The 143,298-nt window shown below is 47.1% G+C and overlaps 4 protein-coding genes across 4 annotated transcripts in view; all 4 read right to left on the reverse strand.

Annotated features, from left to right (window-relative positions):
* Window positions 1–1,518: 1,518 nt before the first annotated feature.
* TEDC1 (tubulin epsilon and delta complex 1) lies at window positions 1,519–71,444 on the reverse strand. The gene is made up of 8 exons (XM_062497700.1): window positions 71,295–71,444; window positions 69,014–69,092; window positions 62,572–62,774; window positions 50,547–50,705; window positions 44,357–44,455; window positions 25,503–25,589; window positions 22,309–22,521; window positions 1,519–2,760 (listed from the first exon to the last, which is right to left on the reverse strand). Exons 1-8 carry the CDS (start codon window positions 71,442–71,444, stop codon window positions 2,404–2,406), a joined length of 1,347 nt encoding a protein of 448 aa, XP_062353684.1. The 3' UTR covers window positions 1,519–2,403.
* A 7,281-nt stretch (window positions 71,445–78,725) lies between these two features.
* CRIP1 (cysteine rich protein 1) lies at window positions 78,726–82,490 on the reverse strand. The gene is made up of 5 exons (XM_062497625.1): window positions 82,396–82,490; window positions 79,726–79,820; window positions 79,576–79,633; window positions 79,404–79,451; window positions 78,726–79,077 (listed from the first exon to the last, which is right to left on the reverse strand). Exons 1-4 carry the CDS (start codon window positions 82,433–82,435, stop codon window positions 79,411–79,413), a joined length of 234 nt encoding a protein of 77 aa, XP_062353609.1. The 5' UTR covers window positions 82,436–82,490; the 3' UTR covers window positions 78,726–79,077; window positions 79,404–79,410.
* An 8,982-nt stretch (window positions 82,491–91,472) lies between these two features.
* Window positions 91,473–105,057, reverse strand: CRIP2 (cysteine rich protein 2). The gene is made up of 8 exons (XM_062496997.1): window positions 105,015–105,057; window positions 96,178–96,272; window positions 94,421–94,478; window positions 93,849–93,989; window positions 93,600–93,668; window positions 92,349–92,443; window positions 92,014–92,071; window positions 91,473–91,878 (listed from the first exon to the last, which is right to left on the reverse strand). The coding sequence occupies exons 1-8, from the start codon at window positions 105,055–105,057 to the stop codon at window positions 91,811–91,813; spliced, it is 627 nt and encodes a 208-aa protein (XP_062352981.1). The 3' UTR covers window positions 91,473–91,810.
* Window positions 105,058–112,874: 7,817 nt separating this feature from the next.
* MTA1 (metastasis associated 1) overlaps window positions 112,875–143,298 on the reverse strand; it is a 60,662-nt gene continuing 30,238 nt past the window's right edge. Inside the window, exons 12-20 of the mRNA XM_062497701.1 lie at window positions 139,062–139,177; window positions 138,118–138,269; window positions 136,275–136,464; window positions 135,785–135,874; window positions 133,924–134,076; window positions 133,055–133,090; window positions 122,635–122,666; window positions 119,681–119,832; window positions 112,875–114,569 (exon numbers count right to left, since the gene is read on the reverse strand). Of these exons, the coding sequence (XP_062353685.1) occupies window positions 114,431–114,569; window positions 119,681–119,832; window positions 122,635–122,666; window positions 133,055–133,090; window positions 133,924–134,076; window positions 135,785–135,874; window positions 136,275–136,464; window positions 138,118–138,269; window positions 139,062–139,177 (1,060 nt within the window). The 3' untranslated portion in view covers window positions 112,875–114,430. The remainder of the gene's footprint in view (window positions 114,570–119,680; window positions 119,833–122,634; window positions 122,667–133,054; window positions 133,091–133,923; window positions 134,077–135,784; window positions 135,875–136,274; window positions 136,465–138,117; window positions 138,270–139,061; window positions 139,178–143,298) is intronic.

The following is a 143,298-nucleotide window of genomic DNA, read 5'->3' on the forward strand; positions in this document are numbered from 1 at the left end:
CACCAAGGCATGACCAGAGCTCAGCCCCTGTGTGTCCAGCTCCTGGGGAGGTGCTGTGATTTTTAAAAGCAAAAATAAAATTCATTGTAGGGAGAGCACCAAGCCCTTATAGCACCTCCCGCTTCATGCATTCTGAGCTCAGAAGAGAGGCAAAGGAAAGAGGAGGCTGCAATATTTTATTAAAAACCACTGCCAGCACAGAACAGACTGCTGACCTTCAACAGGGCCTGCAGAGTAGCTGTTCTGGTCTAAGCTAATTGGTACCTGGAACAAAAGGCAGTGCAAAATCAGTGCCAGAAGATAAACGCGGTACTAGTCCATGCTCTCAGCACAAGGTGCGCAGTGCCTGACACTGTGCCAGCACAGCACCCCAGGTGGAAAGCTGAACCCCCCCAGCTGCCTCAGCTGCAGCCCCTCATGATGGACATTCAAGGACAAGCAGCTCCAGCTCCAGCTCCAGCCCTCTGGTTCTTCTGACAGCTCCTGCATGGCCACTCCAGCACAGCGGTTTGTGCCACGCAGACTTCTGCCAGCCACCGTGGGCACTTCTGTACATCACACACACATTGCACAGACACGCTGAGCAGTGCCACTCCTGATATTCCACCTGAGAATAAAAACACTTCTTCAGAGTCAAGGTGCTGCGAGCTGCAGTCCTGCTGAAGGCAGCTGGACACTGAAGCACAGGGGGACAGTGTGTGTGGTGACAAAGGGCTGATCCCAGGACATCAGTCACCACCAAGTGACTCCTGCCAGCTTAAGTGCACAGCAGGATAATAAATCCTGGCATCCAGCACTGAGCTAGCCCTAAGAAGCCCCAGCAGGACAGGAGCTAGACCTGCACTTGAATCTGAGGGCCCTCACCACGCTCAAGAATATTTGCCTGCTCTTCTCTGCCAAATATCCCAGGAGAAGAGAAGACCTTTTGAGGGCAACATTTTAAACCTAAATGTGATGCAGTATGAAAATTTCCTTGTAGAAAAGCTAAAGAAGGCTATAAAATGCTCAAAGAGAGAGAGACTGGTACTGCCACTCTTGTTAGTTCTGGGATATACTGCTTTGCTCCCATTCATGAATAATTTTCTGTGAAACCTGTGTCTGAATGAGTCCTCTCATGCATTGAATGTCAGCAGACCTGGAGCCAGTACCTACCCAAAGTTGTACCAACCTGAAACAGGTACCCTGCACCTACAGAGATGGTTTAGAAAGTAGAGTGGTGTAGATTAGCTTTTGAAAGCCATGAAGATTCTTCCAGGAGCATCAGCCTGGGGCCACCGGCCCCAGACAGGGATCTTGTCAGTCCCACAGGGCTTTTCTTCCTCCCGGACTGCGTGTCACTCCCAGTGCCAGCTGCCAGTAGGAACACTGGTTGTGGCTGACAGCCTTGCACAACACATACAAACACCCTGCTCCCAGGGGCTACTTCCCTAGACAAGAGAAATCCCACTGCTCACAGCAACTCACAAATGAAAAGCAGACTGGCTTATTTAAATATTATTTATTCCTCATAGTGTACAACTAGAACGTAAAAATATTCCTTGGTGAAAGCAAACCAGAAAAGGGTAGGAAATTAAGGCCAAAGGCAAAGCACTTTATTGTTCCAAGGGAAGAAGCCTTCAGAGACAGAGCTTGGAGACTCCTCGGACTTGGAAGTTAAGGCTGCATTTCTGTCTCACAGAAACTTCCTACAGCAGATCCGTAAGTTATCCATCTCATTGTGACTCATAACCTGGTGGAATGGGTTTCTAGTTTGTTCTCTTTGAGAACCCAATTACTCCAAGTGCATCACACCAGTAAATGAAATCAGTGCAGTGCTTTATTTAGTATTGGGCATTTGTTTTTCTTTATTGTGACTACATTATAGCTGCCACAAATACTGCAAGCAGCCGAATTAAAACAACACACTTTCTTGAACATTTCCAATCTCTCTAAGCCTAGGTATTTTTCATGTTCTCCAATACTTGGATTTTTCTGACTAATGAACTCTTCCAATTGCTGGAAAATATTGAATGCAATTAGTACTTCAATGCACAGCCTGAACGTACGCTGTGCCTCACAGCTGAGCACTGTAAAAGAGCTCAGTGCTTGGCAGAAGAACTAGAAATCCAGAAGATAAAAGGGAGATTTATGCACACTCTCACCAAGGCCTAATGCAGAGTTTAATTGGCAAGGTTAGCAATAAAGGGGCTGCAGAGAGAGCACTGAGGTTGTGGCCCCAGTACAACTCACAAAGCAGTAACGAGTTATGGTTCCCAGGCTAAAGAATTAGAAATCACATTTGGTTCCTCAGCTTGCACAACGTGACCAAGCTACTCCATTGCTTTGCTTCTTCCCAGCCCAGGTCTCTCTATTCAATGGGAGATACAAATCACTGCCTCCAAGCATTCTGCTTGGTTTCTCTCTTCAAGGGGAGATGAAAATCACTCCCTCCCAGCCTTCTGCAATTCCATGCAGCCGGAGCCGGCACTGCTCCCGCAGCTGCTGCAGCTCTCTCTGCAGGCTGGCCTCCCTCACCTGCAGCTGCCTGATCACCTCTGCAGCACTCACAGCTGACACAGCCTCCTTGGACACACACCCAGCAATGTCCCTTTGGCTGGCAGGGTGTTCGTTCCTCAGCACCAGCCTGCACGAACCGTGCATTTTGCTTTTCTTTGGAGCACGAAGGCATGGGAGACCTCTCAGCTTTAGTTCAACGCTTTCCTGAATCTTCCTAGCAGTGGCAGAGAACCTCTCCTTCTGTAGTTCTTCTCCTGCTGCCACCTGGAGAGGGAACAAAAAGAACAGAAAGGGAAGAGTACATTTCTGTGAAAGAAATCCTCCCCCCAACAATACAATACATCATGTTTGGACTAGGACATCCCAAAAAGAAGAGCCAGCTGTGAGTGTAAACTAAAGAGTGTGGCAGTGCCAACTGAATGAAGCCAAGATGTGCTTTCAGCCAGGCAGCACCTCAGTCCCCAGAGAGCTGCCTGGAGTCACTTGTTTGCAGATTCCCAGTCCAGCATTCCCTCCAGGATGATTTACAGACAAAGCCCGTGCACACTTCCCTCGCACTGGGGAGGGCGTGGGTTGGCTTCAGAGCAAAACACACGCAGCAAAAAGGGAGACACAGCAGAGTGACCTTCTCTTTAAGCCACCAGGGTGTCACAGCAGATTAATTGTCTTGTGAATAAGAGCATTATTTTGGTTTGCAAACGCTTTCTGCACTTGGCAGTGCTGAAACGTAGGGGTGACAACTGCAAGTGAGCGATTCCTTCATTCTCAGTTCTCATTATGGAGTAACAATTAGGAAAAGGAAAATAATGGAGCGGAGTCAAGCAGAGGCCAAGACCAAAATGAGTACCAGGCATCACACTTTCACTGAAGACAGGCCCCAATAAAATAAAAGCTTTTCTTCTGACAGCATCAGTCTGGATTACAAAAGCAATTGTATATACTGAGATCTTTCCAAAGCGTTTGATTTAATGTTCTCTAACAATTTGATTTGAAGAACTTGCAAGATGGTAACTGCCTTGCCAATTTTACTAGTGGATTAAATATGAATCCAAATGAATAAATCATCTCAAAATGCACTTGTCAGTTGGGAAACATCTGTAAAAGAGGCACCCTGCTAAGGCCTTCAGGGAAATGGTTCTTGGCCCAATGGGATTTTCTGTCTCTGCTACAGCAAAAAGCTCCAAATCCACTCAGTCAAAAAGCAGCAAAGTTTCCCAAAAGCGATGGGAGACTTACGCGAGTTCAAAAAATCCACAGGGAAACAGAGAGTAGGATTCACAGGCAGGTCATCCAGTGACCCACAGCCCAAAACAAACCTTAAGAGTACGGAACTCAGAAAGTGCAAAATATTCCATTCATGGAAACAGACACACAGTTTGTTTGACTTCCTAAAAGGAAGTGGGGGACAAAAACGGTGGTAAAGATCAGACTTTGCTGACAAAGCCATAAGAAGATCAAATAGATGAAAATTTGAGTAAAGATATTCAGCTATAGAGTAAGACATTGTTTCCTGCTGTGAAGATAATGAACTATGAAATGCTTCACTGCAGCTCCAGGGATGAATCCTTTGGCCAAAGCTCAGCTCAGGTCAAGCTCAGGGCTAATGATACCCCTTCCAGCAACCCCTCCCTTTCCTGCCCCTGGGTGAAGCTCAACAACTCCTCCTGGTTTCAAATCTGCAGATCTGCATTAAGATATCAGTACCTCACACATCAGGGCTTTGACAAGTTCCCTGTAAAGTCAGGGATATTCTGGCAGCTCTCTGAAGCACCAGACATCAGGCAGAGCTCAAAGCAGCCCCAGCTGCAAGGACAAGAGTCCTGAGGTAGCAAAGCACCTGCAGCATTTCCCACTGCCAAGCTACAGCTGCTCAGGGTCAGACCAGCTGCTGTCTGGGAGAAAAAAGGGGTTTTTATCCCCAGATCGGGGGGAAGGTTGTATTACTGCAACAAGTTCAGCAGGGTATGACAGTGAAGCACTGCAGGTGTGATGGCTGCAGTCACAGTTAAATTCCTCCACTGACACCAACTTCACCAGGACTTCACTCACTCATCCCACATCTTCCTCCAGAATATCTTCCTGAGTCTTGCAGCCAAGTAATTAATCCTCTCCATAGTGTTCTGATGAGTTGTTCTCACCCCTCAGCCTCTGCTTAAAGGAGATTAAGAAAATCAATCAAATCAGAAAAGGAGTAAATTTCTCTGAATTTTTGCTAACACATTAAAGGCTTTATCGATACAGAACCATCTGTTAATGGAGACCTCTGCTGACTGAAGCATTTGAAGAGAGCATTAAAGCTGAGAGAAGTCTATCTTTGTCCTTGTCCAAGAACCAGGGGTCCCTCTTTATCATAATCCCCAAGGAATCCCAGGGACATCGCCTGCTGTTGGCTGTAAGAATAACAGAGGTGCGATTCTCTAACACCACTTCAGAAGGAACAAAACTGAAAAAATAAATCCAGTGTTATCTGGTCTCCCCACAGCCAATGAATAAATGGACAATTATGTTTGCACAAGTGGATTTAACACTGGAATCAGGGACGGGAAAAATTTCCCATCAGTTACAAACAACAACATCACTCAGCAAACAGAGCCCACAAGATGTTATTTATTTTTCACATTAAACTCCAGCAGAAGCACAGTAAGGCTGTATAAAAGCATTCTTAATGAAACATAGGTTTTCATACCCTCCACTAGTCAAAACTGGAGGATTTTATTATCCATTAAGCAAGGCACACGATGGAGGAGCAGCATGCTCCTCTCAGCACTGAGTGCATTAAGTTCTAACCCACAGCAACAGCAGGCATAGGATCTGGGAAGCAGGAGCAGCTGTAAGGACAAGGACAACAGCCCCACAGCCAGGAAAACAGAAGTGGGACAGAACTTGGAACCCCAAGTATCAGAAGGATGCTGCACATGCTATCCTCTATAAAGAGGACCAGTATTTCCTGGGATAACAGTAGATAAACTTATGAAGGGAAATTAAAAAAATTATCAATATTAAATAAGATAAGTTCAGCAAAGCACTGTTTATTTCCTATCAGCACAATCTGGAATTGAAAAGCTAACTCCAGTTCTGTTCTTCTTGCAAGAAGAACATATGCTCTGCAAACATATGTACGGCCACAAATACTCCCATTGCAGTTTATAGATTTCAACTGCTAAAAATCTCCGAGGGTTACCTTCAAAGCAATATCCTTTACTCCCCACATCCTGAATGCTTGTGAAAATACTCAATAATCTCCTCCTGTATGGCTAATTGATGCTCTTTAACAGCTTGCTGTCTCCCATTAGTCAGCACACAACGATTATTCTACTCTGCAAAACAATCTCAATAGACCACTTTGTATTAAACAAACATATTGTAAAAGATTAGGAGCCTCAGCATTTTGTGCCTGCCCGTTTCTATCCCACAGCTCAGCCTTTCAGCCTCAATCTACCAGCTGGAATTTGAATTCCCAATTAGGTGCGTAGTGCTGTCTGAAAGCTGCTGCACATCCTCTCCAAAGAAATACAACGACAGGATAATCATCTTCACTTGCACAGAACCATCCTCATCCCAAAGGGACCCGGAGCACTTTGAGAAATTCCACTCCAAGCACAGAGGGGATCAATATCTTCAGACTGACACACATCCTACTCTGCAGTGGGTCGGTTTCTCCCTTCCCAGCTCTTCATTTCACACCTGCTCTTTGGGACAGGACAGTGGCCAAACTGCCCTGAGTGAACCCAGATGTTCTCCTTTAGGTAACTTCAGTCGTCAGAAGGCACAGGAGCTAAGAGCTAAGGGGAAAATTGTAACGACTCCCATGCTCTAAGATGAAACCAGTGGAGTTGCAGGGAGCAGTTTTGCATCTGGGATCAGAAAAGGGACCAAAGGGACTAAAGCCAGCCTGGGCTGTCCCCCCAGAGCTGGCACGGTTAAAAGGGCTGCAGTGGGCACAGGCACAGATCCTGCTGGCATATCCATGGGCAGGGATGCACAAAGGAATAATCACTAGAATAACACAGATCCCTTCAGCATTGGCTGGAGGGTGGGCAGACACGGGTGGAACCAAGCCAGGCAGGACTCCTGTCAGGTATGGAAAGGATTTACCACCTCTCCGGGATGCTGCCTTTACAAAACCATTCAGGCTGGCATCTGATTGAGGAAAATGGCCAAGCCAAAGCAGAAAAAGATGGACCCAGTACAGAGCTGGGAAGGGGAACATCCGAACACCAGGCTGAGCACGCAGCTTGGTTAATCCTGCGTGATGGATTAACTCCTGCACCAATGCACAGGAGAGGCTTTGAGCCTGAAAACATGATTAACTCCCCCAGCACCTCCTCAGCCCAACCTTCTCTGAAGTGTCTTCCAAACAAAGGTAGCTGTCTGAATGACAAGAATAGCCAGTACTAGCTCACCTATTTTCAGTCCTGGGAATCCTCTGGCTTTGAATAAATCTGGTAAAACTGACTTCAGTGGTCAAATCATGGCAAAGGTAACATTGCATATTTTGAGGAAGCTGCCTTCCAGTTTATCTGCATGTTCCACAGCTCTGAGGCCAGAACAGCATTACCAACATTCACCTCCCTGACTGTGTGACAATTTGCCCCAGTCTTTCTGCTGCCCATCTAGTGAAGCTCTGCTTCCATCTATGCTTAGATGCCCACACACTCAGCTCATCTGATCCCTCCTCAAAAGGAGACTTTCCTCAGCTCCCTCACCTGCTGCCTGCACCTTTCTGGCAATGAGCTTCCCAGAGCCCTGTGTTTCATTCCATAGGGATCATGCCAGAGAGGCTGAGCTCTCTCCCATTTTTCAAGAAGTGCAGTAAAAGTGACACTCAAACTAGTTCTTTTTCTGCTGAAAAGCAAGATGAATGTGGATTTATTCAGAGAGAACATAACCAACATGCAAGAAATCCCAAAGAGACGCTAAGAGATCTAGATAACCCCATCATGTTACTTAAATCATTCCCAGTAATGGCCTAGCTGAACTGACAATCTCCCAAATGCTGGAAGTCAACATTTCAGCTTGTTAAAACTTCACATGGCAGCCTGAAAGCCTCGCAGTTGCATCCTTGAAAGAAGACACTAGCTAAAGATGGGGGTTTAAAAAGCAGCAGCGAGGAAAGGTCCAAACATCCACTTCCAGGAAGAGGAGGGGGAATCATAGGACCTTTGCCATTTTATGATTGTATTGCTGCCAGCTTCAAAGAGGGAATAGCAAACAAATGGTTGGAATTCCTTTTGAAGTGGATGATAAAGACCAGAATCGTGTCATTATTTTTAAATCACAATCTCTTCATATTATTCCAGGAGTTTAGCAGAAACCGCTAGAACAGCACTGCTCAGAAAAACACACTGCACATTCCCTAGAAATGGCACATTTTCTGTCTCCAGTCCTATCTGTCCAAACCTCCTCTCACATTTCCCTTAGGAATAGGGAGAAGATCCCATAAGCATAGAGGATGAAATACAAATTACCCTTGCCAAGCTGCACAGATACTACAAACTGTGATGACTGTCTCTGCCAGAAAACACAATGAGCCTGGAAGTTTCCTTTGTGCTGCTCCCAGACACAAGGAACAAACAGAAAAATCTCAGATCTTGTCTTTTGGGATTGGGGAGTGAAAGGAAATTAGGAAATATAAACAGACACAATATCCAAGCCACCAAGCCATGATCCTTTGCCATGAGGGCATAATAACCCAACACATTTCATAAACTCTGAAAACACCAAACAGCATCTGACTCACAGAATTTTGTACTCCTAAAGGATGCTCATTTCCGAGTTTTATTTTAAACCAATCGTGTCTGAGAAGGCCTGGGGAGTGGAAAAGGATGAAGTGGCATATTACATGCTTGGCAATAGAAGGTTAATGAAGGGTCAGACTGCAGGAACAGAGCAGACCTGTCAGGCCACTCAGTGCACTCAGCACCCTGGCTCCCAACAGCTCCCCAGCACATCACAACATCTCCAGCCTGGGGGAGCTGCCCAGAGCTCTCAGCCTCCATGTAAGCTGAGCAGACTCCAATGCAACAGACAAGCATCAATTCTGGAAAGACATCTGCAAGTGAACAATGAAAGGGGGATAAGCACAGCGATATTGCTGGGATGGATGCTGTGCAGAAATCCTGACAGCTGGGCACTGGAAACCAGGAAATTAATGGCAAATTAACACTGCTTTAGGAGCTCTCTGTTCCCAAATCAGTCTTACAAGCACTTGTCTTTGATCAGTACAAACACTCTATAAAGGATCATTATTTATACCTTGTGCTGCCTCACAGTTTAGTGGTTTTTCCACTACCACCCCCCAAGAAATGACTTGCAGAACTGCAATCCCAGCTGACAGTCTATCTGGGATATAGAAAAAGGGATAAACAAGGATTTGCAGAGCACTTTTCAGAAAGTCCTCCTTGTCAGCACTGATAAAACAGCACCAAGTACAAAAGACATGAGAAAAAGGAAGTAATAAGCAGAAGTATCAATAACATAGCAGGGGGAAGAGCAGAGTCCACTCTAAGTACAGGAGAAATACCTGTAAATATGATAAGAAAGTAGGATATAACCAAAAGAGCCACAGGGATCCCAGGATTCCCACCCAGAAACCCTTTGTGCTCCTGTACAAGGATTTCCCCACTCATTCTGTACCTTGCTCCACACAGCAGCCACAAAAAGCAGCACCCAAAGAGGTGCAAACCAAGCACAGTTTGTCTCAAATACCATCAGAGGTAGCAGGAACTGAACGTGCCAGCACTGCTTCTCCTGGTACAGAACAAAAATCAGTAACCCAAGAGTAACCTATGTCTTTGTGTGACCTCAAAGACATAAAACCAAAGATTTTTTCACATATAAATAGAGTGAGGGCCTTGGCCTTCTTTAACAATAAACAATAATTTGGCTGGGGCACCAATTTCTTTTAACAAAAATGTTTTGGTATATTTTTTTTGGTGGTTTTTTTTTTTTTGTTTGCTTGTTTTTTGGGGGTTTTTTTTGTTTTCTTTTTTGTTTTGTTTTGCTGATTGTTTTTTTTTTTGAACAATGATGGTTGAGGGTATGGCAAATGCTTTCCTTCCTTAGTTGTAGACAGTGACCCATTCAGCCTCTGAGGAGAAGAGAAAGGCACTATTTCAAGGGATGCTGTGAATGCATAATCGACAGAAAATCAAATCCTGCAGCTCCTACTGCTGGGAAAAATTACAGAGCAGGGGGGACAGGACCCTGCAGAGCCCACGAAGTTCAAACATTTGCTGAGAAGGAAAATCAGGCCCCCAACCTTCAGAAAATAATATAAAGGCATTTGCTGCTTGTATACAAAAGCCCACAAGTTAAAGAAAAAGCAATATCTGAAATCAGCTGTTCAGGGAACACTACAGCACTGAGTAAGCAGGTGTTTTACTATAAAAAACACCTTACCCTCATTTCAAATTCATGTCTTATAGTAACTTGCCCAAATGTAATTTCAAGCCTGTAAGAAAGTTACAGAGTTAGTACTGCAGCTCTGTAAGCCTTGTCTCATTGAATCAGGCTTCTCTGCTGTCAGCTTTCAAGGGTTTTAATTTTCTGCTGCAATTTCTACACACTCAAGACTAACCAGTTTAAAAAGCTAGAAGCCATCACTTTCTATTTTAATAGCTGAAGACTTCCCACACTGTCCTGCCTAAATAAGGTTTCTTTCTTCTTATGAGAGCATTGATTGTACACAAAGAAACTTGAAATAGCCCATTTAATGCCAGTTTTCATACATCTGAGGATTAAAGTCATAATAAACTGTTGGAATAGCCTAACCAATCACAAAGCACAGGCTACAGTCTCTCACCTGGTAATTTCTGCAATGTTCTGCTACATTTTGGCAAACTAGAAACATATAGTTTTGGGTTTCTAAACACAAGACTCCAGCAGATCAAAATACTAGCCTATCACTGCACTACCCCAGCACTGAAATGCAATTCTGGTTCAAAACACGCCCCTTTTCAGCAAGTTCCACCTCAGCCCCTGGGTCTGCTCATACCATCCTTCATGTAAAGTCTAGTACCCTCAAAATTCCACCTCTGCCTAGGAATTTGCAGAACGTGGTCCAGCTATGAACTTTGCCTTGGTTAAATCACTTTTCTAACTTCCCAAAAAGCCAGACCCAATTAATTCCTTTACTACCCTTCCCTTAATCCTTTCCAACCTTTCAAGCATTTCCCACCTGTGATAGAGGTGTAAGTGGTGCCAACACATTTCATTAAACTCTGAATTGTGATCTGTCCCACCTGTCCTCCAATGACAGTGGCAGACAGCAACACTTAGTTTGAAATAACCTAACAACTCTTCCATGACCCATTACCCTCTATTTCCAAAGACCATAAAATGGAAAGGTTTTTATCAAAACCTTCATCAAAATCAAGCTGACCTGAGGCACAGGAGTTGGTACTTCTTACTAAACCCAACCCCAGCAACAGGAAGAAACTTAAATTATGTCTTTTGGCTTAACAATAATTACAGCAGCTAAAGCAAAATGTCACCTTAATATAATGACTAATTTGTAACACTTGTTATTAGCTCAGCAGGAGGAAAAATCTCAGTCCTCTGGAACTGGTGGTGAATAAATGAAAGGGGTGATACCAAAGTAACATTCACAGGGGCATTATTTGTCCCATAAACTATGCAGATATTTTGGAAGGGCTGTAAAGCTGAGCTATAGCAACTGACAGAAGATGTAATTATACAAGCAGCTGCATTCCAAATTTTGCCGGGATCTGCAATTTCCTGCAATTAGGGAGGAATGTATGCATCTCCAATCTTACGCATTTTAAAGCAAGACATTCACCATCAGAATTCTGGCTCCTGGTGCACCTACTGTCATTCCAAAACAATCTGGCAGGGAAGCCAGGGAGAAGCTGCTTACCTATCTTATCTAGGAATAGATCTGATAACTAAAAATACAGTTTTAATACCCAGAACACCCTGAGCTGCATCTGAGGAGAAGAGCTGGCACTGCTGCTCCCTGATTCAATTAAACATCAGATACTGCAGAGCACTTCCTAAGCCTCCAGATCAGCATCCACAATGTTCTAACAGAGAGATGGTGAGGAAGCACAGCAATGGAAAGCTAGATGCTAATTAAAGCATTTGACTCTGATAATTTCATAATGAGGAGTGACCTGATCTTGTCAGGATGGAGAACATATTTTCTTGGGGTTTGCTTGGTTTGTTTTGGGAGCTTTTCACTTTGGCTTTTCTTTGAGATAGTCCAATGGCTCTGTACTTAAGACTCGTGTCTCTAAATTTATTGATAGGAGTCAATGAAAGAATTGAAGAAAAGTCAATTTAGCTTAAGACAAAGGAAAAAGATACAGGACTAAGAAAAGAGAATAACATGAGTATTTTTCAGGGCCTCCACCAGAAGACTACAAACACCCCTCCAAACAGCAATACCAAAAAACTGATACAAGCAGTGCCCGTGGCTGAGCCACCATTCCCAAGAGATTTAAAAGACATGCAGATGTGGCACTAAGTGACATAGTTTAGTTCTGGAATTGTCAGTGCTGGCTTTGACTCCATGATCTTGGCAGGTTCCCCCCAGTCGAAATGATTTCATGATTCCACGATTCAGTTCCATAATATTTTCTGTGCTCTCTGTTTCTGATTTTTTGGCATATGTAATTCACTTCCCAGTGGTTAACTTCTGAGGAGAACATTTGAAACCAAAGAAAAAGCCAAATAGGAGTCCAAAATGTAATTGTACTACTGCAGCAACTCTGCAGATCCAGACAAAGACAGGTCTTAAAACAAGAAGTGGTCTTCGAAGAAATTTTTGCACCACCTCTGCTCACCTGAAGAGGATGCCAGCACAAGAAGAGCAGACATGTAACTCCAGCAAGAGCATCCCAGCTGAGCAGAATCCCTGTGCCCTGGAGTCAAGAGCTCATCTAAACCTCTTCAGCTCCCTGCCAAGATGTGCAAGCCTGCCACTCCCGACAGGCTCTGCCCTGAGGAATGCCACAGCTCCAAGCAGGACCAGCAAACTTGCAGACTCTACCAGCACTGCAAGGAGACACAGTCCAGATCAGGAAAGTCCCATCTGCCACACAATTCTGAATGCACACCACAGGAAATAAGAGAAAAAAGACCCCTATTTTCTTCTCCCAATTAGACATCTTGAGCATTTTACAGTAATTTTAAAAGGTCCATTTTACTGTTCCAGCCTTTCATAATGCATTTCTTTTTAACTACAGCTTTATCTCTAGACTTTCCCAAATCCTTGAATTCAATTAGAAGAGCACAGAAATTAAAGTAGGAATAGGCACATACTGAAAATATATATATGAAAACCAGAATATGTCAGCGTAAGTAATTTAGACACTTGCAAAAAGGCAGCAGAGCTACTCTGAAAAAGACCCTGACAACTACAAATTACAAAGGAAGGCAACAGACAAGTATTGCTTTGGATAATAAATTGCTCACTTACTTTTCAATTTGTTCTACCAAACTTTTATCTTGGGCAGCAGAGACAAACACTGATGATAGATCATCTCAGATCTAAGTGGCCTGCAGAGGCTTGGAGGGTCCCACTTTGCTTTTAGAACACTTTCATCACTGCACAACATGAAAGTAGGCACTTTAGAAAGAGTGCTGCTTGTGCCTTGCACTCATATCATCCTGCTTTGAGAGAACAGATGTGAAACTTGAAATTCGAGCAATGGGGTCCTTGCATGGACAGCCAACAAAAGCAGTCTTGGTACAAACCACTCCTAAAACACAGAGATGAGAGGAAGGTATTGCAACCTAGTCATACAAATTTTCAGAAAAGGGTTTTTCTTTCCCCAAGAATTATAAATAAAAAGAAAGCCCAGGGAGTCTCTTCACCCCCAAACTGGTTTTGTTTCCAGTTGGAAAATGCTCCCTTATCCCTTCCAGAAGCTTTGCATGACCACTGCAGACGCTCCCCCAGCAGCCAGCCCTGCAGCTCCCATCCTATCCCAGCTTTTGGAGAAGGCAGGACCCTGCATCCAGAGCAGCAAAGGTCATTCCAGCAACACAGCTCTGGCACCAGGAAAAGGAACTCGAACTCCCAGGTGGAGATTTTCTACAGAAAACACCTTCAGGGGGTCAGTGCAGGTATTTTCTAAAGGCAGTATTCTCACAGGGTGTTCAGCAGGGTCTATTATCTCCCAGTCTGAGGATGAGGATGAGGAGCAGCTGCAGGTGGATGTGAGGCTGCCTGCATGACCCCTGTGACTCTGACAGCAGCTAAAGGCCAGAGCTACAGGCAGCCTGCAAGGGGAGATAATCAAACAGCTCTCGGGGCTCAGAGAGAGCCAGAAAAGATGAAGAAAAATGGTCAGTTTTGAATGGTGAGCTCCGAGGAGTACTAAGGCTTTATTTAGATGCATTTCTGGCTGGAGAGAAGACATGTGACAACACTAAATTACAGATGTACTTTTATGTCAGCTCTTCCACAAGCACGGGGGACAAAGACAGAAACAAGGTGGATACTTTCTTCTCTTATGATCAAGTACCCTTGATTTCAGGCAGGCAACTGAGAGAACAAGGCCAAGGCTTCAAGAAAAAAGGAAACAAAGCTAAGCTTTGAGCACCTGGATGCAAAGAATCCTTCTAAAAGCACCTCTGTCAACTCACCAAGAACAAAACCCAAAAAAAACCCAGAAACCCAGAGCAGTGCTGCAAAGCCCAGCAGCTCCTGCTGTCACAGGGGGAATCCATCCCCACAGTCTGCAAAGCCAGCCAGGCACCTCCTGTCCCCAAATCAACTCTGCAAGGTGCAGTACAACACATTAACAGTGCTTCATTCAGGTAGAGCTATCCCAAATACAGCCTCTGTCAGCCAGAACGAGCTGGGATCCCAAGGTGCTGCCCTCATGGAGGATGCAGTTAGGGTTAGGGCTGTACCTCACCACTTGCAAGACAAAATCCAGCAGCTCTGTGGCTCCTCAAATCCCATCCATCAGCCTCAAATCCACCCATCACCATTCCAAAAAATGGTGGTGCTGGGACCTGTGCTTCCACATCTCATGCATCTGAGCCCTGCAGACATTCCTAGTCTTCATCCCTGTTTTATTGTGTGCTTTAACTGTGAGAGCCTAAGTGCTACACTTATTTCTTAAAAATGCACTAAAACACTTACAGTGACTACAAAACACATTCTGTCCTTGCAACAGGGCTTTTTTACACTTTGTCGTTAAATAAAGCTCATCTGAAATTTATTGGAGTGTAATTCTCCAGCTGCACTTATTACCTGTTTCATTGCCTTGGTCAGTATCCAACATCTTCGTAAATAATGCAAGTAATATATTAACACTGTTTATTTATGGTACTTGAACTGATCCTGTCACCTGAGCAAACATCCTGCATTTTGGCAAAGGGAGGGAAAGCAGCATCTTCTGAGAAGCAAGAAAAACTTTCACCCACGCTTCCAAACCCCCGAGCTCTGCACACAAAGCAGGAGACAGCACTCAAGTTTTTAATGTTCTTCTCCTCCCTAAGGAGCTGCAGTCTTTTAGCCTACATAAGCCCCATGAAAAATGTCAGGCTGGGTGATTTATTTCCAGTTATGGTTTTTGTGTGTGTTTGAAATCAGTTTGCTTATTTAGCCACTGGTACACAGAGAGCCTCTGTCTCACAGCTCTTTCAGTAATCTGCACAAAAAGTTGCATCTTCAAATGGAGAATAAAGAAGAATAAACACTTATTTTTCCAACCCTTTGGATGCTGCAAGCTTCATGTTGACTGTTCAAGCCTGGCCAGCCTACACAGAGTTCTCAGAAGAGAAGCAAGAGTCTTTCAGACAATCTTCCAGAATGCACAGGAACTTTCACATGCACACCAGCCTTAAGCAGGCTACCTTGGGACTTCAGATTTGAGATCCTGCTGCCAAAAGGAGACCCAGGTGCACAGGTGTGGTTCCTTTTCTCCTTCCATGCCAAGAAGGAATCCATCAACAATCACCTGCATCTCTGCAGGCACTCACCAGAAACAAGCAGCCTCAGATCTCCTGCTAGGAATATTGATGAATGAGAAACAAACCAATGCAAGAAAATCCAAGAGCAAAGAGTGAATATAAAGATCAGTATTTACTTCCTGCTGTTTTACAGTAGCTTCATGTTTTCTAATAGCCTAAATCTGCAATTCCACCAGCAGCAGATTTAATCCTACACTTAACTAAGCAGGAACTGCCCATAAGAGGCAGCAGACTTGTCCCTCCTTGCCATCTTCCCTTTGATGGATGTTTTGGTTCATCTCTGTGGGTTCTCCTCCCTATCCAGGCATCTGGGCCCAGCCAACCATGCACTTCCAAAAGCTGCTCTTGTGGTCTTGCTAGTTCTTCAATTTCTTTTCGCATGAGGAGCTCCACTGACAGCTGCTCAGGGCTCCAGATGGAGCTTTGCAAACACAAAGTGGAACACAGAAGTGCTCTGGGACCAGGAAAGGGAATATGCTGACTGAGGAAATACACCAGCATTGAACCATTCCCCAGTACTCCTCCACTTCCTCCAGCCCAGACAGCACAGATAATTAACTGCTGGCTACACCAACATCTTCATATTAGCAAAAAGCCCAGGGAAATAGAATCAGCAGCAGCAACAGCAAAGTTTAAATGGGAATAGTGTGCTCAAAAAAAAAAAAAAAAAAGGAAAACAAAAAGGGGTTTTTACAAGCCTTGGAGAGTTCTTCAGTGAGAGCTCAGCTCTAACTTTACCACAAATCCCTGGTTTAAGGCAGAGGAAACAAAACCCAGCCCACCAGGAGCCAGGGCAGCCTCACACCATTCCCAGGCTACAGAAAGCAACAAAACCTTATCTTTTCCTAGAGGTGGCAACAAGATTTTATCTTTTCCTAGCAGTGGCTACTAGGGACCCACAGCTCCTCACCCCCCTCTCCAAGCATTACAAGGCATAAAGAAAAGCTTTGAAGTGCATTTTTATGAGTAGATAAAACTCAATTCAATCTCGGTAACAAAATAAAACCAAACAACCCAACCACAAACACAAGGATGTAGGACCATGTTCCAGCATCAGCTTCTGGAGCTGCTTCCCTACTCCAAATATTGAAGCCTTAAATCAAAATGAATCAAAAACCATTTAGTCTTTTATAAATGTAAGAACCTTAGAAGAAAGGTCTCTCTTTGTAGACTCCAAGGTCTCTGGGAACATGCTGTGATGAGCTGGCAATGACAAAATGTTAATGTGAACCACAGAACTCTGGGGATGGAGGGAAAGTGCCTCTGTGCTTCCCCTGACCGGGTGCCCCAGGCCATTCCTGCCACCCCTGCATCCCATCTGCCCAGGAAGAGAAAACAAAACGTCCCTGTCCTACACATCCCCTCCTCAACACACCATGAATTCGGAGGGCATCTCTTCTGGGCAGCCCTGCATCCTCCCATTCCTATCCACAAGACAGCTGCAAGGGTTTGGGGAGCCTGGGGATTCCTGAATGGAGGAAAGGACATGGATCAGGAGAAAAATACAGAAAGAAAGATAAAATGTAGGTTTCGGTGCTCTCCCACTGTGATTATGGAAGTCTGGTCCACATAATCAAGGTACCCAGACACACCACCAGCCAAGCAAGCACAACCACCAGGATTCCTGGGTGGAATTCTGCTGTGGGAAGAGCCTGTTCTAGCTCAGATTAATGGCTCTAAGCACCCTGGTCTGTGCCTCAGAGATGTATGCATGAGCAAGCTTCATCCCAACCACACTGCCATCTCAAAGGAGTCTGACTTGCTTGGAAATGCAAGAGAACACAGAGTCCCAGGACAAAATAACACAAGTTTCAACAAAAGCTGGGAATGGTACAAGCATTTCAGTGATGAAAACTGAAACAATTACCATTTGTTACCCTGCATTCCAGCTTGTGGATGCCAAATGTTTTAACACAGACTGAAATCAAATCCTCCCCTCTAATAGAGGAGCAGGTAACAGAATATTCAGAAAGGAAAAAGAAAACAAACAAGTTCTCTTCTGGGATTAGGAGATTTCATCTTCTACAGTTGTTTCTGAGAGGAGAAATGCTCTTAAAGCTTAACCATTTCCCTCCCCTTTTTGATCATTCCTAGATCCTCAAAATGTCACAAAGAAATTATTATTTGCCCAGTACTGCACAGAAAAGAGCAAAGCTGACAGAAAGCAAGTCCCATATTCAGATCACACCTCTGTCATTTTCTCCTCCAAGATACTGAACACACTGCTGCCTAGAGATGGGTATCAGTTAAAATGTCCTATTAATGAGGGTTTCACAAATCACCCAAATCCCATGGCAGCATTCAAATGTCTTCTAGTGAATGTCCCTGAAAGGTTAAATCATTTCAGGGTCATTCCAAGCACATAACCAAAGAAACAGCTGGGGGCAGGCAGAAACAAACAAAAGAACACAGGAGAGGAAAGAAAGGAAACGAAAAATGAAACAAAAAAGAAAATAAGCACAATAATTTCCTTAATTTTAAGAGACTTTAAGATGGGTAGTTTTAACTACCAGAACCACAGTATGCAAATGATCAAACTTGCAACAAATAGATTCATTGTCCCTGAAACCACATCCTGAACCATAAAAAATGATGTTTAGTGGTGCAAACCAGGCACGGTGACATGGTAGTGACTTTAACACATCTGAAATACCTCTACACAGTCCAAAATAAAGAGATGGATCAACTGCAGGCTTTCCTAAATCAAAGGCACTTCAACAGGATTTCAAGCCCAATCCACAGTCTTAGAGCAGGTCACGTAATTTCCTGTAGGTTAACCCATCATGAAAACCAGGGAGCATCAGAAGAACATAAAAAATGCTCCCTCCTGCTCCACTGTGATACCCCTCTCCATTCTCTCCTCTTCTTATGCGAGGAGCCCAGTAAGTTTCCTCAGAGAAACCCTTTCACAGCTTGGACCATCACTGCATCCCCTCCCTGCTCCTCCCCAGCTCAAACACCTTTTTATTTAAATTTATGAATGGGACTAGCAGCACACATCACATTCCAGAAACAGGTGGGAATATTTTCATTTTTGCTTTTTCCACTTCCCTAACAGCTTTAGAATCCAGTTTCCTATTTCTGTCTTCTGACCTCCTCACAGAGCTCACTCAAATCCCAAGAGACACATGTAAAACTGTGCTGCTTCCTTCAGCTGTGCTAGACTGGATTTATCTCCCCAGTTTTTCTGACGTTTTACCACTTCACTACTCAGCATGAGGACCCTCAACAATCCCTTGCTGCCAAATCTCTGTAGGGATTCATTCTCCTCTCTCCACGTGGGCACCTGCCCTGTGCTGGCTTTTGGCTGCACCACTGACCACCTCCACAAACCCACCCCAGCTGCCTCCTCCCAGTTTCCTGCTGCTGTTTGCTGCAGAGGGAGAGTGAAGACAAACACAGGCATTTTCTTTTCTGCTGAGAATCTTTTCAGGGTCCTCATCAAATGCCATTTGCAAATGCAGTTAGATGGCACCAATGCAGCCACCCCTGGCCACAGGCTCACTCGTTCCTGCAGTACTGGAGTGTATAAAATAGAATAAATGGAATAAAAATTTTAAAAATAGAATAGATAGAACAGTATAAAATAGAAGCCTCTCCAAGTCCCTCAGAGAGAAAAAAGAATACAGAGATTGAATTAAAGCCTTTTAAAAAAATAAAATATATTAAGCCACACAGAGATAATAAAGTAGAAATGGAAGTTTTAGTTTTAAGTAAGTAGGAATACACTTGAAGTGCCTTAACAGAGTAAAAAGCCCTAAAGCCTAGTTCAAAGTTCAGTAACTTAGCCCCAGACATAATGAAAACAGAGCAGAACATTGCTTGCATGTCTAGATAGGACAGAACCATTTACAAGAAAAGATAGAACTATATGTGTAAGTTATGTGTAAGAACTGAAACTATTTTCATATTTTAAAGTTAGGTTCTGATAAGTGTAGAAAGAATGTTTTAGATTCATGCTTTTAGCTCATTGGATGATTTATGAATAAAACCCCTTGTATGGGGGTGAGAGAAGACACACACACACACTTAGAAGAAGAGAAAAGAAATAGAAGGTGAAGAAAAAGAAAAAAAGAAAAAAAGAAAAAAAGAAAAAAAGAAAAAGAAAAAAAGAAAAAAAGAAAAAGAAAAAGAAAAAATACAAGAATGAAAAAGGAGAAGAAAGACTAAAGAAAAGAGAAAGTAGAAGGAGAAGGAGGGGGAGAAAGAAGAAGAAGGAGGAGGAGAAAGAAGAAGGAGGAGGAGAGGAAGAAGCAGAAGAAGAGGAAGGAGGAGGAAGGAAGAGAGGGAGAAGAGGGGGAAGAGGGTAGAAGGAAGAAGGAGGAAGGAGGAAGGAAGAAAGAATGTCAGGGAGCTGCTGCTTCTTCTACTTGGGACCCCACAGACTTTAATACTCTGAACTCTTTGTCTTCAAAACTGATGCACTCACATAATAAACAGCTTTACAGGAACCAACCACAACTCTTGTCTCTTTGAAGACCCAGAAGCCATGAAAAACTGGACAGTGCAGACAGCCCCAGCAGACTCCAGCCAGGATTTCTCTGTGCAGAAGCTATGTTGTCTCTCCCCCAGCAGGACAAGTTCCATCAGGTGTCCCCAGTGCTGCTGCCCAGAACAGTTTCTCCCAGCTGCCTGGCACAGACATGAGCACTCTGTGGATTATCAGGTTCTTTGTCAAGTACAAGGCAGTGGACATAAGAGCTGTAATAAACTGTGCTGTCCCTCAGCTGGGCATGCCAGTAAGAGCCAAGATGATTTCCAGATGTCTCAGTATTTCAAGATACAAAGTCAGCGATAGTGGCTTCAGCTACCGCTGTATCTCCTCTTTGCTTGATTAAAAAAATAATATAGAAGGAAAGATTTGATAAGCTTACTTCTCCAGGGAAAAGAAGGGGTCAGAAACATACAATTGATAGAGGAGCCTGCATTCAGCAAGCATCCTGGATGTGGGGAAAAAGGACAGACCACAGGAAGAAAGCATCACGCAAGCAGCAGCACTATGCGAAGCAAGGCTTGGTATAAAGAGGATTGATGGAGAGCCATCTGACCCCAAGCATTCAAAAAAATGCTGTCATGTAGCATTACAAAACAACTCTGTTTCAGGGCATATGTAGAAGAGAAGGCATCTGTGGTAAACCAGCCTTTTAACAACACACTGAAGATGCACTCCATTTATCACAGTCACAAACTCATATGATGTCCAGAGAATCTCAGAAACACTGGAACATGACCAACCATTATTCAAATCCTATCAGTGCATGTATTTCAAATTAGAAATCATCAGTTAAATCCTTCTGGATTTAAACCTCAAACTTAAGTACTAAAAAAAAAATTAAAAATCAGTGTGATATTATATAACACCTAACATTGTATTTAACAGCATATGTATTGCTACATGCAAGAGAAGTCAGAACATATCTCGCTTTAGAAATTTTATTTCTAAAATTCAAGGTCTGAGTTGTTCTGCAACAGTCATTTTGGCCAGGAACAACCAAATGTGATGATTCTAGAGATCTGCCTAGTCCAGTACCCCATCAGTGAGTGACAGTAAATGCCCAGAGAAGACAAATGTAAATACATGGATATACTTCCTCAGAATATACTCCCAGCCTGCAATGGTTTGTTCTCCCACTAACTCATGAGGTTGCAATTTTTATCTGCATATTTGATAGTGTTTGATGGATTTCAGCTCCCAAGAAGGTGCACAGCAGATTTCAAATCCATGTACACTGCTTATACTCACAGTGCCCTGTGGGAAGAAGTTTTGTACTCTCTGTGAAGCAGCAGCTCCTTGTGCCTTCCCTCTCCAACTGGTCCTAATAAGTTCCTTGTGCTTAAGGTAGAAGAGAGCAATTAGCTCTCCACACACTTTTCCCATGCCAGATGCCTTTTGAACTCTCAGGCAAATACTTTTTGATGTGACAACCTGCCAGTTCCCATTTTGTCAGCTGATCTGCAATCCTGTCTACCAACACCCCAATCTAAAACCACTGAAAAGAAAAAAAAAATCAAATACTCTGGGCTGAAAAAGCCCTCTCCTGAGTTCAGACAGATACAAAGTGGTAATGCAGCGATTTTATTACTGCTCTGCCTGTCTCAGCTGTTTCTTTCACTTTTTCTCCATCCACAGGTTCTGCAGATTCTCTGGGAGCCTTCTCTCCAGTTGCTGCCTGCAAAGAATCACTGGTATTTTATGCCTGTGTCTTCATTGTTCTCCTTGTGCCAGTATGGTGATACTCAGATTCACCTTCCACATCTGCATTACCATCTCTTTTATTTATGCTCCACCACAACTCCCAGTGTCTCCACTGGGTGCTCCCCAGTGTCTCCCCATCCTTACACAGCAAATACCAGCACACTTCCTTCATGTCACCTGCTTTCCTCCAGAGCCAGCCTCCCACAGTCAGTCTGTTCTGCCATTAAATCTTGTGCTCAGCCTCTTCCCTCACTTCACAGGTTCCAAATTCCCCTTATTCCTTCCCCCATCAGACATTTCAAAGTCTCCTAATTCAATGAAAGTTGACAAGCTCTGGCCTCTTTCCCTGTAAATACTTTATTTTCTCGCTGCATCCATCCCCTCTGGGGGCTGCCATGATTTCCTCCTCATTTCTCCTCTCCTCTGCAGTGCCTATCCTTTGAAGCCTGCCCTTCCAAGAGAACACTTGTTTTGTTCCAGCACACAGATTTGTGTTTGAAAGAGCACTGGGCATGCTGTGGGCATCAACACAAGGAACTGCAGCTCTGGCACTGTGACTGCAGCAAGAGTGGCAGAGGGAGCCTTGCCCTAGGGCAAAGAGCTGAAAAATGCAGGCTCCTAAAAAACTCCAGTGGTCATGAGCAGCATCCAAAGCCTTGCCTTACCTTCTCCCACCACGCAGCTTTTCGCTGAGCCACCATCTGCTGCAGCTGCTCCTGGAGAGCCAGCAGGTCTCTGGATAATCTGTCCATTTGCCCAGCCAGCCTGGCAGCCCAGGGGCAGCAGGAGCTCACCTCTGGCAGCCTTCTCTTCTCCCCGTGAGCATCCTGGGACTCACACATATTGCCCTCTTCAGCCATACTATCCAACACAGTTTCCTAAACAAAAAGCAGTAAGAGTTACTTCTCAGCAGGAGCTAAAATGGTTCCCCCCATCCTCCTGGTAATTCATAGCTAGGAATTCACTGCTGCCATCTCAATATATAGTTGCTCCACAATTTCAGAGTTATTTTAAGAGAGAACCCCCTCAGTTCACTCTAACATACTTCTAAATTAACAAAAAACTTATGTTGCTAACCCAGCTTATTTTAGAAAGCACTGTACAGTCAGCTACTCTCCACTGCACTAAAGCATAAAGTAACACTCCTGAGATGGAGGTGATCAGCACTGCAGCAACTCCAGAGATGCCCTTCCTCCCAAATTCTGAGCTTGGATGCACTTCTAGGACTTTTAGTAAACAAAGGGATGCCCAGGGAGGTACATGCTGACACTGCTCTAACATCCACAGGATCACTTGTGCCCATGGAAAACTCCACAAGTTGAGGAACATCCAGAGATCCCTGCTCCAGACTGGCCAGGAGCTGGCAGCTCTGCTTGACCATGACCATCTAGCTGGTTTGAGAATTAACTGTGCAATTGCCTTCCAAGGTAGCAACTGCTTTTTCAAATACTCAAGAGAAAAAAAAAAAAGAAACAAATAAACCAAAACTAAAAATCAGAGCCCATCTATACACTCTGGTACACAGACTGTGCAGAAACACACATTTTTATTTTTCAAGCCAGAACAGCACAGCATAACTAAAGGACATAGGCCTCATTCACAGAGTATTAAATATTTATTTCCATACTGTTATCAAGAAGGCATTCAATAGGAGAGGTCATAATCTCTTTTAAGCACCTCATTTGCATTCAAAATTATCTTTAGCAGTTGAAGAAGTAATTTAGAAGCACTGGCAGGAAATTCAGCAGTTGAGCAGTGTGGTCTATACACCAGCAAGGAAAAACCAAGTGTATAATTAGTAGCACAGCAGCAACACTGCTGGAAGAGACACCAGAGAGCCAGAAGTCACCAATGTCACACTGCTGAAGGCACAAAGCACCAACACAAGTGTCATGGACAGAAGAGTGACTGTAGTGCTCACATACAGGTGAGGCACTTGAAGTTAAACTCAGACAAAGGGAAGGGAAAGTCCCAGATGAGAGCAGCAGCAAACATCAAAAGCTCCAATGAACGGCCTGCAAGGACACACACAGACATCAAAACTTTTGCTTAGCCTAGAGACAGGGACTGGGAAGGCAGTGACATGCTAACAGCCTTCACTTATATAAAAGATTGCTATAAAGAGGATGGGAAATTTTATTTTTTCTCCTCTTTCTCAGAAGGTAGGTTAAAAGAACTCTGGCTTAATTCACAGCAAGACATTCTTAGGTTCATGCAAGAAAAACTCCATAAGACAGCTACGAATGGCAGAGGACACCCTGCAAAAGCTCCTTTGTAGGCAAGCACTGGTGCTGGGAATTGGCACAGAGCAGCAGGGAGGGCAGCAGCTCCTGCTGAGCCATGGCCCAGCTCACGAGAACACAGACATGGCAGGGACACGGACAGGATGGCAGGCTGCAGGGAAATAAAGCAAAGGGCTCTGGCTTTTTGGGGTTTGGGGGCTCTTCTGTTTATGCCTCATTCTAAAACTGATTAGCTGACAGAACTGTAAAGTAACATCAGCATTCAGAAAATGTTCTCAGGCACGTGGTGGGATTTTGGGGCTGTCTTGTGCAGGGCCAGGAGTTGGATTCAATGATCCTCATGGATCCCTTCCAGGATATTCTGGGTATTCTGTGATTACTGCAGTCATTCCAGTTCCTACAGGGATGTCATGCCCTGTTGTGCTCCTGCCCACCACCAGCAGGAAGAGCTGGCAGCAGCTATGCAAGAACCACCCCATCCATCAGATCAGCAATGCAAAACACAAGTTTGGTAGAAAGAGAAAACTACTACTATTCTTTTTGAAGCACATCTCATTCCCATACATCCTACTGCATCCAGGAACAACCACTATCATCAGTGAAACAAAACAAAAAGGAAAAATCACCATCCAGCACACTGAATAGTATAAAAAGATGCCACTGGTCAGTTTTCAAGTATTTATTTAGAATTTAACTCCAGAAAGCAGGCTAATACTCTTCAACATGTCAAAGGCAAATGTTTTGGCAGATACACAGAAATAATTGCTGTTATATTTTACCTATTGGGAGCCAGGCCTGTGCTAATGTTGATGCTTTCCAAAAAAACATAAGATGGTAAACATGTAAAGCAAAAACCATTAGGGAGCTAATGGAAATTGGAAGTATCCTTCAGGACAGGTGAGGTCATTTCACACTGTCATTTGCCTTATTTTTAGCATAGAAAAAGGCACGCGGGCAATTAGCAGTCAGCTCACTGAGTCTCAAAATTCTGTAAGCTCATACAGCTAATGTGGTGTGCTAAAGAATTATTTCAGCAACACTGAATGGGCAAAAGTCGTAGAGAGAAGTGAGATGTATGGCATCATTTGCACTCACTTGAGAAATCCTAAGATGCACAGAGAAAGGGTTATTGATTTTCTTATGATCATTCAACACAGTTCAAGGGGAAATCAGCAATGTCAACACACTATTTGGCTGGGAAAAAATGAAGTTGTTTTCAATATCAGCTGCCTGCAAATTTAGTTGTTCTCAAGACTGCAATAATGCTTAGAGGCCCTCTTCTGAAAAGCCATTTAATTTTACAAAAATGTGCAACGGCTATGTTTAAAAACTATTAAAAAAGATGAAGATCAGACCTTTTCATTTGTGTTAACTATACGAAATTCTGCCATTCTGTCCTGCAGTTCCTCAGCTTAGCTGGGTGAGTCCAACTGACGAAAACAGGAATGAAAGAGAACTATGAAAACATCCCTTACTTTACCGAGACTTTTTTTCCTTTTTCTCAAGTGCTGTTGAACAGATGGTTTGCAACACTGAATTTTGTGGGACTTCAGGAAGTAGCCAGCTAAGTTAAAGTCAAGAAAGAGGCACCCCTCAAGATCAGTTGGATTAGTTACCATCCACTGCCAGTACACTGGTTCCAGCTGCTTCCATTCCAGAAAGGCTTCCAGCTGCATGGTCTCAGACTCCAGGAGCTGCAATAGCTACAGGAAGGAGACAAAAGAAAGGAAATCAGCTCACCTTGGTCACTCAAGTGCTACATGAATTGTGTGCTTGGCCTGAGGTACAGAGTGTGAGTGGCACATGGGACAACACTTTACAAGAACATTTTAAAAACAGATGAGGAAATGTGAAGTAAAACACTTCTTCCTGTATCACTGATTTATCCCTCACCCCAAATGTACCAACTTCATCAGCCTTTCCACACATAAATGTGAGTTCCCATATTGTTTTAAGGGAACAAAGCTCTGATACACAGCTCTGATATATATATATGCTTAGTGAATGACCAGCTTCAAATCTCCTGTGCTTCTTGATCAGAAAAATAAGCTGTTTCTCCAAAAGTATTTTCCCCATCTATCCCTTCACTCTGAAACAGCAAAGAAGAACTCCTTCAAAAATGTTATGTATTTTACAAACTGCATGATCTGCTGCATGAGGAATCCCTCCTTTTGCCTAAGAGCACTCAGAGGGGAGATGCTGCATTACAGCTACACAAATTATCATTTTTTCACAAATATATGCAGGATACACATGTATGCACACACATATATGGTGAAGGAGACATTCCAAGACTAAGTATTTATATATATAGCCAAAAAAATATAAAAGGTCTTGCAAATAATGACAACAAGAATAAGTTTGCCATAAATCTGGTGAGCTTCAACAATTTTGTTCTCACCATACCTTTGAAATGAACAATTTTAACACCAATCTGACACCAAAGTCAATTTCTTGAGGTGACCACAAAGAGTGTAGGGCCTTGAGGAGAATGAGAAGGACCAGACCAGTGCCAGCTAAATCCATTTTATACAGACAATTATCTTCTGCTAGCTTCGTTTGCTTTAGTTACTTAGTACACAACATAATTTAAGGAAGTGCAAAGCATGAGTCGACTTCGCAATTTTATTATGCAGATATTCCTTGAAGAGAAAGGAACCAAAGAAAGTAAACCACTTTGCAAGAGTAACTGCTGGAAATCATATGCAGTTTGCTCTAAAACACTGCTGGATCCAAAATACAATTATTACACATTTGCTCACACACCAGACAGTTGGCATTACGCTTAATGACTCTGCTAGTTTCAAGCTCAGCTGGGATATAAAAGGTGGAAGAATTGCCTTTCTGTCTCTTTTTTCCTTTTCTCTTTCTTTTTTTTTTTTTCCATAGGTACATCTACAGCACAAATGGCTTACATTATGGAATCTGAGGCTTGCAATAAAACTCAGCCAAAAAGCTGATTAAATATTCAGGCAAAAGTAGCTTTGTAATGTGGTCATGAGCTGTGTGTGCTTGCAGTGTGAGCACACCTCACTACAGCTAAAGAGGGCTGAGGGTTGGGATGGAGAGCTGTTCATTCTGAGCCTTCAAAAGAAGAGTGATCTTAATAAAAGCACAGTCATCATCTTTATTACCACTGGAATGTTCAGAAGCGCCATATGCCACTTGCTTTCACCACACAACTGGAAGGAAATGGTTCTGAAACGTCACCAAACCTCTGCAGGATCTGCACTTAACTCACCTTAACAACAATCAAAACTTTCTGAGCAGCCTCATCATCTCAAAGCCTTTGGGATCTTTTGTATTTGGGCGCTTCCGCTGCCTTCTTAAAATTAATTATTTTTTTTAACGGCTTCATTAGTTACACAAAACTCAAACAGCTTGTATGAAAGCATCCATCTAACTCACCTACCTAGAGCATCCTCACCTTTCACTGAGGTATTAACACCTCAGGCAGGCCTGAAATAGCCAACATTTAAGTTTCCACCAGAGAGACTTCAGGCACTGCTCCTGAATGCAAATGTCTTCTGCCATCCTTTGCACAGGCCTTGGAAGGCTCTGATGCTGTTTCAGCATGGAGAATAAAGCAGAACACAACTAAAAAAAAATAACATGCTATAAATATCCTTGAGATGCCTTAGCAAAAATCATAAAAACAAAGAGATGCTCAAGATTGGGAAGGGACAATGGGTTGTATGTCCAGGTGCCTTGAATTTGGTCACAAGGACAGTGTGCACATGCCCCAGGGGTGACAGGTTTTCACTCAGATACGCCTACACTTAGGAATGAAAATTTCTGCCAGGCTGCTTCCTTGCCCCAGCCTCGTCCTTTGCACGAGCTTCTCACAAGCCTTTCTCTTGTATTCTTTAACGAACAAATCTTTTTGTGACTTTGAGATCACAATGATGCCTGGAGAGGCTCCCAGGAACAGAGGCTGGACAGAGTTAAAGGAATAAAGCAGGGATTTATTAAAAGCCCCTCAAAGGATTCACCTTGGGCAGTGCAAGAGCCCGGCTGTGGCTCCACCCAAGATGGACTCAGAGTCAGGAGTTTTCACACTTTTATAAGTTTTGGTCCATGTCCATATTGGGGTTCATTGTCCAATTCCAGCTCCAGGTTCTGCACTCCCATCCTCCCTCAATTCCCTGTTGTTTGCACTTTTTGGGGCTGAAGCTGCAGTGGTGTCCTTGGTTGTGGGGCTGGAAAAGGATTGTTTTGTGTGACTGAGCTGTGAGGAGAACTTGCTGACACTTGATATGAAGTTCAGAGGCACACACTAATGCAGTACAGAATCTGGAAAACATGAAAGCTAAAACTTAAGGCAAGAGAGTGGTGTATGTTTTCTTATGTCACACAACACATTGCTGATATCCCCCCCCAAACACAGCAGCACTTCTCGCTCACTTACTACCAACAGGGGTTCACACACATGCCATGAGCTGTTCCACCTCTGATGCTACATGAACCTCTCAAAATGTAAACCAAATTCCCAAGCTGTTACTAAAGCTGCCTGCCCATTTTCAAGAACCAGATGTCACACCTCCTAATGAAATTTAAAGACTGAAGTCTGTAGAAGAGCATCAATTCTGTTTCATGAAAGTGAAGCAGCAAGTCAAAAAAGTGTCTCACGTGGGTATCTAAGTGATGCTTAAGGATAATGCCTGAAAATTGTGTTTCCCTCTACACAAAATTAAGACAACCATATCCATTTCCTCCATTCTTCTGGAGGAAGTTATTGCTCTAAAATATTTACACTGACTGAAAAAGTAATGTCAAATACAAATTGCTAATCTCTGTGGAGAGGCAATTCCATAATGAATGCTGAGAGCAAATGCTTTGCAGGAACAACTTCTTTAAGCCATTGTAAAGAAACCACCCCTGGTGCAAGCAGCAGCTTTGCCACAGAGGGTGAACTGTGCCTAGCTGAGCAGGCTGCCAGCAAAGCCCAGTGTGACGCAGAAGGATGTCGGCTCTGTAAAGAGCTTGCCTTGCTTCCTGCAGCACACGGCTGTGACATCCACAGGCAGATCACAGACCTCAGGAAACACTGGGAGCTTCACCAGCAGAAGTCCAAGGTGACAAGATGAGCAAGGTGATTTTGGACACTTCCTTGGAGATGTTCAGAAGCCATGTGGACACAGCCCAGAGTAACCTGCTCCCTCCTTGAACAGGGAGGTGGGACCAGGTGGTCTCCAGTGGTCCTTTCCAACCCTGCCCATCCTGTGATACTGTCTTGGCTTACAAAGCAGGATGTGCCCAGCAGTGTGCATTCTATCACCATCTGTTAAACCATCTGGGACAGTGCTCTTTATCTTTTCCATCCTTCCTCCAGGAAAGAGATCTCCTGTTAATGGGCCATTGAGTCCCACTGCATCACTGATAAAATTCCATCATCCCATTGGGAGATGCTCCACCCAGGGGGAGGAACCAAGCATTTCCTCCCCAGATAAAATCTGAGATCTGGAACATCAGAGCAGCCTTTTTCCACTGGATTCCAGAGGAAAATCAAACCCTTCTACATCATCACTGGACCTTCAGAGGAAAACTGCACCTTCTCCAGGAGCACTGCTCCAACAGAACCACATCTGTCACTGCAGGAGGATGCAGCCACCGTTTAATGGGACTGCTCCCAACACCCTGACTGACTGATGGGGTGTCAGCTTGGATTCTGACTCTGGCAGTGGTTTTGGTTTTTCTGTATTACCGTATTTTTATTTTAATTTCCCTAGTAAAGAACTGTTATTCCTATTCCCGTATCTTTGCCTGAGAGCTCCTTGCTTTCAAAATTATAATAATTTGGAGGTAGAGGGTTTACATTTTCTATTCCAAGAGAAGCTTCCACCTTTCTTAACAAACACCTGTCTTTCAAACCAAGACAGATACTCAACAGGAGGCCAAAGCTGGATCTTACTCAGCTTCCACAAGTGTAACTCGTATATTGTTTAAACATATTTGCAATTACTCCTTCTGTAGAGATATTAATCTCTTTCATATTATTTACCACCATATTAGAAAAATCATTAGTGCCTGTAGACCGTTACGGAAATCAATATTTAATAAATTTGCAGCATAATGCACCCTTTTCACAGGCTCAGTTCCAGAGAGCTCCCCACAACAAGTGTTTAATCTCCGATGCCCACAGCTCATAATTCAACTACCATAGCACTGGCAAAACTATTTTTAATCAAAACTTGCTCTGCCTAAATGTTCAGAAAATAATTTTATTGTTCGACAGACAAAAAAAAAGAAGAAAAAAAAAAGGTTTCAGCAATAAATTCTGTTTCTTGGCTCGGAGACAAAACACTGCTAATTCCTCACTGTTCACATATGTCTGCAGACAGAAAACTTGCACTGGGCTCCTAAGCCCTGCAAACCTCACCCAAATGCCAGCAACTCTGGAGAACTACTCAAGGCTTGAGACAAGGCTGGCTTAGCAGCAAGGTTTATGTGGGGAAACTATGTAGACTATTCAGTAATTGTTGAATAGGGAATGGCTTTATTCAATGTGCATTTGCATAATCTGAATTCTAGTTCTGAATATCTCACAAGCACAGCAGAGAAGCTAAGTGGAGAAGGTCGTTCCAAAAAAATGCAAAGAAAAGGGGTAAATGTTCATGGAAGTTATACCATTTATGGTACCAGAAGTAAACCATAACTGGGATTAAGGCTTTGGAGACCTAACCAAGCATCAGATGAAACAAAAAAAAATATTCAACACAACTTCTCCTCTACCAATACCAAACTCCCTTAACTGAAAAAAACTGCAGACCTTGGCAAATGGAAGCCTCTAAGCAGGCAGGTTTTTAGGTTTAAATTTGGTTTAAAATGGCACACACAGCCCAAATTGAACTTTGGCAATGCTAAGTTTTGAGACCCCCTTCACCAAAAGAAACCGAGAAAATCTCAGTATCACAAGTATCTCAGGCTGGGACAAAAACAACACTGTAGGTGGACACACTCAGTGCTCCAAGTTTCAGTTCCACATTGTGATTTTTCCAGAAGAGAAGCTGGTTTAAGACATTACACATACCCCTTGAAGGCTAAAACAAAAATAAACAGGCTTGAAAAACAGAAAGTCACACTAGAGTACTGTGAAATACAAGCAGCTGAAGAGCACAAACCTACAGAACAATAAGCAGCCTCTAGGCACAAGGCAAAGAAAGACCTCTAATTTCTCTGCCCGTGAAATATCCCTGAAAGCCAAGAGAGAGCAGGGGCAGTGCTGCAGTGGATCGGAAAGGCTCTTGGAGGACACAAGAAGATGAGAATTTCTTGCAGCACCAGCTAGGGATCCCATAGGGACCTTGACCAACATCCCAGTGGGACAGGAAAAGACCTCTGGCTCCAGAAAATGGTATTTCAGTGTCTGCTGAGCATCACCTCTTTTGGAATTGCAATGTTGGGAGGGGGTAAGGGGAGGGTTGTGCTGCAAGGGAAAGCAGGACTTGAATATTTGCAGAAGATACAATACATAAAATACAAAACACAGCAGGAGTATAATTTGGGTGCAGGAGTATAATTCCACATGCCTGGATACATGCAAAATCTCCAACACCTAAACCAAAATATGTGACTTTTCCATCCACCAAGGCCAGTTTTATACCACCACAGCTCCAACTCCAACTGAGCTCTTCCAGTTTTACACTGCTGAGAGCAGGAAATCAAACCACTAGTTTAAAACTTAAGTGACAAAGATCATCCTTATAAAACGTAACTGCTATTTGTGGAGGGATTCAGAAGCAGCTGTTTAAAATGCAACTGAGAGAAAATATTTCAAACAAACAGAATGAGGCATTTGGCAGATAAAAATTGCATTACAGCTTTCACATTGATAGGCAGTGAACTGGGATGTATTAATGGCATTCATTTGCAGAGGAATGGGTCAATGAAGGGACAACTTGGCATTTTCCCCATGGAAATGTATTAAAACTTGGAGAAAAATACCAGGAAAAAGAAGCCTGAAGTTTTATACTTCAACAGCCAAGATCAATATATCTAAGATTGATAAAGGCACACATTTTCATCCCCTAAAGGTAACAATGATTTTGAGTGCCTAACCTGGCATCCCTGAAGAGCCAAATTTTCAGGCAGTACCAAGTACCCTCAGCTCAGTGAAAGCACATCCAATAGATACCAAAATTCACAATTTACTTTAGAGAAATCTGAGCTAGAGGATTTCAAAGAAAAGCATCAAATTGTATCACAGTACTGCCTGACAGCTGTTATTATCGCACTGCCAACCAAAACCCCCATGCAGCTAATGTAAAAAAAAAAGACCATTATTCTTCTGCTTTTATCCAGACTGTTTCTGTATACAGAACAAAGCATTATTCATACTCATTTTTTCCTTTCCTCCCCCCCATATACTTGCCCATTTCCCTGTATTTTTAACAGGCCACAGACAATTAATTTAAAAATTGATTCAATATGTAGATTACTCTAAGATTGCAACTTGATATGAGCACAGTTTCTCCCAGCCGAGCTCTTTGACAAGCCATCATAGACTATTTGTGCATGCAGGTATTTTCACACATTTTAAAATGTGTTACTGACTAGACAAGGTACTAATTTAAAGTCTGCTACAGTTCCTCATGTCAATTAATTTCTCTTGCTAGTCTCTTTCACACTCCTCTAAATTAGGCAACAAACTTTTAAAAGAACTGCAAATCTAAAATCTCTTGCAAAACATGAGACTTTATAACTCTATTTCCTTGGCTGTTTAAAAAAACAAAAATACTGCCACTAGAACTGAGTTAACATTATGGGCCAATTGCACACCAAGTTTAATTTTACAAGGTTATAAAAACAGCTCTACCAGTGACTCCTCACCATCTGAGCTGCATTCTCACATCCAGAAGAGCAGTGCAGGTCAGTTCAGCTTTCCAGCAGCGGTCCAGCTGTGGCCAAAGCCATTGCAATATATGAATTTAACTGTGCTCTGCTTCTTCCATGAGCAGTGAGGCTGGAAAACGCAGTGCTCCTGTCCTGCTAGACTTTCTGCATGGGTTAAGTGAATTTTTGATCCAGAGGTGGGTGCAGGACAACACAAGGCCCCAGTCAGGGATCACAAGATCGTCACAGTTCTGGGGCACTTCAGGATCAGCCTTCACCAATGCTGTACTTTGGCACAGAAGAAGAGTGAGGAGCCTTTTTTCTGTCAGAAGCTGATAACTCATTTCTCTTTGGCATGAAAACAATGGCACGGTACACTCCACAAGCAGCTCTGCACTTTCTAGTGGCTACTGTCAGCCTCAAGGCATAATTCAAGAGATGAGTCAGGAGTTTTAAAGCGTCTCACCCAAACTCTTTTTTCCCTGATATTTAATTTGTTCCTTCAGGGTCCAATAGCCCAGATAAGATCCACTGGGCTGCACCAGCAAGATCCTTTCTGAATCCATCACCAAAAGCTATCAGGAAGTAAGGCACTCTCACTCTGAGGTGTCCTCTGACAAAGTTAGGAGGCAGCCCAGCATGACCAGGGGGTTTGGGTGTGAATACCAGACACACCTCTCACCACACCAGCCTGAGCTGGTCAGTGGCAATTCCATCTGCATCTTACAGGCATCAGGTATGATGCTGGTCCAACCTTTGCTGTAGCACTGGATGGGACCACAGTGCCTGCTTGTCCTCCCTGTGCTCACCCAAAGCATCACCTGAGCTGCACGGCTTGCTCCACCACACTGGGTTTATAGCACTTCCAACAGGAAAAAAATTAAAAAATATAAAATCAAATGCCAACTGATGACAAAATACCTCAGCCTTGTCTCTCCATCTTATTAATTCCAGCTGCACTGTCTCAGGTGGAATTGTATTACAGTATATCACTGTCACTGTCACAGCATTCAAATTATGTTAAGTATGGCATAAAACAAGCAAAAGTACAAAGGCAGCAGTGAAGCTCAGTGTCATTCCATCAGTTCTGCTGCTGGCAACCACAGCCACATGCTCACATCAGTGCAGAAGGTATATACTGTGTTCCAGAGACACCTTCCTTTCCTGTGGTAGAGGAGTCTAACATATTGCTGCTACATAGTCCAGCAATTTATGGAGTCCATGATAAACCACTGCATCATTTTTCAAGGTCCAAGAACTCTATAAGCTTGGTCAGTAAAATGTACTAAGCAATAAGTCATCCCCAAAAAAATGGTGATGGCAACTACAGAACTGCAGCTCTATTAACTCCGTTTTTTTTGTATGGATAAGTTTAGCTGAAAGCAATATTAGTGACAAATTGCAGCCCGGGGAAATTTTCAGATCAAGGTAATAATGCTATGAGGTAGAATGATTTGCTTTAGCGTTGCTATATAATGCTGCCAGTTCCCTCCAACTGGACACTAACTGCAGCCAGAGGCCACCTTCCTTAAAAAAAAAAATCTAAAGAAATATATTAGTACTAAACCTGCCTGGAGTAATAAAAAAAAAAAATTAAAAAAAAAATTTAAATAATAATAAAAAAAATACCCAGAGCAACCCTCCCAGGAAGGGGCACGGGGAAAGTGAAATTGGGTAAAAAGTTCAACAGCGAAATGATTCATGGCTGATGATATGTGAGCTGAAGGAGCTGCTCTCATGCTAACACTGCTGAACCATGTAGGTGGGAAGGAACCTCTGGAGGCTCTAAACCAATCTCCTGCTCAAAGCAAGGTGCTCAGGGCTCTGCCCAACACCACAGATGTTACCCCTTCTCTGGGATCTGGTTCCAAAGTTTGATCAGTTCATGGCAATTTGTTCCTGTTTTACCTGGGCAGAATTTCTCCTGTGCCTGCTGCCCCTTCTGCTGTCCCAGGGCACCTCTGGGAAGGGCTTGGTCCATGCTCCAGCTCTGACCACCTCAGTGTCTCACTGGGTTTGCTCCTGTCCTTGGGACAGGGACACCAAGCTCTCAGGCTTGGCAGAGAGAGGGGCAGGATTCAGCCTTTGCTGCATGGGCACACTGCTGGCTCCTGGGCACCCCTCTGCCCACCTGAGCCCCCAGGTGCTGCTGAAGGGCACTGGACCACAGGCTGAACCCAGAGTTGCCACTAACAGCCAGACACCAGTGGCCCAAACAGTTTTCCCTCAGTGCCACCTCTCCTTTGTGAACCCAGCTGGAACCAATCTGGCCACAGGGCTGTCAGGATTGTCCTTTAGTGATACACATATTCTCTGTGCCTACCTGCCTTTGCCAAAGCTCCTCAATGACATAGCTCTGCCTCTCCCTGGCATGGGATACTCCAGACTGCTTTGAAAGTAAAGCAGCAGCAGGATCTGAGGGGACTGAAGTGCTTGTCCAAGAGCAGTGGAACTGAACCAGCTGGGAACAGCAAGCATCAGAGCAGCTGAAACCATCTGATGTCACAGCCAGTTGCAGAGAAGGAGAATTGTTTGGATCATATTCACCTTTTGAGATTTAAAGCAGTTTAGCTCTTGCAGAGGCTTCTTTCTTTCTTTCTGCAGCAGGAGGAAGAGTCGTTCATACATTTCTAGCCTCTCCAATCTCTCTCAATTAACTCTCCTTTCTGCTGTCAAGCCTAAACTTCCACTCAGACCTCCACCTACTTCACAGCTCCGGACAGTGTTTGTCCATCTCCCAGACAGGACGTGGAAGCCAAGCTGCTACTTCTGGAAGAAGAGTGAAAAATAAAACCTCCAGCAGCAGCAGCAGCACCACAGGGATGAGTAGGGAGGGTAGCAGAGGAATTCCTCACTCAAGACAACTGGCCCACTCCCTGTCTCACGATGAGACCACACAAAGTATTCAAAGTCATCTGTATTAAACTTTTTTTTTCAGCCTTCCCTTCTAAAACTGACTTGAGTCTGCCTTAGAAACTCCCAATATACATTATCTCACACAAATTGACTGCTCTTGCTTCCACAGTGCACAGCAGGCTAGATATTTCCAAGATTTTCCTTTCTTAAGAAGGATCAGGAACTTGGCTACAAACAGACACTGTCTAAAAGCAGCTTTGAAGCCATTTGACCTCTGTAATTCTTCCTGATTTTACTTGGATGACAAGGGTTGAATCTGTTCTGCCTCATTTTTGCAAATGAGTACCTGGATCCACGTTTCCAAGAGGTTTAAGTAACTCCTACAGCAAACCATGATTTATGTGAAAATGTCAGGAAATGAAGTGAAAAAACCATTTGCCTACAGCATTTCGTAAGGAAAATGACATGGCAGCCTACCCTCTCCTGTAAAGTGAATCATTAAAAAAGGCAGGAATTATATTCTTTGTTCCTGCCATGTAGCACAGGGTGGGCAGCACATGCTGTCACTGACAGCTCCTTTGCTTTCTTAGTGCTTACTCTTGCCTTGCTATGAAATGTGAGGAAGTAAAAATATACCTGAATTGCCCAGCATTCTCTGGATTTCTGCTTTAAATTGTTTTCTCAGTAGCCACTCTCCTATTCTACAGAAAATTCGTGACAACCACTGAATCACCCCTTTTGTAAGGCAGTACCCACTGCTGCTCCAGGAAGTTTGGGGAGGGGTTCCATGCACACAGGCAGAAGGAACAGAATCTACCAGAGCTTTTTCCAATCCAAACAGCCTTCAGTGTGCCAAGCTTCAAACCAACAGAGCCTTCTCACAAAAAAAGAAACTAGTTGTAACTATTCTGAGCTTTAAAGGTGATCAAGGCAGTCCCAGTAAGAAAACACAGTACCTCAAAGGACTGTGTTGAGCATCTTCACACATACATAAATGTGGATTTCCAACAGAGTTTACCCTCCCTGGGGGATCTGGAACTCCACCCATCCCAGCAGAGCACCACAGCAGCCACTCTGCTCCTGACATTCCACCACCAAAACACCAGAGCCAGCCAGAGAGAAAGAATAAACCTTTTAACCAACACAACCCAGGGAGGTTTAAAGCCATTTCTTGCTCCACCACTCATCTGAGTGATGCCAGGGCACCAAGGAGAAAGCAGCAGCCCAGCAGTCTCTGACAGGGTCAGAAAAGGGTTGCCTACACTCCTGATCATAGAGCAGCATCAAGGGTGTGTTTCCTTTTAGCCTGCAGGTGACCTTCATATTAAACCCATCCTTACAACCTCCTCTGAACAGCCATCACCATAATTCCAGTTCTCTGGATCCTTCAGCTCCCTCAAGCTTTCTTGTGTCAGCCTCCAGGCCTCCTGCATTTAGGTGCTGGAGCCCCATCTATAATGCAACACATCATCAGATCTGCTCTCCTCTGCAATATTAATGCATGTTCCTTCTCACCAACCTGACTACCAGGCATGTAAAATGTCTAAAGGAACTGTGGCTGGAAGAGCAACACAAAACATTAAGTCATTTAACATGGGGGGAAAAAAGCACTGCCTTTCACTGGCAGTGCTGCTCAGAGCACATGGCACTGAGCGTGTTTTACACCTCTAATGCACAACCCAGCAGGATCAATGCTAAAGTTGGAAACTGCAGCACTCAAAGTTAAAAAGTGCCAGAATTCAAGATGCCTGAACAACACTAATTTGACCCTCCCATGTGTATAAGGGCTAGAATTATGTAACCAAAATGGAAACATTTTGGGGAAACCTAATCTGTCTCACCAAGGGTATAGATTTGCTTATGCTCACTCCACATGCTATTCCTCTTCCTTTCAAATGGCATATTGTTCTCTTTGCTCTTCAGAGGGAAGCCACAGCCTTATTTGTCACACATCATTCAAATCCTATTCTACAGGCAGAATTTTTATCTTGAAGATAAACAAGTTATCTTCCCTAATGACCCATGTGAGACAAGATAATAGCATTGCTGCTGTGCTGCAAATGGGAAATGAAAACAAGGAGATGTAAGTAAAATGCTTCCATTGCTTTTGGATGCCTTAACTGAGACTTCCAAGACATGATTTTCAGGAAATTTAGAAGTTACTACAAAGCACAGCTCAACAGCTTGCAGTCCTGTGCACAGCCCACCATGGGAAGTTCAGTTTAAGCGATTTATTGAGGGGAACTTGAGAATCCAAAGGCACAGAAGTGTGGCAGCACTCCAGGACTAACTGCCTCAGCTGGTAAGGCTTCCTTCCTCTCCCAATTTCTGATGTGAATTCTTTGACATCAGAGCTACCTTACTTCCACAATGCCCTCATTCAGACCACTTGTCCATGAGCATCTCCCAGCTCCTGACTTCACTGGACAAAGAGTCAGAACAAAAAAGTTCTTCCCTAATCCATCCTAGCCCTTCCACACTCCCCGTGCTCAATGAATAATGCTGGAATGGTTTAGTAAAAGCAAGTTAAAGACAGCAAGAGAAGAAAACACTTCAAAAGGACAAAGCATTTGCTATTTTTATCCCAAGTGCCATGGTGAGCATAATTATGCAAATTCAAAAAACTTGTCATAATTGACCTTTTCAAAACATGTGTGTCCATGGGCCTAACATACAATTCTTTGGTGAACCTTGAAATTTATTAAAGGTCAGCAGCTCTAAAACTTAATTTCATTTAATCACTGAAGAACTTATTTAACATGCAGCCATCACCAATCGTCAAGGAAAAACAAACTTGCTTAGAAACAGGTAAAAATTTTGATGCATTGGACTAGCAAAACCCGTAGCTTTAAAAAGCTGTAAAAGAAAATTTCAAAGAAGCTCTTGCTACAGAACTTAGCAGTTTAGCTGCTGTTCTGAAAATGTAACAATCCCAAAATCCAAGGTTTTGGGTCCATCTGAAGTGCTGGAAGCAGATCTCATAAATGGTCAGAAGTCACAACACAAGACCCAGTGCAGCTACTCTGATGCTTATTTATATTATATTATATTATATTACATTATATTACATTATATTATATTATATTATATTATATTATATTATATTATATTATATTATATTATATTATATTTTTATATTATATATTACTTTTTATGCAGGAGCCATTTGAGAAATTTCTAGGGTTTTTTTTTTTTTTTTTTACAGGAAAGTAGAACATGATGACAAATAGGCAAAGCTGCCCTTAATTAGAACAGAAGCTACAACACAAAATACTGATCCCCTTCCAGGACAGAAATGACAGAACTATGGCTTTTACCAAGGGAATGAAACAATGAACATATAAAAAGCTGAGGGCCAGACCAAACAGAATTAGTTGCCAGAGCACCACAGAAGATCATGAATCTATGACAATTTATACCAATGAAAGCAGTTTGTCCTTGAAGCTCAAGGTCATTTTTTCACTAAACACCCAATCTTTTTTCTGGAATTTACATGCAGTACAAGCCTTCATTTCCCGAGTTAAATCTTCTGCTCAGCAGCACCACGGTCTAAAGGATGAATGTCATTTTTTTCCATTGGTGTCTACACTCTGAGAAATGTGTTGCTTGAACTGCTTCTTGTACACCAGATGGAAGGACATTATAAAATATCAGATGGCTCCCAAATAGGCTCTTTGAAATTCAAATAAGGTTACATATCCTTCACCTCACCATACAAGACCACAACAGGGTTGATTACAGAAATACTAGCACAGGTCTGTGTCAAATCAATAATGTGACATGGTGTCAAGCTTATCATGGGGGTTTAACTGTTTATTTTCATTTAGCACCTGCCTGCAGTGCCTGTCACCACCAGGAACATTCCAGGAAGTCCCAAACACAAGGACACCAAATATAGCCTGGGACACAGCAGCTGGGACTGTCCTGCCACAGATATTCCACTTCCACCCAAGAGGGTGAACGAGCTGGGGTGAATTTCTGGACGTAACACCCTAGCACAGGGATCACTCGGCAGCCAGACAAATAACCTGGGTTAGCTGACAGAGCTGGCTTTTGCAGCTCTGCCCCCACAAACCAGTTCCAATGTTGCCTGGAAAGGCTGACCTGGAACAGAGACTAGACAGAGCAAAAGGAATAAAACAGGAATTTATTGAAAGGATGCACTTTGGGCAGTGCAAGAGCCCGGCTGGAGGCACACCCAAATCAAATCCAAGACAGATCTTGGTCACGAGTTTTTACACTTTTATAAGTTTTGGTTCATCTACATATTGGGGTCAATTATCCAACCACAGCCCCAGGCTATGAAGTCTCAGCTCCCTGGCTTGCCCCCTTTCTCTCACCCTTGTTTCTGCTTTTTGGGTACCAGTTGTCCATTCTCTAGCTAGAAAGGAATTGTTTTGTCTAACTACCCTGTGAAGAGAACTTACTAACACATAACATGAAGTTTCAGAGTTACACACGAAGTAGCAGAGATTCTGAAAAATATAAAAGCTAAACCCCAAGGCATCAGCAGGAGGTGGTGCTGTCCCTTGCATGCACTGAAATCACTGGTTTCTCCTTGCAGGGAAAAACTTCAGCAGATCAAGGGCACTTTATGCAAGTGTACGAGCCCCTGATGCCAAGCAAAGACTCAACTCTCATGAAAAAGGAACTGTTAAATGCATATTCAACATTTCTGAGAATTCCAAGACTATCAGCTCCTAATGCTTCCAGTCTGAATGCGTTTATTCTGAAAAGAACGGCAGCTCTTTAGTGTTCTGCATGAATTCAAACCACAGGCTATTACTCACAGAGAATAAACCTGTTGTGCCACCCATCTGTAACAGCCATCTGGGACAGATGTTTGAAATGGAAACTGCCACAAGATTTAGGGTTCCCTATCAACCCACCTCCCATCTCCATCAGTTACCCCTCAAATGACCCAATGAAGAAATTTATGGATCCCACCTGACTGAAGGAAGCAATACAGATGCTTCACACTGGTGTCCTTTCCTGATAAAGCAACATTTATTCTTTCCTGATAAACCAACAGTCCAGAAAGCAGATCAGTGCTACCTATAGCTGTACCATCCCATCCCATGCCACCCAACCCCTGCTGCCTGGAGAGCTGGAGCTCACTTGAATCTTTTATGGGGATGGAATTGACCATATATTTTGTATGCAAAGTCAGACAGGCTATTTGTTTGCTCCCATTTACTTGCTACCAAGAACCTCAGTTTTTTAAGCCAAATATATCACCTTTAAAACATGTTGATGATCAACAAACATAAATATTCTTCACAAAATTCTGAAATAAAATTATTGGCTATTCACGTCCAAGTTCTATAGATTTCAGTGCATGTCCATCTGGCAGACAGCTGCATTATTTATTTGCTGTCACACTCAGTAAATTGATTTACTGGCATTTAAAGGTGTCATCTCTACTCATTACAAATTCAGTGATCAGTCCAGCATTGCCACCATCACACCAATGACCTGAGTTTCAACTTTTAATCTCTCCTAAAATGAAATTCCACATGCAAAGCAGTACATGAAGAGACAGAGGAAACTGAAGGACTAAGGTGCTTTGATTTTGAGTTAATTGATCTGTATACAGCAACAACTTGGTGAGAAAGTTAATTTAATTACTCAAGGGCAACATACATTTTTTGAGCCTGCTGTAAACTTCAGAACTGGCAGCACTGCTGTGCAGAATTAAGATAGGTGGACTTGAGAGACAAGAAAGAGGAATGAGGGCACATCCAGCAGTAGCCATCAGCTTGGAAAATGCATCAGAACACAAGAGACTCAAGGTGCTCTGGACTATATTCTAGGACACTGAGTGATAAGTGCAAGAGATTTTCAAGAAAAGATGCAATGACCCCCCCCGCCCCCCCAAGCTCCTGTGCTGGCTGTTCCAGCACAGCCTCAGGCAAACAGCTCCAGAACCATCCCCACTGACCCAGGCAGTGCTTGCAGTGGAAACTGAATTCCAGCTGAAATAACACTACTGACAGCCCCAGGCAGCACAGGAACAAAGCAGAGCAGCGAGCTGCAGCTCACAGCCACACACATAAATATAACCACAGCCAAACTGCAGGAAAAGTTGAGGTTTTGATCACGCCTCACTAGAGAAAAACATAATTAAAACCATTAGGTTTGGAAAACTTCCAGGCCTGTGAATCTGCCAAAGACATTTATGGTGATAGAAGAATAATAATATCCAGTAAAATCCCTGGACATAAAAGCACTAAAAGTGTTTTACAGTCAAAAATCCAAGGAAAGAACATTTTAAATAAGTTAATATGCATCTTCTATAGAAAAAGAGCAAGCGTTATTTTTACACCTCATAAAGTGGAGCTTGACTTCACAGCTATCTGTATCCTATCACACTTTTCCTGTCAGACCAAACATCTCTTGTTTTGATGCAAACAGAGCAACTTCTCTCACAGGGTATTTTTGATGAAAATGAACTCAAGGCTTAAAAAAGCAAAGCCCAAGTCCCTTCTGTGACAGCAAATTTCTGATGCTGCAATCCACTTTGCATGGACAGGCTTTGAAGGGTGCCCAGTTCATAACACCATCCACCAAGAGGGGTGCATTACAGTAAAGCATATTGACATGCTTGCTCTTTTCACTGATCCATGCATCGGGCTCTTCTTGAGGTAACATTCAGAGAAATGTCTCATTTACTTGAAAAGAAAAAAAAAATTTCACAGTTTTTGGAGAAAACATTTGGCAGAATGCTGCCATATGCACCAGCATTTGAAAACCAAGCCATTCAAATGCTCATAATTTACTTAATCTCAGCAAGATATTTGGAAATTAGAGGCTTTTTATTACATTTTTCCAAAGCAGCATCACTTTGCATATTGAGCATTAGATCCATCTGGGAAAGTGACACTCAAAACCACAAAGCCTTTTCAAGCCCATACCACCTTGTTGTACCAGGCTCTTCATACACACTGAGCATATTACTTCCAGAAGCTGCTTTTTGGAAATAAGGGTAAGGGCAGACAAAATCTACAAAGAATGTTCAAATGGTGACCATAACAATTACAAGGCTCTCAGAAGCATCTACACTCGAGTGTTGTGATGACTTCCTGCAATTCCTCCTGTTTATTTTAGAATCAGGCACAAGAAAGCAGTTTAGAACTCCTTTCTTGAATAGGCTTAAGAGCTTTAAGAGGTTCAGAATTTCACAGCTGGCTGTACTGACAAATAATTGCAGTTTTGGATCAGTCTGAGCAATAAGCAACATAAGAAAGGAATTTCCAATACACATGCACTGGAGCTGGAGCCTGTTTGGGATTGTACCTGTCAGAGCCCAGAAACTGGAGACAGACTGTGGCTACTTGTAGTTTATTTAAAGAAAACATCTTCTGTCACCCTGCTTCTCAGTCATCACCCTGGTTTTGTTTCATGTATTTGCTATTTAAGCCTGGGAAAGGCAGAATTTTTAGTTAAAATTGTTGATTTTAACTAAACAACACAGCTGCCCACTAAACCTTCTTGACTACGGCACTCTACCTTATACAGAAAAACTCCTACTTTATTCTGAGCCTCCCCTGAAAAAAACACCTGGAGCAGGCATCCAGGAAAGGGAGCAGAATGCAAGAAAAAAAATTCCTGGAATGATTCATTACCAAAGCAGTCAAAACCAAATACCAAGAGCATCGTTAACCTTTATTGCTACAGATCAGTGACACACTCAGGGTAAGGCTTTGAGAAAAAAGGTCATTGCAAAGTCCCTCTGCACAGCCTGGAAGTTTCTAATAGCAGCGTCCCAGACCTTTACAGGTATTTCTGAGATCTGGAGGATCTGGAGGAGCACAGACTTCAGAGCAAGGTGCTGCTGTGAGGCACAGATGAAAAACAAATCTCAAGCTGACTTAAGGCCATGTGCTCCAGAAAAACCATAGTTTTCCAGAAAAATGTTCTAACTAAACAGACGAATCTTACCAAGAGGCTGGATATGAACTGTTCATCCAAGAAATGCTCAGCAATGAAAGATTAACTTTACTATAGGGGTTTTGAACATAAAACTACCCTCCCACCTTCAAAACTACTTTCCTGAATTTCTTTGTGCAGAATATTTACAATGCCCGCTTTCATTCTTAAGCAAACAGCAGGAAGAATATCTTCTTTGAGCAAACAGGTCTGGTTAGAGTGCAGAAATTTGCCAAATATTGATTTTGTTAGGGATGAGCTTGGAATTTCCATCTTGTTTCAGTTTCACATTGAATGAACTTTTAGAAAGTGATTTTTTAAAACAAATGCATTATATTGCATTAAAAGAAGTGAATTAAACTACTTCAGATAATGAACTGAAACAGCTATGATAATTGAGTAATTGAGAGCAGGAGAATTTATCCTTCAGGGTAAAACAGTACACTGGGGAAAATGATGTTGTCCTGAGAGGTTGTGTCTTGCTCAGGCAGGGCCACAGGCAGACACTGTGCCTGACTGGCCCAGATGTGGTTACTGGCAGGACACAACAGCAAGTAAGCCAACTTCTCTAGAATGCTTTATTTTTACAAGCCTTTTCTCCAGGGGCTCTTTCAGTCAGGTCTCTTCCCACTCCTTGTCTATCAGGTTTTATAAAACTTACCCTGAAACCTTTCTGCTTATGTTCTATTAAACCAGATTCAGTGAATACAAATAAGTGAAGGAACTGAAAATTCAATATACAAGCCCTTATTTCTGCTGGAAACTAAGTTAAAAAAATGTTATAAGGAATGCAGTCTTCACAATGTTCGTGTAAAGCATCCTGAGCATCCAAGAGTTACAGGAGAAGCATTACCTGCTTGTAGTTCTCTGGGTGTCTAGTGAGATCAGTTTCTGTGACAGAAAAATGTCCGAGGTTCTGGTCCATGTGGGAGCCACTTGTGAATAAATGGATCTGGAACAGATTGATTCCAAAGATATGTGTCAGTGCAAGGAGCAGATCACTAGCATCATTAATTACCACCCAACAGCTGTGTGGGTTGGCAGTGTGATGTGACCAGTAGGCACAAAACCTTTCCCAAGGGACATGCACAAGTGTGAGTACTGCCCCCAACACAACAGCCAGAATGGACAGGATAAACATGCACCAAAAACACCTCACAAAATGCTCCAGCCCTGCCAGAACCACGTGCAGAAATTGCAACCACTGCTGCTACAGTAAAACTGAAGGTTTCTCTCTTCATCCTGTCTTGAAGTCTTTTCCTTGCATTACACATGGTCTGGGGCATGGCATGAAAGGAGAAACCATTCACCTACACAGCAGCAGTCTTAACTGAGCTGAAATATACTCTCACAATAATTTTCATTTCTTTATTTTAAGTAGAAAATGCTACCTAGTTGCAGTAAGGTTCTCTTTTGCTGCTCCACACTGTTGGTTTTTGCTTACCAAGACCTTGTCCCAGCTGCACTGGTGATAGTATCATCAATTACTTGATGAAGAAGCTTCCCAAGTTAGTCAAGGGAACAATAAAAAGCAATTCCTCCTATTCAGAGCTGATCCCTTTGTTACTGTAATAACTGCAGCTGCCAAACAAGATAGCAGTGCACATTTGTCAGACAATCACTCATATTTCATTAATATTTCTACCAGAAGACAGAGAATGTTTCCTGCTTTTCTTCCTTTATTCTAATACGAACTTTATCACACACTTGGGTATTGACAACTATTTTAAAGTTGACAGGCACTGGGTAATTATCAACCTTTCCGTGAAACTTCAGAATATTTTAGTGTTCCTTTCCCAAAACTCACTGCTGGTGACAACCATCTGTTACATGTGCAGAGCTCTGCGAGTTTAAAAATAAAAGAGCACCTCCCCACACAATGTTCTTCCTTTCCACTTGCCACTCCTCTCTCTCCCTGCTGCACTCTTGTGTAACTCTGGCTGCCAAACCTTGGGGACCCCAGCACCAGCAGCGAATCTCAGCCCGTTTTCCAAGGCACGTGGCAGCAGCATCCCTGGGTAAAGCCCAAAACAAACACAGCAAAGCTGGAACAGCAGAGCAATATGGTGTTCCCCTGAGACCAGACTAGATGGATACCACAATAATCCAGTATTTGTATTTTTGCTATCTCTTATAACTGCTAGAAGGTAAATAAGGCTTTAAGAGGAGAAGGACACCAAAGCAGAAGTAGCAGGTGAGAGGCTGAGAGGCAGAACATGCACAGCTGCTGCTCCCTGGCACTGGAATCCCCCCAGGTGAAGGCAGGTCTGATTTAACCTCACACCAACCTTTGCAAGAGAGCACAGGCACAGCCCCCCCATAGCCAGCACCAATTCCTAAACGTCCTTGAGCTCAGACAAGCTGCTCTCCCTGCAGGGCACCTAATTCACCTAGAGAAGATGGGCAGGGGCCTTGTTCATGGTTCACACACATTTGCATAAGAGGAAAAAATTCTGCTGCATTAAAGAATGCGCTTTGGAGATCTAACAAATTCACCTGGGGGGAAAAAAGCGAAGATTTTCACGCCAAACAGACAAAATATAAACAAACAAGGTGGCAATTCCCAGAGTAACATGGTAGATTTTTCATGTCAAGATACAGATGCATCTAGCAATTGCAGTTTAGCTCACTCATAAATTACTGACAATGAGGTAATTACCCAGCATCAGTCCCTGCCCTCTATTATTCAGAGATCAAGACTTTGTCCTTGTCCCTTTGCTCTTACTACCTCAGATATATAGATACAACCCACCCAATCCACTGCACTACATCTTATTTTATGTTGTTGATCTTAGAGGGGGCACAAGAAACCACTCCAGTCACAGGTGGTAATTCCCAGTGCTGCTCTGCATTCTTACTGACAGTACAACTCTTGCTCTTAGTTCCCAAGCATATTGAAACCATTATCCTTGCTTTACCATGATCTGATAATTCCAATTATGTTAAACTCTTCTTCTACCATTGAGAATTCCACTCATTATCATTTTATTCTTACTAACCCGTATGCACAGCCGATAATCAGATATTCACCTGCTTAAAAAAACCCCAAAATCATCTCTGAACCTGGTCTAACCCTCCACTACTTCAGGATGGAATATAGTGGAAAATACCCCCAGGAAATCCATCAGTTTTGCAGAAACTCATCTGTTTCTCTGTTTTTAATAGCATGTTGATTGTGACACAGCGCATTTAACAGAGTCCCCCAAAAATGAAAGTTTCACACTTTACAGGTTCCTGTTTTGCTGAAACTATGCAAGGCCTCTCACTCACATCTTTTAAAGCAAAGACTAAATAAAAACAACTGCTCTCTCCTATGAATTCAAGAGGGATCAAAACCCAGGCAGACAGATATTCTTCTGGCATTTGACAGAATGAAATAGAAAGAGAACAGAAGGAAGCAACAGACGTGCCTTACATAGTAATGTGTTCTCCATGTTCCCATGTATTTGAAGGCATACCAGGTAAATATGTACCACTGACAATTTTGAAGGAATTAGAATGGTATTACTACATTATACTTTCAAAGCCAGCCAACCTGTCCGTGTTGAGAAACCATTAAAATGTTATTCAACAGCTCATAGCCTCAGGCTGCAAAATTCCTCAGATACAGAGAGGTTAAGATTTCCCTCAGGAAGTCTTCCTCCTCCAGCAGGACATGTGTGCTTCTGTAAGCTTCAACATCCCTTCTGGGAGCTGAAGCCACTGCAAAGCAGCTCATCAGAGCAGCCAGCCAAGAGGAAGAGCCAGGCAGGCACCCAACCAGCAACTCCCAGCACAGGACCAGCTGCAGTCCTAGGGAGGCTTCCCTCTCTTGGGGACAGCAGAACCTCATCCCATCCACCTCAGGTGGCTGCAGGCAGGATGGAGGAGACAGAGGACGCAGCAATATTCATACTGAAAAATGCAGAGTGGAAGGAAGAGCAGTCATCTTCTGAGTGAGAACGTCTTTTCCAACTGTTCTGTGCTCTTCTCAAAAGGGCCCAAATAGAGAAAGAAGCATTTTAGAGCCCATGTGAGTCACAGAATGAATCTGCAGAAGTGTTGTCACTAGCTGACAAAAATTACAGCTCCTGATCAGCAGTAAATAAGATTGTTCCACAGCTGAGACACATAACCTGGTACATTATAAACAGAGCGAGTAAAAGCCATAATTAGCATTTTGTAGAGAAAGCCCTCTGTAAATCTGTCAGCATAATTAAAAAATGTAACACTCATTAGCCTCTTGCATACTGTGTGTGTGGTTTATTAGAGGAAAGCAGCAGCTCATATAGAGGTCACACTGAGGCACTTCAGTCTTCTAGCACATAGAATAGTTTAAAAGTTTGGATATTAATGCAGCAGTAAAAGCACTTTCTCCAGAGTCAGGAAATATCAATTATTGTTTATACAGCTGTTAAATTGTGGAAGTATGTCGTATTTTGTGTTACTGTAAATGCTAACATTAAGGTGGCACTGTAATGAAGTTCTTCCAAAGTCACATTTACCTTTCAATTCTGCTTTTAATTCAGGCTAAAATATAAATCAGAGCACTGCACTTTATTAGAGCTCTGAACAGAACTCCCACAGCTGCACACATAATATCAGTGTGGGTTCATACATGGAGGAGCTGGGCTCAGTTCCACCCTCCTTTGTGCACCTCCATGGTGGCAGCCCTGACTGTGACAATCACCACCAGCACCAGTTCAGCCCAGCAGTGACTGCTGGAGAAGGCAGTAATGACAGCTCTGGGAAACTGGATGAACACAGACACAATTCATCCTTCTGCTTACTCCTCCAGATTCTGGAAATCCTGGCACAGGGACCTGCAGCATAACTAATTGTTGGAAACTAGAAACCTGGGGTTTTTGAGCTTTCTGTGCTTTCTGACACTGACCCCCCAACAGAACACTGCCTTTGACTTGAGGCCTTGGAGAAGGCTTCCAAATTTAAGTAATAGAGTCACGGGTGTGTAGTTAGAATAGAAGTGTGTGATTTCACATAGTGAAGGGTTTGAAATTTGGGGTTTTTATAATATAAAAATAGGTATGTGACAAGATGGAGGATTTGGGGTGTTGTCTCCTTTCTGTCTTCTTCTTCATGATTTCAAGTAATAGCTTCTGGCTGGACAGTTAGTGTTGCATTGAGGGTCACAGGAGTTTGGTTATTGGGTCAAAAGTATAAATAATATAGGTGTTAGCTTTTATTTGGACTGTTTAGCTTTAAAAGACCTTGTAACTAGCTAGATTCAGCTTCATTTTGCTCACTTTTAGCTGGTAGCTAGAAGTGTTGCAGAACTCTCTGTACTTTAGATAAGATTTAATAAACAACCAAGCCCAAACACGAGAAAATTTGTCTCCTTTGTGTTTTTAATCCTGACTCTGAGTAAAGACAGAAGGAACTGCAGACAAACCACTAATTAAGTGGTGCAGATACCACCTTTACAATTAACCTGTCTCTTGTAGTTGTCTGACTGTCCCAAATTTAGCACACATTTTGCCTTAAAGGGGAAGATAAAGTCCAAGTTTATCTCAAAGTACAACTTCCATAGGAGGGTCACCATCTCTCCTCTCCCCATCAACAAGTTTAGCCTCCTGCCCCATCAGCACATCTCTTGATTACCTCATTGCCTCGTTTGGACTGCTGAGAGTATCTCTGTTTGTGCTCCAGGTCCCAGGTTTGACCTGCTCTTAATTCTTCCTTAGCCTCATTAACTGCATGCTGAGGCACTGGAGCTGCCTAATGATTTGTTACTGTCAAGCCTCACATAAATCAGAGCACTGATGATGACTTATGGAGGCATTTGCCTCACCTACTAGAAAAACCAGCACACCTTCACCAGAGGTAGTTTATCAGGGGGAGAAGATGCCAATCATTTCACTTGAGATTCACCTCTCCCAACCCCATCACAGTCCGTGATCACAGAGCAGAGCCAAGGACTGCCCGGGCACTTAGAGGGAATTGCCACCTTTGTTCCCAGACCAGGGAAGCACATCAGCAGTGGTCAGTGAGAAGCAAAAGGTTATTTTAGATGCTGCACACACAGCATCTGATCCCTCTTCCCCAGGGCTGTCAATCAGACGTCTGCCCTAGCAATCAATTCATGGAAAGAACAAAATGTAACCTCATTATAGTTTTTAGCACTGCTCTGCCAGACACAGGATCAAAACCAAGAAGGGATCTTTATTCAAAGGTGAAGATGATTCTGACAACTTTTTGATGTTTATTTTGGGAAGAAATGTCCCCAAACCATTTTTAGTCTCAAAAAAAAAAAAAAAAAAAAAAAGGATTTCTGTGAAGGTTTTGAGTACAGTAACAGCTGGCCCCATTTAGGTTATCTAAAGAGATATAAATGGAGAAAGGGGACCTAGGGAAAGCAATTCTTAATAACTTTTAGGACTGTCTTAAGACCTGTATTTTAAATTTGTTTCTGGAGCCACCATCACTGTCAGCTTTGGGACTGAAGGCTGGTTCCATCCTAAACAGACAGAATGCTCCCAGATGTCTGTGATTAGACAGGCATCTACACACTCAAATGGGAAGAGAACTGGAACCTCAGTAATGCAGGCACCATTACTGATTCCTGATTTAAAAGCAGATAAATTTTGGGTTCTGCTGAGATGTCCCCTAGCCCTTTGGAAAGAGATTTTGCATTTCATTTTGCTACTATTATTTTCAATATTTATGCTTAACATTCTGAATGCACATTTCCAGTGAACTTAAGAGTTCTGCATTGCTACTTCTTATCTGGGGAACCGGAATGCTCTGTCTTGTTTCTACCAGGCATTTTCTGGGAAAAACAGCAGCAGCTTGTGGTTCCAGAAGTGACTAATGTGCCAACCTGAAAAAGAGACTTTTATACAATTACAGCCTTACAAACACTGAACACACTACATTTTCTCATGGTTCTGCCACACTGGGTAAAGACAGAGGTGCTTACATTCAGAGTAATTCTTACCTACAGGAAATGCAGAACTAGCAAACAAGAATAATCTGTACATTTAGCTCTAGCTGACAAGGCTTTTAAATAATAAACTATGTCATAGTGAGTTAGAAGAATCATTTACCTTGTGCAGAAGTTTGCACTGTTCTTGGTGCTGAGCGTGCAAAGTACACCACTGCAACCTCAGCCTCCCGTTTAACCACTGCAGGTACCGAACATCCACTCTGTCCTCAGCTCCTGCTTCACTTGTACCTTCCAGGCTGCTGGGCACATCATCTTCACACTGAAAGCAAGAAAGAATACCAGACTGCTTTTCATTCATTTCAACATTTTCAAGTCATTCAGGAGTGAACTTGCAAGACATGTAGGTCAAATCACCCTAAAATGAAGTCAATTCCAGCAGTACAGAGAAATCAGAACACAGGAGTGGGAACAGCCTAAACAAGTAGAGAAGTGTGGAATAAATATCAGCTTCTCAGCTGTGATGTGGTGAGGTGTCTCCTCTCCTATCTTTCATTTTCCATACCCAGGAAGACACAGTGTTCCTGAGACAGCAAGCATGTTTTTTACCCAGATGGGAAAAATTTTATTTTGACTGGGTTCTGATATGTCAAAGAATATAAAAAACAGATTTAGCTCCTGCAGTGTCTTCCTGAGACCCTATTTTGTAAATCAATAACTTGCATAGGGACAAAATCATGGGCCTGTGCTTGCCCAGCTATTTTCTTTTCTCCATCCAGCATTTCCTGTCTGGCAGGATTGAGGAAAAGGAAAAATCATGCAGCTGGCAATGGCCAGGACTCCACAGAGGCACTGCCAGCTACAGCTGTATCGTCTCTCTTGCTTGTTTTGCCTTTTTCTAGAGTAATTTGGAAGGAAGAAGAGAGAAGGACAGAGTTTCCATTTGTTCATCTTGTTCCACTTTCCTTATGCTGCAGATAAAAAAACCCAACAGCAGCTAACACCTTCATCTTCTGATGAAATTTCTGCAGCACATTTCTGTCTCTTTTTCTCAAGGAACACAGGGAATTCCACCTCCCCCAGCCCCTTGCACAAAGAGATCATTCACATGTACAGACAGATCTCTCTGTTTTCAGCTGAGACTCCTGCAGATTCCAAATTAAAAGGGGAAGAAGCCATGGGTAGTTTTACTTCTGATGACAGTAATACCATTTAAAGTGAAGCTTCCCATTTCATGCAGTCTATAGGAATGACACACAATAAACACAACCCATCATTCCAAACGTTTCTACTACAACATGTCATCAGAAATAGGAATAACATAGAACTGCAAAGACCTGCTTATTCAGAATGGATGTTTGCCATTCTGAAAGGAAGTGTCTCCCAGTTCTTAGACTCTCAAGACATTTCTTTAAAGTGGAAATTTAAAAAGCCTACTTGAAACATGACTGTTTTCAAGAAAACACTTAGGCAGATATTTGGACCCACAGACCTTGATGGTATTTAAACATATGTGCTTCCCTGCTTCACAGACTTCCATGTTCAGTAAAATCTTAAAAGGATCCAGTTGGCAGGCAAAGCTTGAATGTAGCACCAATTTGGATCCTAAACTAACAATGCAAGCTGTAAAATTAAGATATTTAATCTTGCCTTAAATGCAGATCTCAACAGAAGTGTGCCTACAACCATGATCAAATAAGCCTCCTAACACTTGTTTTAGCCTAAATATCTCCAGCTGACAGGGCCTCTATTACAATGAGTGTTCCTATTATTTGCAAGCACAAAAATGCTGTTCTGGTCATATACCAAACTGTATCAATATTACAGGCTTGTTCCCTTTTGCTCTGTGGTTCAGATAAACACATGCTATAAATCACAGAGGTGCAGGGCTGGAAAAGGGCTTCTCCTCTGAAAGGCAGAGATTCACCTTTAACCAGGAAAAAAAAAAAGGGGAAAGGGGAAAGGGGAAAGGGGAAAGGGGAAAGGGGAAAGGGGAAAGGGGAAAGGGGAAAGGGGAAAGGGGAAAGGGGAAAGGGGAAAGGGGAAAGGGGAAAGGGGAAAGGGGAAAGGGGTTTGTGCCAATTCCAATGTCCTTCTTCCTCTGCTCCTTTGTCTCCAGGCTCCTCTCCTCCACTGTTTTTTTGGGAAATACCCTGTTCTGCCCCAGACAGGATGCTTTCTGGACCAGGAAACCACATAGATATGATTACCAAGCTGTCCATCAGCATAAGCCAAGCAGTTGGGTATTAGTCCCAGCAACAGAGAAAAGCCCCGTGTAAAGAACATTAAAACACCACACATAACCAGCTAGAAAGCCACAAGGCCGAAGACAGACTTGGGAATCCCAGATTAAAATCTGCATTGTCCATAATTTACAGTTCCATACCAACTTCCCTGGTTAGAGGTTTCAGAACAACACAAATACTGCTCTCCTGAGGATTTATTTCAGGAAGGAATGGCATTAGACTCGATTGCTTTGGCTTTACAGTGACAAACACCATGCAGAGCTAATTTTATTGTAGCAACCTGCCTTATTAATATTAAAATAAGGAAGCCAGCCAATGCATTTTTAACAGGATCGCTCCATTATTTATTTCAAACTGCAAAAAAAATTTACTTTTGCTATGAAATACTTAGCCTGGCATAAAGTAAACAAGGTAAAAAAAAAAAAAAGAGGTCTTGCATGTTATACCGTGACCTCAATTTCCAGTCCCATCTTTACAATCTAAGACTATTTACTGCTCCTCTCAGTGGGTGAAAAATCACTAAAACACCAGCCCAAGCTACAGGCTTTGCTTCACTGTGTATTTATCTAATCTATGCAGCAACCCAGGTACACACCTACGTTCACTCTGAGATACAGAAGTGCAGATTTTTCAGTCCAATTCACAGAGAGAGCAGCCAAGGCAACCACCCAGAGACCTCAGCAGCCTTCCCACAGCTGGAATGCTCCAGGCCACTTTTGGAAGAGATCATTCCACAGCCACTTCCCAGAGAAGCACGTTCTGCAATTAATTGTTTGCTGCAACTAATGCTTCTCTTTGATTCCATCTCAGAAAAGGGATGTGCCTGGATCAGCTGCAGGAATTGGTAGTGCAAAAGTCACATGAGCAAACACCAATGTCCTCATCACCATGCTGAGTTTCTTCTCCATTACTGCTGATACCTGAGCTGGTCTGGTCAAACTGGGCGATGTGGACCTGCCAGAGCACCCAGAGCAGTGTAACTTAGTAAAACTGATTAAGCAGAAGACAGAATGAAGTTCCTCATTTCCACTCTCACCATAACTCACCCCAAAGGAGCCTTCTACCCTAAAAGCTCCAAATTCTGTTAGAACTTTTCAGTATCCACTCCTTGGCAAGACTAAGAAAAGCAAGCACCAGACTGATCAAAGTGACAAGCATATATTTACACAAGCTCTCCCCAAGCCAGTTTCTGAACCATCACCCTGCCCACACTTCAGCAGAACCAGCTCTCCTGTGGTGAAAGATCCAGGAGAAACGAACAGCTAAGCCCCAGAAGAAATACACATTCCAGCACCACCCATCACCATCCCAGTTCAGGTAGCTGACAGACTACAAAACCTGTCCCAGGCTTACAAATACACCTCTGGCTTAGTCACACCTAAACACAGTTTATGTCCCAAAAGCACAGATTTAACAATTTTTGCAAAGCAGCCTAGAATCCGGTCTTTAACACTCAAGTTTTGCCCTCAACATTCCATTCCAAGCTATTTCAAGTCAAATCATTAAAAAAAAAAAAATAAAGTCAGATCATTCCAAAGAAGGCTTGTGGTTAGACAATGCAGCAAGTGCATAAAAAGCCTCCAACACTGCCCAAGTCCTCCTGGCAGAATTGTTCTGAGCAGACAAGTCAGTCATGGAATACAGTGAACTAAAAAAGCCTTTAGATATGAAAGTACTCAGAGGAAAAGAATAAGGGGTGGGAGAATGGAGGACGTGAAAAAGACATGATGCTGTATTAATCTTCAGTCACATTCCATACATCTGAGGAAACAACTTGCATGCAACATGCTTCGAGACAAATTAAAGATTAAGAAGTTCCAACTTCAACAGCAGAAATGAAGCTGTTCTTTTTGGTTTGAAATACAAAGCAATCCCACGTTATCAGAAATCAGAGAGCAGGTGTACCAACAATGGATGGAGATAAATTAAACAAGTACTTCATCATATAAATACTTCATGAAAGAACAACACAAGCACCAGCAGTGTGTTGGCAGACATGTGAGGGAGCATTTCTTCTACTACTTGTTCACTTTGAGGATTTTAGTGACTTGGTACGGAGTAGATCTTGTTCTGTTCCTACACTCTGAATTTTACACAAACTGCAAAACTGATTTAATGCAAAATTCCTCTGCAGTCCTGCTTATGGCATATCATCAGATCTGCAAGGAATCATTGAGACTTTCTATACTGTTTCTACCAATATAGGAATCTTCGAGGCTTATAAATCCTTACCTTAATAAATTCACTGTGCCCTGTGCAGGCAATGGGAAAGAAAAGGCTGTGCTGCCTGCGCTGCTGTAGTACACAGCAATGGCAGGGCTGGCTCCCCCAGAGATGTTATTCTCTGACTGTGAGCTGCCACCTGTCGGCCCAGGACAGACACCAGCTCATCCCCACGGAGCTGTGCCTTTCCCAGCCATCTTCCAAATCTCTCCAACTCTCTGGCACCACACTCTCTGCCTCCACATCTGGACAACCAGCAAGCACTCTGCTGCTCATGCTGCCTATGGAGGAACAAGCCTGCTGGAACATGGATAAGGTGTTTAACCCATGGATAGATGCACTAGGTCAAATCCTTGAGCAGAGCAACACAAAGCAGCTGCCAGCTGAACCCTCTAGTACACATTCCCAGACCACTGCTTACCTGCACTGGGCCTACCCTGGCTCCAGAGAGAAAATATTTCCTCAGTTACCACTCAGATCTTAACCACACTAAGCACCCAGCCTGGTATCACAAAGGTGGGTAGGAGCATATTTAGATTCTCACTGTAGGGCTCAGGATAGGCAAGGCAATCACATAAATCAAGCCAATAAAGTGCTCCTGCAGATTTACTGAGTGCTCATTCCGAACTGCTCATAATTCACACGGTGGTTTTGATGTCACATAACATATGTTAACTTCTGTAATTACACATCTTTAAACAGAACATCTTTTTTTTTATTTTAATTAAACACCATAACCAGCAATAACAGTATCAGACATGCTTTCTTAATTAATACAGACATATATCTATCTGCAGGAGGGGAAAATGTGAAAAGGAACAATCTGAACAGATGAATGCGAAAGGGACAGCAGTATTTTCATTAATAGCATCATAAACAACACTAAATGGATTTCCTCCTCGACAAGGCAGGATCCAGATTAGATTTATGCAGGGAAAGATAGATGGTGTAAAAACCTATTCCCATATGGTGCACATACCAATTAAATCTCCAGATATTTGAATAGGAGAGTAAGTTTTCTACAAATGTAAGTGCTCACAACATCCAAGTTGTGCTCACATCGCATCCAGCAATAAAAAAAGTAAAATCCTGTGTTTCCGCAAGGCCTTTTAGCTTTTAAATTTCTATGCCTTTTGTAAGAATTACTACTCACAACAGCACTCCCAAGAGCTTACTCTTGGCAAAGAGTGAAAAAGAGAAGGTGCTGAGGGAAGACAGAAAATCTGAACACAGCTCTTACCTATGCCTGCCTTGTTCAAACAAGCCTCTCTGGCAGTAGCCACAGGCCTGAGGCACTGGAGCAGTCAGTCCTTTATCCCTTCCTTCCCCACTCATTTGGGAGGTTATTTCACAGCTCTGCAGTACAGCAAAACCACGATGCCTTTAAAAGAGCTCAGCAGTGCTGCCTCATCTTTGGAGCTGCAAGGTTTCAAAAGGACATTAAAATCCCAGTGCTTACTGCATTATATATTCAGACAAAACATGGGAACTAAATATCCTAAGACCAAGATAGGGTAGACCTTATCTGGGAGAGGTTCTGCAGGGCTCATGAAATGCAAGACACGGAAAACATCTTGCACTGCTTTTTCCCCCACTGCCTGCAGCTATAGTTCCCCTTGCTCCACTGTGGAAAGAGGGGCAGTCCCTGGAGGCAGAAAGATGCAGCTCCCTGCAGACACAGCACACCTGGAGCTGGAGGAGCACAGGGGAACAGAACCTGCCCTGCAGGAGGGAGGAGGCAGAGCTCTGCCATGCAGTGGGACATCAAAACCAGATGTTCACACTGAACTCCAAAGGCTGGGAGGATGATCAGAACAGACCAAGGGTACTGGCTGCTCCCCAGCACTGGAGGGCAGGAGAGGCACTGGAACATGTTAGAATCCCTCCTGTTTCCCCAACAGCCAAGGAAGGAGCTCCCTGTGCTGGATTTCAGCAGAGTACCAGTATGACTGTGGTAAACCTTCCTGCTAGCACACCACTCCTCACCACCTTCTCCTCCCACAGCTCCAGTGCCTGTTGCTGAACCCCACCCAGAACACATCAGCTGTAATGTCAGATTCAAGAAATTCTGCAACTCAGACATTACCAGATTCAATAAATTACAAGCCTTCCAGACCAGTTCAGACTTGTCTTTTAGAGTATTTTACTTTGACATGCTGTCTGGAAAAAGAAAATAAAAAAACCCAAACATCAAACCCACTTCTTAATTGTGCATTCACTGCGTCAAGCAAAGACAAATGTTGCTAACTGCACATCTTCCAGTGCAGCACAAGAAGAAGGTACCATGACAAGCTCAAAGTATGCCACAACAGACTTGGCCAGCCACGTTGAGATGAGGAAAATCCTGCAGGAGAAGCTTCATGGATGAATTTTTAAAAAAGAGTGTTCCTTAGCAGCTACTGAATCCAGCAACAGTAATAGCAGGAAAAGGGCAAAAACATAAATGGTGACAGTTACTAGGAAGATAGGAGGACAAACAGAACAGACAGTGTAAGCTGAGGGACCAAGGGAGGAAAACCAAAAAATGAAAGCTGACAGACTAATATAGCTCATAAAGATCTGGAAAGTAATTATGCTTCTGAGTCAGAATCAATAAGGTTAATAAAATTCCCTCCCCTATCCTCGCTGGAATTGATGAAAACATGGAAAAAAATGCAGAAAACTACTTTGCACTGAAACTAGTGCCCAAGGTTTCCTGATTTTCTGCTGGGGGGAACACAGAGCTCGGCTGCTACTTTAACTTTCTTCTAATAACATGGTTTATGGAACAGCAGTGACTGTCAAGTTCTCTGTAAAAGAAAGGCATCTCAACAACAGGATTAGACCAAGCATAAGCCTTACACCATACTGGAAACAGCCAGTGAGCCAAACTAGACCATGACAAACAAAAGATTAATCAAACTGCAAACCTAAGGGTCAGAAGCAAGGTTTATCTTCATTTTTGCCCGCCAGAAGTAATTAAACTGAGTTCATTTTGGTGTGCTAGAGACACATGCATGAATTCCAAGCACATGAGACATAATAGCTCTATTTGTTGATTACTGCAAATTCACAAAAGGGAAGGGGCATCCAATTTCACTCAGAGGGCCAGAAGCAGACAGAGGGAATTAGTGGAAACAAGAACCAGTGTTTGCACAACATCTCCTGATGATGATGAGGGATGTAACATCACTACACCCATTTAAAAAGCTCAACAGCCTCCACGCACAATTAAATTACAGGGCACACAGATCAATTTCAGCTGTAGAAATAAAAGCAGTACAGGCAGCATTCCTCCCTGGAAACACGAGAATACATGCTCACAGAGTACTGCTATTACCTGCCCAAACCATCACAGATTTGGAGAAAGATCACTGAAATGCAAAAAGCAAGGTAAATACAAATTAGTCAAATACTGAATGTGCTAAAAACGCAAGTTTATATCAATTATATACTTCTCAGAGAGAATGAGAACTTCCCAACTCCCCAGGTGTGCCTTGCAAGTTCAGTGAAGGAGACAGTTTCAGTACAGGTTTTCATCTGTGTCTTGTACACTAGGATTTGTTACGTGTGAATAGGAATCAATAAATGGCACTTGAGAATAATCTGCATGTACATGATCACCAAAGCAACAGAGGGCATTGAGACAAACAACACAACAGTGCATATCTGAGATGGAAACCCACAAGGGGTGTCAAAAGCCTTTAAAAACCATGTCCATCAATGACTGGCCCAGTGCTTTAATGCAATTAGCAGGGAGAATTCCCAAGCAGATGCTTCAGTGCATCGATGTGAGCCTCCAATTCAGACTGGACTTAAGTCTTTATAGATCTAACAGAGTTAGTGATTACTTCTCCTAAAGAGTTGGCCCAGGCAAGGTTTGAACCTTCACTTAGTGCCTCTGGAGTCACCAACCTGCTGACAGTGAGCACAGCAAATTCAGAAAACCAGAACTGCTACAGCCCAGTAAAAACTCTAAAATTTATCATGGATTATGGATCCCCTCCTCCTGCACAGTAACACAGTTTGCTCCTTTAGCTGTTTCCCCTCACAGTTTATAAACTCTACATGCCAGAAGAGAGCAGGGCTGAGCAAGGATCCTTCAGCCCTTCTCACTGGGGCAACCTGCCCAAGGCACCATGATCCTGGCTCAGGAGAGACTGCACCACTACCCTGCCAAAAAACACCAGCTGGAGGTGCCCTGAAGGAAGGAATCTCTTACCTAACACACAAAAGCAGCCAAACCCCAGCACCACCCCAGGCTACCAAGCATGCCTGTCCTTACCACAACCACCTCACAGTGAGTTCTGGCTACAGCAGTGCTACCTCTTACCACCTTTCATCATCTTGGAGTTTATGATTCCACTGAACTTTTGATTCTGAAGATGTAAGTGCATGTAAAAGTCAGCTTGTGGTAGCTTTCCCCAGCCCAGGATCAAAAGATTAAGAATTCCATGCAGAGCTTGAACTCCTTGTCCATGTGTTGCTAAGGAACTGCAAAGGAAAAAAAAAGGCCAGAGTGTGGCTGCTTGAAATGAAATTATTTAAATTAATTGGCCCTTGATATGTTGGGTACTTGGCAAATTATCTGGAATTCAGCAGGCTTTGTTTTAAACTTAGACTGAAAGAATAGTCAGAACATGACTGCACACTTAATTTAGGGATTAGCTCCATTCTCTTTTCTCACACAACAGACCCCATTCATCTTTGTGAATTTCAGACAAAATTTTAAAAGCAAAGCACATGAATATCAGCTTGAACTAGACCTATGCCTACAGTTATTGAGACTGCTTTCCTTTTAAATGAAGACAAAGAGTAAGGATTCTCTGAATTTATTCTCACTGGTAGCCCAACAGATGCACTTTTCCAGCAAGTACTGGCTTTCACACTTTGCTCATTTTGGCAGAGATCTCAGCCACACACAGAACCAAATGTTTTGCATGGATTTTTGTTTTGCAACATTTTCACTTCAGGAAAATATTTTCAGTTATTTGTCATCATTAAAGATTCCATTCAATGGAAGGTTTTTCAAGTTATTAATTGAGAATTTCATTTCAGTTGTTTTAAAGAGCATTTCCTTTTCTTTCTTCTATTTTTTGAGACAAATCTCACCCAAGCGAAGGTTTTTTCCTCTTTTACCTTTTTCCTTCATTTTACTGCAATAGAAGAGTTAAGACTGCAGAGACTACACCTCTTGTGTGCTAACTGACAAGATGTCAGGTATCAAAGTGACAACCTCACCTTGCCCCTCTCTCACTGAGATTTTGGGGTTTTACTGCTGAACACTGGCTGATGAGCAGGCTTTGCCACATGATTATCTCACAAAATAACAACAGCCAGCAAATAACAGTTTCTAACAACAGCAAAACTTCAAACTTTTATGAACCAAACAAACAACAGGCTTCCATGAGTGGTTTACAAGGAGCTGATTCACTGACCAAAATTAGGTGTGTGACCCACCCATCTCCTCCTCACCCACCACCGACCCCTTGCATCCCTGCCACTGCATTCCTAGATCTTCATTTGGTTGCCTCCTAAAGGCTGAATTTATTGGTTTTGCAATGCCCAGTTGATCAAATAAAAGCTAAGACCTCTCCCTCAAAATTCCATTTGTTTTAACTTTCTTGTGATGGAGAATCACAAACCCCACTAGTTATGCTGTAAATGCATTTTTTTCCCTGTAAATATCTATTTTTATTGGAGTATGAACACTGCTGGATGAACAGCATACAAGAAATGTTTCCATGAATACAATGAGCTTTATGTACACAAGCTAACTCCAAATTCCAGTCTATGCAATTTTTACATTTTTTTGTCTGGTCTATTGGAGAAAAAAGAAACAACCAAACAAAAAACACACCAAACAAAAACCAACCTTCAGACTCTTAAGCCTTTCCAAACACTGTTTTAGACAGTTACTGAGTAAAAACATTTAACAGGCATTCCATGCTTTTTGAGAAACTTAAGTACAGCAGGTGAGAACTGACACACCAGTATGTATGGCCATAAGAGATAACATTCAATTACCATAGTTCTTTCATCCCTTTTTGGGAAATGCAAAACTTAAAGCCTTCAGAGAAAACAACACAGGTGCTGCCCCATTCCCTGAATTCATGTCACATTTCACTTGTCTCTCTTTTGTAACAGAAATTAAGGACACACACAAAAAAACCCCAAAAAACCTGCTACCACAGATGAAAAGCAAGAAAAAGGTAAAAGAGAAGTTTAAAGTAAAAAGTTCTCCAACAGTGGTTTTTTTTTCAGAAATCTCAAGGCACCCTTCACATAAGTGGATAGCACTGCCACTCAGCTCAGCCTCTTGTGCTCTCTCTTCAGTGCAGCAAATAATTGTAGTGCAGCAAGAGTGGTCCCTTTCCTCAAAATACTTCTTGTCATGTTGTTACAAAGAGGATTCTTTCCTTTGAACTGTTTTCCATTTGTACAAGTGTTTTCTTTATGAAGACATAGTTTTTATATTATAGCTTTCCAAACTTTCACTTTCCTGCTTTGCTGCCCCCTAAAAAGGCTCTAGAAAACCAGGGAAAAACATACAGGGGTTCATGAAAGACCACAAACTTTAGACACCACGAGATTATCAGCAAGTAGAGTTTCCAACCTTCAGTGTCCCTTGCCAAAAACCTAAAATTCAGTGACCCTGTCATTTTGAAGCAGGCTGAGCAGTAATTAGTGTCTGACTGAATGATGTTTACTTCAGAACAGACTTCCTAAATGCTAACAGCTTTCATTAATAGAAAAAACAACACACTCCACTGGACTCTCAAAGAGGTTACAAGGTCATTAGTTACTTCAAGAGCATGAGTTGCCATTTAAGACCTTGTTGTTCGCCTTACCCTTAGCCCTCTACCCAATAGTGCCAACACACCCAGCACTCAATGCTAACCTGTTTGCCTGCCCTGCAGAGTCACTCACAGTTCATTCTGGGAGCCCAAAACCCCGAAGCAAAGAGATTGAAGAGATTCACTTACTTGCACTCCTGTGAGACAGTGGTCTCACCTATACTAGAAACAGAAATAAGGGAATTCAGGCAAGGGTGGGAGTTTGATAAAGAGAAAGAACCCTGATGAAGTGCATAGGAAAAGCTTAAAGAAAGGAAAGAAAATAGCTGCTGGCCTTTTTTAAAGCTGAAATCACTCATCTGCCAACCCATCACACACTGCTGGTAACACAGCTGCTGTTACAGGTGGAATAGAGATAGTGCTGAAGGCAATCTTGCCCCTGATGAGTTACAGCTGTACTAATAAACAAAGAGTGAAAGCAGCCTTGCCCTTAACAGGACACAGCTATGTGAGCATGGGTGTTATAAAGCCAGTTGAAATTTCCTTGTGTTGTGAGGAGGAGAAGTTAGGATGCTGTGTGAGGGATAGGAAGGAGTTGGCTGTCAGAGAAGGAGTTTGTATTATGTGGAGCTGCCTGGGGGAAGATTACAGGGAGAAGGCATGAAGGTTTTACTGAAGGACAATAAGGGATAGATGCTTGTATGAGTCAGGAAGCCACCAGCAATTGGTGCCCTGTGTGTGCTGCTACTGACAACAGACAGGGCAGGGTGGAAGGACACGCTGGTGCCCCGTGTCAGGAGCTGTTGATGGCAGGGCAGGGTGGAAGGACACGCTGGTGCCCCGTGTCAGGAGCTGTTGATGGCAGGGCAGGGTGGAAGGACACGCTGGTGCCCCGTGTCAGGAGCTGTTGATGGCAGGGCAGGGTGGAAGGACACATGCTCACCGTGCACACAGAGGTCTCGTCCCCAGTCTGTACCCTGTTCCGAGCCAGGAGCTGCTCCAGGAGATGCAGGTTCTGCAGCAACCAGGAGAAGGCCAGCAGCAGCTCACGGCTGCCTACTGAGCCATCAGCAGGGAGCTGCTGCAGCTGTGGCCGCCCATAGCCGTGGTACCACAGTGCCCACTTCACAAACCTCACCTGGCTACCTGCAAGAACAAAACAGCCCAGAGTGACACCCTGCAGCCATGCATTCATTGCCCCAGCTCCACAGCTGCAGCCTCCTCTGATGGCAGAGGTTGGAACCTTGAAGTTCTAACCTGGAAGTTTTGAACTTTCTGTGCTTTCTGACGCTGATGCCCATGAGAACACTGCTTTGGACTTGAGGCCTTGGAGAAAGCTTCCAAATTTAAGTAATAGAGCTAAAATCACTGGTGTGTAGTTAGAATAGAAATGTGTAATTTCACATTTCAATTTAGAGTTTTAGAGTATAGTAATAGAGGACAAAACGGATGTTCTTAGGTGTTATCTCTTTCTTCCTTCTTGCTCCTCCTTCATTTTAGTTTCAAGTAATAGTTTTTAGTTAGATAGAAAGTACTGCAGTATAGTCACAAGTGTTTGGTTATTAAGTCAAAAGTATAAATCATATAAATGTTAACTTTTAATTAGATAATTAGCCTTTAAAAAAACTTTATAACTAAACTCACCTGCATTTTCTTGTTTTTAGCTTAATAGCTAAAAGTACAAAAGAACTCTCCGTACTTTAAATAAAATGTAATAAACAACCAAGTCCAAACAAAAAATCAGTTTTGTAAACACTCAATCCCATCTCTGAGTAAAAGCAAAAGAAAAAAGCTAAGAGTTTTTAATCCAGCCTCAGGAAGACTGGGGACCTAAGTCTTTATCAACTGTTGTTGTAGCCTTGACTTGGAGACAGAAATTAAATGGATACTTGTTTGTTTTTTTTTTTTTTTTAAACAGAATAGCAGAATCATTACTGTACATAGTTTCTTTTTATATGGTATTAGAAGGCACTGCATTTGAATTCAATAGGTTAGAAAATCACTAAAACTCAGTTGATTGGTTGGTAATGGCTAATGTGCATGGTTATCAAATTTTTTTCTTTCTAGATATTTATATTTTCTTCTTTGTTTCTCATGGGATAGACTTTTGTAGGCGTGAACCATATTCTCACAAGAATAGGCTGCTATGCAAACTGATTTTCATTTTTATAATATTCTTCTCATGGGAGCTTAACAAGTTAGCTTAGCCAGAATAGTAAGGTTGAAACTGTCTTTTATAAAGTTTTACCCATATGTAACAATCAACAGCTGGTGAAGGACAGGAGGGAAAGGGTAAAAGCCTTCTTTAAACTGCCCCATTCTGATTACAGGAATTACTGCTCAGGGGAAAGAAGAAATTCAAAGTTGGGATCAAAACCAGTAATGCCCCCTCAGAAATTAACAAAGGCAACAATAGTAATTAGCCACCCCCACTGGAATGGGACTCCAACTCACCTATTCATTTTTTATGGATCACCAAGCATGCTATGAATTAGTAAACACTCTGAATCACTTTATTCCTGAACTGAACTGGAATTTAGAGTTAGGAGTTTCACAGCCTGCTGCAAATCTCTGAGCACCAGAGAGCAGAGATAATGCAGCACAGCACATGGGCTATTAAATTCTCAGGAAGGCTCTGATCCATATTCCTTCACACCAGCAAATGTTACCTAACAGCTATAAGACAGGCACTGCAAACTGTAAAATACTGAGGAAACATAGAGAAAGTTATTATTTAAAAAGGTTCTGCCCATTAAGCCTTGGCTTTGTATTAAGTCAAAAACAGAATAAAGAACATAATTAGGGGGACAATGAAAACAACACATACTGGCTAAGAACCAATAGTTGTAAAAGGAAGACCTGCTCAAAAAGTTTCTGAAGCTCTCTTAGGGCAACAAGAAGCAAGTGATTAAGGAAGATTCAACCAAATCAAGCCATTTAGACTTCCCACTGGGATTCAGTTTGCACAAAGAAAGCAAGGCACTGCAGTGGAGGGAGAGGAAAAGCCCTTGAATCAATGACAAGTGCCCAGCAGACAAGAACCAGAGGGCAGGAACAAATAGTTGTTTCACATGATGGCTCTGTGCTAACCAGCTGCTGTTCAAACAGCTCAGAATGACACTTAGAGAATGTGACAGTGACAGAAAACTTGGTGCTGATGTGATAATAAGTAGCAAAGAATGCAGGCAAATCATGAAGGACTGCAGAACCTTGAGCTCAAGCTTTAAAAAGCCAGATAAAAGTATTTTTAGAAAAAAAAATGAAAAATTACATGCACAAAGAAAGAAATGTTCCTAATTTTACTGACTTACAACATAAGACTGGACCTGGAACTGCTCAGTGGGATCAGGAACACAGTCTCAGATTATAAGGTTTTTAATGACAGTATCACAATTAGTTCTGACAGGCATCCAAAGGCAAACTCAGTGTGAGAAACGTAGCAAGGACACTGAACAGAACACAATTACCCACCATGACCCCTATTTCTTCACTCCCATTAAGGCTACAGACAATTTGGAAAGAAAGAAAGAGAAAGGACAAGTACAATCACAAGTACAGAACAGCTGCATTGTAAGAAGTGATGAAGTAGGCCAAGAAGATGAGCAAGAATGGATATGACAAAACTCTTCAAAATCCTGAGTGCTGTGCAGTGGGTGAAGAGTGGATGATTTGTTTGCACAACACTCAGCACAAGAACTGAGAGACACCAAACTTAGCAAGCACATGAGTCAAAACAAGATAAAAGAGTTGCTCTTCACACACATAGCAAAATTCTGAAAATTGTTCACTGTGGGACAATGTGGATTCTTAAAGAGTCACTCAGGCTCAAGGAGGAACTGGATTTACAGAACAGCAGCTCATGGGAACTTATGAAACACAAACATATCCTCTCTGGATCGCAAAGTCTGAGATGTGAACTGCTGGAGGCTGAAGGAATATTCCCTCATGCCATGAAAGCATCCTGCTAGATCTGCTCTTTTCTTTCCCTTGGGCATTCACTTTGACAGCTGTCACAACTGGGTGGAGCTAGAGGAATCTACAGTTTCATGCAGTTCAGGCATTCTTACAAAGCAAAAGACACAATCATTCCATGTGCTCTTTCCACAGACCCTGTGAATGAAGCAAGCAACTTCCCTTCCCCATGTCAGGGTGGCAGAAATACCCATGGCTTGCTAAAAATCTTGCTGTAGGTGTGCACTCCAATCCCTCAAGCACAAGAGGAGCATGGAATATTACAGATTTTATTTTGATCATTCATAAGCATTATTACATGAGCAGGGTTTTCATGTCATCCTTTCTTTTTTTGTGTGCATTTGTCAAGAAAGGATCTGCCATAACAGGTAAAGGCAGAAATACTCCAAAAGGAAGGGTGATCAGTCCACGCTTTCCTCCTTTTCCAAAGCAAATAAGCATCACATGCTGCCATCTGCAGTTCAAGGAGCTCCTCAAAAAAACACATATCAAAGTGGAGGAAAGGAGAGCAAGTCAGGCGGTTTTTTTCTTTTATCACCATTTCCCTGCTCTGATATATCACTCAGGCCAGACCCACCAAGGCAATTCACCACCTGAATTTCTGTGTTGTTCTGGTCCTTTATCTCCCACTCTTTCACTGCAACATGCTGCCCTCACAGGAGAGGTGTACCAAGTAAGAACTGGGAGTGAGCAGTCAAGGCATGGATCTGGAACTGGGCTCAAAGACCCTTCCTGTGAACGTAGAGAAGTCCCTTAGTTTTCCCCACCTCTAGAGTGCTCAAGTTAAAAGGCAAAAGTATAAATGGAGTAAAGGTTATGTGAGTACTCAGGACCAAGATGGATTCTTCCATAACGTGCAACCAAGAGAGAGGAAAAAACATCATTCAGATGGAAGATAACGCCTCTTTCACATCTTCTTATGGCATTAGGATTAGGAAATTTATACAGCAAGACCTTCACAAGGCTTCCAACTAATCCCCTTCTCCACATATATTATTCATAAAAGTATATTCAGCAAGTAAGACCAAGCTGGGGATGAACATCAGGGTTCAGCTCACTTCAAGCTGTACTCAAGCTGTGCTCTTCCACTGTGAGTCCTGACAAATATTTTCAGTGATTTACAAGATGATACTCAAATAAGGGCTATGCACTAGCCTGGCAGGCTGAAATGGAAAGGAACTACAAACCAAGCACAAACACAGACACAGATATATTACTTCATGCACTCAGACAAGAAACACCTGCATAGGTAGTGGTATTATGGGAAACCACTGCTTCAGAATAACATTTTCTGCTACACTTGTCAAACAAACAAAAATCTATTGCAGCTCCAGCCCTCTTTCCCATGAACAGCAATTCCAGAAAATAAATGTTTCCTCCAACTATCCAAATGCATTATTGCACTGTTACCTGGTGTGGCTGTCAGGTTGTTACCCAAATTCATCAGCCTCTGTGAAGAACAAGCAGCATGGAACCTTAAATCATGATTTCATCAGCAAGGTTATGCCCAGAGTACTCACACAGCTTACTCTGACTCTCCACTCTCCAATAAACTACTGTGACATGTTTACGGGGCTGGATTTTACAGAAAGTTTACACCAAAGTTTAGGTGCTTAGGTGCTTTTCACTGCGTGAAGAAAAAATTCTCACAGAACAAGAAAGCAGGAGCCAGCTGCAGAATTTTATAACCACTGACTGGCAGACTTCAGTGGCATTCCTGAACTGGCCAAAGATCAGTGTTTCCTTTTGAAAAATAAAGGGTACAAGATCACTGGAGAATGGCTTTTTTCCAGAAAGCTGCTTCTATGCACACAGTAACCCCTACACCAAAGGAGTCTTCACAGCCTTCCTCCGGGATCTGGCAACTGCTGTTTTAACGAAGGTAATTAAGAGCTTGTACAAAAAAGAGCAAAGGAAAGGAAAGCTTGTTCTGTGGACTAAGGCACTAGACTTGGATTAGAGGAATCTGTTCCTATTCTCTATTGTGTAACAGGATCCTACACAAACCTGAGAAAGTTATTTAGTGCCTATGCCCAAGGCTTAATTCATTTGCATTAAATACACAAGAGACCAAAGCTGGGGCAGAGAAGAAAAGCAGTGAAATATTGATTGTGTTCACAGCAGACAACTCATTCACTTGCCAAGCAAAATAATTAGTGTCATTTGAAAAACACTACAGCTCTCCAGCCTGAATTTCAGCTTTCATCACCCAGTTGAGACTAAAAAGGTTTCTCAGAAATCAGCTGGGCAGCTCTCAGCAGAACCACACATTGCTACCTCACAATATACCAGTGGAGGCTGTGATTGCTCTCTCTAGAGCCAGGAACCTGCCACATGCACTTGGAAATCCTGTCCCCAAATGCTACAGGCAATTAGTATGGGAGCAGCCAGGATCCAGTAAGGTTGCACATGTGCAGCACCACATCCACAGTGCTGTGGGAGACAGTCAATAAATAGACTTGCCATATACACAGCAGATTGTGGATGAGTGGAAAAATAAAAACAGCCAAATGAAAAAACAGCAGTCCTGTGAGTAACAGGACTTCCTGCTGAGCTACCAGCAAAACTATGCTGGTTCTGCTCAGCATTCCACAGTGCTTAACCTCTCCTAATTCCGTTTACAGAGCCAGCAGCCTCAAAGCTTTTCAGGGGCTTATACAGCATTGTTTAGGCTGTTTTGCTTTCAAGGGCAAAAGTGACTATTAAGTAGACTTGGTATGAGGAGACCTTGATTCATCACAATACAATTCTCATACAATGAAAAGGCCCTAGATAGACATGCTTCAAGAGGAAAAATGGGGAGTAGTGTTGAACTTGGAATAACATACATTTAAGAAGTAAACAGTCTTCTGCTATTTTGAGAAGCCAATCTGCATTCAGCTCCTCTCTGGAGCAGCAGCCCTGTCCATAAAGCCTTTATTCACAGTCCCCGTGAAACAATCACACACAGTCTATTTCTTGTTTTGTGTACAACTTCAATCCAAAACACTGCCTTTATGATTCTCATGTTGCAATTCCTGGCTCTGACACAGGCCTGGACAGAAAAGCACCAACAGGACCATGGGAATGGGAAAAAAAGGAACCAAAGGAAAACCAAACCTACTTCTGTCTTTGCAGATACTGAGAATGCATAACATCATTGCAGAGATTTACCTGCAATAAAATGTCACAGGGATGCAAGAGCCTGGGCAGACATCCCAGTTTCCAGGACAAAGCACATCAAAGAGTAGAAAACCTGTCACAGCACATTTACTCATCAGTAAACCTGACACCCAGTACGTTGGTAGCACAGGTGCTCAAAACAGAGCACTTAGGATGGGCAGCAGGGAGCCAAAGGTCAACAAAACCAACAAAACCAGTACCAGTCCTTCCCCAGGACAGATGGAAACTGCAGTCAGACAAAATGATGTTACCTATGGCATCAGACTCTGTCCACCTGCCCCCATGGATCTGCTTCAGAAGCACATACAGCAGCTTCCAGAAGTCCAGACTCTACAAGAGAGGGGTGGAAGGAAAATCAGCAGGAAAAATATTTGCTATATTATTTAGGCTTAATTAGGCAAATAAGTCCATATCTGGACTTCACACATGGAACAGCACACTTGCTGACCCAGCCAACACTATCTGATCAGGCAGGTTCATGTATTACCTGCCTCATGAACACAGAATCTACAGAAAGGAGCACCCAGAAAGGGCTAATGCAGGCTGCACACCCAGCATGTCTACTGTGAGACCCATGTGTAGAGGAGCATTCCAAAATCTGCTCTGACACAACCATATATGGCACAGCTCACCTGTAGTCAAACAAAAACACACTGGAAAGATCTGACCATGAGAGTGTCAGAAACTCACAAACAAGAGGCACCACAGAATGAGCTGGAAGTGGGAATAATTTCTTGGCTGCACAAGGACAGCACGTTGACAAGCTCAAATAGTAATTCTTATGGCTGGAATTTCAGTCAATACTCGTAAAATCCTTAAAATAGACCAGGAAGGGAGTTACCCTGTGTGTGAACTGGAAAAGAGACAAAGCAGCAAGACTCAGGGGGGGTATGGTAAGGAGCAGCAAAGCCCAGGTGAGACTGAGTGAAATACCAAGGCTTGAGTTACCACAGTAGGACACAGTCTACCCAGAGCAGCGAGTCTGCTGAGATCTCCTTAACATATGTGAGCTGGGTGCACAATGAGCTGGGACCACACAGAGCAGGGACTGCACAGAACACACAGAACAGGGACTGCACAGAACAGTCACTGCACCAAACAGGGACAGCACAGAACACATAGAACACGGCTCACACAGAGCAGGGACTGCACAGAACAAGGACTGCACAGAACAAGGACTGCACCAAACAGGGCTTGCACAGAACACATAGAACACGGCTCACACAGGACAGGCACAGCACAGAACAGGGACAGCACAGAACACATAGAACACGGCTCACACAGAGCAGGGACTGCACAGAACAAGGACTGCACAGAACAAGGACTGCACCAAACAGGGCTTGCACAGAACACATAGAACACGGCTCACACAGGACAGGCACAGCACAGAACAGGGACAGCACAGAACACATAGAACACGGCTCACACAGAGCAGGGACTGCACAGAACAAGGACTGCACCAAACAGGGCTTGCACAGAACACATAGAACACGGCTCACACAGAGCAGGGACTGCACCAAACAGGGCTTGCACAGAACACACAGAGCAGGCACTGCACAGAGCACAAAGAACAGGGACTGCACAGAACAGTCACTGCACCAAACAGGGCTTGCACAGAACACATAGAACACAGCTCACACAGGACAGGCACTGCACAGAACAGGGGCAGCACAGAACACACAGAGCAGGGGCTGCACAGAACAGGGACAGCACAGAACACACAGAACAGGGCTCACACAGAGCAGGGGCTGCACAGAACAGGGACTGCATAGAACACACAGAACAGGGACTACACAGAACAGGGACAGCACAGAACACACAGAACAGGGCTCACACAGAGCAGGGACTGCACAGAACAGAGACAGCACAGAACAGGGACAGCACAGAACATACAGAATAGGGACTGCACAGAACAGGGACTGCACCAAACAGGGACTGCACAGAACAGGCACTGCACCGAACAGGGACAGCACAGAACACACAGAACAGGGCTCACACAGAGCAGGGACTGCACAGAACAGAGACAGCACAGAACAGGGACAGCACAGAACATACAGAACAGGGCTCACACAGAGCAGGGACTGCACAGAACAGAGACAGCACAGAACAGGGACAGCACAGAACATACAGAATAGGAACTGCACAGAACAGGGACTGCACCAAACAGGGACTGCACAGAACAGGCACTGCACCGAACAGGGACAGCACAGAACACACAGAACAGGGCTCACACAGAGCAGGGACTGCACCAAACAGGGGTTGCACAGAGCACACAGAGCAGGGACTGCACAGAACACACAGAACAGGGACCGCACAGAACAGGCACTGCACCGAACAGGGACAGCACAGAACAGGGCTCACACCAAACAGGGCTCACACCAAACATAGACCACACCGCAGCAAGGCTCAGTGCCGGTGGCGCTGCCGCTCAGGCCCCGTGCCCGGGCCCAGCCGCACTCGGCCGTCCCGCCGGTCCCCGCTGCCCTGCGCCTGTGCCCCGCAGGCTCTCCGGGCGGAGCTGCCGGCTCTCACCGCCTGCGGCCGGTCGAACCTGGCGCGGCGCAGGGTGTCGGGGGCGGGCCGACCGCGGGGCGGCAGGGCCCGGCACAGCGCCCCGACAGCGGCGGGCAGCGCCGTGCCCCGCGGCGGGTGCTGCTCCCGGCGCTGCTCCCGGGGCCGCATCTCGCTGTTCTCGCCGTTCCCGCCGCTCCCGGCCCCAGCGGGAGCGCCCTTCCGGGCCGCCCGCCTGAGCCAGCGCCCCCTGGCCGAGGGGAGGGGGCACTGCGGGCACGCCACCCCTGCCTGTCACCCTCGATGTCCTTGGGTGTACCTGGGTGTCCCTGCATGTATCTAGGTGTCTGTGGATGTACCTGGGTGTCTCTGCATTTCCCTGGAAGTCCCTGCATGTCCCTAGATGTCTTTGCATTACCCTGCATCTCCCTGGGTGTTCCTGCATCTCCCTAGATGAAGTCCCTGGATGTCCCCGCATCTCCCGGACGCTGATTCTGCCTGCACGCATGGCTCGGGGCACAGAGGGCTCCTGGCCTGCCCTGGGTATTGGCCCACACATGTCACCTCCCTGAGCCATGGACGCACCTCCTGCCCTGGCAAAAAGCCCCAGGGAAGCCCTGCGAGCTTCCTGCACCCTTACAGGTGGACGAAGCTGTTGCAAAACCCGGCTTTGGCTGTTGCAAACACACAGCTCTGTCAGAGCTGTCAGAACAGCTCCTGGGACGGTGGGAGAGCAGTGTTTGGCGCAGCAGCTCTGCAGCTATTCCTGCCTGCCTCTTGCTCAGCGGGGCATGATGCAGCCAGCTCTGGTCCCAGGCATATAACCCCTGAAAGAAACAATCCCAGGGATTAATCCTTGGGAGGACCTGGGGGAGGAGCTGCTGTTTGGGAGAAACCTGAGTTCCTGAGAGAAGTCTGCCCATGACTAGGATTTGCAGAACCAAAAGCTGGATTCCTGCTGTGGGTTTGCAGCGGGAGCACAGCTGCTCTGTGCCAGGGACATGAATGTGCTCTGCCAGCACCGCAGGGATCCTGCCTGTGCCTGGACATGAGACCTGCTGGAAGCCCCCACTGATGGCTGCTTGGCCACTTCCCCAGTTCATAGCCCATTTAATGTGCTCGCTGTGGATCTGGTGCAATGCCTTTGCTTCTTTTTCCACCAGTATCCAAACGACATGAAACAACACGTGAAATTCCTTCCCGCTACAGAACGGGCTCTTGCAGCCAAATGGCTGCTCACAATGAGGAAAGAAATCCCAGCGGTCCAAAGAGACCTCCAGCCAGTGTGAAATGTGGTTGCACTCTTTCTCTCTGCTTGCTCCCCTTCTGCCTCCCAGCCCTGTGCTGCGGAGCACAGCCCTTCCCAGTGCTGAGCGCTGCTTTAGAGCTCTCCTAGTCCTGTGGATCCTGGCTCCTGCTCCAGCCAGCCCTGAAAGGACCCCTGGGTGTGAGTTATCCAAGCTTAAAGATTTTTAAAATATCTTCTCTAGCAGCTGTTGTCTCACATCCTCCTTTCCTAATGGCCTGGAAAGCATTTTCCTTATCCTTCATCCAGTTCTAGCTCAGCAATCTGGATCCACTTCTTTGCACTCCCTCCTACCAGGCTTGGCATTTCCACATGGTTCCTCACCTTAGGTTTCCAGCAGCCCATAAAGTCCATTTTTTATTGTCCAGAGCCTTATCAAACTGGGACAACCTTCTGCTGTCTTTGGCATCCTCCTTGGCTTTCCATACCTTGCTGCTATCAGGCGCTGTCTGCTCCCTCCATTACACATCACTTGTCTATTTTCCCATCCCTGCTGCAGTCTCCAGGCAGGAGGACCTTCAGCTGCAGCCAATTTGCTGTGTTTTCTTGACCAATCCATAAACCCAGCTCAAAGTGATCCCTGTCCCCACACACATTCCTCTGTCTGGGTCTTTCCTCCCCAGGGCAGCTACCGAGACAAGGCACTGCATGGCCCAGTGCACGCACAGCGAGTGGTTCTGTCCATCCCCCTCGTCTGGACTCCTGTCCTGCAGCCAACACCCGCAGGCCAGCAAACATCACCACTCAGCAGCTGGGACTCACACCATCCCAGCACATAGAGTGCCACCTCTCCATCCTGCTGGCCAAACCAGCCCCGTGGCACCTCAGCACAGACCCCTGGTCCCTTGCCCCGTGGGCTCAGCCAACACAGGACCCCTGGTGCTGTGCAGGGCTGGCACTTTGCCAGGCAGATCATGCCAGGCACTCTGGCACAGCACAGCACTCAGTGCCAGATGCAAGGCCCCGCTTATCTGCTCTGCTGGCTGTCCCCAGGCTGGGAGAAGCTGAGGGGAAGGCAATGGTTTCCTGCTGCAGAGCTGGACCGTGTGCTGCAGACAGATGGAGGAGGTGACACCGTGACAGCCCCCAGCGTGCTGTCCCAGCAGGGGTGGCGATGGCACCACGCTGGCAGCAGAACCCTGCTGCACCCAGGCCACCCTGCCCTCCCCTCTCCCAGGCAATAGCATCCCGCCACATGGAAACCAGCAATGACTGGCTGACATCAGCACACAGCCCTGATGTCATCGTGGAGATTGGAAAGCTCCAGAACACTCTGGAGAAAGGAAGCAGGACAGAGCTGGCTTATCAGCTGTCCCCTGGCTCCCAGGCACTGAGGCAGATTCAGGGTGAGCATGTCAGTGGGGACCACAATGAAGTCTGGGCACGTACTGAGGGGCCAGGGATGCTTTAGCTGGGAGAGGCCACTGGACTTTTCCTTCTGGGGGTTCCCAGGCCCGTGTGGTGCCACATGGCCATCCCGACACTGTTTTGTGACAGCTGTGGTCATTTCTGTACCAGGTGACTCAGGGGGGTCTGTTTGTCCCTGTGCTATGGCAGCTGGCCACCCCACACACCCTGCTGTGCGCCAGGGATGATGACAGCAGCCCTGTGCCATTGCCTCATGCCAATTGTATGCGATAGCATCCACCCCAGCGCAGCCTCCTGATGTCACCTCTCTGCCAAGGGGAAGGTGTGAGCTCTTCTCCTGCACAAACAGCTCCTTTGGTCTTTGGGTTTTTTCCCTTGATGCTTTTATCCCTGTGAAGGCGTGGGAGGGAGCCAGCCTGTCTCCTGGCCGGGGCCCCAGGCCAGGCATCAGTGCTTCCCACGCTCCAGCACTGCCAGCTGGGGTGGTCAGAGTCCCTCACTTCTCTCCTTGCCCTCTCCTTTCCCCCTCCTTCCTGCTGAACAGAGCACAGCTTCCCTCCTGCCTTCTCCAGAGAGGCCTTGGGTGGCCCTGAGCAGGCAAGCTGCACCATTTTCCAAACATTTCCAACTCCCTCCCAGCCCTTTTATACTCTCCCCTCACTGGGCATCAGGTTAAGCAGAGTGGGAAATGCAGAGTGGGAAAAGCATCAGCTGGCATGGCCGTAATGCTGGCAGAAAGGAGCCAAGCAGGAACAGGGCTGTGAGCAGGGATTGTCTGCACACATGGGCTCCACAAAAGCTCCAGTGCGGTTTTTCCTGGGCACACACAGTTAATCAGCAGCAGGCTTGTGTGTGGGCTGCAGCACCAAAATTCAAGGTCAGCTCCCAGCAGCTGGATGCTTAAGGGAAGTGTTGGTGTTTCAGGTCCTCTGATGCAGGGCTTTCAGTATAAGTGAATTGTGAAAGATTAGAAATGAGAATTAGAAATTAGTCTGAAAGGTCAGCAACTCTCTTCTTGGGAGTTTCACCCTTTTTACTTTAATAGCCAAGTTCCTCTGCAGAGGGAAACTCCCTCTGATCTCCTCCCCAAGGGCCTTTAACACAAGGCTCACCAAAAGAAGACAGAGGCTTCAGTGGAAAGTCCTTGCATCCTTCCCTCTTGGAAACTCTCCCTGTTTCGTTGAAAATAACACAAGAGGTGTGAAAGCTCTAGGTGCCTGATGTCAACTTTTCTGCTTGGGCAAGCCACCCAGGACCTGGCAAACAGCCTCAGGGCATTCTGCAGCCAGCTGCCCTCCAGCACTGCATGACCAGCAGCAGGAAGGGGTGAGAGCAGAGCAGCCTATACCCTCCTCTCCTTGCTCCCTAGCTAGACCTCAATTTCCAGTACCTCAGTTCATGATCCCATTCACTTCTTACACCCCTGGCTGTCATATCCAGAGTGCCTCTGCCTTCGGTATCTTCAGTGTGGGCTGGGGGTGTTGCTCCCCATCAGGAGCAAGGTTTGACACCCCCCCCCCTTTTTCAGCTCTGCAGAGCTGTTTCCTTTGCTGAGATGGGGGTTCCCCAAACCACTGCTTTGCGGAGCTGCACAGGAAGTCCCATCTCGCCATGCGACCTGGCAGAGCTCCTGCTGCCTGACATCAGCTGCACCTCCCTCTTACCACACTGTCTGCATAAGAAGGCAGATTTCTGAGGTGCTAGGAGATGGGCTGACACTTTTTTGACCTAAAAGGTACCAGAGCTCTTTGAGCTTAACACAAATCAGCCTTGAAAATCCCCAATAGCACCCAGCCACAGCCTGGCTTCATCCCCATGAGCTCTGCACAGCAAAGAGAAGGAAGCCCCTTGTGCCACCCTCCCCCAGCCAGAGGCTGCACAGATGAGGCACAAAACCGCCTGGAGGGAAGTGGTAGAGGTGTCACATCGGTGTCCCCATCAGCGCTGGCAGGAGAGGGTGAGTTGGGACAGCACTGACCCAGGCAGCCAGCAGATGTTAGTCCAGATGTGACCCAAAGGCTGCAGCCACACTGCCAGAACACAGCCCTGGCCAGGGGCTGAGCCTGCTGCCCTCCCTAAGGATGACCCTGAGTAGAGCCCTGCTGTCGGACTTCCAGCCTGAGCTAGCTATCCCCTTGCCAGCTGCAGGCACAGGGAAACATCTGTCCCGTGCTTCAGATGAAGGTCTGTCAGTGTTTGCCAAGAGGAGGCTCAGATGACCCTCACTGGCCACTCCTTCCTGCTCTGTGCCCCTATGGCTGAAGGGCCCCCTTTGTGCTCCCCTTTCTCTTCTGTACAGAAAGTCACAAAGCCAGGATGGGGAGCAGCAGCAGTTAAGTTTCTAAACCCATCCTGTTTTCTGTCTTTGCCAAAATCTCTTCTGCTTCCCTACCCAGGGCTCGCCCACACCCAGCTGCCAGAGGAACTCTGATGTTGTTTGTTTTTTTGTCACAGTGATGAAGTGTTTATAGCAACTATCACTCCACAACCCACAGACTGATCTCAGCCCAAGCTTAGGAAATAATGGCAGAGGAAGCACAGCCCCTTTCTTCAGCCTCACCAACGGTGGCTTTTGAGGTCACCAAAGCAGGGAACTTTTGTGCTGGACATCACCGTGCTCTAAATCACCCAACAATTTTGCTGTCCCAGACAGGCAGAAAGCTAGGATTTGCCCTGAGCACCTTGCTCTCCCTGCTGCAGGAGCAGCACAGCCAGGGCATCACCAGACTGTGAGGGAAGAGACCATCCCTGCGTGTCCCATGCTCCCACAAAAGTTCAGAAACAAAAGCATCACAGATGGGAGGCACTGCAAAGCACACTGTCTGTGCAGTCACACTCCAGGCCAGGAGATTTACTGTTCAAATGGAGAAAAGACTGTGTCTGCTGCCAGCCCACCTCCCTGGTGCTGCTGAGCCTCACTGAGCATCCAGGGGAGGCCTGGCTTGGGTGTGGATTTCCTATCCAAATGAGATACAGCTGTTCCTGCTTCCTCCCCAAAGACCAAAGCAAGTTTTTTTAAAAAATCAATTTATCCTATATTTTCTTTGACCAAGGCTCCTTGCGGATGTGACCTGTGCCTGAACTGCCTAACCTCACAGCATCAAGGCTGGATCAGGCAGAGAGTGTGGCTTGTGCAAGCACAGCTCTTGGAGAGGAATGGAGTATCCCAGCAGTAAGTCCTGGAGCTAAAAGCCATCTCAGTGGGAGCTCTTACTGCGGGGCAAGCAGAAAAACAGGACTCTAAGAAGGAGATTTTGGCAGTCAGTACCAAAGGGCTTGTCCCCAGCTCATGCTTGAGGGACCCCTGTTTTTAACACACACATATATTCCCCTCTGCAGCATAGAGTGAGGCACCTGCAAGACCAGGCTTAGCTGCAGCTGGCACAGCTTAGTTCCTACATCCCTGCATGCATCCAGGACAGGGAGAGATGTCCCCAGCCACCACAAGTACACAGGGACCGAAGCAAAGGGGAGCCCTGGGCAACACACGCAGCAAACAGCAGCAGACAGCAGAACACTGCCTTGTGCCCCAGCTGCAGCCACTGCCAGTGAAAAGGGCTGGCACTTGGGCTGGATCACCCTCTGTGCAGCCCCTGCTTTTCCATACCTCTCACTGATTCCTTCCTCATCCCTGCTGGTTGTACTTGGAATAAGCTGCTTCTGAAATTTTCGTGCAGGGCCCTGCTGGGAAGGACCCTGAGCCCAACATACAGCTCCTTTTCCCAGCTGCACACACTTATGCAAATCCCGAGGATGACAGGGCTTGTGTTTGCCATCACTTTGAATGCCTGAGGGAGAACACTATCTCAGTGGCAGGCTGCTGAGATTATATCACTGGTTTGCTTTGAAGCTCAGCTGGCAGGGGAAAGCCATGTCCTAGTGCCCCAGAGGTGGGCTGGCAGAGAGGGATGGGTGTGCATGGTCAGGAGCCACAGGTCCATGGATGCTGGCACCCCTGGGAGGCTGCTGGCACCCCTGGGAGGCTGCTGGCACAGGCAGCAGTGGGAGCAAGAGGTCCCTACGAGCCCTGGAAGGCTGATGACAGCTGAGCAGCAATAGCCAGGGCTTGCCTTTGACACAGACACCTGTGTTTGCTGTGCTATCGGGGTGGGAGGTGAGGCAGCGCCTTGCAGCATCAAGCAAGTTTTAATTGGGAGTTTTATTATGCTTATCAGATCAGGCTGCTTCTGACACCAAGGATTTTGACACTGGACATGTGTCTCTGAGCCCTGAGGATCTTGGCCAAGTCCCAGGAAGGCTGATGTGACAGTAAAATGCAGACCAGCCTCTAAGGAAATGTGTGCATAAACTGTAGACAAAAATATCCCAATGGGTGATGAGATATCTCTGAATATGTAAATGGAGTTGTTCAGGTTAGGGAAAGACATAGTTAAGAAACCATTTTAGAAACATTCCGCAAGTTGACATCTTTGACATCTGTCAGTGCCATTTTTCCAGTAGAGCAAAAAGGTTGAAACACGAAAGAGCAAAGCTCTTGTGAGCCAGCTCTGGTTTTCTAACACCACACCTCTACTGTCCCTGCCTCAGCACTAACCTCCAGCTTCCCTTGGCCTCTTCATGGAGCTGCTCACATCAAAAGCAGCAAGTACCAGGTTGTCCCAATGTGATAGTTATTCCTCTTCCAGCAAGGCACCTCCCTGCCCCAGCTGAGGGCACATGGGGCCATCACACAGCATGGGGCTCAACCCAAAAGGCCACGGGGCATCAAGCTTCACAGGTGGGTCCTGTGGGACTCGCGTCACAGAGACCACTGCTGCTACAGGAGGGAAGCATCTTTTCATTTATTAGACTGAGAATACAACTGTGGGCCCAGCCACGAGAGCTGGATGCCTGAAGCAGAGCTAGGTTTTGGCTGGAAGGGCACAGTCTCCTCTCCAGGCAGCCTTCAGCAATATCAGCCAAATTTCCTACCCAGCAGGGCAATCCAACGTCCCCACCCTGGCAGCACTCCATCTGGAGAACAGGCTCTCTCCACACCAGCCCAGCCTTGGTTACGTATTGCTTGGAACGTGCTAGTCTAGTAGAGGGTGAATTAAAAACAAAAATGCATGTCTGTTGCAGTGTGTCTGTGCTGTCTTCAGGCTGTGCTGGGAACCCTGGACATCAGACCTGGAGAGGGATGGAAGAGAGGAGTAGATGAAGTCAGGCTGGGCTGGGAGCCGATACCCCAGGGACAGCAGTGCTCCAGGACAGATCCTGTCTTTGCCACTGTTATGCCAGCAATAACCTTTGGCATCCACTGCCTGAGCCAGCCTGGGTTGGTGGAGAGGAGCAGCTGGCACACAGCTCCTGAGCCCTGGTGAAAGGGCTGGGTGTCCCAGCCAGCCCAGAGAGATGCTGTGGCAGGCCTGCCTTCCCCACTGGCCTGGGGGAGGACAGCCCCAGGCAGCCCATGGAGCTAAAGACAGGAGGGGAGCTCCAAGGGAAGCACCAACCTGAGGTTTATTTGAACGTGTGGCTCTCAGCTCCTCCCCGGCCAAACCCTGGAAGAGATGGAGCAGGGTCAGCACTGCCATGGCACAGTGAGCTCACCAAGGGCTGGAGCTCCACAGGAGACAGCAGCCCCGAGCCCCCTCAGTCCCTCCACAAACCCACCACGGCACCCACCTTTGGGCCCAAACAAGGCAGCATAGCAGGGGTGGTTGCAGTAGGGTTTGCCATCGTGCTGCAGGAAGAGAGAAAGAGCATCAGCCCCACCTCTGCTTGTCCCAACCCTCAGCTTCGGGGGACAGGCACCTCCTGGGCAGCAAACCTCACCTCTGCATGGCCTCCAGATGTCAGGGTCTTGTTACACTTCTCACATCTCAAGCAGGGCCGGTGCCAGTCCTTCCCCAGAGAAGTCACCTTCTCGGCTGCCATGGAAAGGAGGTGGGTTAGTTGAGGCATCGAACAGGCACAAGTCAGTTTTGGCAGATTGGCTGCCTTGCCTCCAACCCTAGGGAGGACATTTTTGGGCATTTTCTCAAGTCAGGGCGCTGTGTTCAAACCCAAGTGTGCACACACAATGCCATGCACATCCAGGAGCACGGATCCCCAGCAGAGATGCCACGCCCAGGGCAAGCACGGCTGCATCCACCAGGAGGGACTGACTTCTACCCCATCTTCCAAAGACCTGAGGACCTCCCTCCTTCCAACATCAGCCTACAAGGGGATTAATTTCTCCCCAGTGAGCTGTAGCTCAAGAAATCACTAGAGTTGGCAGGGGTGAGGGGGGATGGTGGCGAGGACGGGGAGGCAAAGTCATTGCCACACCCTGGCAACACAAACCAGTCCCCTGCAGCCACAGCTCGGATTCTGCTGGCACCATGGCAAACCAGAGCAGAGCTGGAGCCAGCCGTGGGAGGGACAACATCCTGGAGCCAGGACCTTTTTATGAAGAGAGGAGGGAGCACAGGGCCCCTTTTAATTGGAGCACAGCAGGGGAGAAGGGTACTTTCTGCAGGCTCTTCATATTGGCAGCTGAGCTCCTGGCAATTTATTAAGTGATTAAACAGAACTGTCCACAGGAATTATGTCAAAGCCAGGTCTGAACACTGTCCCCATGCCTGCAAATGGGGCCAAGCCAATGTGGGTAGTGCATGTCCTGGGGCAGCCTGAAGCACCTCTTTGCAGTCCAAATATGCCCACAACAGCCTGTGCAAGGAGCAAGCTTGGTGACTGCAGAGGTGGGAGCGGGGGCAGTGCCCAAATGTCACAAGTCAGCCCTGCTGCCATTTCCCAGTGGCACAAAGGGCCTCCTGTGCCCACAGCCCGGCAGGAGCAGCAGTGTCCTCCCCCTGGGTCCCCCTTGGAGCCTGAGCCTGGCCCGGGGCAGGACCCCCCTATTACAGGGAGCATGGCCTCTCCAGCTCTTGCGCACGCATTGGCACCAACACTTGGGCAGGAGCTCTGCTGAGGCTCGTTACAGCACTCAGGCATGAAAGCGAAATTCCTGCAAACACCATTCCTAGTCCTCTCAGCATCACCTCCTCCCCACTCCTGCTCTCTACAGACACGATTTAGCCTAGAACAGCCTGAGGCACGCCCAAGCAGGATCGCCAGGCTCCGAAAGCCTCAGGCTGCCCCAGAGCCAGGTTTGTTCTGCTTCCTCTGCCCGTGCTCTGGATAATCTGCAGTTACAGAAATCAGGCATCCAGCTTGGTCCTCCAACAGCTTTTGAACCCTCCTCAGCCTCTGCATCAACATTTCGTAATAAACACAGGCATGATAAGTGCAAGGTCAAACCCCTCCTTGGCCAAACGGTACCAGCCCAGCTCCTCCATGGCCACACCTGAGGGCACAACACACCCAGCTCACCCGGATCAGGCTGACACAGACCCGCAGGGAAAGGCACATGCTGCCACCAGCACCTTGGTGGCTCCTGGTATTAAGCCACACAGGTGAATGAGGCATGACAGGACCCTGAGTCGCAGAACCGCATGGTGCCAAAATCCCCATCCCGAAGCCTGGCTGCAAGCAGTGAGTTCAAGGTAAAGCAACGTTGCCCACAGCAGGAACCACAGCTCCAGCAGCCCCCTAGGCAGTGCCCACACCAGCCCCAACACAGCTCCCCGGGGTGGGCATTGATAACAGGCACAGAGAGCAGCTCCTCTGTTTGAGCCTCCAGCTCCTTGGCTGAGCACAAATAGTTGGGGCACAGGCACCAGCAGAGCAGAAACAAAGCAGAGAAATAAGTCAGTGATGGCACCTGCGTTCCAGATCCCTCATCTCAAGTAAATCAGAAAGCAGGGAGTGTTTCTAAGCTGCTCCCAGCAAACCCCCTTGAGTTCAGCTATGCCAGGCAAGTAGAGAGGTCTGGCAGAGGAACCTGCCCGTTCCAAAAGCTGAGAGTAAAGTGAGAAGCTCAAACCCCATAAATACCCTCAGACAGGACAGCAGGTCCATGGCCCCAGAGAGGCAGGAGCTCTGCGGCCCCGCTTTGGAGGGAAGACATCTGCGGGAAGCCCAGCAGCAGCCAGCAGCCCAAGGAGGCTCTCAGCTACCCTGCAACAGAGGCTTAAAAATGTCATCCCAGAGGTGTCATCCTGCTGTGCTGAACCACCCAGAACAACGTGTGGGCGACCCACTGAGCCCGGCACTCGCCCGAGGGCAGGATTTGCCATTGGGAAGGTGCTTGCTTCACCTGCCCAGGCTTTCAGAGCAGCGAGCTTTCCCAGATGAGCCTTTGGGCTCCAGCCTGGCTCAGGGCTGCGAGCTGTGCTGGAGGGAAGTGGGGCTGGACTCCCTTGCTTCTCTGGGAGCACCCAGCGCAGCCCGCATCTCCTCGGGGGTGGATCTAGAGGATCACCCACCCGGGGCACCCCGGGGACCCGCAGCACAGGGCTGAGAAACTTTGGGATTTGAAGGGATGGGGTGTGCAGTGTAGGACCCACATCCCGGCATCGGTGTCGAGGTGGGGGCGGCGGGGGAGAGGCAGGAAGCCCTTACCGAAGTAGACCTCCTTCTGGCAGCGGGGACACTTGGGCATGCTGGCAGCTCGGCTGGGCTCGGGACTCGGCTCGCACCGGCTCTGGGATGCTCCACGCCGGCCCCGCCGAAGTCACTGCTCGCCCGCCCCGCCCCGCCCAGATGTGCGCCCCGCCCAGATGTGCACCCCGCCCAGATGTGCACCCCGCCCGCAGCTGGAGGAGACCGCCCGGGCACGGCCCTGCGAGGGCTCCCGAGACGGGGTCCTGCACCCCTTCCAGCCCTACACCTCCCGCACCCCTTGCCCCCTGCACTCCCTCCACCTTGCAGCCCACACCCCCGAGCTCCACCGCCCCATCCCACAGCCCTGTCCCCTCTGCAGCCCGGCCTTGCCCAGGCTGGGGCTGCGGGGGTGGCCCAGAGGCCCGCTCAGAGCGGGAGCTCTGACTGGCATCTCTCAATCAGCATCACTCCCGGATAAAGGTTCATGGGGTGCTGCCCACCTGGGCTCACTCCTCCCAGCACAGAGATGCTTTTCTCCCAAGGGAGTGTAGAATTCGACCCTCAGGCAGGGTCTCCTCCCCATGGGGAATTTGGGGGGGGGGGGGGAAGAAATGAAGCAGACGGGAGCTTCAGGACTGTGACACACCCCACCACCCCCTCCGCCCCGGCGCAGGACATTGGGAATGGCGTGGGCGCGGCACATGGCTCCGCTCACTGTGGAGAGCCGGCCCATCTGTGTCACTGACTTTGTCATTTTATTAGGAGGGAGGACTTGTTGTTCCTTTGTGCTTGCCTGTGAAGGAAATGAAAAGCCTATCCAAAGGTCTGTTTTGTATTAAACAATCCTCCCCAGGGCACGTTGCTGTGCTGGAAAGGTCATGAGGGCTTGTGAAAGCCAGCACCAGGATGCCTAGTGACTGCCTCCCAAATTGTGAGGCATCCGTCGCCGACACAAACAGGGCCCTGCTGACACCGGATCCCACCCGTGGGTGCAGGAGAGGTGGCAAGCTGTGCCCAGGGGCGAAGTTCATGTTCGGCTGGGACTTCTTTAGGACCCAACCTGGCTCCAGCAGCCTCCCCTCCCAGCGCGATCCCCCTGCTGATGCTCCCTGCTGCTGCCAGTGGTTCCTGTCCTTCATCCCACCATCGGCAACCCCACTGCAGGATGGGGAGCACCATCCTGCTCCAAGGGCAGCGCTGGGCTCAGCAGGGTGGGCAGCACCCACACTGGCAGGGTGTCACCGGGAGCAGCGCCATGACTCATGCTGAGGTGCTGAGAAAGTGTCTTGCAGAATGGGAGGGGAGGCAGACGTGTCCTGCAAGGGCCTTCACCCTGCCTCCTCCCCATTCTTCCTGCCCTGAGGCACCAGTACATCCAGGCACCCAAATTTCACCGCATCACATCCCCCTGTGCCCAGACACAGCGCTTGGTGAGCACCCAGATGGGTTACCCAGGCCAGGACCCCTTCCCCACACCACGAGGGGTGCAGCAGGCATCCTGATGAAAGAGAGGGGACAAGGCACGTCCTGTCCCCCCTCTAGTGGCCCTGTTTCCCCCTCCTACACAGTGCCAGACTGCTTTTGGGCCACTGACTGGCTCCGGCAGACGCCTTCAGCTGCACTCCCTTTTAAGGCAGGTTTTGCGGCTGAAAACTGCCCTCCTGCAAGTCTCCTCCAGCTGGCCAGCCCTGCGGCCAGTCCCCGTGGACCACTTGGCCCAGCTCCTCTGTGGCAGGAGTGCTCCCACCCCAGCTGGGGCAGCGGGGGACTCTGCATGGCCCTGCACACCGAGCTGAAGCAGAGCCTGGCCATCCCCTCCTCTCCATGGACTTTCTGGAGATTGTTCTGTTCACTCAAGAGAGCAGGCACAGGACCAGGGCCTCTCTCACCACCGAGCTACATGGTGCTCTTTGCCAACAAAGGCTGTGTGCCTGCTGGCCCCTCGTGGATCCTCGACTGTCCTGGCTGGCCCTGCTGGGTACCAGAACCCACAGACCTTGGGCTAAGCCCAGCCTGCTTCACAAGGAGTGAGCCAAAGCAGGGTGGTGGTTTGCCCTGCAAACCTACATGAATCCCAGCAAGCTAATCTCAGGCGGAAGGCTGCTGTGGGACACAGCCCTGGATCCTGCACACCAAGGGAGCCACGCCTGCACCTGCTCATGGCTGGGACCCCGCTCCTGTCCTCCTGATCAGCAGGCATGCACAGGGCTGGGGCAGTGCAGCACAGCCATCTGGCAGAGGGCCCCAGTGCAGCAGGGAGGGAGGAAGGGCTACAGGTGCTCCCAGAGCACAGTAGCGTCTCAGGAGCCCATGGGATGCAGCCCCTTGCCCATTTTACAGGGAGTGAATCCATAAACACTTGGAATGCTGGTGTGCAAAACCCATCAGCTCCCTGCCATGGAGCAGTACACTGAGGCCCCACTGCGCTGGAGGGTGCTGGCTGGAAACACTGCAGCAGGCTGACATTTGGGGTCAGTGCTCCCTCTGCCATCCAGGGTCCCCCCAGGATGCAAAACCAAGCTGCAAGGGTGTGAGAGCCTTCTTGGAGTGGCAATGAGCAGCAGCCAGCTCATCCCTCTTCATTGGGGTGCTGCCCATGGTGTTATGCCCACACATACAGACGAGGTCATCCAAGGGGAAGCTCCAGTGCTGGGCACAGACAGCACGAGGGAGCAGCAGGAGATAGGCAGGGGTGGTATTTTCAGCAAACCCAGGTCACACCCAAAGCATCATTTCAAAGCAAGGTTCATAGCCTGATAGGGAAACAACCCAGCCAGCACCAAGGGAGAGCAGCCTCTTCAGCAGAGCACAGCTTTATCTTATCTGCAAACCTTGTTCCAGCTAATTTAACCATTAGACTGAGCAGGCCTCAGCTGTCCATGCCCCCGATAGGAATCTGTGGGTGAGACTCTATCCTGAAGCATCTGGCGCCAGCGCTCCCCGATGGCATGGCAACAGCCCTGGGAAAACCTGGGCTGTCTCATTTGTTTGTTTGGCTTGTGTTGTTATGGCCAGGGCTATCCCCTCCCTCGGCAAGACCCAGCACCAGCTCCCCAGCTCCATCTGTGGTGTACTTTGTGCAAAGTGCCTCCAGCCCCCAAGAGTTTCTTGGGCTGCTATGGCAGAATTGCGAGTCAAGAGCTCCTGGGTGTGCCAGAGCTGCCTGCCTAAGTATTTCCCTCAAGCATCTTGGCCACCAGTGACTCCTGCAGTAATAACTGGAAAAGCCACGGGCATTTTTGCAGTCAGGGTAGTGATGTAAACCAATTTGGGTTTGTTCTGCTAATGCAGCAAGGAAAAAAGTCAGCTATTTCCATGTAATAGAACAGCCCATCTACCTGGGCAGCAGCTCCAGGCTACCCCACCTTGCTGGACTGAGGTAGGGGCTTCCACAGTTCTCACAGCCCTCCAGCACCCTTGCACAGAGGCAAGAGGATACACCAGTGAGGGTGTGATCCAGGGGCCAGTGACACCCCAGTCCAGCATTGTCCCAGCATTGTCACAACTGCAAGTCCTGCAAAATCTTTCTCCCTGGCCACGCTTCAGCCCACGTTTGTGCAAGTCAAAGGCCCTCCCAGCCAAGACTCTGTCATAAAATATGACACAGCCCAGCATGGAACTCTAATTTGACAAGAAAATTACAGGATGGCTTGGAACAAGCCTGGCAGAAGCTGGGGGGGGGGGGGGGGGGTGGGGGGGGGGTGTTTCCAGGTGCGTGATTCCATCAAAAGGCCCGTGGAGCTGCTCGGTGCGCCCTGCAACAGGGGCTGGCAGGCTCTCCCCCCATTCCCCTTCCATCACCTCCGGATTTGCACGTGGCTAATCCCATTACCAGACAGACAGGAAAACAACTGCATGAAGGTGGCTGTCCGGGCAAATCACACTCTAAGGAAAACCTCTGGGATATGTCTTCATAAAGCTGACAGGCAACCGCTGGCTGGGAGTAATTGTGAGCAAGGCAGCAGCAGGAAAGGCTTTCCAGGAGTGGGGGCTTGGGGAAGGGGGTTGAAAAGCACTCTGCCAGTTTGTGGCACACCCACCAGCACACTGCCACCGCTGCTGTGAAGCCCCAAAGGGTTTGAGCCTGTGAAAGGCGCTCCCTACCACACCAAAATCTGTGCTCAGTGCCCTTGGGGACACAGTGCAGCGCCGTCCTGCCGCAGGCACAGGTAATCACATGTCCTCTTCCAGCTGAAGCTGTAAAAATACTCCCAGGCCAGTTCAGGCAGCTGGCTGCCCCCAGAGCCCCTTGTCAGGTCAGCTCTCACCCTCCGAGGCAGGGTGTGAATTATCATGGCTGGGTTAATGTTACACTGCACGAGCAATAACAAACACGGATGGAGCGCGCAAGGCTGTGCACATGGGGACACAACGGGGACACGGCTGCGACTTCCGGCCGTGGCACAGAAGGGCGTGGCAGCCCTTGTCCTCCTTTCCAAACCTGCCAAGATGCGGAAAATCTCCTCCAATTTCACCCAGTCTCCCCGTCTCCCTGAGTACAGTCTGACCAAAGTCTCCGCTGCCATCTGCTTTCTTCTGCAAGCTTTTCATTAGTGGCAGCCCAAGGAAACCTCCTGGCTAAATCCTGCTGGGGGAGGATTTGGTACATTTTCCTGGCATGGCCTGGCTGTTTCTATTGTGGCTATCAAATGGAGCCAGGATTGTCAAGGAAGCAGAGTCTGCTGCTTTGGAAAGCTGCCCGGTGTCCAGGAGGCGTTGCCTCTGCCTGCCAGGGAGATGCCCATGGGTGCTGGGGGCTGGAAGGGACCCTGGACACTGCTCAGGGGCTTATTCACAGGGGACCTGTGCCAGGGATCACCTCCCCAGCCTCCCTGGCAGCACTGCTTGCCCTGGGCTGGCTCCAAACTGTTGATGCCACACCTTTAATTCCTGGTTAAAAATTCACTGGAGGTGAGGCAAAGGGGTGCAGAAGTGTTTGCTCTCTCTGTGAGCGAGCTGCTTCTTAGCGTGGTCATGCCGTGGCAGCAGAGTAGGAAGGTGAAAAGGATGTGACTACAGCGCTCTGACACCTCCAGGCATGACAGAGGGCCAGGGCAGAGCAGGAGACCGGAGGAGAGAAGGAGTCCCAGGTTTGCACAGCCATTAGCAGCCTGCACACCTCCATCCCTCCCATCCATCTGTAGCTGGACAGACAAATCTGGCCGTAACATAAATCCGACTCGGCTAGCCTAGTTCATTCTAGAAGAGAAATAAACCAGTCCCTAAGCGAGCAATTAAGATAGATTTGAACAACCCAAATCAATCCTAAATACCCTAGCTAGAGAGCTAGGTGGTGCTGAGACCCCGACCAATCAGATGCCCAAGCACAGGAGTCTTGAACCCCCTATAAAAGAGAGTTCAAAACAATAAACCACGCTGTTTGTCCCATGATCTCAGTGCCTTGAGTCATGTGTCTGTCTGCAATCTACAACCATGACCAGCAGACCTCCCCAGGATACTCCAGGAGCCCCCTGATCTCCCCAGGACAGTTCCCAGCTGCTCACCCTACCTGAAAACCTAAAGGCTGATGCAGATCTCTGCCTGCATTCTGGGGTGTTCCTTCGTGGCTGCCCCAAGGCAGGAACGCCGGTGAGGGGGAGCCAGCAGAACCCTCCCTCCCAGTGTCACAGCCAGAGCCTGCACCAGCTCTCCCTGCCCCACACTCCAGGGCACTGCATTGGCACAGGGGTTTACAGTCCAAATCCCTCTCCCCTGCCTGGTTTTGTGCCATTTCTTCTTCTTCATCCCTATGGGCTCTCCTACACCCTCTGCACTATTTACAGCCAGCTCTTTAACCTGCCACTGGGACCAAGCCAAAGCTCAGCCAGGCCAGGAAGAGCCCCTCTGACTGCTCCAGGGAGTGAAAACAAGCTGTGGAAACAAGTTGTGCTAACTGGCTCACTTTTAATGTCCCATCTTAAATCACATCTTCCAGCACTCCATCCCTGTTGGCTCCTGTTTATTCACTTCCCAGCAAATGCTTTAAATCTGTCTGGCTTCCCTGCCCAACTGTGCTCCTCTGGCCCCCAGCATCCCAGAGCCTTCTGTCCTGCCATCTCCCTGCATTTCAGGACCCCTCCACACCCTGATGGTTGCATCTCCCATCCCTGCATGGACTGGCTCAGATATACCCAGGGCTGCCCTCATCATTCCTACCCCTACCGAGTCCATCCGTGGTGTCTTCCAGGTGTGCTGTGCCTCTCCAGGAGCAGCCTTTGTGCACTCTCCATCCCTTTCGTGGGTGATGAAGGACAGCACAAGCCACGCAGCCCCCCCATTTCTGGTGGCACGTGCACCCTCAGCCTTGTGTTGAGAAACACTGCTAGGTGACAATCCTGCTTCTCCCACAGCCTGGGGACACTCAGGCAGGCACACATCACCCAGACTGTCCTCAGAATAGTCTAACCAGCTGGTGAGTTCTCTGCTGAGCTCACCTCACCTGGGAGCCAGCAAGTGAAATGGCCCAAGACAAATTCACAGGCTTTTGAGGGATTTCCAAACAAAGCTACATCCACTTTGTTCTCTATTTTCATCTGTACCCTGGAGAGCATGTCTGTAATCACCAGGGCCCCCCGACTCTTTTTTAGCCCACTAGCAAGTCCAAGTCAAAAAAAAAAAAAAAAAAAAAATTACATCCCTGAGGGGAAGGATATTTTCCAAGCCTCAAGTAAAGGAGCACTTTCAGCTCACAAAGGCCTCCCAAAAATAAATACAAAAATGCACCGATTAGAGGCCAGAGCAGCCTCTGAGTGCCACTCTGCTCTGTGAGTGCCCCACACTGACCCAAGAGCACAGGGACTGCTCTCAGCACACACAGATCATCCCGTACAGGACCCCAAAGCCTTCCTAGAGCCTTCAGGCTCCTGCTCTTAACACCCACCCTGTGGGTACCTGCTGTGCCTGGGGGTCACTCTGTGTCACAAGAGGTGCCCACCTACCTGAGGGAAGGGGGACACTGCCCACCCAGAGCCTAAGCAGCCAGCTTGTGCCCTTTGGTGTAGCAGGATGGTGTGATATTTGCAGGCTTCCCAGAACTCCCTTGGGCAGCAGAGCTGGATTTGTCTATTTTTAATTTCATTGCATTCCTTCGGCAAAACTCTCATGGGGAGAAGAAAAAGATGCAAGGATTTAAAAAAAAAAAAAAAAGAGAGAGAGAGAAAGGAACTGGGGGAAAAAGATCCTGTTGGGATTGCTGAGAGCCTGGCTGGTGCACATTTTGAGGCCAGGGAGGTGCTGGGGAGGAAAATCAACCTGTGCAGGCCATCCTGCTCAGGATGGCTCCCTGCTGCAAGGGATTGCCACAGGCTAGCAGGGAGGCTGGCATATTAAGCTTGTTAATTAATGATGGGAAATAAGAGTTGCAAGGGGAGATGGATTCGTGCCAGGGGCGTTGCTGGCAGCTCTAGTGGTATGAGCAACGGGCACCACTGCTGCTGCATGGGGCAAACTTGGCAAATTTTGGCAGTGAGGACCCAGCTGCAGGTCAGGGGAGGAGCCAGCAGTGCGACACTGCTCTGATTTACACCGCAGCCTTGTCCCCAAAGCATCCGTGGGGTCAGCTCTCTATAGAAACCACACCAAAACACGAACACACTGAGCCCTCTCCCGACCCTGAGCTGCGCTGTCGAGCCCTCTGCGCCTGGGAAAAGGCTCCGTGCCGCTGGGATCGCTGCCAGTGGGGAAAAACCACTGCCCTGAGCCAGGAATGTTGCTGCTGTCCCTGTCCCTGTCTGGCAGCTGTGCCCAGGCGAGGAGCAAGCCAGGGTCTGCGGCTGGCAACCAAGCTCTTCTCCGGGGCAATGGAGCAGCTCCGGGCTGGGGCTGGGTTCAGCATACCAGGGGCCAGGGGGACGCCTGGGTCCCCAGGGGTTCTTGCCAGGACGTGACAGAAGGGACGAGCCCAAGCAGCAGTTCCCAGAAGCCGTGTTTGGCTTGGCAGCCCAAAGCTCCGTGCCTCACTCTCTCCAGACGCCCAGCTCCGAAGGGGAATAGCTGGATGTTTTCTACAGTCAGGCCTGGCAGCAGGGCTGGGATCTGCCTGGGGACAGGAGCCAGGGGGGACAATGTGGGCCAATGCCCCCACACTGCATTCCTGCCCCACTGCTGCCAGGCTGAGCTTTCCCCATGCCAGCCCCACTCAGGCACTGTGCCTGCTCAGCAAGCCCAAGACTGGGGGGAACTATGGCACCCGCTCTTTAACTTCACTCGTTTCCCACTCCCCAAAGCTGGCAAGGGCACATCCCACCTCACCCCATCCCATCTGCAGGGCAGCACAGCTTCCTACAAGCCTGTTGTGATGGAAGGGCACAACTAGAGCTGCTCAGCCTGGCCCCACAGCAGCAGGCCCCCACCTTATCGTGGGACCCCAGAGATGCTGTGTGATGTGCGCAGCTTCCCCCACCTCCACCCAGAGCTGAGCTGCACAACACATCTCTCAAAACCTTTATTGTCAGCAAATAACAAAAGTCAGCCCTGCAGGGAGCCTGAAGGGAGTGGGGTGGTGGCACCCAGGTCTGGGCGTGCACAGGGTGGGGGGCCAGGTGAGATGGGGGGCACGTGTCATTCTCCAAAGCAAGGAGCACATTTACAACTGCTTATAAATAAACAACAACAAGGAGAAACCTCCAGCTCTGGGAAGCAGGGGAGGGTCCTGCTGCCCAGGCCACCAGCCCAATGCACTCTGTCCTCCAAAGGTGGGGAGGGGAGAGGAGAGCCCCCTCCATCAGGGCTGCAGCTGCCAGGTGCCCCTAGGGGCATCAGGCTGGGGGGCACCAACCTAAACCAGCCTAAACAGAACAGGCTGGGGCACCTACAGGGATCCAAAGACAGGAATGTAGGGAGGTGCCAGACCTAACAGTGGATAGGGGCAGTGGTGGGACCCAGGGACAGAGCCTGGGAAGGGCCAGGTGAAGGACAGTGCTGCTAGGTGTCACACATCTCCAGCAGCTGGTGAGGAGGAGAGCTGGGCACCCTCACCCCAACCCCAAGCACTGAGGGACAGCTTTTAGCACCGTCCTGTGGTGGGACTCCTGCCATCCATCCATCCATCCATCCATCCATCCATCCATCCATCCATCCATCCATCCAAGGGACCACCTTCCCCCATGCTCAGCCCTTTGGGTGCCACCAGCACCAGGGACATGCTCACACCTGCCCTGCTGCCTCCCACCCTCGGGGGGCTGGTGGGAGGGCTGGGGAGGGCAGAGCACATTGGGAACCACCGGAAATCCGTTCTACCTTTGCCTTAAAACACTGAAGCTTATATTAGAGACTATGATAATAATAACAACCCAGGGGCAGGGCTGTCCTGCCCAAAGGAGTAGAGACAGCAGAGAGGGCACAGCTCCGTTGCCAGCCTGGTGAGGTTTGCTCAAGTGGGAGCAGGAGGTTAGTACAGGGGGGCACAGAGCGTGTGGGCAGCTGGGGATGCTGCCTAGGGCTGGTTCTTCGCCTCAGGGTCTTTGTCATAGATGTAGCTCCCCACAGCTCCGGTGTTAACACCTGCATGGGGCAAGAAACAGAAGGGTGAAGACAGGGGCATGCTGCAGGGAGGTGTCCCCTCTGTGTGGTGGCATGAGCAGTGAGAGGGGCAGCCCTCCGGACAGGGTCCCCACCCCGTGTGCCCGCAGTGCTCACCCTTTGGCCCGAAGAGGATCCCGTAGCAGGGCTTGTGGCAGTACGGCTGTCCATCGTGCTGTGTGGAGCAGAGAGAGACACCTGGCACCTGGGCTGGGGGCCAGGAAAAATCCTGTCCCCAGGACATGCCAACCTGGCTGGACATCTCTCTTGCTCTTCCCCTGCAGACACCCCAAGAACCCTAGCACCCGCCCAGGCTTGAGGGGCTGCTCGTCCCAGCCCTGCCCTCCTGCAAAGGCAGTAGGTACCATCAGGGTGGCCTGGGACATCCCAGCCACGCCCCACCGGCATCCCCAGGTGTGCAGGCCAGGGTTCTGAGGTTGACACGCCCTTACCTCGGCATGGCCTCCTGGGGTCAGCGTCTTGCTGCAGCGCTCACAGCGTAGGCAGGGACGGTGCCAGTCCTTCCCCAGAGAGGTCACCTTCTCAGCTGGAGTGGGACAAGGACAAGAAGGGAGGGTCACACCAGCCCCATGCAACATGCTGAAGGCAGCATTCCCCATGGACATATCACAAAATCCCAGGAAAGCCCTCGGGATCTGCAGCCTCCCACATCCCTCCCACCCCTCTGGTGGCTCGAAGGTGACACAGGATGGCTGAGGACAGCAATTATCACGTGAGAGGTGACAGCAGGGGACCCAATGCAGATAAAGCCCTGCAGCCAGGAGTATATCCAAGAGGACCCATCCCTGAAGGGTCATCCCTCTATACCCACAACCCCCTCTCTCAACCAAACCCCACTCCCAGCCTCTCTGCATGCCCCACAGTTCCTGCACAGAGCCCAGCCCCATGGGGCCGTGTCACCCTGTGGGGCCGTGTCACTGTTGGGGGTTGGTTCTTTCCCTTTTCCCTCTGTGGAATTTTCCCCATTGTCATGCTAAGATACCTGTTGACTGGGCCCTGGTGGCAAGGGGGAGGGGAGAGAAGAGGGAAACCCCGAGAGATTCAAACATCCAGAAGAGGAAGCGGAAGGCTCTGGCTCGCCCCATTTCCCCCGCGGAGTTCGGACGAGAAGGACGATCGCCGCCTGTGTCCCATCCCTGCCATCCCAGCGTTGGGAACCATCCTCACTGCTGTCAGACCCTGCACTGCTGGTTTTTTTTTTTCGTCTTAACCTGCCACCATCCAGCACTCTGCTGAGCATCGGGACCGACACCGTGAGCGGAGAGCTCTCTCTCCATCTCTCTCTCCCCCTGGGACAGCTCTGCCATCACCCCCAGCCCTCCTGCAGCTCTGCGGGACCCGCCCGCCCCCAGCACCGGGAACTGCAGCTCAGGGAAAAGGTGCCTGCAGCCAAAAAACACTGGGACTGAGTTCCTGTTCTGTTTGTGGCTAATTTCATAGCTGTTGTTGTTCTTGTTTGTCTTGTTAAATATACTAGTAAAGAACTGTTATTCCTACCCCCATATCTTTGTCTAAAAACTCCCTTAATTTCAAAATCATAATAATCTGTAGAAAAAAATAATCACATTTTTTAGTTCAAAGGGAGGCTTCTGCTTTCCTTAACAAACACCTGTCTTTAAAACAGTCACCCTATGGGGCCGTGCCACCCCAGGCATGCACACACTGCCCACTGGCCACCTTACCAAAGTAGACTCTCTTGCCACATCGTGGGCACATGTTGGGCTCCCCGGTGAAAGTGGTGACACTGGAGGCTGGAAGAAAAGAGGACACAGGCCTAGGAAGTGGAGGGACGTCTCCGCCAGGACACAGGGGGGTAGGGAGGACCCCACACACCAAGCCTGCAGCCCACAGCATCACCACACACGGTGGCTCTGCAGTGGCTGCCCAGCATGGCAGAGGGCCAGTCCTGCCAGTCCTGCCCTGCCCCTCACCTTTGCTGGGTCCCTTGGGAGGTGCAGCATTCACCTTCCTCTCCTCCACCTTCATCGGGTGCTCGATGGGTCCTGGAGCCGTCTGCCCCTCGATCTGCGGCTGGTCGTAGATGTAGGAGCCGGCCCCGCCGATGTTCACCCCTGCAGAGGGGCACAGAGGGGCTGCCTGGGAGCCCTGGGATGTTCATTGTCCCCCCACCCCCTGTCCCACCTCCCCCAGCCCTGCTGAGCCAGGGGCCACTGCTGAACTTCAGCCCCGGCTTGTTTCCTCCTGATCCAGCCACATCTGGGATGGGAGAGTAACTCCACCTTCTGTCTGAATGGGAACTTAAGTTTCTAAATATTAAAAAATAAAGAGGGCAGCTGTCAGAATAGACTCTTTCCTTCCCTCCAGCAGCTCTTCCCTCCCTCTGCAACAATAGACAGCAGCCTGGAACTGCAATTTGCTGGCTTGATGCTCAGCCCACGCTAGCCTGGCCTCCAGGATGTTGCTGAGGCCACCGGCAGGATGAGGGGACGTGGCCCCTCCCGCAGCCCAGCACAGCCCCAGGAACCGGGGGTCACAGACGTACCTTTGGGGCCGAAGAGTGTGGCGTAGCAGGGCTTGTGGCAGAAGGGCTTCCCATCGTGCTGGGGAGAGAGGGCACTGTTAGGATGCTGAGAGGCCATCACAGCTCCCCCAGGAGCACCTTCATCCTCTGGTGCTCAGAGACCACCATGGCCACTCCTACACCCTAAAATGCACCCAGCTCTGGGTCTGCAGCACCAGCCTAACCCACCTGAGCACTCCTGTATCAACCACTGGACTGTGGAGCACGAGTCATGCCCAGGGGCTGCTCAGCCATGGGCACCTCCATGCCCCATGTGGCACCAGGCATCACCTCACCCCTCAGCCCCCTGTGCACAGCCAGCCCACTCTGGGAGCTCTGGGCACCGTGGGAGCTCTGAGCCTCTCCTCCCCCTGCCTTGGGCCAGGATCAGAGGCCCCACAGCTAGTATGGACCCCACTATCGTCTGGGGCCATTATCACAGGAAGGCATGAGGCAGGTGATAAGCCCCGGAACTCCCCACAGCCGTTTCTCCTGGGCCAGCTGGAACCCAGTCCAAGAGAAAAGAAAGAGTGTTTGTGGCTGGGGCAGGGGGCCAGCGAGCAGGGCCTGGCTGGAAAACCCACTGGGAGCCTGTGCTCAGGCAGGTTCCCACCCCATCGCCCCACTCAGCATCTCAGCCCTGCTCCTGCCCCGTGCCCCTGTCCTCCATCATCCTTCTGCTGCAAGGCAAGGGCTCCTTCCCCATCAAGGGCAGGGTGACAGCTGAGCAGAGGTGCTGGCACAGCTGGAGGTGAGGCTGGGGGAGCGAGAAGGCTGTGGGCTGGCCAAAGGCAGCTGCAAAATATTGTCAGGCATAAATGTGAGCGTGCTCACAGCATTACCATGCCAGATGGCAGGGTAAACATTTGACTGGTCTCCCCGCAACACCTTTCCAACCTAGCCTCCTCAAAAGGAGGGATGAAAAGCAGGGAAGGGCCAAATCTGCTCTCGGCACAGTCAGTGGGGCTTGGCTGCCATCCCCTATGGGAACAGAACCCAACCTTATATGGAGAAGCAGCAAATCTGGGCTTTACCCAGCCTGGAGCATGGATCCACCTCGCTGGCAGGACAGGCCCTAATTCCCTTCAGGCTGGGGGCCACCAGCACGGCTGTCCCTGCTGGAGCCAAGCTAAGGAGCTGGTGACACTGTGGAATGACAGGTGCCGTGCAAACCCGGGGCACTGGGTGTCACACGGGGACACCACATAGCAAAAACACACTTGTCCCTAAGCCTAAGCAGCTGCCACCACCAGCATGGCGCCTTCACATGCCCAGATGCTGGGGAGTCACAGTGGCATCACAGGCTCCAGGGCACAGAGAGCACCAGCACTGAGTTCTCGTTGCTATGGCAGTCCAGGCATTCCCCATTCTTGGTGTTTTTAACCACAGGCTCTTGGCACACACACCTCTCCAAAGCCTGTGCAAACGAACCTGCCCAGTGCATAGAGCTTCAAGTGCTTCCCGGGGCATGCCAAGCCACACCACAGCTGGCTGGGAGCCCAGGGTGACAGAGCAGGGACACTGCACGTGGTACCAGCACCACTCTGTGGCTTGCCAAGGGCTGTGCACAAGAGCACCCTGAGCTGCAGAAGCAGCAGCAGCGTTTGAAGCCACAGCATGTTCTCCTGGCCTTGCATGCCCCACATGGCATCAGACATCTGCTCCAGCCCTGTTCTTGGATTCCAATCCCACCAGTGTGCCAGTACAGCTCCCACCCTGCCAGCCCTGGCAGCTCTTACCTCGGCGTGTCCACCTGGCGTCAGGGTCTTGTTGCAGCGCTCACACTTCAGGCAGAACTTGTGCCAGTCCTTGCCCAGGGAAGACACCTTCTCGGCTGCAGGGGACACGAGAGGGGGGTGAGCCATGCCCAGCACCCCCTGAAGCCCCTGTGGGACTGAAGGCTGTGGGAACCACGGGGGGGTTGCACCCGAGAGGGGCTGCACTTGCTCCCAGAGGGCTGCTCACACTGCGCAGGAAACAGGAGCCACACTGCTGCAGCCCTGTGGGCACAAACCCCCACTGCCCTCACAGCACTGCACCAGCTATTAAGAAGAAGATGAAGCCCATCCCAGCTGAAAGCAGGACACCACCCAGCTGCCATCCCACAGCCATGCTTTCCCACGTGCCAGTCCAGCGTCAGTAGCATTTTCTTTCCTGTTCCCCGTGTCTATTTTTACCCGCCATGTTACCCGCAATGACTTCACTCCCATTCAAATATTTGGCGTTTCCATGCCCACCCCGCCCATGCAGCCACACTCCCCCCACGCACACCCTGGGGAGCCTCAGCTGCAGCTCCAGAGATGCTCCTGGAGGAGGGGGGGACAGGCAGCCTCCACTGTCACCCAGGATGGACATTTGGCCCTGGAAAACACCTTGTCCCCAGCCTGGGAACAGGCACAACATGCGTGTGGGCACACAGCCACTGTCCTTGCATGGCCACAACTCGATGCCAGCACTGAGAACAGCGTCAAGTGGGCAAATTCAGGGAAGGCAAATGCTTTGGGACTGGTTGTATGAATACAAACACAATACTTCCATCTGGCCCTGAGCTGTAGGTCTCCAGGAGCACCCCGGGCTGCCAGTGCTCCTCTTGCATCTCCAGCCTTGCACCATCCCTTCTCCCTCCCAGCTCCTGGGCGGCCTCGTGCCCCCCACAGATTCCTGCCGGCCCTCCCTCGGCCCTGCACATGTGCAGAGACAGCTGGAAAACAGTGTGAGCCTGTTAAAGCCACCGTAAAACTAAATCAGGAGAGCCAAATAAAATATTTAACAAGCAAATGAAAGCGCAACCGGAGCCGGCCCCGCTCCATGAGAGACCTCCTCTGAGATGTCAGGTTTGTCCCCAGGACCTCAGCAAATGTCACCTGCGTGCACCCAGTCGAGATGAGGGCCAAGAGCTCCCCAAAAGGCAGGTCCTGTCTACTAGAGCCACCCTCCTCCCAAGGCAAACAGCTGCATCCGGGGCATGCCACAAGGCCAAGATAAGCCGAAACAATTGCATCACCACCCAAAAATTCCATCCCAGTGCAAAGCAGGATGGCTGGTGGCGGGAGGGGCAGTGGGGCAGAGCCAGAGCCATTGCGACAGGGTGCACAGGAGACTCCTGAGGGCATCTCCAAGCAAGCACGTGGAAGATGGCCCTTGGGGACTTGCATCAGTCAGAAGAAACTCCAAATCCACCTCCTTCTGATGAACCGAACCCAGGCAGGAACAGACAGCTGGGCAAAGGGATGCCCCACCAGAGCCTGGGGTCTGGCCTGCCTGCCCAAAATTGCCAGGGCTAATCCCTGCTGGCTCCAAGGCCGTGGGCTCAGGAGGGCCCATGTCTCCCCAGCCACTAACAGAAGGCAGCACACGAGGAAGGGGCCAGGGCCAGAGCTGCCCTCCTTTTCCTCTGTAGCCTTCATCTGCCTCTGGGAGCAGAAAAGCAGCTACAGGGTGAGCAGCCCCCCAGAGCCCAGGGATTCCCCAAAAGCTAGGGGAATACAGAGGTCCCAGCACCCCACCGCAGGAGCCCTGCATCCTCCCGGCAGGAACGGGCTCCTCCCCGGGGTGACCAGGGAGGGAAACAGAGCGTGATGGGCTGAAAGCCGAGCCAGGGGCTCGGGGCCAAAGAACCACTCGGCTTTGTCACAGTGGATGCACACACAGCCGGGCCAGGCTATGCTCCGGCCGCGGCACCCCGAGCTCCCCCCCTGCCCCGACCCAGCGCCGTCAAGGCCACGGCTACAAAGCAGGGAGGAAGCTCCCTGTGTTTTCCAGAGGTCATGGCAATTATAGCCGGCCACAGTCCCCGCCAGCTCCTTCCTGCTCCCCCAGTAATATTTCAGCAGATGGAAATCCTTGCTCCTCCCTGACGGGCGCATCCCCGAGCCACGCGGAGCAGAAGGGATCTCGGTGGCAGGGGATGGGACGGCAGGGAGGAGGCGGCCAGGAGCACCCGGAGCACCGAGACAGCCCGGGAACCACGGGGGCTGCCCCCGCCTCCCGATGGAAATGCTGCCCAGAGGCTGGTCCGGCATCCTCCGCCTGCAAATGAGGATTCCCGGGGGAATGCATCCCGGGGCAGCGGCACAGCCGGGATGCCTTTCCGGAATGCATTGTTTGCACCGAGCAGAGGAAGCAGCGTGGAGCCACCCCAGCTCATTTCCAGGGCAGCAGCCTGCGGCCACGCCATCCCATAAATCACAGCGAAGGGAAGGGACCAGCGCCCAGATTTCCTGTCACAGCTGCTCCGCTATTGCATCAGCTCCAGAGGAAAAGGCTCTGGCCGCATCCTCCTGCTGCCGGCGGAGCCCCCCTCCTCACCCCAGCACTGCAGAAGCATCCCGGGGCTGGGCACTGCGGGGCTGTGTCCGGCTCGGAGCGGCGAGCAGGGGGTGCCACAGAGCGGATGTGGCACTGTCCCCAGCCTGTGCCACCGAGGGCCACGCCCCGCGCTCTCCGCATCACACCGAGCAAACAGAAGAGGAAGATAACGCTTATATCCTAAAATTGACTTGCTGTTTCTCTTCTCTTATTCTAGCGATAAAGATACCTGGGCAAGTGGAAAGAGCACAACTGCAGCACACGTTTATTTTTTTTTCTGTTTTCAGATATTGCCTGCACATCCTGCTCTGGCCCCTGAACCCCCTTCTACACAGCCGGATTGAAATCAGTACGTCTTGGAAGGGCAGGGTTAATGGTGCTTCACTGCAGGAATTTGGCCTCTGCCACAGCGTGTGTGTGTGACTCAGGGGTCTGCCAGCCCTGTGTGGGTGCGCACGGGGTGCCCATGGATAATAAAGCTAGGGGGAACACCCCCGAGGAGAGGTGGAGGCACAGCCAGGTCCGGCTGGTAGCTGCGGGGTGGATTTGCTCTGTGCGAGGGATGCAGCCCACACTGCCGAGGAGGTCAGAAGCAGGCAAGCAGGCTGTCGAGGCAGACTGATCCCATGGCTCCAGAGCAGCCCCGCCCCAGAGACAACGCGGCTCAGCCCTAAATTACCCGCCGTGCCCAGGCAAAGCAGCTGGCACACGCCAGAGGTGGGGGCATCTTCTCAGGATGGGAAGAGGGCATCCCTCCTCCCAGTTTCTGTGCCGCCGGCCTTACCGAGCCCTCGCACAGGTATTTCCACAGGTGACGTCAGTGCTGCTCCCAGGAGGAGGCTTATTCTGCATCTTGGGCTATGCCCCATCCACATCCCTGGGAGAGCACGGGGAAGGGTGGAAAAGCCAAGTCTGGCAGTGAGGATGCCAAATCCCCACAGGGATCCAGTGACAGGCATCCCTGGCAGAGAGGGATGCTGTCAGGCTGACTGTAGATGCACTTCAAAGCAGTTGCAGACACAAAAGAATGAAGAAAGTGTGAGGAAAGGAGCCTGGTAAATGGCTGGAAACAAAGCCAAGAGCCATGAGCCAGCAGCCTCATCCCTTCCCCAATTCCTCACCAAGTGGCCAGGAGATGGAAAAGGTGGAAAGACAGGCTGAGGGGTTTCGTGCCCTTGCCATGCCAGGCCACAGCCCAACCACGCTGCCCTGCCCAGTGTCTGCAGTGCCTGCCTGTGCCCCTCAGCCCCTGCCCACCAGGCAGCTCCTCTCCCCCATCTCGCAGCCTGATGCTTACACCGCACCCTGACTTGTGGCCGAACGTGTATATTTAGCTTTCCTGCAGCAAGGCAAGGCAAGGCAGCCTTGCCTCCAGCTCACTGGGCTCCCTCCAAGTGTGCAACAAAGCCAGCTCAGCATGGCCTTGCCACAGAACGCAGCTGAGGGGAGCAGGGAATATCCCGGGGGGCCTCCCACTTCCAGCCACAGGGAGAGACAAGGTCTGCCCCAGGATCTGAGCCATGGTTTGACTTCCAGCCACAGCCCTGATGCACAGCACTGCTCCCATCCACCCTGCTGCTCCCTGCCTCTCCTCTGGCACAGCCTCACTGACTGCAGGCACTTCCCTGGCCAGGAGCCTCTAATCTCCCACTCTGGTTTGCAGGGCCAGGGCAGCCTCCAGCAAAGTCCCTCACCATTTTCCACAGGGATTCACCAAGCAGCATCTGAATGGGATACATCTGAGGTCGGGCAGCTTGGCTGTGTCTGTGCTGGGAGAGGATCAGCAGTGTTTCCAGCCAGGCACTGGGTCCAGCCAGGCCTGAACCCAAGGAATCAGCTGTTTTCCATAGCAGCTCCGCACGTCAGGCATGGCAGGCAGGACCCCAGGGATGCAGGACTGCAGAGGATGCAGCCCACATTGCTGGGGGACACCACCAGAAAAATCAGAGGCCCACCTGCAGCCCTCCCCTTGCCTGCTCACGGCCAGGGCAGAGTGGCCAGTGAGAGCCAGGCACAGGCAGGCACACACACATACACACACAAACCACTCCCTGAGTAGCTGCTGGTTCAGTGCACACTGTTCCTTCCTTCTGCACACTGAGATGTCACCTCTGGCAGGCAGTGCTGGGAGAATAAGACAGTTCCCTGGCCATTTTCAGCAAGAGCAGGATTCTGGGACATGCTGGAGTAGCCAAGCTTGTCCAAGTGCCCCTCCTGCCCCATGGCTCCTCACTTCCCTCTTGGGCCCAGGGCTGAGGATGCTCTGGGTCTCCCTTGGGGCCACAGCACTGGCGCTCCCCACCAGCAAGTGCACAGCAGGATGGTGGGACAGCTCTCCCCATCCTCATGCCAGGACCTATCTCCCACCATCACCTCCCTGGTAGCTTCAGGGCTCTTGGTGGGAGCAAGGGCCACCACCATCCCACCACAAGCAGAAGAGGCACCACGGCTCATGCTCCAGGCTCTGCATTGGATTGCAGCACTGCAGTGACAGATTTTCCATTACTTCTTGCTTGGGCGTTCCTGCTCCACCTTTCCTTTCCAGTCCCATCACCTCACCTCTCTCCATCCCTGTGCTCCTGCCACAGACCCAGAGGGAGGATGGGAACATGAGGATCTCCATCTGCCTTGAAGTTGGGACACGGGTGCAGGACTCTATAATCCAGACATCAAACTGAGTCACCCAGGAGCAGCCCTGGGTTTGCAGAGAGCTGCCTGCCAGCTCCAAACCTCCATCACCCACAGCCCCAGGAGCAGCACCGCTCCCACTGCTGTCAATGCCAACACCACACTGTCAGGAGCCCCAGCAAAGCCCAGGCCACGAGAGCAGGGGGACCCACCCCTCACACTGCCCTGTTTCACACTCCCACAGACCATTTTCAGTAACCCGTGGGGTTTTTTTCCTGAAGGAAAAGCTAATGCTAATCAGCCTGTTCTTCAGCTTCCCACAGAGGCATTCCTCCCATCGGCAGGGTTTGAGCAGGGAGCAGGGAACTGGAGCATCCTTAATTACTGCTCTGCGAGGTCCTCTCACACACCCAGACCTAGCAGGAGGCAGGTCCCAAGGAGCCCAACCCTGGGTGCACCTGAGCCGCTTCCTTTGTTAGGGACCGGCATGGAAATCAAACGCTCCTGCCTCTCCTTCCCCACCATCTCCCTGCCTGGAGCCAAAGGACTGCAATTACTTATTAATTGCAGGGTGGCTTCTGCAGCTTGAATTTTGCTGGGCTGAACCAGCAGTGCCATGCTCTGCAGGGAGAGCACCCCACACCTGGATGCACCCCACACCTGGCTGTGGGGTCAGGCATCTGCTGCAGGCCCCTGGCAGCACACTGGGCTTGCCCTCCTCGCTTCCCAGCTGGATGTCCTCAGTCCCGCTCTGGAATTCCACTGCCAAACCAACACTGTAGAGCACCTTTAAGCCTGGGGCGTACTGACTGACTCCCACCTGCTTTCACGATGCCCCTTTCCAAACAAACAGAGCCTCCCACCGCCCCCCACACCTCCCCAGCACGTGCAGCGAGCTCCCCAAAAACCATCCGCAGCTGGACCCCACTGCATGTGTGCTCGCTGCATCCCTGGAGCTCGTGCTTGGGATGGGAAAACAGGAAACCTCCTGCTGCCGCAATCCCCCGCTGTTCTGGGGAGAAAGGACGGGAGGCGGAAAGGCTTGGCCAGGGCTCCCGGTGACCCTGCAAAACTCATTTAAGGCTCAGCAATGCGAAAGGGAGCTAGGGAAATGTGTGGCTGTTTGGCTGCAAGAGAACTCTGGCCCCTCCGGAGCTTCTTTGCCAGCAGTGATAACCTAAAGCCAGCGCCGAGCCCAGCCCGCTGCCACCTGCCAGCGCGGGATGGGAGCTGGCCCTGCACCCTCCAGTTAAACATTCACTTTGTCCAGCCAACCTCCCAAAACAGGAAAGTTAGCCGCGACCGTTCCTGGAAACAATGTCACAGACCTGAACCTCCTTTCAAACAAGCAAAAAAAAAAAAAAAAAAAAAAAAAAAAAAAAACACCAAAAAACACCAACAAAAAAACCCCACTATTTTTATATTTCCCTGTGCTTTTTAAAGGAAAAAAAAGCTCATTCTGTAGCTCAGGAAACGCCCACATCCTCCTGACTGCGCAGGGAGGAGCCCACTGGATTTTTCCAGGGAGCATGAAGCAACAGGCATGAAATGAGTTTTCCATCGGTACCCGGGAGCGGTGGCGCTGGGCTCTGCAGCGGGAGCCGGCGGCATTTCTCACCCATGACCCCCGGCTGCAATGCCAGGCATCCGGGCAGCCCGAGCTGCCAGCGCTCATTCAGCACAGGCTGCGAGCCTCCCGAACAAGTGGGCCTTTATGAATCACCTTCCCGCTAAGCTTTGGCCCGGCCCAGGAATTCAGGACCAAACCCCGCACGAGGAGCTCCCATCGCCCGTCCCACCGCGAGGAAATCCCAGGATCCACATCCCGGAAAGACGGCTCGGAATTTGCATGGAGCTTTCATGCACTGAATAAACGGACTCAGGTTTATTCTTCCAGAGCCTGGGCGGTTCCTCAAGGAAAAGCTCAAGGCATCAATCGGGACATGGTCCAGCCTATGTCAACTCTAAGCACAGAGAAGTTTTTTGGCTTGCTCCAGTTTGAGCTCATCCCCTCTCCCCAGGTCTCGCTCAGGGGCAGCATTCCCTGCGGAAAGGTGTGGGATGGGGGCTGTGTGTCCCCCACATGGGGCAGGGACCCGGACAGGGACCACCGCACCTACAGAAATCCCGAGCAGAGACCAGCTGGGGTACTGCCCTGTTCCCCCTAGACCACATTCTCAGGAGACTCACGAGGATCAACCCCCAGGACACGGGAAGAGAAAAAGAGCTCGGACACTGCTGGGGGCTCCTCCTGGCACAGCCTGGTCTCCTCCTCCTCCGGCAAGGCAGAGGCCCCTGAGCCCAGCCCCGACCCCCCCACGCAGGGCAGGCTCCTCCCAGGAGCGAGAACAGCAACTCTGCCCCCGGGTCAGTGCCCAGCTGGCCGGGCAAGCACTATTTTCTGCTTAAAAAGGAAAAGATTCACACAAAGAAATACATCCGAGGGGCCAGGCCCTTCCCACCCACACACAAATAGGTTTATTTAAAGGAGGAAGACAGCAAATTCCTATTTCTCTGTGTTTACTTGGAGATGGCCGGAAAAGAATGAAAGCACCAATGCCTCCAATGCTCAAACATCATCAGGACCCTTTGGTATTTCTCCACCAAACACACCGAGGCAACAGGGGCCGGACCCCAGAGCAGTGGGGGGAGATGGGCAGGGAGGCAGCTCCAGGCCAGCAGGACCCCGGGGTCAGCTCGGGCTGAGCTCTGGATCCATCCCCAGAGCCATCCTGAGCTCATGGTGCAGTCCCAGGGGTGCTCACCCAGGGGCTCAGGTCACTGCATCTTCTCAGGGAGCATCACGGGGGCACCACAGCCGAGGATCAGCTGCTGCTCCCCCCTCCCTGCGAGCCTCAGCCTGACAGGAGACACGGCAGCCCCGCTTCCCAGAGAGCCCGACCAGCCACAACCTTAAACAGGGCCCTCGGAGACCTACTGGGACTCTCTGCTGCTCTAACCCAGCCCATGCGTGCTGAGAGGATCCCCAAGCCCAGGAGCCACCTTTGCCAAAGTCCCGTAGAACCCCAAACCCTTCATTAGCTCGCCCAGCTGGGAACAGCCCGCTGAGGGCTGGCTGCGAGGCGAGACAGGGAGGGGAGAATGCACACCTGGGGCCAGGTTTGCAGGGAATCAAAGAAACCGGCTGGGAGAAGGTTTTGTTTGCACCTGCCACTGCCAACCTCCCCACCCCAAGAGATCCTCCGAATCACGGGAGCCCCCATTCCATACCGTGTCGGGTTGGCTGGGTTGCCCTGACCCAAGCCAGCAGGTACCTGGGGACAAGAGCCACCCCACTGCCAGCACTCCAGGCGCGGGCACACACCCCAGCCAGGGCTCCTCAGCCCAACAAGCCGGGGATCGCCCACACCCTCTGTGCCCCTTGCCCAGGGCCAGTAGCCCCCAGCACGGCCAGGGGATGTGGGGCAGAGCAGAGGGGCCGCTCTGGGGGTGCCGCGGGGGAGAAGGAGCAGGTGAGCCCCGCGGGGAACTGCGGTGGGGGAAAAGGGCAGGCGAGCGTGCACCGGGGCTCAGGGAAGGGCAAGGCGGTGATGAGCGTCGGCTCCGGGCTGGGGGACCGGTCTGAGGTGCCGGGGATGCGGGAAGGGGATGCGGGGCCGGGCCCCAGGGACGCGCTCACCGAAGTACACGGTCTTGTCGCACTTGGGGCACTTGGATGCCATGGCGGGAGAGCGGAGCCGTGCCGTGCCGTGCCGTGCCGTGCCGAGATGCGCTGTGATGTGCCGCGCCGTGCGCCCCGCTCCGCCCGGCCCCCGCCCACCGCCGTCCGGGGGGAGCCGGGGCGGGGCTGAGTGGCGGCCGGGCTCGGTATGGCTCGGCTCGGCAAAGCCCAGCTCGGTTCGGCCCGGCTCGGCTCCAGTCCAGTCCAGCAGGTGCCCGGTCCCCACGGCGGAGAGAGCACCCCGTGCCCTGTCTCCCGTCCCCGAGGACCGAAGTCGGGACGCGAGTGCTCCCGGCTTCCCTCGCCTGGGAAAAAAACCCTCCATAATAAACAGGTTGTAGTTGAGCGACGCCACTCGTGGGGTTTTTCCCGGCCCCAAAGGCACCGGCCGGGAGCCTCCCCGGCTGAGCCCGGCCAGCGGCCGCCCCCGGGACACGAGTGGGATCGGGCATCTCCCATACCCCGCGGGAGCGCGCAGCGCGTCCCCAGCTCGCTGCCGGCCCCAGCGCCCGCATCCTCCGGCTCCCGGCGCCATTCCGCTCAGTTGCCATGGAAACTCCCATCTCGGAAACCCCTCCGGCTGCTCAGGGATGCTCAGGGAGCCGTGAAGGCACGGCGAGGAAACTCGAGGAGCCACGACGCCATGGCGAGGCGGGGGAGCCCCTCGGTGCTGGGGTCGTGCGGGGCTGTGGTGGGTGCCAGGGCCGGTGCCAGGGGAGCTGCGCCCCTGCACAGCCGTGTTGGTAAACAGGACATCTGCCTCTCCGCAGGCGCAGCCTTGCATTATTCATCAGCCTGGCTCTGCTCCGCCGCCATTGTCACAGAATTCCTCTCTCTGCCGGCAGCTGCTGCAGCTGCCAAGAGCCCGCCCGGCGCACGGGCAGCCTTGGGACAGGAGCCCGGGGCGCCGGGACGGGACACAGTGACCCTGCCGTGGGCCGGAGGGGTAGGGGATGCCCGAGAGCGAATTTCTGCATCGCCCGCGCGCTCTGCTGGGTTAGGAGGTGCAGGCATCACTGTCACTCCCCGGCCAGCTGCTGTCACAACAATGTGTGGCTTTGTGGGGTCCCTGCACCGGGCTGGTGGCCGCGCTGCCTCCTCACGCAGCCGCTGGGAGAGGCTCAGTCCCACCGTGGAGCCCGTGTGCCCCAGCACAGGCCTGCAGCCACCAGAGCAGGGCAGGAGCTGGGCATCTGTGGAGCTTTTGATTTTGAAGGCCAACTGCCTCCTCCAGCAGAGTCCCACAGCAGCTCCTGTGGGTGCCTCTGTGGTACCCGGGGTGTCTGCAGCCCTAAAGTACCCCATGGCAGCAGGCAGGTGTGCCTACAGCAGCTCTCGTTTCATGCGCTGAGGGGACATCCTGACAAGGGTCTCCTGTGTAAATCCTGCACATTCCATGTTCCGAGTCAGCAAATCCTGCACATTCCACTTTCCGAGTCAGCTTCAGCTGATGTTCCAGCCCTGGGGGCCGAGGGGTGCAAGAGAAGGAGGCTGCATCCCCCCTGTTTGGAGAAAGCCTGGGTTCTGCCATGCAGCAGAGTCAGCACCCAAAAGGTGCCAGGGCTTTTCACACACAGAGGCTGGGGGGAATTAAGACAAATCACCTAAAGGTGTGAATCCCTGCCTGTAAATGCGCTAAATCCCAAGCGGATATACTGGTTCAGGAGCAAAGTGGCTTTAGTCGATGGTGTCTTAATCTTCCCCGATTTAGGCTCGGCATGCTCCTGCACAGAGGGCGGGGATGTCCTGGCACCTCGGGACAGGTGACTCGGGTAGCACAGGCTGAGCCAGCAGGGATGGCTGAGCTGCTGTGGGGACTGCATGGCTGGGCCAGGCAGGGGACACAGGATGGGGGCAGGGGGTTGGTGGCACGCGAGAGACACCCCTGAGCCTGCTGTGCCTCTTCCCAGACAGCACATTAATAATTTTCACCAAAGGATGCGTTTTCCATCAGAAACTTGAGGCCCCATCCCTGCCCAGGGGCTGAGCCAAAGGTGCGAGGCTGGGACCTCTGCCTAAGGGGGGTCAAGCAGAGAGCTCTGCACAGAGATTAAGGGAAAGTGAGGAATAAATAAGGAATAACTCCCTCCAGGCTGCCTCTCCTTTGGCTCACCTCTCTCCCCCTCCCCGCAGTGGTTCCCCTCAGCTCTTTTTTCTTCATTCAGATACAAATACCACAAAAACTCATGGACCCAGATAGAGCTGTTCCTAAGATGAGCTGGGGCTGGAAAGCCTTCCTCTGCTCTGATGTTTTCTGGCACCTAGGATCCCTTGGATCTGTTAGAGGGCAAGAAGAGGCTGGGAGGGGAATAAAAAAGGGTTATGGGAAAAAAAACCCCTGCTGCTGGCTTGGTGTGCCCAGAGACCAGGGAGCCCTGTGTGGCTGCAGACCCTTGGCTGGCGCAGGGTGTGCAGCCACATACCCAGGGTCCTCTATCCCTCATGACAAGGTCACCCCAGGGTGACACACTGCAGCTTTCTCTTTTTCTCACTCCTGAAATTCCAGTGTCCCAGACAGAGCCCACAGCCAGGGGCTGGTGGTTAAGAACAGCCACTGCCCACAGGCCACCCCAGCTATAAGCAGTTTTGCCTCAAATCCTTGCATTAGGCAGGAGTTTCATGGAAAAAGTGGTTGGGCTTCCCTTCATGGGAGCGGTTCCCTGTGATGGGGTGGAAGTGAAAGAGCCTTTCACAAAACCTGGAAGAAGATTTTATTTCTTGTTTCGTTCATTCTGCACAGCCCTCCTGGATGTGCAGTGCCTGCTAGCATGGATCGGGCAAGCAGGGCAGCACCCTGCCTGGACCAGGGGAAGTCTGTCCCCAGACACGAGGAGCCGGGGGCTGGCTGGGCAGGGGGACAGCCGCACACACAGGGGACAGCCACACACACAGGGGACAGCCACACACACAGGGGACAGCCGCACACACAGGGGACAGCCACACACACAGGGGACAGCCACACGCGGCGGATACCCAGGCTTGCTGTGCAGGATCAGTGCGCAGCTCGGGAGGCGAGCACAGGGATTAGGAAGGATTAGCAAGAGATGGGAAGATGGAGAAGCAGAGGGCGGGCTGGCAGGGGCTGGGGCTCGTCAGGCAGCACATGCCACCGAGCAGCTGCCCGGCCCTGCAGCTACAGCCAGCCACTTGTCGCTCTTCTCTCTCCTTTAAAAGGCATCCGAGCCCCTGCTGTTATCGGGCAGCGCCGATAGCGCTGTCACGCCTGTGATAAACGGGGTTACAGATATCCCCTTTGTCCTTGCCATCTGGAATGGATGTCCCCGTTGTCCCCGAGGGGCCAGCCCGCCCAGGGCCGCTGAGGATCCCGGCAGGCTGCACGCAGATGCCGAGGATGCAGAGCTCGGTGTGAACCCCCCCGGTGGGGCAGGTGTGATGCCTCTGTGCAGTGCCTGAAAACTCTTTTTTTGGTGCTTCAACCAAAAAAGGCAGGAAACCAGCTGGAGAGACCTGAGCACAGCACTCGGACCCATGTCTGAACTGCAGAGAGTGGCCAGGGGTGGGGTTAGCTGGAACCAGTGGCTCTCCCCCAGCTTTTCCAGGGAAAGAAAGGGTGTCCCAAGGCACGGGCTGTGCTCAGATCCAGGCTTCAGTGGCAAAGTTCAGCTCAGGGCAGTTGGCCATTAAGTCCTCCCAGTGCCACGGCCCCCCCTGGAAATGCTGTGGCCAGAGGTTGGGCTGGCCACGGCGCAATGTGGCTCTGGGGGATGGTGCAGCAGCAGGCAAAGTGTGCACAGTGGCTGCCCAACTCTGATGGGGCTTTGCCCCACATGCACACCACCTCCAGGATATTCCCAGTGAGCTCCTGGGGAAGGGAAGGGATTGCACACACATAATCCAGCACCTCATGAATGTCCCCATAGCCCTGTTTTCTCCTTCAGCATCACCCTCCCACCAGGATGCATTTGGACTTGGTTTCCACCAGACATTTTGGGCATCTTCCTTGGATGCAGGGAAACCCAGCTTTGGCTGCTTATCCACACGCTCCACACGTTCACCTCCCTCCTGTCCTGTCTGGGGACAGCCAAAGCACAGGCAGGGGGAACAAACTCACTCCTGCTCAGATGGAAAATCTCTGAATGAGCACAACTTGGCTGAAACCCTCGGGCCAGAACCTGTAAATCTGCTCCCCGTGACACTGCCAGCATCCCACGAAGCACTGGATCCAGGTGGAGAATCCCCTTGCAGGAGAGAAGGGAGAAAGCTGTCTGCAGAAAGATGCTGAATTTATGTTATTCATTCTTATTCCAGGAATGTGGTGAATGGACTTACAAAGCCCAGGGCAGGAATCAAGTGTGCTTCAACCCTGACCTGCCCTGACTTTTTTCCAGGCTGAGGAAGAGGTGGAGACAAGCCCCAGCCCCACAACCCATCTGAATTTACTGTGTGTCTTTTCTTGAGGCAGCTTTTCTCCTCCTGCACTGGTGAAACGAGAGTATCAGAGGCTGAGTCTTTCAGGTTTTAAAACTGCTCAAGCAGGGCAAAACCCTCCTGTCAGTCCCCAGGAAGGGAACCAAGGGCAGGAGGGACACGGGGACATGGGACACCCCAGCCTCCTCCCTTGGGAAGGGCCATGAACACCACCCACACTGAAGATACCTTCATATTCTGAAGATCCCATCACTGTTGGCTCTTGCAGGCTCACTTTGAAAAGCACTGACTACATTTACAGGAAAAACCCCAAAGAAACCCTCTCTCACCAGCTCGAGGGCTGTCATGCCTCGACTTGCCTTTCTGCACTGATCTTTTCTTTCTCCCTCTAATGCTGCTGCCAAAGATTATTTGGGTTAATTGTGTTTTTAAGTCTGTGCCCTCCTGATGGATTAAGGAAGATAGAAAAGATTCAGGGTCCAATTTCTGTAAATTAGTCAAATTCATTCCTTCTCCACACAGTCAAAATCTGCCAGATTTTATTTGTGCTCCTCCCAGAAATCCCCCAGGCTGGCACACCTTCCGTTCCTCTACTCATTCCGTGCCCCCTGTGAGCAAGTGAGTGCCCCCTCTTCCTCCTGGCAGTGGGAAGCAGCTCCACCATGATGCAATCCTGCCATCCCAAAGAGCCTCTCCAGCTTCCCAAGGTCTGGCTTGTGTAACACTTGCACTGAGAGCCAGAGCCCGCAGCAGAGCTGGCACCGGCTCCAAATTTCCATTTCAAAAGAAAATTTCAGCGTGTATTTTGCTTTACAACTCTCCAATAATGTCCCGGTTACAGCCCTCCTCCCACAGCAGGAATGCCAGGTTCAGAATTTAGTTTTGGTCATACTTTGCTTTTTTTCACATTGTTTCATCAGTGCTGTTACAGTCAGGGCACTGCCTTCATGTTACAGCAGCAGAAGCAGCGATCACAGGGAGCTGCTACTGACGAGCTGGTAAAACGCAAAATGCAATGGGAAAAAAAACAACAAAATACCTAAGTTAACTTTAAGAAAAAAGAAAAGTTAAATCTGTAACAAAGCATTTTGGCATAAATACTGTAGGAGTGTTTGGATTTCTGTTTTGTTTTATAAATACTTTCCTGAGCAGCTTCCTGCTTCTTTTTAAGCCTGTAAAATTGCAATCAAGGCAGTGAGTGTGGAGGCCAGCATGCTCCATCCACGTGAGCAGGGAGCACAGCTCTCTCCCAGGGATCACAGCTGAGCTTGTGACATATCTGCTCCTACCTCTGCATGGCAGACCCAAAGGATTGGGATGCCAGGGACACAGAGCTCAGGGAAAATACCCAAACGCACGTGGCAAAACTTATATCCCAACAAACCTGGCCTGCTTTGGGTAGGCAAGCATTTCCCAGCTCCAGCCTCTCCTCCCCACTGCAATCTCAGGAGCTCTTTAGGAGGTGGGAAGCAAGGGGAGAAAGGGACCTGGAAAATGGGACATTGCCCCAGCTGTGAGCCTTGTTTCATTTTGACAAGGCTCTAGAGCAGGAGGGTGAATAACCAAAGGCAATTCCTGCAGCAACAGCACAGGAATGTGAATACAGAGGAGAGCTTGGCTTCCTGAGGAGAGGCTTAGTAAGAGTGACCCTTGGGCTTGGATAGGTCAGAGCCTGCACCTACCCCTCCCTGCACTTCCCAAGAGCCAGCATTTTCCTTCCATGGCTGAAGGGATCTTCCAGCCCCTCTTCCCAAGCTGGTACAAACATAGGCCGGTGAAATACACGGCGGTGGAGTCTGCTACTGCACATCAAAAAACAGCATCTCTACTGAAGGACGTAAGGGTCCTTCAGAGTTAGGGCAGACAGGACGTGTTCTCTCTGCTTGCCTGGACTAGTTCCCAGAGCTATCTCTGGAGGTGCTCCAAGAAAGCTTTTAAGTTGTTGGAAACCGCAGGGCTGGCACCACCAAGTGGTTCCTACGCTCCCCGAGCAGCAAGAGCCACCTCTGGACAGGCTCACCGAGAGCTCAGCCACATCCCGGGATCCTCAGCTCATCCCCATCCCCGGGATCCCCAGCACAGCAGCATCCCTATCCCTGGGATTCTCAGCACAGCAGTATCCCCATCCCCGGGAACCCCAGCACAGCAGCAGCTGTGGGACAGGGTCAGGCTGTGGAGCAGCATCCCTATTCTCTGGAGTGGGGCATCAGGGCAGTTATCCAAGTCAATCTCCCCTTATCTCTGAATGTTAAATAGAACAATCGTATCAGCAACACCAGCCACTGTCTGGTACCATTAGAGACGATTTAAACCCTTTGAAAACCGGTGGGGTAGACCCAAAAAGCTGGGTGAAGGGTTGGGAGAAAATTTCCCCTGTTATCACTTCCTCACAGCAAGTACCATTATTAAAGTAACCCCAAAAACATAGAGTTAAGAGTGTGATAGCCCTGAATCCATGTACCTGCCTTCCAGAGGAAGTTAAAAATCCATGAATTCCTTATCAACCCACAAAATGAGCTGGATAACAGCCACAGCAGCCTTAGTTATAGGAGCCATGCTTAGATAAGGGGCTGCAAGTGGGAGAGGTAGAGCTGTGGCCCCTGAACCAGGGTAAACTGGACAGCATGGTGCCACCTAACGAGGTTAGTGACACCCCACACTGCCCAAGCTGCCCCAGATACAGAGATTTCTCAAGTGCTGTGTCCACACAGCATTTTGCTCCAGGAAGGAATCCACGGGCACTTGCCTTCCCAGACAGAAGTGTTACAAAACCCTCCTGCAGCCGGTGTTTCTCATTAACCTCAGGGTAAAGTCTGAGGGTTGATGGTGAGAAGTAAAACTGCCAAAGGTCATTGGTGCTGCTCACAGCCAGGCTTTTGTGTCCTTCCCGAGTAGCATAAGCTTTAGGAATGGCTGTCCTGTCCCACTTTTAAGCGACCTGTAGCACAAGTACACTTAGACCTGCCAGGGCACACAGCTCCTCACAGCCACAGAGTAAATATTACCCCTCCTGAGCAGCAAATGAGAGCCACCAGAGAGCCCATCGTGGAGGACAGAACAACACAGAACTCAGATGGGGCTGCTGACCCCCAGGGATGTCCCTCTGCCACAGGCCAGAGGCAGGAGCAGGAGCTGGTGTGGACAAAGCGTTCATTCAGAGCCCAGCTCTGCATCTGCTGCCAGTTTGAGGAGGAGTGAGGGAGAGGCCGCAGAAGCACTAGAAATGTTTAAACTGCACAGGAGAGGAATCAAACTGAGTGACTCAGACTCTTGCCCTGTACAAGGGCACTGCTGGCACAGGGACCCGGGAGAGCAGAACAAGCCCTGGGATGGGATGGGTGTGCACCCCAGGCATGCAGAACCTGAGCGAGGGCAGCTGGTTCAGAAGAGACAAAAAGCAGATGTTTCACAAAAGCTCACTTTCCAGGTTTATTAAGTAAAGTTAACTGAATTGTTTTCATTTTGTGGGGATTCCTTTCCGTCTAACCCGGCGGGTTAGCAGAGTTGCACAGAATCACGGTTGGACTGTGATAACCCAAATACAACTTTGGCTCATCTCACTGCTGACACATATGGAATGACTTGGGGGTTATTACATGCTGTGTCTGCTTGAGGCAGGTACATGTACAGATCAGCACAAGTTGCAAATGATAGTTTACATCCTTTCAAAACCGAGCAGGGCATCCAGCAAATGCACTGCCATGAGAAGACATATGAAAAAGAAATTATACAGACTTGCAAATACGTAAGAAGTTCAAGAGATGCAAGAAAACCTCAAACACAATAAATGTCAAGGAGGAAAAAACCACTTAAATTCAGACACAATGTATTCAAATGAAAACCCAGCTGTAATTCGAAGTCCCTTCAAAATGGGAAACGTACAGTAACGGCAGTTAAAGAGAAACCAGGTCTCATCCTGGGAAACATGTGTCCAAAAGCACTGATGCACAAACAGGTTCAGAGTTCTAAGCAAAATGTCCCTGGGCATTGATGTACTTGACTCTTGGAGCCAGAGCAAAGCAATTCATTACACTTGCTGGGCCTACTGCTGGCTCTTGGTGGCTTAACAGCACGTAGGATCCCAGATGTCACAGAGAAGGCAGCACGCAAAAAACTGCTGGTTACTGGGAGAAATGCCACTGGCCACACCTCCCAGAGAGCAACTAGAGTAAGGACACCTAACTCTGGCAGCCTGGCTCCACTGCACACAATGTCAGTGTAATGTTCTGCAAGGTTCTTCAGTTCTTAGCTCATTCCTTTCTCAGCCTGAGTTGGTCTGTCTTGTGCATGAGCACAACTGGCTGTGCAAAATGATCCAAAAAACAGAAGGGACAGGACCAAAGAAAAATGGCTGAACCTGGGGCTGGCTTTCAGCTCCTATTTTCAAATATCAGTTAAAGATTGGAAATTTATCTACAAAAGAAATAATATAAATGAAATTTTTAAAAAATGGCACCGTCCACAAAATTAAAAAAAAAAAGAAAAAAGAAAAATCTTACAACACAGCCTCATAAAAATGGCTTTGCAACGAGAGCTCAGTCACAATATGAAGGGTTCTAGCTCTTCATACATCAGAAGAGGAAACAAAGCTAAAAAGTACTAGTCCACATTCTCTTAATAAGTTAAATGTACTTTCCCTCCCCCTTCTACAAAAGGGGTAGAAGCAAAAGGGAAAAGAGGCTACTAAAAATTAAAAAAAAAAAAAAAAAAAAAAAAAGGAAAAAAATAAGAAGAAACAAGATAGGAGAGGAGAGAGTGTGAGAGAAAAAGAGAGAGAAGAAAGAGAGCGAGAGAGAGCGAGAGAGAGAGAGAGAGAGAGAGCGCGAGCAGTCTGTGGTCAGAGGCTCAGAGCAGGGCTGAGTTCCTTTAAAGGTTTCAAAGATGCAAAACAGTTCCTCCAAAATTCCCTCTCTTCAACAGTTAGCTCAATGCTGTAACCATGGAAACTGAAGTAGGTACTGGAGGAGAGATTCTGCTGCTGGGCGTTAATCCTCGATGATGATGGGTTCATCGTTCATGGGCTGGCGGAGCTGCACCGCCTGCATGGGCCGCAGGATAATCGGCTTGTAAGGGCGTCTGGCGGCTCGCTTGGCTTCCGAGGACGAGAGCAGCTTGCGGATTTTCCTGCAGACAGCAAGGAGGAAAGGCATGGATTACCTCACACAGGCACCGTGGGTTTCTCCAAGAGAAACCGCACCCACGCGCCTGGGGTGGGCTGACAGCGCTTCCTTCTGCCCTGGGAAAGGCAGATGTTCCGATCTCTAACCCCCCCCCATGAAGAGGAAATTGCATTCTCTGCTACAGAACCCTTCCCCTGCAGAGCAGAAGGCATTCCGGTCCAGCCTTGAAGGACTCGCTGTGACTGGAACACGTGAAATAGTCAGGACGGTTTCCACAGCACTGATTTATTCTAAATTTATTTTGATCGGTTGGGTGTACTGCAGGCAGCTTTGGGAAGTTCAAAAAGCCAAGCTAACACTGACAGGGGTGTTTCCCCATCTCGCTTCTTCCACACTGCATGTGCCCAACTCAGAGATGGGCAATATTCACATCTAGCATTTGGTTAAAGATTTCCCTTTAACTGGCAACATGTCCTGGCAGATGCAGGAAGCTGCTTTCCATACGGATAGAAAGCAAAAGAGAGAGAAAGACACACCAAAGTTTTAAAATTACCAAAATAAGTTAGACAGAGACAAATACTGAATGATTGCTTGTTTCTTTTTGTTAACACTGGGCTCATTAAAAAAAAACCCATCCAAACCCAAAAATGCAGCAACAATGACAAATGTAATGGAGGAGTTCTGTTACAGAGATAGTTGTAAAAGAATGTTGTTTGTGGTGGTCAAAGGCACACAGAGATTAGAAAGGAAAGTCATAAATATTCACAAGAGTAATCCACCAGTACCCACCACGAGTGTCCAGCTCAGGAACTGGGGCAACAAGAAGGGTCTGACAAGGCAGCAGTGCCTTCCCTCACAGGCTGCTGACAGAATGAGGTTTTGGCTGACCATGAGAGACAAGAGAGGCAAGACTCTATAGACCACATTTCAGCCACCTATCCCCCAGCTTCATTTAGGGAACACTGCCGGGGCCAAACCCCCCTTTTGTTGGTTGTCATGGTTCTTGGGGGGTTTTTTGGTTTATTTGTCAATGGAAAAGACCTTCTCTCTGAGCTGATGCTTACCACTGTGCTATGATTTCTGCCTTTAAGATGTGGTGATTGCTGAAGAAAGTGGTCAAAATACCTCCCCTCTTCTCAAAAACTTCCCCTTGGCACCACCACAACTGAAAAACCATCAGCTTCAGCTGAAGACTTTGAAACACCTCGTCAGATTTGGAATGGTCATCTCTTAATTTTTTTTTTTTTTTTTTCCCCCTCACTGAGCAGGACAAGCTGCTGCACTTACACATTTTTTGTTTGCCCAGTGTCCCCGTTTCTCCAGCACCTTCTAAAACTAAAAGGCCACAGGGTGATGAGAGGTGAAAACAAGCTGGCAAAGTGGTGGGAGAGAGAAAAATTAAATCTTGATATAATGACTTTTCCAAGACATTTGACTGCAGTTGATCCACTTTTAGCCAGCAGAGCTCCTTGGAGCAGCCATGTGTGCTTCATTAGCCAGGCTGCCATCAGAAACACGTCCTCCAGCATTCTGGATTCTGGTCAGGTCACTCGCTGCCCGAGTTAGAAATGGCAAGTTCCTCACTGGGAGCCTTCAATTCAAAAACTTATTCATTTCATTCGATCAACTTTTCAAACTGTTTCTTCAGAGCTGTACAGTTTTCCAGCACTGTTCTCAACAGAGCTACACAAAAACGGGGAGAGGGGGAGCATGTAAAACTTCAGGGAAACCTACTTGCTGTGACTGAAAACACAGTCTGACCCTCAGCTGGAGGATGATATGCAGATATTGCAGCTAGATTGATTGCTACAGAGCCAACACAAAGCTCAAATTGTTTCAGAGCTCACAAACAAGTCCTACATTCCTGACAATGGAATGCAGCAGATGGTTCAGGGAAAAGTTAGAGGTGAAATGCCTGACAGAAAACTCGTGCCACTGACAATGCTCCATCACACAGGCTTCCCTGATCTTCACAGCCTGCCAAAAATCTCCTTTCACCACTCATCAGTCAGCTAAGCAGCATGGCTGTCAGACAAAGAAGAAAAAAAACCACCTGGGCTTTTCTTTCTCTATTTTTAAATGCAAGTGATAAGATCTTACTGAGCTGATGGCTATCACTGAACCAGGATTTTCATTAGAGCTGTGCTGGTTGCTGTGGGACTGATCCTTCCTGCCTCAGTTGGTGGCTCTGTAAGAAGATTCTGTGCTTACAGTAAATTGTTGTCACAACCAACACCACACTAGGTGACTATTGGTACAGTTCTGTCCAGGTCAAAGGGCAGTACCTTGTGCTGACACACTGCCACCGTGCACCTGCCATATTTCTTGTGCCTTGGATGGTGAAGATGTCAAGAAGAGCTCCCTAGATGCAGGATTATGAAACAAGCCTTGAGCACCTAAAAGTGCATTACAGACTGTACACACAGAGTCCACAACGGCACGTGAATCTGAGAGCTCTAGCAGGATCCCAGTACCTCTTCATCAGAGCGACAACAGTAATAAGAAAACTGCTCCCCTGAAAATTAAATCCTCCTCTCAACTTTATTTTCAATTATATTTGGAATTCCACTGCTTTCTTTCACAGCATCTTGCAGGCACAGAAAGGAGAAGGGAAAGACATGGCAAAGATATGAGCTGGTGTGAAATGCACAGTTGCATTAAAGGTGTCCATAGGAACAAGTCTGATGGGAAATTAATTTCACATTTCTTCTGAGTTCCAACAAGGTGTTTCCTGCACTGAAAACTGATTATCCAACAGATCAGTTGACTGTTACTTGTATCACCTATTCTACAAAGCCCATTTTTGATATTAGGCCCAAAGAATAGTTCCTTGACACTTGAAATGGTTTGCAGGTTAAGGAGAAGTTTGGAGATGCCAGGACTCTTGACTGCTACCTTTGAGCTGGACAAATGAAGACTCAGAGCAGTGCCAAATTTAGTAGCACGAGAAGATATAAAGCACTAAAACTCTCAACCTCCTCAGTCACTTGAAGGGTTCAGACATCCAGAATTTCCAGGTCCATCTCCTCAAGTGGAGGGAAAGGTAAGTGCTTCTCTGCTGTTGGGGCACTGATAGTGCAAGTGTTGATAATCCAGGCTTCAGACCTAGACAGAAACCAGACAGCACCTCTGCTGTCAGAGAGGGCTGCAAAGCAGGGCTGCAGCTTTGCTCTGACCTTCCTCAAGGTCACCCAGGAGGGAGGCATCAAGTTCTTGGGAGGAAGCCACACAAGCCAATTTCTCTACCTTCTCACCACACCCAGGAGCAACACTCCCACCTTAGGAATACCAGTACTGGGAACTTTGCCTTAGGGATCAGGTCATGGCTTCTACCACTCTGTCAGCAGTTTGCAAACAGTTTGAAGTGAAACTCACACAAGGAAAGTTTCTTCTACTATTTTTATACCAAGAAGGACAAGGACTAGCAGAAGCACTACCACCAAAGGAGGAAGATGGACTGCAGGGCTAAATCTCACTGCTGCTGGTGGCAAATATAAACCACTGAAAAATGAGTCAACTCAGCCCATGGAAACCTGTTGGAACGCTGGATACTAAAAGTTTTAGGCTTCCTGTGCTGTCAAGCACTGAGTCTCAAAAGAGCACTGCTTTTAACCTGAGGCCTTAAAAAAGATTTCCAAAATGAAGTAATAAAGCAAAAATCACTAGAAATATTTCCCCAAATCAGTAGGGGGAAGAACTGCTTAAATCTGTTTCCTAGAGGGACCCAATTCAGAAGCTTTCTCCCAAATTTGCCCTAAACCAGAAGAGTAATTTAAATAGAAGTATATAATACCATGCAGTGAAAAATTTAGCATTTGGGATTTTAAAATATAGAAATAAGTAAAAAGTAAAATAAAACTTTTAAAACTGAAGTTTTCTTTCTTTCTTTCTTCATCACCTTCTTTTTCCTAAGTCTAAGTAGGCTCTTGTTTAATTAAATAAAAAACACCACACTGCATGTCACAGATATTTAGTTATTAAATCAAAAGTAAAAATAATTTAAGGATTAGTTCTTAATTGGATAGTTTAAGTTTAAAAAAAACCTTGTAACAACAACAAAAAATATCACCATTTCACCATTTTTAACTTGTTAACTAGACAGAAGAGCTGTAGCACTCACTGTAACATAAATAAAAATTAATAAGCATCCAAGTCCGAACACAAAAAACCATCTCTCGTGCTTTTAATCCCAACCCTAACAAAAAGAAAAATATTAAAAACAATAGAAACCCTCTGTCACTCACAGGTTTTGGGACCCAGACACACGTGGAGATGTCTTTAAGGGTTTTGGTGGTTTGTTAAGATTTCTTGAAACCTTTACCTGTCAAGACCTGAGCACTTTTTTTGTATCTGACAAGGACTAATCAGTGTTGGATTTTTAAGGCTGACATGTTGCTACACAAATGAGAAAGTTTGTGTTTTTGTGAAACACACATCTAAAGACAAAAAAAGTCTCCTCTTCCAAGTGAATTGGTAAAAGACTATGTTAGAGACAGTAAACTGAGTTGTTTTCCATACGTTTTCAGTGTGAAAGAAGTGTGTGAAGGAAGGAAAAGTAATCTAAAGTTTCATTCTGAGGGTTTTTTTCTTATAGTTTCTAGTACTAAAGTTTCCCTTTGCACCATTTAAAGTTAAACCTGTTTTACCTTCCTCCTAATCCTATCTCACACCAAGAAAATTTCAAATTAGTGAGCCAAAATCACGACTGGGGTAATGCAAGAGAGTTCAGCATGCCAGAGGACATGCAGAGCTCTGTGCAAAGGAGGCTCTGCTCCTGAGTGTCACCCCTGAGCCAGGAGGGCCCTATCCTGTCCCACTGTGATGGGACCTCTGAGGGCAGTGATGGGTCTGAACCAGCTGAATTCCCACCTCAGTCTTCCTTCTCTTTGCACCCAACTCCCACAGCAACTGCTCTGGAAGAATAACAACAACCTGCTTTCTCTGGAATATAAGTGCATGATTATTTCCCACCCTTCACCAACCCCAGCACTGGCTGTGGTCTCTGTATTCAGTCTGTAGCATCAAACTTACTGGTGAGATCCCTCTAACCACAGCTGCAGCACCCACAAACCAAAAGGCAACCCCTTAAATGCTCTGAAAGACCACCTTTCCTACCTGGTTTCCTCAGTGGCCATGTAAAAAACATCATCTGGTGCATCAATCCAGTTCATTCTCCTCCTTTTCACTGGAGGCATGGATCCACCACGAATTAATCGGACTTTTGTTGGGTATGATTTCCCATTGAGCAGCAAGTTTCGGCTTGGTCCCTAACGTGATACATAAAACATCACAGTTATGGACTGCAACACACCTGTAGCCACTCAAAGGAAAAGACAATTCAAGTTTTTGTATGGCTTGCTGAGAGTTTTAGGTAAGTACCTCCCCCTCTGGCCCAGGACTGAACACAGAAGTCACACAGAAGCAATTGTTCACAAGCAGTACAAGTCAGGCACCCTCAATATGCAATAGGACAGCAATACTTCAGCGACAGGACAAATAATAAATGGAAGGCATTACCAATAATTTGTGGCTTGTGTCTGAAAGATGACATCAAATTCTTAAGACCGAGCATCAGACTTAGATTTCAGCTACTACCATAAATCTACAGCAACACTATTGATTTCAGGGAAGTAAGTCTAGCTACAGAGCAAATCAAATACAAAAATCAGAATTTATAGTTACTCTGCAGTACCAAACTTACCCGTATCCTTTTTGTTCTAGGGAGGTTAATATTTAATGAGGACAGTACAGAATTAAATATGTTGTTGAAAACAAATCTAGTACTACAAAGCTTAGCAGCTTTCATGATAGAACTCTTTTAGTATTGAACACCACAGATTTCCCATAACACAGGCATCATTTTCCAGACTCACAGTAACCCCCCCTTACACTCAGCTGGAAAAACATGAGCTGTTATTAAGAAAGATGCAGATGAAAGGGAGCAAAATGTAGCTTGTATCTTTGATCACTGAAGTCCAGTTCTGCTGCCCCTCTTCCTGCTGATCAGCACATTGAGAAATCTCACCGAAATCAGTAACACTGAACAGCTGGGAAAGATGCAAAATGAAGGCCCACAAAATTTGATATGCATAAATTAAAGCTGGTCAGAAAACACCTAGGTATAAATTAAATTCTGGTATTTCACAGGCTCTTGCCAACGGTCAGAGTGTCTCCTCAGATGCAGCAAGGCTTCCCCTTCTGCCCAAGGAATGGGAAACTGAGTGTTTGTGTGAGAAATGTCTGCCTGGGAGATCCACCTCGAAAGGAATGGTGGGGACATGGGGTCTTCAGATCCTTAAGTGACAGGTCATTGCAATACTTCAGCTGACTTTTAACACCTTGACTTGGAAAGGGAAGAATTCAGTCTCAAAACCAATGGGGAAAACCCAACTAAACCCTGCGTCTATCTCATTTTGTATCTGAGCAGAAAACAAAACATGATAATGACTTATTTTTTTGACCAGCCTTAATCAACTGCTCTAGCAAGATCTGCTTCCTGCAGAAAGTCAGGGCTTTAGAGCTAAACAAACTCCCACCTTTTAAAACCCTAAGCTCTTCAGAACAGTTGCATCCAAGTGCAAGAACAATTTAATTTCTTAGTTGTCCAGCTCCATGTTATACAAGACAGCTTCAGCACCACAGCAGACCACTGAAATACTTCAACAATTGCTTTTAGCTTTGACATTTGTTAAGCAAAAGGTTTCAAATAAAAGCTTTTCTGATGGCTTTGTTTGGTTGGTTTTTTTTACCCCCTCTAGGTCTCTCCAAGAAAATCCCTTCATTAAAATTGCAAAGCATATTTTCTCCACATATGCAAGATACACAGGAGAAGAACTCCAGAAAAAGTTCTTGGAAATACCTAGAAAGGGCACCCCCTGTGCTTCCAGGTTGCCTTTTCTCTACCTACAATGGTGAAATCTATTTCAAATGATACATCCTGAAATGAGGACCTTTAATTTTTCATTCACACTTGATCAGGCAACCAGAAATGGTGGGAGTTTCACCCAAAAACACCTAAAAAGTATGAAGTCATCAGAGATTTCCCCCACTGCTCTGAGCTGGTTTATTCAGCAGACACAAACAAGTAGCCAGTCTTCTCAGTGACACAGAATGAAGCTGAATCTGAGGAGAAATACCACCTCCCACTTTGGACAGAGGAACAAAACAAAGGAATGCTCTGCTATTCCAAGCAGCCTGGCATCCTCCAGGCTCTGGCATCCCCCCAGGCCACTGCACACTTCCCAAACATTGCCAGGCTGAAGAATGCCAGTGATCACTGTGCAGTGACCATCAGCCACACCTGCTGCTGGTCCCTGTGTCACAGGGACCCTGATGGCACTAATGTTCTGTGGCACTTCAGATGACGAGGCAAGCTCCACTTGATCAACATCAGAAGATCATTTATGGGGGATGGAAAAAATGTATGCTTGAAGTTGTTTCCCATAAACCACGTGCAAGGGGGAAAGGGGATGCACAGCCTTTGCACGGGCACCCTTTACAATTTAGTGTGAAAGCATTCTGCCAGAGACATCAATCAGACTGGCTATTTGCTTCTGTCCTCTGGTTAAACTCAGCACAACAGATGAAATGCTACAAATAATTTTTACTTAAAAAAAAAGGAATATAAAATACAAGCATTCTCAGCAGGTAACTTGCATACCAACTTGCTAAAAAATAATAAAAAAAGAAACTGTTTTCCAAACAAACCCTTCCATCATTTAAACCTTTCTCCTTCAGGGAAACACATTCCACCTAGAAACACATCCCAGACCTTTGCTGTAAGCAGCCACTCAGTTTCTGCATGAGCAGAAACAAAATGCTCCATTCAAAACAGGATCTCATTTATAAAGATAGATAGATAGATCTGAGGTTTAAACTGCATTTAACCACTAAGATGATTCAGATGCCCCAAAATATTTTTTTTTTTCCCTTTTCAGTAAATTGGGAAGTATGACCAGCTGCAAACAGCAAAGGTGGAAGTGAAGCACTATGGTTTAATGGGGTGTTCTATCTAGCATGGGTTAATAATTCTTCTTTTCCCTGTTTTGGTTAAATGAACATTCTCTTACCATTTGTCTGGTTTGTCCGTGGTTAGGCAGACCTAACAAACAGGAAAGAGAATAGAGCTGGTAAGACCATTGCTTTTCCAAGACAGAAAAAAGTACAAAAATCAAAACACACGCAGCTATGATTACAACTGTGTTGTTTTGCTAAGTCTAGAGTTGCCTACTGAGCTGACTTCTGCCCTCCTGGGAAGCTGACTGAGAAAAGCTTCCTTGGCAACATGGTTTGAAGAGCAGAGGCCCCAGGACACAAACATGTTCCATTCGCCCAGTCTCCTCTCCATTTACTCAAAGCTTGCTTCCCACTACCACTATTAGCACAACTCCTCTTTCACATCCCAGGTTTGCCACATGTCTGGGGGAAATCTGACGTTCTCTTTTAGCCTGAGGAATTTACTGATGTCAAGAAGGAGAAAGTGGAAGGCATTATTCACTATCAAGACAGCAACAAACAGAATCTTTCTTATCCTCCCTGGGTCCCCAGGGAGCTCCTCAGCTCAGACGTCAGCTAGCAGCTGTTAGCAAACAAAGTGTATCTGCTGAGCCTGCCACAAGTAAACACTGCTCAGGCACAGTGCACAGCCACTGCAGCTACCAGAGAGCCCTTTTGCCAGCCACACACACAGCACCAGCTGCTCTGCTATCAGGAAACCCCTCACACTGCCCTCTGTGCACACACAGGACCCTGCAGGACTCACAGAGCTCCTGGCATTTGGGGGAAAGGCATTTTGCTCCACAGAATGGCCTGGGAGACCCAACAGAGCTGTTTTAGTTTCCCAGAAAACACTTGATTAGCATCCATGCACCAAACCACCTTCCTCAGCCCCTCCTGGCCGAGAACAAAAATGTCAGTGCATCAAATCCAACAGGTACTACAGGACAGGCATCAGCAAATGCACCTGCTTTCTGCAAAAGGTCTCAGTATGAATTCTGCTTTCACATTCATGAGATCTTTGAGCCTTCCTATGGCTAGAGAGTTAGCTGGGATGAAACAATTTTTTTAAAGAATCCAGCTCATGGTCTGTATTCCAGCAGGTTCCTGGAGGTTCTCACTGGTAAAACCAAACACCCTATTCTTGAATTGAGTGTGACAGGAAACAAAGGGCACAATAAAGTGTCAGGAGAGAGGAAAGAGGATCAGGGAACATTTTCTGAGCACTGAGTATCACAGTGTACCACATTAGATTCATCAGTTTATATCAAGTATTTTCTATCCTGTGTATATGTTATGCTCTTAGCTACTTCAAATGGGAAGACCCATGGTTTCAGTTCTTGCCACATTTTTGTGCCCAAGTATCCACAGAGATGAAGAAACAGCTGCCAAAAAGATTTCCATCAAGTCTGCAGGACAGATGTACCAGGCACCGAGTAAGAAGGCCCAGTTAACAGCCTCTGGATGTTGACAAAGGCAGTGCAGGTGCCAGATATTAATTTGTTTTTACGTGGGAGCATCCAAAACACAGCTGTGAGCAGCTGCTTAGGATGGATGGACAAAGGGCTCCACGGGAAACAGCACAGCCAGCAGGATGCAAACAGAATCTGTCAGCTTCACAGCTAAGCTCCAGCACTTCCTTCCCTCTTCCATAAGTGAAGGATTATGTTTTCTCCATTCACAGAAACTCTGAGATGTAAATCAACTGACACTGGTCCCTTGATTGAAGCCACATATTTTCTTTTAACCACGCTCCAAATCCGTTCTTTTCTTGTAGGAAGAACATCCCCTGATGCCAGAAAAGAGTGTCCTGGTATGTGTCTGCTGCTGCTGTGACTATTGCTGGGTGCACAACAGGCAGTAAACAGAGCTATTTACAAGCACCAGAATTAAACCAGAATATTCCATGGTGAGAAGTTGAGGGATGCAAACTGAGCAAAGGCTGAGCAGAACTGCTGCTTGCTCTGAGCCCCAAAGCTTCAGGGCCCTCAAGCAGCACAGAAGCAGTGCTAACAACAGGGACACACCTCCCTCCCAAACTGCCATTTCTAGGATAAAGCTGCTCATGACAACTTTTTGCTCCAGTAAAATAGGACACAAAACAAAGCTACAGCTCCAATGCAATTTATACCCTTGCTTTCACAGCAATAAGATATCAATTAGCATATTAATATTGAATTAATCCATTAATTTTCACTTGTCACACCTCAATAACTGAAGTCTGAAAGAATGAAAACAGGCACTAAAATGACCTTATTCAGTCTGCAATTAAAAAAAAAAAATCACAGTAAGGGCATATGTAGCCAGAGCACTGCTATTAAATGAGCAACTTCTATGCACAATTGTCATCAAAGAGAGGCAGAGACAGCACATCTGTAACCCACTGTGGAACAGCTGGCAACTCCACAGGATGCATCTGCACTGGAAACAATGGGTTCTAAACCAAAAGTTTTTGGTGGCTTCTGTGTGAGAGAGGAAGCCTGTGAGACAGGCACCTCTAAAAACTAAACTAATCCTGTATCTGTGGCTGAGTAGTGGCACAGGCAGAGAACTCACTGTGCCAGACTCACACCTGCCCCACCTGCCTGCTCCACTCTCACAGATGAAAATTTGAGAGATGTCTCCCCACGTATCCACAAGCAGGTTAAAAAATAAGATAGCATAAGAATTTAAATCGGGAGCAAAATACAACAGCTCTGGCAGCTCCTCTCCAGGGGAAATTAAAAAAAAAGTCTGACTACATTTTATGGAGCAATCTCTAGAGAAGACATGGGGTAGAAAATGTGATTATTACTTTTAATGATATCCAAGGTCCACCTGCTTGAATTTACACAGCTCCATGTCAGCATCAACACTGATTTCCTTCAAATGAAAAAAAAAATAACACTAACAATAAAAGGAGTGTTTTTAGGATTGACCAAACCTTTAAAACCATAAAGTGTAAAGTAAAGGTATACACGAAGTGACAAATCTAAGAAGATCTTCCACTCCTCTGCAGCCAAATAAATTGAAATATACTCTAAAAACTCGAGATTAAATGTTAGGGTTTTTTTTCCATAGCATTGAAAAGAGCCCAGAACTGTAGAAAATCTCTTGCCATACAATTCCTCCCACCAGTCTCCTCTATACAGTGAAATAAAGAGGAAGCCCCAGAGGATGAAATGAAGACAAAGTCCATTGAAAGGATAGCTGCAGGGAATCATTAATATCCTTTGCTACACTGATTCTACACCATACTGAAATGGCAATAAAGCAGCTGATCACTGCACAGAGATTAACTGGCAGCCTCAGGACATGTCTGGTCCCACAGTTCGGTCCCCAGGGCCTCAGAACTGCTCCTCCAGCTAAGCACAGAGATTTTGGCTGAAAACCAGCCCAGGCAGGTTACTATGCCCCAATGATCCCTTCATTCCCAAAGTACCAAAGCTGCAGGTGAATATGCTTTCTCCCAAAGAAATACAGATGGGGAAGGACTACCACAAACAGAACACACATCTGTCACTGCTACTGCTTTGCAGCTTTGTGTTATCTTTTGTGGATGGGGAAGCCACCTCTCAAGTCAAACAACCTGTTCCTTTTCAACACTCTTATGTCATTAGAATCTCATGCTTTTGGATTTGTTAAAAAAAAAATAAACTGAATGAGAGAATTGAGTGGGAGAATCTAATTGCCAAAGCAAACCAGCACATCTGGTCCCACTGGATGCCTGACTCTAGACATGCTCTTTGCTGCTCCAGTCCCATCCCCTGCAACTCAGCATCTCAATGGCAGAATTCCAAAACCCCTCCCACTGCTCACATTCTGCCTGCTTTACCAGCACCATACAACACACAACTGCCATGTGGAGCAGCAGCAGAGCCTAAACCCTCAGCAGTGAGACCAGCACAGCCTGGAGCACAGGGATATTCCCAGGAAGTTACTACAGCAAGCTTCAAGAAGCTGCTGAAGCATGGAGAACTTTTTGCATGGTCAGAAACCACCCAGTGCTGGTCCACACCTGAACATACACATTGCTGCTGTGTATTTACAGCCCATTTCACAGTCTGACACAAATCTGTACAGAACTGACCCTCGTACCAAGCTTCCAGCCTGGACACAACTCAGAGTGGGTGAACTTGTGTTTACTCAAAGTTACCAACTTCAATCTTCTACGTATTCATCACACACAAAACAATTGGGTCCTTCATCAAGCAATCAGTCACAGATGGCATTTTCTTTTTACTTTGTTTACTCACAAAAAGTATCACACAGAACATGTAATATGCACTAAGACTCAGAAGCACATCTTCAATCATAACAAATGCAGAGAATTCCACACACTCTTTCACAACCAGTCACTTCACTTTTGCTTTCTAAAATCCATATACTCTTCAAATGCATTTTCCTGTTCCAAAAGTAATCCTCTGCCTGGGACGCCATCCTTCCCAGCTGTAACAAAAACATCAACAGTACCACATTTGTGAGAAAGCTAGGAAAGAAACAAAAAATCATGCATGAATGAGGCTTGATGAACAAGGATTTAATTTCTAAGTTACTGGTTCACTTGAGGCAATCTCAATGTGCTAACATATACACACATATACTTTTTACCAGCTTGCAAGAACACTTTAGCATCCCTGCCTCTTTTATAACTACCAAGAGTGTTTTACCACTGTGACTGTCCACCTTCTAGCAATCAGAGGCCACAAACTTCCAGAAATGCAAGTGCAACAAGAAGAACAGAGCATAAATTGTGCCAAGCACCACCTAGACTAACATTTTCTTAAAATTCTGTTGCATATAAAAACAAGGTTAAAATTGCAATTTACTTACCTAAGTAAGTTCCTACCAAGATTGCCAAAAGAAAAGGAAAGAAAAGATTTAAGGCTAAAAAAGGGAAAGGTTCAGGTAGTTGAGAATTCAGTAGGTCAGCCCCATGCAACAAATAGATACACAGATTGGTTTGGCTGTAATAAAACACAGAAGTGACCACAGGTCTCTGATGGACAGATAAAACAAAGACAACAATAAACACACAGTAACTCCAAATGAGAGATTTTTGCAAAGACCAGCTTGAATTTTGGATGAGTAAGTACTGGTCTGTGCCCAGCTCCTTCCACCATGCCATGCACATTAACCTCACTGAATTTGGACAGCACTTCCTAAAATGCTTGGTTCAGCAGGTCACACTTACTTGCTGTAACCACAGCCCCCCCGATGATGTGTCTGCTCACACAAGGCTGTGCCTCCTGCTACAAGCACTTCAAGAACCCTACTAATACTTTTTGAGCAGTGACATCCAACTGCAGAGAGCCAGCAGCTCTCCTTGGCAAATCACTGAGAAGAGAGAGCTGCTTTCTGTCTTGGGGGGTGAGTCAGTCAATATTGTCCCCTCATATTCCAAAAAGAGAATCTTGGTGAATTCTGCCTGGCTGTAACACACCAATTGGTTAAAAAAAAACAGGAGAAAAAACTATATGCCTCACTGCTTTACAATTTGCTTGCCCAAGCTATCTAAACTAGAAAACACTGAAATATTCCCTGTCCTTAGCATCAGGAGTATTATACAACATATACATATAAATGATATGTGTCACACATTCCACTCAATTACAAATTCAGGCTCTGTACTGTCCAGGGCACTTGCAATTCTGCCCTTGCTCCGTTACACATTGATTTCCTCTCACATTAATTACACCTGCTCTCTACCATTGCCTTTGGATATGCACTCTCCCCTCAGTCAACATTTGCATCTTACTCCATGCCACCACTCCTAAATGAAATAGTTTTCACTAGCTGATCCACAGAGCATGATGCCCATCTGCCGATTTCATTTTCGGATCTTTCTTCACAACACCAGAAGAACCTAATCAGAGTATCAAGGCTAAGCTGAAGGCAAATGAAAATTGTTTCACTTAGCATCTGAATACAAAAATCCTACGTGAAATTCTCAAAAATAATCAGTACTTTTGGCAAATAATCTTAAAGCGAGGTTCTTGGGGGTCTCAAAAAGCAGTTCAAGCAACCTGACCTTGTTCCCAGCTGTGCTGCAGCTAGCACTGAACTCTTGTCACTAGTCAGCATTTGGGGTCTGGATTGCAACAGCTAAAGCCAGCCTTTTCCCCAGCACCTCACCATTTATTAAAGGACCAACACTCCCCTTGCCCTTTACAGTAATTCCTGGATGGGCAGAGTTCCACTGGCTGGTTATCCCACAGTTCAGAAAGGCAGCTGGGATAACTGGTGATAAAGGCAGAATTGTAATGCAACTTATGCATGCAGGTATGCCCACATTTTCTGTAAGTCTAAGTCAGCAAGAAAAAAACATACGTGTGTGTGTGTGCATGCGCATGTATATATAAAATATTGAGATAATTTTGGTCCCCTACACAGCTGATGTTAGAGAACTTCCCTATCTTTCTACCTTGACAGCTGGCTTTATTCAAGAGCAGTACTTCCACTGCCATGCTCATCTCTTGAGAACTGAACTAAGGTCATGCCAGGCTGAGGAATGCTTCCACTTCTGGTTCATGCACGTTTCCCAATAAAGGATGTGAGAAACAATGAACCAGAACATGTTAAATTAGACTGACATTCCATCTAAGTTTAGAAATCCCCAGCAGCAGAGGCAAGGTATTCCAGCAGTTAATTAACCTCACTCAAAAATCTGCAGTTTGTCTCCAGCCAAAGCTCCCTTCTGGCTACTGCAGCTTGTTATTCCACTCCCAGCTAGACTAAAAGCCCTCTATTATTACACTTGTGCTGCTCCTGTCAGCAGAGACAAACATCTACAACTCCCACTTTGATAAAAGCATTTTCCATTATACAGTGTGTTTTCCAGTCCCTTCACTGTTTTCATGGCTCTTCTATAAACCCTCTCCAATTTTCAGCATTTGACCCGCTACCATGTTATCAATACAAGTTTGTTGCTGGGAAAAGCCTTCCCTTTACTGCAGTTACTCATTCATGTTCTCCCTCTTTCTGCCAATTTCAGGAGTGCATGTGATGACCCTGAAAAACAAATCTGATTAGATGAATAGCCAGCATGGTATAAAAGAGAGGGGAGAAAAATAAAAATCTAACAATGCTCCCTCCCTTCCCCCAGCAGGAATTTGCCTAGCCAAGTACCACGCAGAACCCACTCTGCATGGCTGTATGGAAGCATGTAAACAGGTTCCTGAAAACAAAACATCCTCTCTCTATCTCTCCAGGGGAAGTTTCATGGCAAAGATTGTCAGTCAAGCTCCAGAACATTAGTGAAAAAGCAATGAACTACTAATTTTTTTAACATCGCACTCCATTTGACAGCTTATGAGACTCCAGGTACTTTTCATGTTCCAAAACCAGGATTCTGCAGCAATTTGTCCATGCTAAGTTAATGCTGAAGGAGAGCTGGGAAGTGTACTTTATGCCTAATGATGTCCCCATCACAATTTAAAGAGGAGGAAAACAAAATAGGTAAGAACTACAATCTTCCTATAAAATAAAGTAGAGGCAGTGAGAATGTGAGATTTAGACTATTTTCCTGTTCTTAGAATTCAGACCCTGGTCAAACACTCAAAATGCCCAGCCAGATAAATCATATTCAGAGCTTGAAAAGTTTTGGTCTCAAGGATTAAGTAGAGATGAGTCAGAAAAAGAAAAGTTAAAATTACTTAGCTGGAGCTACAGTAGCAAGAGTTTAAAAAAAAAATAAACAGAATTCCAAAGGAAAGATGTGAACTTCTTGAAGTTCAGTAACTGCCCTGTATGAACATGTACCTTAATGCTTTACATTATACAAAGACACAAGCTGCTACCCAGCTCTTTCCTGCAAATAAAGCCCTTGATTACATTCTGCTTTACAACCTGGCCTCGAGGAAAGCCTTACAAAGCTATCCCATGCCACCAGCTCAGCCATAATTTCCAGCATTCACTTCTCCCTTGTGTTTGGAGGTGATGGCCCAGCACCACAAGGCTTTTATCACCAGCTAAGAGAGTTCAGCTAAAGCCCACCATGACAGTGTCCACTGTCCCCTGTCAAACAGGTCAGCTGTCCAAACCCTAAGATGTCTTCCAGGTGCCACCAAGGCAGCACATCAGCAGAAAAACTCCTGGTAACAGATACAATTTTGCACTAGGTTAACATCTCCCTGGAAACTAGTTAAACACAGGCGGACAAAGTGTCTTCCTGCACCTAAATTTGTACAGAAAGAATTAATATTTTCAGCCCCTCTGTGCAGACATCTTAATACCATAATTTTTTTTTTGCAGTATACTCCCTACAGTGACCTAAATCAGTCAGTATGTCAAGAGGAGATGAGAAACATGAGAATAACAAAGGAACACCCTGAGTTTCCCATAGTATCTACGTAAATGCAGAATCTGACCAGTTATAACAATTCAGTCTTACTCTAATTAATCTTTTTATATTCTATTAGGTCAGCTATAATCCAAAAATCAGTTATTCTGGATATATGGGTTTATTTCAATCCTTTTGTACTCACTCACTGGCTCCTAAATTCTGGCCACAAAGCATCATCACTCTCACTGCCATTCACCTCTTCCTCACAGCAGTTGCAACTTGTGCCCTTCCTGCCAGCAGTCCCCCAGATTACTAAGCTTGGATGACTCCATCCAAAACCAAGGAGAAGCCTCAGTGCCACAATCCCAGTTCTTTCATGGCACAGGAAACCAGCTATACCCATGCCCACAGCCAGCAAGGTTTACCAGTTCACGTGCAAGGCAATTGGGAAAACCTGTGCTAAGAGGCACCAACACACAAAACTAGCACCAGGACAGAACGAGATCCACCAAACTCCACCATCTGCTTCCCTGTGCCCAGCAGATCTCAATCCAAGTTCTTTAAATGCTGTTTCCTTGCAGGTGGTTCCCTTCCCTCCAGGTCCTGGCAAAGCTTCCAGCAACCCAGGCTCAGGAAATACTACAGATGCAAAATTGGAAAGTGTTTGCCATGCTGCATTCACAAATAAATCTCAACCAACAGGTTTAAGTGGAACTGCTCACAAGAATATCCAGGTAACACTTGCTACCCCAGCAGGTAAACAGATTCTGGGAGTGAACTGGACTCTGCTACCCAGCAGTTACAGGAACAGGTACTCCAGCAAGTACTTCAGTGGCTGGCTGGGAACAGACCCAACAGGTAGAGCAGTAGGTGCTTGGGAAGATCTGGAACCTGCACAGCTACACACACCTGCTTCAAACAAACACAAACTCTGAGGAACAGGTATTTCTCCAAAATCATCTTGCAGACAGCTCCAGCAACAGTCATAACTGAATGGAACACTAAAGCAGGCATCCTCCATTTCCAGAAAATCGTGTTGGATTATCAAGTCCAGTGCTCTGTGCAGAGAGAAAACTCAGGAGGGAAGGACCTGTTCTCCTACTTCTCTCCTTGGGGCCGCAGCATCTGAGCAGGACATTCAGCAGGGAGCAGCAGGTGTGCCCATAAGCAGGTAGTCACCAGGAGCTGTGGAAATCCAGTGAACTACTCTGCATCTACATCCCTCATTATTGGATGAAGCTTCTGAGGAAGCCAAACTGACCCATGCAGTGGGTTTTGTTATTCTTCCCAAAAGACAAGTTACAAAGCACATAAAAACTCAGCAACAGGGTATCAAGGAAAAAATTCCCAAAGAGAGTGAGACAGTAGAACAACCACTGTCCTCATTACTGTATTTTCCACATGCACTCATATTTGCATGCATGTAAATATGGGCAACAGCCATCCACTGCCTCAGCCATGAAACACAAAGATTATAATCAGGGCATGCAGTGCTGGCCAGTTCACAGCAACATGTAAGCTTATGCTTTGTGTTTGCCTGTTAACAGTGACATTTTGTGGTTGTCTGTCTCCTAAATATTCAAAATTGGTCTGTTCTACTGAATTTGGTGAAGTGACATCATACATATGTTTCCTGCATTATCACAAAGGAAAGATTCTGACATCTCAGTACTCCGAACAGATTAATTTTTAAACCAGAGGAAATTTTGAAAACCATTTTCTACTGCCAGCAGAGAATGTGCAGACAGTCTCTCACCAGTGAGACTGCCCACTCTCACTGGAAAACACAGAGAGTTGAACTTGGGACTTGATGAAAATACTGTCTTCTATTTCTTTTGGTCCAAGTGAATTCAAAGCAGTACAAGACACATGAAACTTTGCCTTCTTAAATATCAAACAGTGAAACACCACCTATTTTCAAACCAACAATCACAGCTTCCTGCAGTTTCCACAGAACTGCTGGAAGACTGTTCTGTCAACTTGAGGAATTAGGAATCAGTTCTGAACACAGGACTTCATGTCTTCAGTACAGCTGTACAACTTGTTGGCTGTGTGTGAAAAGCCTGAAAGGTGAGCAGCAAAACCATGGGTGGAAGTGGTGACCCAAGGAACACTTAGACATCAACACAGAAGGTGCACACAGATCATTAGCCACAAAGCACAGACAAGCCAGCAGATGAAACTAAAATTCACTCTCCTAGCATAAGCTGAGCACAGCTTCAAGGTCTTACCCCTGCTAGGCATCAACAGGCGCTTCTTCATGTTGCCTGATAGAGCACAAGTGAACAGAAAAGAGAAAAACATCATATCAGCAACCTGAACAGCAGCAGTTTTAAAAGTTCTTAATGTTAAAACACAGTCAGATATCAAATGTTTGTAATTATATTTCAGATAAGCTACATATATAGTTAAAATTAAAGGTAAAAAATGAGAGACTGTCTGGATCTCCCTCCCTGCTGGAGTCACCATTACACCAACTGTTCCTTTCCCCTGTTAAGGAGAGCTATCCTCTGTGCTTTCGCTCCTGTTAGGACCATTCCAAAAGACTCTTTTCTCCTCATCTGAGATAGAGACTGCACTTTCTCTTCCCTGACACTCTGGAGCAAGAGCAATTCTTCAGAACAGAGACCTGGAGTCCACGCCAGGAACATTCTGCTTCTATCTCCCACTTCAAACTCCTTTCCCTTGCCTCTTCTTCTTGAGGAGCCGAAGCCCAAGCACAGAGGTGGTCAGTAACAGGGCCAACAAAGGAAACATCACTCAAAAAGTCTATCAGGCTGTTCTTCACACTACTAATTTAAAAACTGAAGGGAAGTTTCTCCTTTTCTGTCCCATCAGTGAGGTTGGCCAAGCCAGGCAGAGCTCCACCAGCACAGTGACTTTATGTGCATGCACCTCCCAGGCAGTTCACTTCACGTGCCTCACCCAAAAGGAGAAATGGGACAGGTGGCTTCTACAAAAGTTAAAAATAACCTCCCTCAAGAATAAGAAACTTGGAATTTATATAAAGGACTATGAGCTTACATAATCTCCTTGTATACTGAAAGGACAGAAGAAAAAGCCTATAGACACAACATAAATTTTGTGGAAAAAGATTTACCATCCATTCCATTGTGCTGTTCGTAACTTCTTTTTCCCAGGATAGTTGGGGACCCATTATTAATGACAGGTGTGAACTTAGCAGGAGTCAGATTGTTGAGAGAACTGGACAAGCTCTTTGAAGGATCTGGTTTTGGAGGACATGGATGAGACTCTGGTGAAAAATAGCAAAGTAGATGTTTTTAATTAGCAAAGATACTGGAATTATAAATCTGAAAACAAGGTGAAAGTGAATTGTGTATCTATTTCCGTAACTGTTCTCTAATAATTTGGGGTGATGTATATGTATATAAATAATAATATGTATATAAAACCCAACTTCGGCCACGCTGGTCACACAACACCCCTAAACTCTGGGGAAATTACAACTTTGCCGGTTTGCCAGAAATGTTTATAAAAAATACAATTTCTCCAACGGCAAAAAAAGTGAAGATTCAAAGACCCACTAAAAAGAATACAACACCTGAATTCAAGCTTTGGGCCAAGGCAGAGATCAAGCCCACATTCTTCAACTGAAAAGACTTTGAGCAAGTTACAAGAAACAGCAAATAAGAACTTCAACTGAGTCTTTTTCTCACAGGCCCAACAGCAGAGTAACATATCAATTCAATCCCATTAACACCATCAAAAAAACCTTGCCAGTCCATCAACCTCCTTCCATTTCCATCACTCTCTTCTCCCAGCTCAGCAATCCAGTGGAGACCCTGACACAGTGCAAGGAAAACCCAAAATCTACTGCTAGTTTCTGCACAATTACTAAAATAATGATTTTATCCAACAGCAAACTTCTCCCTTCATTTGATATCTTTTGTTGCACTATAGGTTTCCAAAGGTTTCTCAATCTGTGTATCCCATTAGTACACAGCAGAAATACAACACTCAACAGAGAAGCATATTATTTAATAATAAGCAATAAATATTTAATACACCATCAGCCTTACAATATTTCCTCAACAAAAACATTCAGAGAAACCTAAAATCAACTCCAGTGCTGCTTATCTAAATTAAAAAAAAACCAGTCAACTTCCTTGCTAAGCAAGCCTTCCAAGTGTCTCTGTCCAAGACTTCCCGGAGAAGAGACTCACTTTTGGGTGCCTGAACAACCTGAGGCATATCTGCAGGGCAACTGGGAGTGAAAATCTGGCTCTTGTCAGGAGTCAGCACTGCCATACCACACAGCATCACTCTGCATGTTTCCAGCACCTCAAACTTACACCAAAGTTCTGGATGGAGCTACTCAGTCCTGCCCAATAGATCAGTTCATGAGGCAGAAGTCCTCAAGCAAATTGTAATAAAAAATAATTTAAAACCTACCCAAACCCAAGAGGAAAGTGAAAAACAGAAGTATGATCCCCTTGTCTAGATCCAGCACAGAACAACCACCACCTGATTCACAAGCTGTGGGACACAGTGCTGTCCTAAACCCAAGAGGCTTCTTGGAAGACTCAAGTGTACAAATTACCTCCAGACAGCCCAGAACCAGAAGAAGCGAATAATCAAATGTTCCCAAAACATGATGTTAGTGCCTCCACTAGCAGATGGTAACTTGTCCCCATATACATCAGAAGCCACAGCAAACATATCCCTCCCTTCAGTTGAAAAAGTTTCTGATACAGCTTTATGACCCCAGAGTGGATTGCAGAGAGACTGGGTCTGTCAATGAAGTAGAAAAAGTAAAAAGGACAAGCTAAGGAGATGGGGTTCCTTTTTTCTTTTGTTTCTCAGGTGAGGTTTTTTGTGCCTTGTTTTTTTGTTTGCTCTGAATCCAGAATGAGCATCTAAATCTCGACCCAAATGGTCAGCAGAGTAGCTAGGAGGGTGTTTCCTGTGGTTTGCATGTCATGGTTTGGTTTGTTTAATACCTAAATACCGGAGTACTGCTTCTAAAGGCTTTCGAACCACTTGCTTTAATAGCAATGGGTTTTCTGATGCCTCAGGTAAACGTGCTGTGCCTGTAAAACACAGAAAAATAATTAGAGGGTGTAGACATTCAGCTATTAGAGCAAAACCAAGTGAATAACTCCAGTGTCCTGAAAGAACTTGGCCATCAAAAGGAATTTTACAGGTGGCAAGCAGACCCTAGCAACAGGACACAAACACAGAGAATGCTCTGTGTAAGAGGAAACACAAATGTTTTAAAACAAACAACTCAAAAAAGTTATTTACAAAGTTATTTACAAAGTTATTTCGCCCAGCCTATCATCAGTTAGAAGGCTCTGCAAGTACAGCTAGATTTTGTGAAAGCACTAGCCACATGCAAGAGAGCATCACAGCAAGCTGCAACTCAAAACTTTACAGGACAGGAGTCTCAAAGGACTCCTTGGCAAGGAGGTGCAGCTGCAGCACACTCACATTCTGCTTTGATTGCTGCACTGTTGATGGGCAGGTAGGGGTGTCTTGCAGCGTGCCAAGGGCGCAGGATATCTCGACATAAGCGTCTGGCAATTCTGGTCAGTTTTGTTGTGTGCAGATAGAAAGCTTGTCGTGTCTTCATAGCAAACTTGGGACTCCCACTATTTCGTACTGGCACACCATGAGGACTCTGCAAGGAAAGGAAAATAAAAATGGTTTCTGAAGGAGCAATTATTAGAAAGTATGGCTCTAAAGAAGAAAAAGTATTATGTAAAATCACTTTCAACTGCTGATTCTCAGACATAAGAACAGAAATGGTATTACAGATGAAAATATTTTTAGCCCAGCTACTCCCCATTTCTCAAGTCTCAACCCTAAATATCTCAAAGGATAAAAATGAACATAAACATTTTTGCAGGGAAGCATTTATTTCTATGCTGTGACAAGTTTTCAGGTAGGGATCCAAAAGCCAGATGTGAAGAAGTTAGCTGGTGCTATCACATGATTTAGAGCTTACACACTCAACAGAAAGACTCTCCAGTTTTGGGTGCCTAGGGCTGCTCTGGAGGTACAATGCAAACTCCTTATAACAAAGCATTTGTCAAAAGAAGAGAAAAGTCAGGAAGAGCTGAATGATAAAAATATACACCACAAAATACACACTCACTTTCCAAAGCAAATATATGGCACACAGGAATGGTTTTGGCTCAAAGCTGCAAGAATTTGTTTTAATTCTTACTCTTAACTCAGCAAATGTACTCACAGATGTCAGACAGTCATTGCATATCATAAAGAATACTACTGGAAGACATTTACCAGCTACTGAGAACCAAAGAAGTTATTTTCTTTATGAAAAGCAACTAAGTCAACCAATGGAATAATGCAAGTAGTATCTTGTTACCTCAGACTAACCCACAGCTGGAAAACAGGAAGAAATTTCAGCTTGGGGAGAACAAGGCTCTCCCTTCTCTATTTATGTAGTTTCAATTCACAAACAAGAGGTATAAGGCAGCTATCTCAGCATTTAGGAGGCTTCAGAGGGCAGAGAGAAGCCTGGAAAGGATAAAGGTTAAACGAAGAAATGGAAAGGGAATGACAGCAAAGAATAGGATAGAGGAAAGAAGTTATCCTGAGATGAAAGTTCAGTGTGTTCTATGGTTCTATCCATGTGATACAGTTACTTTCTCCAATCAGCTTCATGTTAAATGCTTCCAGACTAAAGTTTCACCAAATTCAGAAAAAAATCGGAGAATTTTGGTCTTTGAATAAGACAGGAAAAATGAAACAGAAACTGCTCATACAATGCTTACTCAAACCTATCCAAAAAAGGAGGATTATTTAAAAAACAGGATTACACAGAAAAACAAGATAAAGGATCTCTAAAGAGCCACTAGCTATTTGAGGCATATCTAATTCTGAATATGCCTTGGGAGAGTAAATAGGTTTCAGGAAATAATTAATTCTTTTGGAGAGAAAAAAAAACAACAAAGAAACAGTGCTGTCCCACCTGCAGCAAAAATTATGGAAACCAAAGACCAGAAACACTGGCTGGCATTTCAGTTTCTCCCATCTCCACTAAATCATTTCATGCATTTGAAGGCTGGTTTGCTAAACAAACAATGTTGTTTTGTTTTTTTTTTTTCCCTCAGGGCAGTACTTGGCAACAAATTACTTCTAGCCCAGGTTAATGCGCCAACTTCTGCTTGACATGAAATACCAAATCCAAGGACAACAATGAAGGCTGGAGGCATTCTTTTGCTGGTTAAATATTTAAGACCAGTGAGCAGGCAGTTAGGTAGCATGACACTCAGCTTGCCAGGCAGTCTGCCTGGTGGATACCCACCAAATTATTGCGGTTTGGTCCAGGTCTCTCCCCATCTAACCGTGTTGGCATTTTCAAGCCACCGTATTTCTTCCAGTAGGTCCAACAGGATGCACAGAGGCGACACTGCATGTTAGGGGGACCCCAAGAATACCACTGGTAAGACTGGGTGGCTAGAGATAACAAAGGTGGAAATTATATATATCCTTACACAGGATCACTTTTCAGATCTTATTCTCTTTAGAAGCAGCACAAAAGAAAGCACCTCCTCCCCCCCGCCCCAGCACACAGAGCAAAGCTCAAACAGATCTTAAAAACTGATGATGGCTTCACTGTCATCACCATTGTTAAACATACTTGTGATTTCAGTAGAATTATAACATTAATTAATTTGCATCCCTTTTCAAATGTGAACAGAAAGAAACAATGATTAGGATGGGAAGATTTCCTGCCAATGGAAATGAAGGATCTCTTTTTGCAAGAGAATTTCTGCAGAACATGAGAAGCAGCAAAGATGTATTCAGGAACTTCCCACATATTAATCTTACAACTGAAAAATGTCCAGAGTCCTACATTCCAGCATCTCTAAGGGCTCCCCATAAAGGAGCACAGTCATTAGAAGTCAGTACATTAATATCAGCAATCAGATAAAATACAGTAGTGTCACATATTTTGAAATCTACTTAAAAATTATGAAAAAAAATGTCAAATTTACACATTGGCAATCTAAATAGTCACTCAACAGTTACCTGCAATTACGCAGAACATTTACTAACTCCCCCTTCAGTACTTCATAACTCCATTTACAAATGTAATACCAGTAGTTAAAAAATGAAACAAACACTAAACAAAACACCCTCAAAAAAACCTTTGCTTAAATGCTGCTATTTCCAGTTCTGCCCCCACCCCAGCACAAGACAGCTTTTATTGAACATTTCCATCTCAGCTGCCCCTCTGGCACTTACTGTAACAGCTCTCACAGGCCCGTCCTGCTCCTGCATTCTGTGCCTGGACTCCGGTACCATTGACCACTCCTGGTTTGACATTATTTACATTGATCTGGTTGGGGTTTGGCTTGTTACTGAAGACACAAAGCAAGAAAAATGACAAGTGTTAATTGAGGCATGCCATTTTTTAACTTTTGAAGGTAAGGCCTAAAATGTTTGAAGACTCTAATTTCATTCAGCATGTGTCTTCCAGAACCAGCAATCTGACTCCTATGAACACAGTCTCCAATAATACTTTAAAAATATTGAAAACGAAAATAACTATCATAAGAGTTGGATGCCATTTACAAGACTTCAAACCCTTTTAAAAAATAACAAACCAGGCCAGGTAGGTATCTTATTCACTATCCCAGACATCTGAATCTAGGTAAAAACAGATCTCACTCACAAGTCCTCTCAACATGAGAGATATTTTACTTAAATCTCCAAAACGAAGGCTGGGGGCTTGAACAGGAAGAGTAGGCAGAGAGAGAGCAACAACTGCTTTATTCAGGGAAATATAAGCCTAGACTGCAGTCACAAATATTTGTTATCTCACTGCAAGGGCTTGCATCAGGTGGCCACAATTCCCACAAGTACACCCAACATGCAACAACAGCTGGGTCACCTCAGCTCATCCCTGCAGCCTCTTCAGAGTGATGGTTCAGGAAAAGCCAAGACCTAAGAGCTACAAAAAGAGCTACTGGTGGGAGCTGAGAATGGAAGGCCAACAAAACCTTGGTAGTATGGAACAGCACAGAATCTCTGCAGAAGCAGAAGTGCCTGAGGGGAAAATGAGGCCTTCAAAAAATCGCTGGCATGGGAGGGAAGGAGGAGGACAGAGCATTGCTACTGCAGGGACAGGACTTCTGGGGAATGGAGGAAGGTGGAAGAAGTCATGCAGCAAGTTTCACACTAGAGCACACTAGTGCTCTAAACTAGAGAGGTTATTAAACACGCAAGGACTCTGGGGTTCTGTTCTCTCACATTATAGACCCAATAAAGAGCAGGCAGGCTTTGGGGCCAAGTGCTGAACATAAGCCTGAACTGCAATGCTGGTTACACTCCTATCATATTCTCTTACCTGAAGACTGAAGAGAGTGGGCATATTCCTTTCATTTCCAACTAACAAACCCAGGATTTGGAAGCAGAAGTGTCTTAAAATGGCTTTCTGCAACCCCCTTTTCTTACACATCTGTTGCACACTGACACAGGAGTCACAGTGATTCCAGTAACCCAGAATACTTGCTGTGTTTCACCCGGGCTAGTGCTACAAGAACAGCATTGTGGGAATAGAGTCAAATTAATTTCTTTCTAATGGGGCACCAGCATCAGGTTTCACGCTCTCAGCAATGACCCCTGAAAGCAAAGGAGTTCCAAATGACATAGTTCTGAAGACAACTGGAAAGCTGAAGCCAGAAAACATCCTTCTTATCTGCAAATGTCCAATGAGCTCCTGAGATACAGAGCTCAGTAAAGCTCCATTCTGACAGAGACAAAAGAGGTTCTGCTGTGAATGAACTACGGGAACCACACACAAGCTGCATAAGGAGACAACAGTGTGTTTGTCCAGTCCAGGAAAAACTTCTGATAGCATTCTCACTGTAAAAGCCAGAGCCCTTCTGAAGCAGAGAAAGCTCAGAAGGCCAAGTGGCCCAGGAACACTCTTAAGTAGTTCATTCCTATAGTGCACTGAGCTGCACATACACAGCTCAAAAGCAGCAGAGAAGATAGGGGAAAAAAAAAAAAAAAAAAAAAAAAAAGAGACATTTAGATTAATTCACAAGCCTGAATACGTTTTCATCTCCTTCTGCTTATAAATTTGCCCAGCTCCTACAAAGATTGAAGTGTTTCAGGGTGCTTATCAGAAAGGCACCAAGTTCTGACCCCACATAAGGCAGGAGATCTACAGGCATGTCTGACAAAGGGGCAGCTGAGAGACGGAACGTTCACGTTCCTCTGCTCCAGGACATCACTATAGTAACCTGCTGCAAAAGAACTCCTGCCAATGATTCACCAGCAAACTCCATGTGCAAACATTGCCCCAGTGCTACAAAACAAACAGCCCTCACAGATGCACACTGCTACAAGCAACATTGCTCCACAGAGAAAGAAACTGAAGTAAAGAAAACTAAGGCCTTATGCTTTAACATCAGGCCTGTTGCTTCCCTTCTTTACCTTGGATTTATGCTCAAAAATATAGCAAAATAGTCTGAAATCCATCAGTAAAGCCCAACAAAGCACATCCAAAGAACTAGGACAAGAAAGAAGGATGATGGCCTGACTCCCATTATCCTCTCTAAAACCATTATCAAGCTTCTATTTAAACACTAGTGGAAAGCAGGCACTGGTGAAAGCTGATCACCAAACCATGCTGATCAGAAGGACTAACATGCCATAGTTGTGGCAAACTCCAGGATTCTGCAGCACTGCAATTAATGAAGCTGCAGCAAGCACCAGAGTGTGTCCTGCTCCAAAGCTATGGTCAAGTTTCTTGGTGGCAGTAACAACAAAATTCAGGCAGATGATATTTTCATCATATGAGAAGCAAAAAGCTCTTATTTGTTGATGATACTTTAATTAAACTAGTTTGATATCACCAAAGCCTGCCATAGCTATTAACAAGAGAATCGGATGAGTAACTGGATGAATCATTAAGCAATTAATGAAGCTGAAGCTAAAGATGCAAATAAGGCAGTGAAAATACTGATAATGTGGCAAACTGTCATTTCCAGTTCTTGTATCAGGGATGGGAGTCTCTTGAAGGGGTTTCAGTGGTGAAGAAGCAGTCAGTTATGCTAGAATAAGGCCATGAAGTGCAGATTTCTGGGCTGTATTCTTCAGAAAGGTCTCAATGGAAGAGATGGAGGCAATAAAGAACATGCAGAGAGAAGCCTGTCAACATGGACTGAAGGTCTTGCACAAACAAAACCCCCTCAACCTGAAGATAATCCTCATCCCCACAGAAGACTGATATCCCCCTTCAGCATATGTGTAGACAGCATTTGACCCACAGCACGGTGACAAAATTTTTGTTGTTAAAAATAACTATAAACTTAATACCATCCAGTGAATGTTTCCTGGTCTTGAAGAACCCATCTGCGCTGGATGCGACAGAACTGCTAAGAAATAAAGCTCAGAAATAAAAACAGTTGAAAATCCTTTGTAAGGCACATTGGTGCCATTTACCTCTAGGCATCTAATGGAAGTGTCTGGAGACAACAGGAAGGCAACAGAGGTAAGCTTTCCTCAGCTCTCCAACCTCCTGTAAATACCCACTTCTAAGAACACTAATAACACCATTAAACAATGCTTTCTGAATAGGAGCAGCTTTCTCCAACATTTTGTTGGAGATTGCCATTTTAACTAGCAGAGCTACAGAGGGAAGAGCAGCATTACACCTTTCAAGTTTTCCATGTTACCATGGACCTCTGCATAATGGAATGGGGAAGAAAAATTATTTCACTTGCTCCTCAAGCACAGGACAACCAAGAAACACACAAAGGAATTATCTTCAGCTTGTTACACAGTTACCCCTTGTAGTGATCCAAAGCTTTGACCTATTCTTCCAGTTTCCCTGTTGGATTCACAAAAGAGGCACAGTATTTCTCTGCTTCACAGCCTTTGAGAGGCTGCATTCGCAGCTTTCATCAAAGTGCTTTGAGATTCAGATAAAATACTGTAAAGAGAATATATTCATTAACACATACAGATGTAGAGTGCAAAGTTACATTTTTCACCAGTACACTTTGGAGACTGGAAATTGTGTGGAGCAGTTCATTCTACCCTTTCTGTTCTTAGCCCTTCTGGTACCACTTAGATCAAAGCAAATGTGAGAAAAGCCACACAAAACTGGATATCTCAGCTTTCACAACTGCAGATGTCGTAATCCCAAAAAGCACAAGCCACATAACCAGATCTTCATCAAAAAGAAGATGGTACATATGATGCCTGGAAGCTCAGTAAAACCAGGGTACAACTTCCACAGCAGAGTATGTTTGAGTACATACTACAAAAATTATGAGGCTACACCTGCCTGACGGTCTTCCAAGCACTGCACTCACTTTGGAGGATGGCAGAATGAGGCATTTGAGAATGTGGAATCTCTTTGTGCATTCAGACTTCTGTTGCTGCTTCAACACCACTCCCACTGACAGAGATAGTGCTACAGAAAACATCTGAAAGATTTGTTTTCCAGTACTTCCCAAGTTTACCT

The sequence above is a fragment of the Cinclus cinclus genome, chromosome 8 (assembly GCF_963662255.1).
Source record: "Cinclus cinclus chromosome 8, bCinCin1.1, whole genome shotgun sequence".
Lineage (NCBI taxonomy): Eukaryota > Metazoa > Chordata > Aves > Passeriformes > Cinclidae > Cinclus > Cinclus cinclus.

What these genes read in the sequence shown, in the direction of transcription:
- TEDC1 (XM_062497700.1), bottom strand. Translation starts at nt 71,444, where the DNA reads ATGCGGCCCCGGGAGCAGCGCCGGGAGCAGCACCCGCCGCGGGGCACG. An exon ending in ACGAGACCTCTGTGTGCACG is followed by an intron (nt 50,706 to 62,571) that starts GTGAGCATGTGT and finishes TCTTGCTTTCAG; the next exon opens with TGTGAAGATGATGTGCCCAG. An exon ending in AGTGCAAACTTCTGCACAAG is followed by an intron (nt 44,456 to 50,546) that starts GTAAATGATTCT and finishes AATCTGTTCCAG; the next exon opens with ATCCATTTATTCACAAGTGG.
- CRIP1 (XM_062497625.1), bottom strand. Translation starts at nt 82,435, where the DNA reads ATGCCCAAGTGTCCCCGCTGCCAGAAGGAGGTCTACTTCG. An exon ending in CATCTGGAGGCCATGCAGAG is followed by an intron (nt 79,634 to 79,725) that starts GTGAGGTTTGCT and finishes CTCTTCCTGCAG; the next exon opens with CACGATGGCAAACCCTACTG. An exon ending in TGCCTTGTTTGGGCCCAAAG is followed by an intron (nt 79,452 to 79,575) that starts GTGGGTGCCGTG and finishes CATCTCTTCCAG; the next exon opens with GGTTTGGCCGGGGAGGAGCT.
- CRIP2 (XM_062496997.1), bottom strand. Translation starts at nt 105,057, where the DNA reads ATGGCATCCAAGTGCCCCAAGTGCGACAAGACCGTGTACTTCG. An exon ending in TCCCAAGGGACCCAGCAAAG is followed by an intron (nt 93,669 to 93,848) that starts GTGAGGGGCAGG and finishes CTTTTCTTCCAG; the next exon opens with CCTCCAGTGTCACCACTTTC. An exon ending in GATCCTCTTCGGGCCAAAGG is followed by an intron (nt 91,879 to 92,013) that starts GTGAGCACTGCG and finishes TGCCCCATGCAG; the next exon opens with GTGTTAACACCGGAGCTGTG.